General features: G+C 43.3%; 3 protein-coding genes and 4 pseudogenes across 11 annotated transcripts; 5 read left to right on the forward strand and 2 right to left on the reverse strand.

Moving 5' to 3' along the window:
* The first annotated feature begins 12187 nt into the window (after nt 1–12187).
* CHRNA5 (cholinergic receptor nicotinic alpha 5 subunit) lies at nt 12188–64764 on the forward strand. 4 transcript variants are annotated; one of them, XM_037833303.1, is made up of 6 exons: nt 12188–12475; nt 47583–47734; nt 55832–55876; nt 57162–57271; nt 58863–59691; nt 61378–64764. In XM_037833303.1, the coding sequence occupies exons 1-6, from the start codon at nt 12325–12327 to the stop codon at nt 61537–61539; spliced, it is 1449 nt and encodes a 482-aa protein (XP_037689231.1). In that variant the 5' UTR covers nt 12188–12324; the 3' UTR covers nt 61540–64764. The 4 variants fall into 4 exon arrangements, with proteins under 4 accessions (XP_037689231.1, XP_037689232.1, XP_037689233.1 ...); XM_037833304.1 differs by lacking the exon at nt 61378–64764 and having other exon boundaries at nt 58863–59156; nt 59374–59485; XM_037833305.1 differs by lacking the exons at nt 58863–59691; nt 61378–64764 and having other exon boundaries at nt 56838–57221.
* LOC119530891 lies at nt 17113–25570 on the forward strand (annotated as a pseudogene).
* Nucleotides 24630–24724, forward strand: LOC119533566 (annotated as a pseudogene).
* Nucleotides 61361–81114, reverse strand: CHRNA3 (cholinergic receptor nicotinic alpha 3 subunit). Of its 6 annotated transcripts, none has more exons than XM_037833300.1 (8): nt 80827–81114; nt 79762–80396; nt 78900–79039; nt 78745–78789; nt 77453–77562; nt 70874–71885; nt 63936–64060; nt 61361–61477 (listed from the first exon to the last, which is right to left on the reverse strand). In XM_037833300.1, exons 3-8 carry the CDS (start codon nt 78918–78920, stop codon nt 61447–61449), a joined length of 1344 nt encoding a protein of 447 aa, XP_037689228.1. In that variant the 5' UTR covers nt 78921–79039; nt 79762–80396; nt 80827–81114; the 3' UTR covers nt 61361–61446. The 6 variants fall into 6 exon arrangements, with proteins under 6 accessions (XP_037689228.1, XP_037689227.1, XP_037689225.1 ...); XM_037833299.1 differs by having other exon boundaries at nt 79235–80396; XM_037833297.1 differs by having other exon boundaries at nt 79136–80396.
* A 3200-nt stretch (nt 81115–84314) lies between these two features.
* CHRNB4 (cholinergic receptor nicotinic beta 4 subunit) lies at nt 84315–102852 on the reverse strand. Its single transcript, XM_037835363.1, has 6 exons — nt 102774–102852; nt 97424–97572; nt 89671–89715; nt 89459–89568; nt 87720–88710; nt 84315–84580 (listed from the first exon to the last, which is right to left on the reverse strand). Exons 1-6 carry the CDS (start codon nt 102826–102828, stop codon nt 84440–84442), a joined length of 1491 nt encoding a protein of 496 aa, XP_037691291.1. The 5' UTR covers nt 102829–102852; the 3' UTR covers nt 84315–84439.
* LOC119530892 lies at nt 90236–93761 on the forward strand (annotated as a pseudogene).
* Nucleotides 102853–125622: 22770 nt separating the features above from the next.
* LOC119533301 lies at nt 125623–134178 on the forward strand (annotated as a pseudogene).
* Nucleotides 134179–143724: the final 9546 nt, after the last annotated feature.

A 143724-nucleotide genomic window follows, 5' to 3' on the forward strand; every position in this document is an offset into this window, starting at 1 on the left:
CACCAATATTTCTATTCTACAGTTGAGAAAAGCAAGAGTGCCACCATTCCAGACCAAGCCACCACTATCTTCTCTTGCCTGGATTTCTGTAGCAGTCCCCCTTCTTGTCCTCCTCCAGTTTATTCTCCACTTAACTGCTCGAGTGATCTTTTTTTTTTTTTTTTTTTTTTTTAATCTTCATTTTATTGAGATATATTCACATACCACGCAGTCATACAAAACAAATTGTACATTCGATTGCTCACAGTACCATTACATAGTTGTACATTCATCACCTAAACCAATCCCTGACACCTTCATTAGCACACACACAAAAATAACAAGAATAATAATTAAAGTGAAAAAGAGCAATTAAAGTAAAAAAGAACACTGGGTACCTTTGTCTGTTTGTTTCCTTCCCCTATTTTTCTATTCATCCATCCATAAACTAGACAAAGTGGAGTGTGGTCCTTATGGCTTTCCCAATCCCATTGTCACCCCTCATAAGCTACATTTTTATACAACTGTCTTCGAGATTCATGGGTTCTGGGTTGTAGTTTGATAGTTTCAGGTATCCACCACCAGCTACCCCAATTCTTTAGAACCTAAAATGGGTTCTCTAAAGTGTGCATAAGAGTGCCCACCAGAGTGACCTCTCGGCTCCTTTTGGAATCTCTCTGCTACTGAAGCTTATTTCATTTCCTTTCACATCCCCCTTTTGGTCAAGAAGATGTTCTCCATCCCACGATGCCGGGTCTACATTCCTCCCCAGGAGTCATATTCCACGTTGCCAGGGACATTCACTCCCCTGGGTGTCTGATCCCACGTAGGGGGGTCCTCTACACACTCTTAGTACACTTATGTTCCTTAATAAGGTTACTCACAATTTGTCATATATTTAGAAATTACATATGTATATATGTATGTGTTTACTTATTTAAAGAAAAGTCTTGGCGACAAAAGTCGATAGTGCTTTTATGTCCTATTCATCACATCAGTATTTATCTACATTTGGAAGAGAACTGTCCACAGATGAATGACCTGGTAAGCCAGTGTTGGGGTACACAGGGAGCACGTGGCCTGTGCTCTGCTATAAACGCACAGCCACGCGGTGGGGCAGGTTAGTGTGGGACCCTTTGTCGTGAGGATCCCCACCTTGCATCTTGGTTCCAATGTCCTACTCCTGGATGAACTCAGGTTCCACAGAAGTGTTCAGCTTCACTGGAGAACCTGTCCCACGGTTGGGAAAATAATCCTTCGCTATGGACTGTCCCCAGGGATGAGGCCAATTTGGTGTGCCACGCCCATTTGAAGAGCAGATTCTTCCATGCCAGTTGGAAATCTGGCAGAAGAGGAGAAATATTTCTCTTAAGTCTTCCCTTGTTGGAGCATAAGCTGGAAAAAGATGTCAGAGAGCTTGACACCAATGCAGACCAAGCTGACATGATGTTCCCTGAGACCAGCCTGGGGACCGGCTCCTCGGAGGCTGCCTCTGGAGTCAGAGCCTCCTGGATGGGGCCCTGGCACCTGGGACGGCAGGAGGGCTCCTGATGCTCTCAGCAGCTGGGATGGGGTTGGGCACAGCTACTGCCATCACCAGCTGTCTGGCACGTGTCTTACCAAGTGGAAACAATCGAGTGATCTTTTTAATACATAAATCAGAGCTCATGTCTTCAGCTTACTGTGAAGCTAATGAAACTAAAACTTCAGTGCCCTTCTCTCGCTCAGCCCCTTCCAAGGCTCTGGGAGGGACCATCACAATGTGTTCTTATGCTCAGATGTTTTTGTAAAATTGGCAAAAGTAAGATATTTTAACAGCAATTGACAAATATGACTGTTTCCCCACAAACTTCTCCTCTTGTTGGAAGATATTGGAATGATTGTGGGTGTAGTGGAATATATTTATTCATAGTCACTTTCATGTATTGTAAAGTTTATTGTTAACTATCCCAGTGTAGAAATGGCTTCCAGGAAATTTTCTACCACCCATTGTACCAACTCACCTAGTGTCATGACAGGAAGGTGTAGGGACAGAGTTTGTATAACCAAATGAACATCTTTTATGGCGCCCATCATTGGGAGTTTATGGATAGTGGAAGAGAAGCAAGACTTGAAATTTATGGGTCAAAAGCTCATATATGCAAATCCTTCCAATCTTCAGGTTGTAAAATTGTGAGAAACTGTAAAATTGTAAGTTGAAGATTCAGTTCTCATGAATGCCTAGATGAAATGGTAGTTTTCTCCTTTACAGAAATTTCCCCCAATTTAACATTAACCCAAAGACTTTATATGGCATAACCAAAATTAGTTGTGAAGCTGAAAGAAACTTTTCTAAAATATCATTAATAAAAACCAAATTTTGATCAAACATGTTGCCCAATTCTCTTTCCATAGAAGAGTTCTTACAAATGATTGTCATATAAAGGGTATGCAGTCAAAAAAGTAGGAAAAAGGGTATTACATAACTGTATTATATTTTAATCAAAATATTATTTTCTAAATATTGTTGTATTTGTGGTATTTTCCAGCTTTTAAAAAAATTTATTGTTGAGATTTTTTTCACTCATCATAAATAGCTGAAGATATTTCATATTTGTTGTATTCTAATTTCATATTTGTTATTGTATTCTTTTGCTTAAAGAGGACCCCAACCCCTAAATAGTATAATCTTCAGCATAAAAAACTTGATTGGCTCTTTCTTTCCATTGTCCTTGGAATAAAATCCAATCTCTCCATTCTGACCTACAACAACAGCCCCTCACCCCACTACTTCCTCCTTTCTTCAAGATATGCCATACCTGACTCCTCTTTGTTCCTCCCTCCCTACCTTAGGATCTTCACTCATGCCTTCCTCTCCATCTGGAATGCCTTCCCACCACATTCTGCACAGCTGGCACTTTCTCACCATTTCAGGAGAAATTTTCCCTGCCCCTTCTCTCACTTTCTATTTTCTTCTTCCATAGTTCTTACTGGAATCTGAAATTGCCTTGTTTTCTTGACAATTTCTTCTGCCTTCTTCCTCTAGGCAGTGAATTCCACAAGGGCAGGGTCATTATCTATCTTGTTCACTGTGTTATCCTTAGAACCTGGCCCATAGTAGACACTCAAATATTTGTTGAATGAATGAATGCATGCTAGAAAGTGGATTCAAACTCATGTTTATCTGACACCAAAGACCAAATGTTATGCACTTTCCAATATGCCATGAACTTCCTGTATTTCCCAATCTATCATTATCACAGAGCATTGGAAAGATCAGACCTGTGTCAGAAGTAAAACAATTTCAACTCTGGGTCACCAAAGACTGGGGCAATCAGATAAAATCAAGGATCAAAATATCCTTTTCCATACAGGTGATTTCAAGTATTCTTTAGTTTTCAGAAAATTGAAAGCACATGTTGGGAATTGAATCATGTCCCCACAAGAGGCATGTTTAGATCCCAACCCCTAATCCTGTGGGTGTGGACCCATTGTAAATAGGATCTCTTGAAGATGTGACTTTAGTTAAGGTGTGGGAGGCCTAACTGAATCAGGTTGGGCTTTAATTTTGATTACTGGAGTCCTTTATAAACAGAATGAAATTCAGACAGAGAGGCAGAGCAGTCACAGGGAGTAGGGAATCTGGAAGTGAAAGAAGATGCCACCATGTGCTTTGCCACGTGGCAGCGAAGCCAAAGAACCCCAGACATTGCAGGCCAGCCAGATGATACGGATCCCAGGAGGAAGCAAGCCTTCTGTGCTCTGAAACCGTGAGCCTCTAAATGCCAGTTGTTAAGCCAACCTATTGTATGGTATTTCTACTGGCAGCCAGGAAACTGAAACAACACTTAAAATTAATCAGGCATGTTGCAAAACAGAAAGAGATGGGTCCTATATTGGGTGAGGCAGCTGAAATGATTATCAAATGATTTCCAGTTGAGAGAGATTTGGATCAGGTGGTTTAAATTAAGTCAAAGCTAATTCTCTGGAGCCGTCAATGCCATACATCACTCTACCCTTCAGAGGGAGCTTTGTTGTATTGCTAGTATGCTGTTCATCCGGTCTTGCTTCTTAATCCATATAGAAATCTTGGCATCAATGAGTGTTCCACAGGAAACGAAGCAAGATGAGTAAGTGCACCCTTGCTAAATAAACTAAAGCAGTGGATGATTAAAGGAGCAGAGATTCCCAACTTTGTTAGAGAAGCAGCTCCATTTTGGTTTTATTTTATCCTTTCTCCCTAAAAGCATTATGTGGCAGTTAAATTACAAATGGAAATTAAATATATTTAATTTTGAATTTTTTTTGCTTTTGAAGATTAGAATTTTGGAATATCTCTTGATTTAAGTGGGAATAACCTGGGAAAAATTCAACTGTAATCATTGAATTAAACTCTAAAAAGTGGCAGTCTTCCTGATATATAGTCACTAGTTTCTGGAGAATTTGTTGTTTATAGCTGAAATATAATTTGTCCTTTAAACTCGCTTTTGGTATAGTAGTAGGTGTCTAAAAATGTCCAGACTAGATATTTCTATTCTGAAATAGAAAGCCTGAGTGAAAGACAGGCTATGTACTTCATTAGAATATTTAAATTCTATTTTTTTATGCAGAGTTGAACATTTTTATCTTTTTTTCTTAGAAACTTAGATTCTGGTTTATTGACAAATGATTTTTTATTTTGCATACTTTACATAGGATCACTCAGGAAAAAATTTTAAAACATTTCTATGGAAGGATTTCAGTTGCAGATTCATTCTTTGTTTTACATTTTGTTTATTTCACTCAGCATCAAAATACTATCCATACATTGTGATTGTTTGATCTGTCTCTAATTTCTTCCAACCTATAAGTTCCTCTTCTATCTCTTCTTTTTTCTCCTTGAAAATTTTTTTTTATTATAGAAGTAGTAAAACATGCATAAAATACAGAGATCCCATATACCACCCTTTATTAACACCTTGCATTAGTGTAGTACATTGATAAAAGAACATTTTTATAGTTGTACTATATTTTTGTTTTAGGGTTCACTGTTTGTATTGTACAGTCCTATGGATTTTTAAAACAATTTAATACAATTGTGTCTCGAAGACATTAAAATAAGTTTCTTTCTTAAATTTACAATTTATGTAATTTATGGAGAATGGATCATTTAACACAATAAATACTTATATATTGCTGATAAGATATGCTTATTTAATATACAAACATTGGGATTTTGTGTATTAAATAATTGCAAACCTGCTGAAGGAATTTAGCTACAAAAATTCATATTTGTCTTTAAAATTCTTTCATGATGTGACTCATCACTCCCAAATTCAAAAGCTTTTGACATTTAGGGAATACGGGGATCTTATATTGCACTTTCTTAAGGTGGAAAACAGTGCTTTCATTTATTATAAGAGCTGGTATTTGACCACAATAGCCTATAAGTTGCTGTTTGTGGCTGAGTTGCCATTTCCTTACTAATTTATGTTTTTCTATTGGTAATTGGGTCTGTGACATTGTGTTTGTGCCGGTTTGAATGTATTGTGTCCCCCAAATGCCATTATCTTTGTGGTCTTGTGGGACAGACGTTTTGGTGCTGGTTAGATTTGCTTGGAATGTGCCCCACCCAGCTGTGGGTGGTGACTTCGGTGGGATACTCCTATGGAGGTGTGACCCCACCCATTCAGGGTGGGCCTTGATCAGTGGCACCATATAAAACATGCTGACTCAAAGAGACTGAATGGAGTGCAGCTGTGAGTGATGTTCTAAAGAAGAGCAAGCTTGCTAGAGAGGAATGTCCTGGGAGGAAGCCATTTTGAAACCAGAACTTTGGAGCAGACGCCAGCCACGTGCCTTCCCAGCTAACAGAGGTTTTCCGGACGCCATTTGCCATCCTCCAGTGAAGGTACCCGATTACTGATGTGTTACTTTGGATACTTTATGGCCTTAAGACTGTAACTGTATAGCCAAATAAACCCTCATTTTATAAAAGCCAATCCATCTCTGGTGTCTTGCATTCTGCAGCATTAGCAAACTAGGACAGATTTTGGTACCGAGAGTGGGGTGCTTTTGCTGCTGAGTTTGCAAATACCAAACATGTTGGAACGGCTTTTTAAGTGGATAATGGGGAGTTTCTGGAAGAATTGTGAGGAGCTTGATAGAAAAGGCCAAAACTGCTTTAAAGACACTGTTTGTGGAAATATGGACTCTAAAGATACTTCTGACGAGGCCCTGAACAGAGATGATGAATGTGTTGTTGTAAACTGGAAGAAAGGCGATCCTTGTTTTAAAGTGGCAGAGAATTTGGCAACATTGAGTCCTGGTGTCAGATGGAAGGAAGAATTTGGAAGCGACAACCTGGAATACTTAGCTGAGGAGATCTCCAGACTACGTGTGGAGGAGGTACCCTGGCTTCTCCTTGCAGCTTATAGTAAAATGCGAGCGGAGAGAGATAAACTTAGAACTGAACTCTTGGGTTCTAAGAAACCAGAAGCTGATGGCTTGGAAAATTATGAGCTTCCAGGGGGTGGAATCCCAGAAGCTACAGCCCAATGTGAGGACGTAACCAAACATGGAACCCAGCTGCCATATCAGTACAAGCCAAGATTGGAGATGGAATTATCCAGAAAGGATTTGTGGAAAGTCCTATTGTCTGATGGCTTTGACCCCTGCATGCTTCATGCAAAGCCAACGGAATTTTTGCGAGAACTTTATAGACAGAGCCGTTGCCAGTCTGGACTGAAGGAGACAGACAAGGAACAAATTGCGGGAAAATTTTCTTCAAACACAGAGCCATGGAGGTTGAGGTCTGGAGTCAAGAGGCCTTGGGCTGGGAGAGTGGAGCAGCCCACACGCATGGAAAGGGTGAGTTTGCCCCGGAGGTCGAGGGTGGGCATTCCACCTCGATGCTCTGGAAGAGTTTTGCCACCCGAGGTCCCAAGGAGGGTGGAGCACATTCCCAGGGAATTGGGGAGAGCCTGGCTGCCACCACACTGTTCTGAAGGGGTTGAGCGTGTGCCCCGGAGATGGAAGGGAATCCGGGAGCAGCCCCGATGTTTGAGGAGGGTGGGGCCGAGAAGGTGGTCTCCCCAATGTGTGGGTATGTTGGAGCACTCACCTAAGCGTTTGGAGAGGAAAGGGCTGCCGAAAAGGCCCTTAGGAAGGGTTAGGCTTCCACTCTCTCAAGCCCCAAGGATGCAACATTGTTCTGTAAATGACTCTGAGACTTTGAAATCTAATGGAGTTTGTCCTACAGGTTTTAAGAACTGTTTTGGTCCTGTTAACCCTGTTTTTCTTACTGTTTCTCCTTATGGCAATGGGAATGTTCATCCTATGAATGTCCCTCCTTTGTATACTGGAAGCATATAACTTGTTCTAAGTCCACAGATCCAAGCTAAAGGAAAAGTATGCCTTAGGACTGACCACGCCTATATTTGATTTTGATGGGATTTTGTACTTAACTTTTGTTACTGAAATGGTTTAAGTTTTTGTGATATTGTGATGAAATGAATGTATTTTGTATTTGGAAAGATAATGTCATTTTTGGGGTCCAGGGGGTGGAATGTGCCGGTTTGAATGTATTGTGTCCCCCAAATGCCATTATCTTTGTGGTCTTGTGGGACAGACGTTTTGGTGCTGGTTAGATTTGCTTGGAATGTGCCCCACCCAGCTGTGGGTGGTGACTTCGGTGGGATACTCCTATGGAGGTGTGACCCCACCCATTCAGGGTGGGCCTTGATCAGTGGCGCCATATAAAACATGCTGACTCAAAGAGACTGAATGGAGTGCAGCTGTGAGTGATGTTCTAAAGAAGAGCAAGCTTGCTAGAGAGGAATGTCCTGGGAGGAAGCCATTTTGAAACCAGAACTTTGGAGCAGACGCCAGCCACGTGCCTTCCCAGCTAACAGAGGTTTTCCGGACGCCATTTGCCATCCTCCAGTGAAGGTACCCGATTACTGATGTGTTACTTTGGATACTTTATGGCCTTAAGACTGTAACTGTATAGCCAAATAAACCCTCATTTTATAAAAGCCAATCCATCTCTGGTGTCTTGCATTCTGCAGCATTAGCAAACTAGGACAGTGTTATATGTATGCTATTATTAAATCATTGGATAGCTCTGTTTTTTATGTAGTTTATATTTTTGTGGTATTTGATTTTATGCACAACTATTTAGTTATTACAGTCTAATAAAAATATGGCCAATTAATTGTACTTTCACATTTTGATTATAGTTGTTGAAATAACTCTTGAAAGGGAACTTTTTATCTTTTTTTGAAGGATTGAGTTTTAATAGTCTATCAATACTTGCTTTTTTCCTTTAATTTCGAGAATGCATTAATTTCAGCAGTAAAATTGACAGCATCCATTTTTATGTTTAATTAACTTTTCAGTTTGGCTTTCATCTTAAAGGCTCAAAGCAGCATTTATCACCAAGCCATAATGAAAGTGCTGAATGGAAGATTCAGAGGATCTGCTTAGCTCTGAATTTAGCTCAGCTGACCCCATTATGAAAAAGAAAAGTCCACAACACCATTGATACAAAAGAGGACTCATTAGACCACACCACTCACAAATTACAATGTTTACTTTTGATTTCTGTTGTATATTTGGCCTCCTAATTTCCTTCCCAATCACTCTTTTTTAACTCCAAAGCACCAATTGCCTTTTGCTTACAAGTTTTTTGAATACAGAATTACATCAGAGAATAACAGCTACACAAATAACAATAGCTACCATTTAGTGAACACTTATTCACAGCACTAAGGGCTTTGCAAATATTATCTCCTGCAAAGCAGGTATTACTGTGCCATTTTAAAGATTAGGAATGGGGCTTAAAGATAGAGATTAAGTTTAGTTTAGCCAATGGTTAAGTCTTTGAAGTCAGGCCACCTGGGTTTGAACCCTTGTTCCATCATTTTCTAGCCCACTAACTCTTAGATCTTAGGCAAACTATTATTAATATTCATTCATTCATTCAACAAACATTTTTTGAGCATCAACTGTGTGCTCAATAAATTGGGCATATCCTGCTGAATAAAACAGAGAGCTGCTGTCCTTCTGGAGTTGATTATCAATAGGGGGAATCAGAATACTCTAAAGAATATGTTATTACAAATTGTGACAACTGTGATGAAGGAAGAGAGTAACAGGCAAAGAAAATGGAGAGCCCAATTTAGATAGAGTGGTTTGGGAAGGCCTCTCTCAGGAGGTGACAATTAAGCCTCATCCAGAAGAAGGAGTAGGAATTTGTTTAGGCAAAGGAGGGGGGTGGGGGGTGGGGGTGGATATAGTCTAGGCAGAGGAAACAGCATATGCAAAGGCCATGGGGTAGGAATGTGCTTGGTGGTTCCAGGGACTAAAGGAGACCAGTGAGGCTGGAACGTAATTTGCAAGGGGGAGATCAGTTATGTGGAGTTAGGGCAGTAGGGGCCATTCTAAGAATCATGGTAAGGGCTTGAGGTTTGGCTTATGTTTGAGAATGATCACTCAGGCTGTGGTCTGCTGAATGTGCTGGAGGGTGCAGGGAAGGAGATCCAGTTGAGACCCGGGAGTCTAACCTAGAGAGAAGCAGGGATTTGACCATTTGAGGTAGGAGTGGAGAGGAGGAGTAGAATATGGATTCAAGATCAATTCAAGATAAGGTTGAATTAGACTTGGTGGGTGAAGTAGAGGGGGGAAACAAGGATGACTTCCAGATGGTTAGCTTGAGTAATTAGTTGGTGATACCATTGAGATAGAAAGACTAGGAGGACAAATTGGTTTGGAACATATTAAGTGAAACGTCTGAGTGATGATGATGTCAAGTAGACAGATCTACTGGAACGCAGAGGTGAGATGAGTACCTGGAGTATGAATCTGGGCATTGTCTTTAAATGGATGGTCTTTAAAGCTGGGGAAATGGGTAAGATCACCTGGGGAGGGAGTATACAGAGAGAAGCTTTGAGCCTGTGGAATTCCAACATGTAGAGGCTGGGTGAAAGAGGAGGAAACTGCCAAGAGCAGGGAGGAGTGGCACAAACAAAACAAGGGTAATAAAAGTACCTCCCTTGTAATACTGCTTGAGATTAAATGAGTTAATATATTAAAAGTGCTTCACTTATTACATTCCCTAAGGTTAACTAACATAATACTTATTAAATCCCACTTTCTATGGCACTTCCTATAACTGGCTAGTGGATTTTTTAAAGATCAGTAAGACATAGACCCTGGGCCTAGGAGCTCGTTATCTGATAGAGGGCATAAGAGTTACAGAGAAATAATGTATTGAGAAATACAACAAAAGGTGGGAATTAAGGAATAAAACTAAAGTGTTCTGGGGGTTCAGGGAAGGAAGATAGCTGTGGTTGGAGGGGGGACCAGGCTACCCTTCATGGGGCAAGTGATATTTGGGGTGGGCCTTAAAGAAAGGATGGGTTTGGATATTCAGAGGAGAGAAGGAGCAGGATGGGCTAATGCAGGAAAGAGTGCTAACAATTTCACAATCTTCAGAGGAAAACATGGTCTCTGGGCTGTAGTACACTGTAAAGACTTTGACCCTTTTTTGTTAAATCTCAGTGAGTTGGTAGACCAGATGCTACTTCAGGGGAATTTTGTGGATGGTGGTATCATTTGAGCTGCTGGGGTCTCCTAGCAGTGTGAAGATCCCTGTTATCAGAGGCAGGTGCAGCCTCTACAGCCAGCAACCGCGAGTAATTGGCCTTCTAGAAAAAACATCCAAGATGCATAAATTAAGCTATGATTATTTGCAAGGATTTTAAAGTGCCCAACAAATTACACACTTTGCCTTTCACTTAAAAACAATACCACCAATTAGTAGTGTATTTCATAGATTATGTAAATAACTTCTGTTCTCATGGTTATTGATACAACACTCCAGGGAGGTCCAGGAATTCCAATTATACTTGCTGTGGCTGAAGTAATAACCATTTAATTCTAATTTTGCCACTGACAGGTACCGTGACCTTCAACAGTAATTTAAGCAGGCTGTTTCAAATCCCCTCGCTGTAAAAGTGGAATAACTACTTTCTCCAAACACTGTTAGGATGAATCGCATAAGCGTCTATAAGCCCCATAAATTCTTTGGAGCAAAATATAAATTTGCAATAAAGGAACTATAAGAACTGTCTTTTATTCCGTGAATTAATGACTAATCTGGCTATCAATGTATGCGTCCCTTTCTGTGGACCCTTTCTTCAAGCTCACTGGATATCGTTTCCATTTGCCTGGTTGTGTCTTAATGGAATTTTGCTGTTCAGATATTTTGCAACCAGGGTTAGTTTTTAAACAGATTCACCAATTCTGGAGTTTGGAGTGAAATTTCTGCTCATGAGTCAGAGGTGTCAACTCCATAAAGCTTTCTGGGAAGAGTCTCTGGCACGCTTTGTCACTGAAATTTAAGGATATTTTGCCTCAATCTCTTCAGCCAAATGAAGCTTTCTAATCAATTAAGAACAGAGGGGATGCAATATAGGTCTTAGAGGATTTGAGACAGGATTCCAGCAGTCAGCATCAATCACCGTCAGAGTTGCTAAGTGTCTGTGGCAGATGGAGTCACTAATATTTACAAATATTAATTGATGGCAACGCTCTCCGCATTGCCCACTTTTGCAGCTGTGCACGTAATTTCTGTGGTGGGTTAAACTCGCAGAATGAGTGTTGGAGCTGGACCTTCCGTGTCCTCCAGTTTATCTGCCTCATTTTGAGGACGAGGAAACAGGCTCCAGAAGGACAGTGACTTGTCCAGGGTCACCTCGCTGGTCTAGAACACACGCTCCCATAGCAGGCCTGAGAGACAGGGAGGCTGCGACTGGTGCCTTCCTGGTAAGAAAGGAGTGGAGAGCGCTGCAGCCTGGAGCCTAGAGCAGGTCCGCTCCCAACAACTGTTATTTCGTCTTACCCTCCAGGTTGTTTTCTTTGCAACTCTTATCACAACTCGGAATTATTTTATTATAATGCTTACTGTTTTTCTGTCTGCTAGGTGCAGTCTGGTCCGCTTGGTGCTGAGCACAGAGCAGACATTAATTAATGGTAGTTATTCTGAGTATGCACTGACTTGCTCAAGGTCACCCAGAGGAGCCGGAGTCTGAGGACAGGACCAGGCGTGGAAGAGGCGGAGCTAGGAGCAGGCGTGGAGGGACAAGAGGCGGGGCCTGGAGCGGACTAGGCGGGGCGGGATTGTGTGGAAAGGGCGGGGTCAGGCGGAGGCGGGGCCGGGCAGAGCGCGCCACGAGGCGGAGAGGACTGCCTCGGAGCTGGAGTGGCTACTCCGGCCTGAGCTGAGGGCTGAGGGGCCCTTCCGCAGCGTTTCTCTCCCTCCGCGCCCACCCACAGCCTCTTTCCACCGCCCAAGCGTGCGCTTTCCGCCAGAGGCTCTTGGCGATGGCGGCGCGGGGACCACCCGTCGGGCCGCCTCCAGAGTCCGGACCCGCGGTCCTCAGCTCCGGGCTCCGCTCGCTGCCCCTTCTCCTCCTCTTTCAGATGGTCGTGGTGCTCTGGGGTCCGGCCACCGCGAGGGGCGGCCCTCCTGGAGGTGAGTCCGGGCCGCGGGAGGGGTGGGTCCCGGGCGTTCCCGCGCGGCGCTCCTCGCGGGGTGGGGGGCGGCCTGGACCAGCTGCTCCGGGGGCCGGGAGAGCCGCGAGGGAACGGCCCGCACCGAAGCCTTGCTGGGTAGGTCGGGTTTTTTTTCCCCTGGGGATCTGGCGTGATTCAGTTTAAATGCACAAATCTGCTCATTTAATTGCAGAGAAAAGTCTGTTCTTTGTTCCGTGACCTGCATCACTGGAGACTGCTGGATGCCTAGTACATACTTCCATGTAACTTTTTTCATGAAAGATGCCATCGTTATCCAGCAGGGCTTTCCTTTTGTAGTAGCAGTTGGGCTTCCCCCTTTGTTACTTTCTTCGCAGGAAGGAATGGAGGCTCTTTGGGTTTAATACTAGGGATTGCGAGTTTATCTTCTCGCTACCCCCAGCATTTGAAAATCTTTTACCTATGCCCGAGGATGAAATGTGTTTGTTGTAAAAGCTGGGCTAGTCATTTGCATCCTAAGTTCCTCAGCTTCTTAAAACAGTGAATTTTTTCAAACTACTGTATGTCAAGATGATTTGGGCAATTAAAACTACAGAAGAAATGCTTAGTACTTCAAATTTCAAGTGCATTCAAAAGTTTGAGAGACAGTCTTCCCAGTACCTTGAAGAAAAATACTACCGTTTATCGAGCACCTATGGTGTATATCGAAAAGGAAAGAATCCTTTGAGAGATAAAAGCAGAAGTTCACTACATCAATGTTTCACTTTTTATGCGTGTGTTTCTTTAAAAGAGGAAACATTGTTTGGGTATGAGAAGGACCTTTTCTTCTCTTTCCTTCCTTAAGATTTTTAAATCATGATTCCTGATTCTAGGAGGTAATAACTTTGACGATGAGAACTACTTACTGCAGGAGGGGATTTTTAACTTAAGTGTATTGCTTAATATAGCCTGAAGAAAAATCATGTAGAGATTGATTTAAACAAATAAAGCCCCGTGCAGAGGAAGTCATGGTTTTAACATTTCTTTCTTTGGAAATGTGGATAATAACAGTTTTCCTCTCAGAATCATTTTCTGATTAAATAATATATTTATAATGCTAGGCACAGTGCCCGACACTCTAGAAAATGGTAGTTCCCCACCCTTTTGATGCAGCTGGAACGTTTTTGAATGCAGATCTTTATTTACCTTAATAAAAAGCAAGCATTAAGTGGTATAAATAGCTATTTCTGTTCATGGGTGATGTTCAGTGTTCTACCAGAGTTTATTGCTTCCTCCTTTCTGCCTTTCTCTCTACAGACTGCCTCTCATAATAACCATCACATTGTATTACATGTATATGTTTTCTTTTGTAATATGTTTGTGAGCTCCTTAAGAACTGGGATTGTGTCTCGTTTATCTTTGTATCCCCAAGACCTAGTTTATTGTAGGAGCCCAATGAATATTTGTGGAATGAATGAATAGAACAGTAATTACTCTTTGGATATTAGTTTCCTTCTTTGTAAGCTGAGAGTTTATTAAAGCCTCCCCCTTCCAACTCTAAAATTCTAAGATTCTTTATGCTTTTAATAAGTGATCACCTTGAAGAACAAAGTAATACTGGATGATGATGGAATTGCACTCTTGCCCCTTAATGTAATTATGCTTTTGTGTGTAAATGCCTTTTGATTCAGGGTGGCATAAAGAGTACTGTCTGGGAGTCAGGAGATCTGTCACTAACTTGCTGTGTCTCCTCCAGCAGATTTCTTGACCTTGCTGATCCTGTATGTCTTCCTCTTTAAAATGAGAGGGTATAGCAGACTTTTTTAGGTACTTGCAACTATAATTACTTTTATGTTTTCATTTATTGTTTTCATATTTATTCTAGATTCTAAATAATAACTCTTCCTTATGGTTTTTGGCAAATTCAATCTCCATGAAAAGACAATGTGCAGCCTGCCAGCAGCCATACCCATTTGACTAATGGAAGGTCACAGACCTGAAGAAGGTGACTCAGGAGGCAATTTTGTCTGTATTAAAGTATAGATAATTAACTAGTACATTAAAATAATACAAGCCTTTTAAACTGTGACCTAATCGATTTATAGAAATTAGGTAATCATTAGCCATTTCTTAGCCATGTGATGTTTTAAATGGCTGAAACTTTATTTTTCACATGTGTAGTAGCTGAGTTTTGTTTCATTCAAAGGAAAATAAAATAATTATTTCATAGAAAATTGGCGCTATGAAATATTTCTTCTCACCTTTAGTCATTCTCATTAACATTTTCAGAAGTTAACAGAAATAGACACATAGTGTATGTCCTCTCTACCTTTGTTATGATTATATCTAAAAGGATCTCCAGGTGCCTCTGGTACTTAGATAAACTTTTTGCACAGTTAAATTTGAAATTAAAAATTATTTTAGTTTGCTTGTAAATACCAAACATGCTCTTTGAGCTAGACTGTGAGCATATGGAAGGGTGGGTTTTATTCATCTGTGTATCTCCTGATAGTCACAGATGTACCTGAGTTTATGAATGTAGCCTCTGGATGGAACTTTGAAAAGCTTTTCAATTGTTTGTCAGAATAGGGATTTTTTTCAACCTATAATCTATAAATTAGATGTAGCAAGTAATCTTTTGTAATTAGGATATGAGATTTAGTACAGTAATTTCAGTACAGAACATTTTTCTTCTAATACCATTATTCTCCCTTAAGAATTGGAATTAAACTATTTCTGATGATGTTTTAAGTTTACTATTAAATAAACATATCTCGACAATGAATTAAATATTAGAATAATTTTTGAAAGAAGTTCAGAATATGTTTCTTTAGATGTCTTCTCCCCATAGCCTAGGCATAGTTTTATAATGACGGTAGGATAAAAAAGATTATTTTTAATGGTCCTTTTCTGCTCTAAAATTAATTTACATGTTTTGTTTCCGTTTTGGGGAAACATATTGTTTCTTCTATTGTGCTTATTTTAGTGATTTCATGTTCTTTTCCTCTAAAGTAGAATTATAGAATATAACGTTTTACCAGGAAAAGTAAGGGTTATATACGAATATTTGAATTCTGACAAAAAGAACAATATGGACTTTTGATAGATTTATTTCTTTTTATTTTATGGTTAACAGTATATATGAACTTGGGAAAAACTGTTTTTTTTTCCTGTAGGTCAGAGTTTCTCAATCTCTGACATTTATAATTCTTTGTTGTGAGGAGCAGTCCTGTGCACTGCGGGATATTTGCTGGTGTCCTTGGCCTCTATCCACAAGATGCCAGTAGCAATCGCCCTACTCCCCACCCTGGTCATGACAACAAACAATATCTCTGGACACTGCCAAATGTCCCCTAGGGGACAAAATTGCCCCCCCCCCCCAACACTGTTCTAAGTCTTGTACAGCAGAGCTTCTCAAACTTTATGGTGCACACACATCCCCTGGGGATGTTGTTAAAATGCAGATGCTGATTCAGTAGGTTAGAAGTAGTGCCTGAGAGTCTGCATTTCTTACAAGCTCCCAAGTGATGTGGACTTTGAGTAACAATGATGTAGATAATTCCCCTTTCACATCAATTGGGTGAACCCTCAAGGAGATTTGATGAAAGTAATTATGGAAGTAGGGAATTTATAATGAATTATAGCACAAACAACTAAGAAGAATAGAAACTAAGAGGAAAAAAAAAGTACTATCTCACCATCCTCACAAAGCAGCTGTTTTCACTTTTACTTATTTCCTTCCAGCCCTAAGTATTCATTCGATAATTGGACAGTTGTAAAGAGGAACTTTGCAAGAATCTTATCAAGATCATAAGGGCTATAGTGAACTGAGGCAACTTCATGTACCATCAGGTATTTCATTTCATAATACTGTGAATCTTCTAGCTCATAATTCATATTTATTGCAGCTTGTGAACCATGCATTTACTTGATCTGATAAGGCTCAACCTGTGAAAAAAGTATACAAGTTTTCTCTTTCCTTGAAAACTATTGACTGGACCTAAATTTAACACTGTTTAAGAGTCATTTTCTTGCTACGAATGTTCTGAAATTCAAGGCAAGATGATAAATTAGGTTTCCTAAGGCATATAGGTTGCAGAGAAACTTTATCCTGTAATTCTGTGATAAAAACATAAAATATAATGAAAATCCTGAAATGAACAAATAACCTCTGTAATACTTAACGATTGGTGAGCATGCCACATTGAAAATATTGACTATAGTACATATTTCCTCTCATTTACAAGATGGTTGATTATATTCAGGGCTATTGCTTAAAATAGGCCCTCTAGAACTGCTGTAGAGAGGATTGTTTTAAAAAAGGAATCTGAAGAACCTAAGATTGCGGCTAGGTGAGACAGGGCAAAAAAACACCTCCGTGAAAAATACTAGATAAAAGCCAGAAAGTGATCCAGAACACCAGTTCCAGCGATGCACCAGCCAGACAAGGTCTGCTGAATCCACAGGAACTGTGCACTTGGTGAAACTGGGAGTCTGCATTCTGAAATGAGTGAATGAGCTGGGTGAAAGGCCGGCAGCCGTGCTGCAGTGTGGGGAAACCATGGGTTGGCATTTGGAGACGGACTAGTTCCTTTAAAAAAAAAACAAAAAAACCTCGGAGTGCCTGCAGTTACAATAGTGAGAACTGCACAGTGAAGCATGGCAGGAGCGGACTGTGCCAATGTCTCGGTGTCTGGCATGGAGTATAGCCTGCTGCTGATTGTCTCAGGGCCAGGGGGGCAGAGGGGAGCCAGAAAGAGAAAGAAACTGTGCCCCTTGCCGCCATCTCCCTGGCAGGCGGGAGACGCTTCTGCCCGGGGCCCGACCCACAGTCCAGAACCGTGCCAAGAAACACAGTGTGACAGGGAGTTTTTCCCGCAGCACTGCGCACACGCCACAGTATCGGCTGTGGAGAGTGGCCTTTGGTGCACCCGCAGCTGGTTGTCCCAGAGATAGGAAGGCGGAGCTGTGCAAGAAGAGGGAGATTAACATGCCCCATTCAGCCATCTTTGCAGCGGGCTGGGAGTGCCCCTGCACGGCCCGGCAGCCCAGGGCTTCCCTGGTGGGCCGGCGCACACTTGTGATGTGGCACACCCTTCCCTCAGCAGAGGTCCTGGAAGAGCACGGTTGAGAGGGGGGACCCGCTCAGAAATCTCAGGGACCCTACTCAAATGCCAGGGACTTGTGGGTCAGCGGCAGAGGCAATCTGTGGCAAGACTGAAATGAAGGCTTAGACTCTTGCAACAGCCTTAAACCTCCAGGAACACCTGGGAGGTTTGATTATTAAAGCTGCTGTGCCTCCCTAACCACCCAGACACATGCCCCACATCCAGGGCAGATAGCACCAATAACACACCCAAACTTAGTGCACCAGTTGAACCCCACAAGAATCAGATCCCCACACACCACAAAGATAAAGTTGAGGAGAACTGACTTGAGGAGAATAGGAGATTCGCGGACTCCATCTGCTGGTTAGTTAGAGAAAGTGTACGCCACCAAGCTGTAGATCTGACAAATTAGAGATTGGTATTTTTTATATCCTGAAAGAACCCTATCAAGTAAAGCAAATGCTGAGAGGCCAGAAACAACAGAAAAAAAGCATATGATAAAACCAGAGGATATGGAGAACCCAAACCCAAACACCCAAATGAAAAGATCAGAAGAGACACAGTACTTGGCGCAATTAATCAAAGAATTAAGGACAAACATTATGCGAACATGGCACAGGATATAAAGGATGTGAAGAACAGCATGGCACAGGATATAAAGGACATAAAGAAAACCCTAGAAGAGCATAAAGAAGAAATTGCAAGACTGAATAAAAAAAATAGAAGATCTTATGGAAATAAAGTGTGGCCAGATTAAAAGGACTCTGGATACTCATAATACAAGATTAGAGGAAGTTGAACAACGACTCAGCCTCCTCGAGGACCACAAAACGGAAAATGAAAGAACGAAAGAATGGGGAAAAAAATTGAAAAAATCGAAATGGATCTCAGGGATATGATAGATAAAATAAAACATCCAAATTTAAGACTCATTGGTGTCCCAGAAAGGGAAGAGAAGGGTAAAAGTCTCGAAAGAGTATTCGAAGAAATTGTTGGGGAAAACTTCCAAACCTTCTACACAATGTAAATACACAAAACATAAATGCCCAGTGAATTCCGAATAGAATAAATCCAAATAAACCCACTTCAAGACATATTCTGATCAGACTGTCAAATGAAGAGAAGGAGCAAGTTCTGAAAGCAGCAAAGAAAAGCAATTCACCACATACAAAGGAAACAACATAAGACTAAGTTGTGACTACTCAGTGGCCACCATGGAGGCAAGAAGGCAGTGGCATGACATTTGAAATTCTGAGAGAGAAAAATTTCCAACCAAGAATACTTTATCCAGCAAAGTCTCCTTCAGATTTGAGGGAGAGCTTAAATTTTTCACAAACAAATGCTGAGAGATTTTGCTAATAAAAGACCTGCCCTATTTCAGATACTAAAGGGAGCCCTACCAACAGAGAAACAAAGAAAGGAGAGAGAGATATAGAGAAATTTAACAGACATATATAAAACATTACATCCCAAATCACCAGGACACACATTCTTCTACAGTGATCACGGATCTTTCTCCAGAACAGACCATATGCTGGGACATAAAATAAGCCTCAATAAATTAAAAAAAAATTGAATTTATTCAAAGCACAATCTCTGACCACAATGGAATACAAATAGAAGTCAATAACCATCAGAGACTTAGAAAATTCACAAACAACTGAAGGGTAAAAATGAGGGGGAGCTGAAAACATTCCCGGATAATCAAAAGCTGAGGGACTTCATCACCAGTAAATCAGTCCTACAAGAAATGCTAAAGGGAATTGAGCAGGCTGAAAGGAAGGGACACTAAACAATCGACTGAAACCACATGAAGAAAAAGATTTCCAGTAAAGATCACATGGTAAATATAAATACCAATACTACTGTATTTTTGATTTGTAACTCCACTGTTTACTTCCTACAGGATCTAAAATACATGAAGAGTGATGATAAATCATTGGTTTTGGACTCAATGTAAAATATGTAATTTTTGACAAGAACTACATAAAGGTGGGGGAATGGAGGAGTATAGGAACATAGTTTATGCGTCCTGTTGAAGTTAAGTTGGTATCAAAGAAAAACAAGATTGTTTTAGATTTAAGAGGTTAAATTTAAGCCCCACGGTAAACACAAAGAAAGTATCAGAGAATATGACCATAGAGATGAAAAGTAGAGTATGGGTTACGAGAAGTGGGGGAAGGGGCAATGGAGAGTTAAGAAATGAGTGTAGGGTTTCTGATGGGGGTGAAGGGAAATTTCTAGTAATGGATGGTGGGAAGGTGATAGCATTGCAACATTCTAAATGTGATTAATCCCACTAATGGAATGCTAGGGAGGGGTTGGAATGGGAAGATTTAGGCTATATATATGTTTCCACAATTAAAAAAAAAAAAAAAAGGACAGTCTAAATAGTTAATGACAATTAAATGCCAAGGATGATCCTGGATGGGATCTGAGGATGGAGGAGAGGAGGCTCAAAGGGACACAGTTGGGACATAAGAAAGGAAAAAAAGGAAATACAGAATGTAAGCTTTGTATCAATGTTGAATTTCTTGAACTTCTTAGCTGTGCTTAATGAGATTGCATAAAAGAATGTTCTTGTTCATGGGAAATGTATATGTGAATTATATTGTTTGTTCAAGGATGTGTGTAGCTTGCTCTCATGTTCAGAAGACAGAGCAATAGATGATGAGTAGTAGGGAGGGAAGGAGGGAAAGAAAGAAATGGTGTGACAGGATGTTAAAGTTGGTGGATTGGGGTATCGGGAGGGGGTTCGGAGTATGCTGGAGTTCTGTGTATGGGGTTTGTATTGTTTTTGCAACTGTTCTTGTAAGTTTGAATTTATTTCAAAATAAAATTAAAAAAAAAAGGAATCTAAGACACTTTTATCAACCTTTAAAAAGAAACAAGGATACTTAGAAGGGAGGAATAACAACTTTGGGAATGCTTTGATTATGAACTGGGTATATGATATATTACTTATCACTCTTATTAGCCTTCTTCAGTATGTTATCTTATTTCATTCTATGGCATCCTGTGAAAAAGAAAGGGTAGCCTTTTGGCAGTACCTAGCAAAATAAAAAATTTGCATACCCTTGAGAGTTCCACTTCTGAGAGTCAGTGCTATAGAAATGCTTGCATGAGTGTGAAACAAGATATAGAAAGATGCTCATGATCACATTTTTCCATTATGGCATTATTAGAAATAACCAAAAATTGAAGACTGTATAAATGCCCGTCAGTGGTGAAAGCTTAAATAGCTGTGATATACCCATCATGCAGGCTGCGTTCCAGCTGATGAAGAAAGAGATGGAAATGGATAGATAACCTGTTTACATGATATCGTATTGAATGGGAAAAGCAAATTGCAAAACTCAGAAAGAGGAAAACATTTGTTTTTTGTGTGTTCGTGTGCATATTTTATAATGTCTGTACATCAGACTTACCAACAGTTACCCTTGGAGGAGGGGAGATGAGAATTCCCACTCTTTATGTGCTTTCGTGTTTGAATTTTGACAGTAATCATACATTATTTTTGTAATTAGAGCATCATTTGGAGAAAAATAAAAACAATCTAGGCCCTAGTTCCACCTCTGCTGCGTACTACCTACTAATGCTATCCCAGTGCTTCTCAACCAGGGACGAGTCCCCCTCCCCACCCCTTGCCGGGCACATTTGACAATGTCTGGAGATAGTTTTGGTTGTCTTGATAGTTTGGTTGTCACGATGGGGGCAGGGGGTAATCTAATGGGTAGAAGCGAGGGATGCTGCTAAATACCCCACAGTGCACAGGGCAGCCCCGTACAACTCCAGCCCAGAACATCAGTACTGCCAAGTTGAGAAACCCTGTGTTCAACTCCAGGACCGCAGCCACATTCACATATGCAGGCTGTGCATGGGCACCATCCACACTGTGCGGTGTTCTCTGCATGCCATAAAATTTTATAATTATGATGTCGTGAAAGTAAATAAAGGTACATATTTGGTCCCCTGGAAGTAGACACCATATCTTTGTTTTCTGCTGTACCCTTAGCACCGAGCACGGAGGCTGGCACAGAGTAAGCAGGCAGTCAACACTGTTGGATGATTGAATGAATGAATGAATGAATGGATTGACCTAAATATGTTAGGCTCTCATATACCCAAGTTGTAGCAGATGCTAAAGATTTAAGAAGAATTTGTGAGAGAAACTTAAAATTATAGCAGATTCTGTTAATTTATCTACAGATTGGTGAAAGACTGCTAGTATTCATATTTATTCCTGTTTAGCTTCAGAACACCTTGGTTGACTTTTTTTAAGAACCCTCTTTTTTTAATAAGAAAATCATGTTTCTTTGTGGGAAAATGCCAGTAAATCATGGTTCTTTGTGGAAAAATGTCAAATTTTTACTTCCTAGAATTGGTTTTAAAAATCCTTAGCTATCTGTCTTTTTGACTACTGTATTTTCTGGACAACTGTGCTCCATACCGGGTGATTTAGTGGCTAAGACTTTGAAAAAAACATTTTAAACCATTTTAGACACTACCATAATAGTAGGATGATGTACACTATCTCATTTGATCCTCACAGCAGTCTTGGCAGCTAACAGAAGTTATCTTTTTCATTTGTTGATGTTTTTATAATGGAAAAATTCAAACATACACAAAAATGATCAAGTATAATGAACACAGTATTTGCCATCCACTTTTAACAATTACTGACATTATGGCAGCAGCAGTATCCTTATTTTATATAGATTAGAAACTTGAGGCATCTGGAGGTTAACAGCCAATTAGTGGTGCTGAGTATTCAAATTAAGTTTTTCAGCTTTGCAGTTCTGTGTCTTCCTCTTCTCCACACTAATATTAAGGAGCATGTTACATTTTTTTTTTTTTTCTGAAAGTATATGTGGTTTCACTAAATGATTAGCACATGAGATGTTTGTGGTAAATCATTCTCCCAATTCTTCAAACTTGAGACACCGTTAGATTAATAATATTCTGAGTTAAAATAGAATTTGTAAACTCCAAATTTAAATCTTAATGACATTATGCACATTTGTACCTTTTTTCAAGTATTTGACTTAGTTTTTCTCTTGTTAATTGGGGAGTACTTTGAACTACTTCAGAAGAATTTGCCCCATTAATTTTTTTGTTCTTGTCGTATTTTTAGTGCCCTTCACTGCTTGGTTCTCTTTGTTTTTTAGAGATGTGATTTGTGTGGCTATTAGTAGGTTGGTATTCTAATTATTATTATTAGCATTAAAGGATATAGATTTGAGGAAAGTGTTTTATTGAATTGTCACTGCTCTGTGTTGAGAGTGCCCAATGCCACAGATACAGTCTTCCTTTGTGTTTTTTGCGGGGTTCCACTGCCTTGGGTAAGCTGTACTGAGATGGTCTTTGTTGGGCTATGAGGAAGTTTTTAAGTCGAGATCAGTAGCTCTGCAGGCAGTGATTGCTTTTGTTGCAATTTGTGTATTTGCATTTGAGATCTATCAGTTACCACTACTTTAACTGTCACTTGTGGAATAATAAGAAAGGCCCTGTGCTGGATACTTTATATGCACAATTTCATTTAGTGCTCAGAGTAATCTTAAAAAGGAGATACTGTTTTATACCCATTTTACAGATGAAGAAACTGATAGGCAAAGAAGGTAAGTAACTTGCCTCCAGGTCACACAGTAAGCATTGGAGACTGGATTGAACCCAAACTGTCCATCCTGAAATCCTGTGTTCTTAACTAGTATGTTGCACTCGTTTCCTTCTTATTCAAATATGAATAAGGACAAACTCGCTAATTTCAAGAAGCTGAATCTAGTGCCTTATAATCCTAAAGAGCACATTTGTAGGGCTCTTGTGACATTTGCTTCACAACCAGTGATAAAAATTCTGGATAGTCAGAGATAAATGGGAATTTTCAGATGGGACTGGCTCATTTATTCATTCATGTATTTATTCATCAACAACTGAGTACCTACTATATGCCAGTATTGTTAGGTACTGGGAATATAGTGATGAATAAAACACAGTACCTGATGTCATTATTTTACCCCATAGTGGGGAAGACAGACATTAATACACCCATGATTGTATGATTACAACCCAGATAAGGAACATGGTTCTGTGCAGAGGAACCTAAAAGAGACGTTGGGGTCAGTGAACAGTTCCTGATGAAGTGATGCCTGAGTTGAGATCTAAAGGATGAGTGCAGGTTAGCCAGGTGAGGGAGAGGGCAGAAGAACATGTGCCTGGTAGGAGGGGGTGGAGGGTGGTGTGTTGGAGAAGCTGCACTGTCTTTGTGGCTGGAGCAGAGAGCAGAGGGAAGGGCTCTGCCAGAAGAGGCTGGAGGGCACAGACTGCTGCCACACTTTAGCTGTACGAGGTTTGGTCTATCTTAAACATCACAAAGCTACAGAAGGCTTTTTTTAAGCAAGGGATAATGTGATCAGACCTGTGTTTTGAAAAGGTCACTTGGGCATTTGTGCAGAGAACCAGTTGGAGGAGGGCAGAGAACAGGTGTGGAGACCACTTCCAGTAATAGACTCTTGCTCCAGTCCTGGTGAGAATGTGGGTAGCTTGCCCTGGGGTGGTGGTAGAGGGGGTGGTGAGAAATGGATAGATTGGAGAAATATTTGAGAGATAAAATCAACATTTTCCTGATGGATTGGCTATGGAAATGAGTGAGAAGGTGGTGTCAAAGATGACTCCTAGGTTTTTGGATTGTGGAACTAGACAGATAATGGAGCTACTTCCCGAGATGGGAATCACTGGGAGGGGATCGTTTTGGGGAAGATTATAAATTTGGTTTTGCACATGTTGAGTTGCGCTGTCTTTAAGACATCAAAGTGGAGATGGTAAATGGATATTCAGATCTGGCAGAGGAGAGAGGTCTGCATTTGAGATACATATTCTATAAAAACAATCTCTTTTTTTTCCTTTAAGCTTATTTTAGTTGCAGTAATGGCCTTGGAAATGGCCTTTGGGGATTCTATGTTATAAATAGACAGCTATAGTAGAATTTCTTGGATTTCCGTTGCTGAGTATAATTTTATAAGCCTCCTGTGAAATTTGTAAAAATAATTGATGGGTACCCTTAAAAAAAAAATATCTCGTTTGGCAGCATATATACTAAAAAATTGGAATGATTCAGAGAAGAGTAGCATGGCCCCTTGCAAATTTGCAAAGCTTTCCATATTTTTCAAGGAGTAGATTACCATATTCTGGGAAATGTCACCACTGGATTAGCATTTTTTCTTTTTTTTATATTGACTTTCTATGAAAAGAGCATTGATCAATTAAAAGTCCATTTCAACTGAGGAGATCTTGACTCTCTTTTGTGATTTACCACCTGTTAAACCTGTTATTTTGTTTATAATTAATTTTCTTGAATGATCATGTCTTACTTGGATTTTTTAAAAAATGAGATGTGTGGCAGAGATCATATAAGCAGAGATTTTTATTTGCAAAACTTTTCAGCCATACCATTTCTACCAGGAAAGGTAGGAAATATGAGAGACCTCATTTCAGACTTGAAAAGGTGGAGTACGTTAAGATGTGGTTATCACTGTTTCCTGTCTAAAGAGAAGGGGTCCACAGCATTCAGTTGATGTGGTTGTTTGTGTCCTGGGTCTTCTTACTGCCACTTTCAGTTGCTTTCATTTGTTTTGCCCAGATCCTCCAAGGACGTAAAACTTTCCTATGATGCATATAAATGGGAGTTTTTGTTCTGGGAAACAGCTTTACTGCATCTCTTACTGTGCCTGGCCTCACTGGGATCTGGAACCAATAAGAAATACAGCAATGTTTCAGTATTGCTTACCAAGCTGGATTAGGACGGGAGAAAAGCCAAATAAGAGAGAACAGCTCATGCGAGTAAAGAGTGTGCTAAAACTGTCCACCAAGATGTTGCACACCATTTAGACTCTTTGAACCGACAGTAAATCCCTTCATATGCAGTATCACATGAGCAGTCATTCTTTCTCCTGTTTCAGGGGTTATAAATGATCTTCTGGGATTTAATATAAGACTGGAAAATTAAATCATAAGCTGAGTTATGGGCCGGGACTCTCCCCTTGCTGGCATCAGTACTTACCCATTAAGGAAAGAGGTGACTGCAGAAACAAATGAGATGGCCCCCTGCTTGTTCACACGCAGAGGTGGCCTCAGCTCTGCCAAGTCTAACGAATGGTGTTTTCAGAGGAATGCACTCTTTCCAACTGGGCATGCATGCTAAAAACCTATGTTTTCATGGTTTTGATCAGAACACTGAAGACTCTGTGTGTTATGGTAACACAAGGACAACTTTCTAAGCTAGCTATTTATTCTGGGCACTTTGGTGCTGTGACAATATGTTTACATGGAAATAGTCTTTTGGGTAACAATGGTAGATGGCCAAAGCATGCAGCAGTTGTCCTGTATTGCAAATAGGCAAATTCAATACTTTTCTATTGTAGTCTATAGAATTGAATATTTCATTTCTCTAATAGAGAAAGATAAAATTTAAACTATTTTAAGTTGAATTCAAATAAAAGAACTTCACTGGAGGAAAAAAAAATCCCTCCAAAGTAGCAGTTAGATCTGCTTAAGCCAGTAATTTCTGAAAGAATCTGGTTGGTGTTTCTGAAAGTGTGTCCCCAGAACTGCTAGGATCCCTGAGGTCTATTAGATAATCTGCACTGAGATAGTTTTTTCTTGTGTTTATTTTTTGTTTTTTTTTTTTCATTTCATAAATTTTGGGGGAATTTCAATTGTGTTATTAATGTTTGCATTCTTAAAGAGCGTGCATGAATGGCGTTGATTTTATCATCTTAGCTAATAGCCTGTTAATGGGTGCAGTTTAGCTTGGCTTCTCATAACAACATGAGGGTTATTGTGACATTAGCTAACTTGGTTTTTCTTGTCACTATTGTGTTGCTTTATATCCTATTTTATAAAAATGGATCAGTGGCTCAAAACTAGTGATAATAACTAGTGAAGTACAACACAAAATCTTATTATAAATGTGGTGTGCATACAGAATGGAAATTTGTATGTGCCAGGACAAATGAATCTGCAAATGTGATGCTTTCACATACACTGCCGAAAAAATAAAAAAGGAAAGCAAAAACAATATTTGAAACTCAGATCTCACCTTACGTTCCCCAGTACCCAGGGGTTATTTTATTGTGCAACTTTGTCAAATAATGCCAGCCCCTGAAAGCATTTGTGTAATTTTCAAACAAAGTACAGTGGCCTCTGGAATAAACATAAAATAACACTTTGCACTATAAAATTGATAAATTGTGCTGCTCAAGGCAGAGAAGAGACACAGATCACAGAAGCATCATCCAGAGTAGAATACATTCTATACGGCAAAGTGGGTTTAAGGCACGCTGTTGATAAGAAGCTTGGAAAGCCAGGCACAAATTATTTTGCTTGGGAAAAAAAAAAAAAAGCAGAAGCAGCTATTGACAAAATCCCTTATTAAATGACACTGTTGGATGTCACATGATATTAATAGCATGCCATATGGAAGAGCTGTTAACTATCACGTGTGTGTCCTGATGGTTAGACGCCCTGCCCCAGTAGCTAGCCTGATGGTTAGATGAAACCACTAATGCCAAGCACGAAGCGCTTTTTGGCTTGTACATACTGCATATGAGGCAGGAGTGCCTGCCAACATTTTAATTTTATCACTGAAAATTCATGTCATAAGAGAAGAGAATTTAATTTTTTGTTAGGAATATTTTATGATCTCTGAGATAGACTGGGAAAAGTGCGTTGAGAACAGTTCCGACAGAACACCATGTGGGCAGCAGAGAAGGGTGCTGCTATGAAAATAGATGGTGCTGGACTGGGAGACCCACCACACGCTTTCATTCAGCAGGGTGCTTCCTGATCTGGATGCAGTGTTGAAGGAATGTGCCAGTTTGAATGTATTATGTTCTGCAAAATGCCATTATCTTTGGTGCAGTCTTGTGTGGGCAGACTTATTGGTGTTGATTAGATTGTAATTCTTTGAGGGTTTCCATGGAGATGTGACCCACCCATCTGTGGGTGATGACTCTGATTAGATAATTTCCATGGACGCGTGGCTGTGCCCATTCAGCATGGGTCTTGATTAGTTTACTAGAGCTCTATATAAGCTCAGACAGAAGGAGCAAGCTTGCTGCTGCCAAGAGGGACACTTTGAGGAATGCACAGGAGCTGAGAGAGTAGCTGCAGATGAGAGACAGTTTGAAGATGGCCGTCAAAAGCAGACTCTTGCTCTGGAGAAGCTAAGAGAGGACAAACACCCCAAGAACAACTAAGAGTGACATTTTTGAGGAACTGCAGCCTACAGAGGAACATCCTGGGAGAAAGCCATTTTGAAACCAGAACTTTGGAACAGATGCCAGCCACGTGCCTTCCCAGCTAACAGAGGTTTTCTGGACACCATTGGCCATCCTTCAGTGAAGGTACCCAATTGTTGATGCGTTACCTTGGACACTTTATAGCCTTAAGTCTATAACTTTGTAATCAAATAAACCCCCTTTATAAAAGCCAATCCATTTCTGGTGTTTTGCATTCTGGCAGCATTAGCAAACTAGAACAAGGAGATAGTAAAAAATTTTGAATATGATCAAGTCACAGGCACCAAGGGTGTCTTTTTAGCTTGTATGAAGAAATGGCACTGCGTGGATGACCGTGCTTTTCCATGTTGAAATAGTGTGATTCTCAAGGAGCAAAGCGCACACACGAGTTCTTCATGACACCAATAATGCCATTAAACCCAATCTTTCTGATTTCAAATGTCCTCAAATAGCCTATCTTATTGATACAGTCATATCTTGAGGATCCAGAATTGATCACTTGAGGGTCAAAATATGGCTTTTAGTTTTGAGTGTATCAGTAGGACAAGATATTACTTTGGAAATATTAATGCCCCTTCATGTTGTCCCTGGCCCTTTTCCCTACCTGCTCAAGCTGGGTTAATCTGTGCTCATACTTCAGAGAAGGAATGTGACAGCAGTGAGCAGAAATAAGAAATTCATTTTTGCCTTTCAAGTTTCAAAAAACTAAACCTTAGTCGAGAACAGAGGGGACTTGACACAGACTAGATGATGGTAAGAGCAAAGCTTCTCTTTGATAGAAGATAATTCCCTAGGCTGAGGGGAGGAAGAAAAAGATAGAGGAGATGGACAAGAGAAAGAGGTCAGTAGGACTGGGGATGAGGGGCTGGACTTGAAGGGATCACTTGAATAAAAAGGATGCCACTTGGCCCCCACTGGAAGGAGCCCCACCTGTCAGAGGCACCAGGTAGAGGGCATGGTGTCCGTAGACCACCCAGGCCCCGCTCCGATGTGGCTGGGGGTCACCTGTGCCGAGGAGTTAACCTTTCCTTTGACAGCAGCCGGCACGTCACCTGTACTGAGCAACAGGAATGACCCTTGTCTGTGTTCTGAGACCTTGACAAGTTCTTAACCCCTAATGCTGAGAGGATAGCATCCTTTCCACCTCTGTTTCAACATTCCAAGATGTTTGTAAGCCCCAAATTCCTTCTCAGGTTGGGGTGTGTGGGAAACATATACTTTGTCTAGCTAACTGGAACTGGCATCATCTCCAGGTTTCCTCCCTTCTAGTCCCACCACCACCCCCCTCCCAAGTTGTGACAGTGTTGAAATAGTCCCATAGTATCATGTTTCTTAACACTTCACTGGTGCAAATGGCTAAAATGACTGGATCAGAGAGAGTTGAATTTCTTTCTGATGCTTTTCTTTGCTTGCTTGGAGAAAGAAGTTAATCACTTAAAAGTCATGTTTTAAAGTCACATCCATATGCTGCAATGGAAAATGAAGAAATACATTTCAAAGTGAATGCAACTGAAGAGTGTATCAGTAAATCATTCATTGCAGTATCACAGGTTAAAACATTCATGCCTTAATCTGATTGCAGTGCTTGTCAACTTAGAGTCTGATGCAGCACTAAAAGTACTCTTCAGTGAAAGTTCTTTTTATGAATTTCTAGGTCCCTGTTTGAGTTGAATATCTAGAATTAATTGCCAGAGCCACCAATGCTTGCTGCCATTCCTGATACTCTGTAGTTATGAACTAAGATTTCTTAGTCAGTAGAAATAAAAAGTAAGAAAGGAAATTAATAAACCAGGGAGGCTGAAATGTGTTATGGCTCAGGCTCCCATCACAGAGCTTGGGAGTGAAAGATAATATCATCCTGCTTACTAAGGCACAATTCTTATATAAAAATATTGATTTGCTTTTCATAATTAATTGCAAAATTTTTACCTAAGATCAGTTATCTTTATACTGAATACACATTAAGATGTAGGAAAGTTTAAGAACCTTAAACCTTATCCAATGAGTGTGGCCCACCTGAGAGTTTTTTTTTTAATTTATACAGTATTTCTCCCCTTTCTTTTTTTATTGTACTCTCCCCTTCCCATTGTCCTCTCTCCCTCTTCCCCCAACCCACTTCAGTACCTTCCCAGCTGAGCCTTATTAATAGCCCAGTATACCTTTCCATAATTTTCTTCAGGCATACATAATTCTATAGATATAGCTAGGTAGATTTTAATCATTGATTTGTTTTAACAAAAATAGGATTATATTATATATTTTCTGTATCTTTTTTTTCCTCCAACAATACCTCATGAAAATCCCTCTAAATCAATTGCAGTTTTATTACTGCATAATATTTCATGTGCCATACTTCATTCAGTTATGTTGTTTCTGATTTTTGCTGCAATGAGCATGACTACAATAGGCATTCTTGTGCCTATGTCCTTCTGTACTGGTGTTTTATTGCTCTGGGATTCAGGTGGAGGGCAGCTGGGTCAAGGGTCTGTGTACATTTTTTGTTAATGAATTTTACAAGATTAAAAATGTTGCAAGATGACTTTTCAGAAAGGCAATACACTTTACATTTCTACCACCAATGTGTGAGAGCACCCTTTTCCCCACCTCAGAGGGACAGCATAGCTGGGTGGTTAAGACCTTAGATTATGACGCCAGGCTGCCTGGGCGTGAATCCTGGTTCCACCACTTGCTAGCTATCTTCCTGGGGAGCTACGTGATCACTTTATGCCCTGGTTTACTCCTACCTTGTGGGCTATTATTAATTAAGTTATTTTTTATTACACACACATTTTTTAAGTGCTTAGGAGAGTGCCTGGACATAAGAAATGCTATGCCATGTATTTGTCAAACAAAAATCTCCGCCAGAAACTGATATTTTTGTTCTATTCTCAATTTTTTTTTGTATTATATTTTTATTAGAGAAATTACAGGCTTAGAGACAAATCATGCATAAAATACAGAATTTCCATATACTGCCCTATTATTACACCATGCATTAGTGTGGTACATTTGTTGCAATTCAAGAAAGAACATTTTTATAATTGTACTAGTAACTGTAATAATGCATGGTTTCCTTTAGGGTTCACTCTTTGTGTTGTACGGCCCTGTTTTTTGTTTTTTTTGTTTTTTTTTTATTACAGGGCATTGTATTTTTAAGTTACATATGTAGGAAGGTTATATCATCAATGTATTTCATTTCTTTTTTTTTAATAATTCAATTTTATTGATATATATTCACATACCATGCAGTCATACGAAGCGTACAATCAGTTGTTCATGGTACCACCATTTAGCTATGCGTCCATCACCAAAATTAATTTTTGAACATTTTCATTACCACACATACAAAAGTAATAAGAATAAAAATTCAAGTAAAAAAGAACACTGGGTGCCTTTTTTTTAGCCCCCGTTTTTCTACTCATCCATCCATACACTGGACAAAGGGGAGTGTGATCCACATGGCTTTCCCAATCACATTGTCACCCCTCATAAGCTACATTGTTATACAGTCATCTTCAAGATTCAAGGGTTCTGGGTTGTAATTTGATAGTTTCAGGTATTTACTGCTAGTTATTCCAAGTCATTAGAACCTAAAAAGGTTTATCTATATTGTGCGTAAGAGTGCCCACAAGAGTGACCTCTCGGCTCCTTTTGGAATCTCTCAGCCACTGAAACATTTCTTTTCACATCCCCCTTTTGGTCAAGAAGATGTTCTCCATCCCATGATGCCAGGTCCAGATTCCTCCCCAGGAGTCATATTTCATGTTGCCAGGGGGATTCACACCCCTGGGTATCAGATCCCCTGTAGGGGGGAGGGCAGTGATTTCATCTGCCAAGTTGGCTTAGCTAGAGAGAGAGGGCCACATCTGAGCAACAAAGAGACATTCGGGAGGAGACACTTAGGCACAATTATAAGCAGGCCTAACCTCTCCTTTGCAGTAACAGTCTTTCCAAGGGCAAGTCCCGTGATTGAGGGCTCAGCCCATCAAACCACCAGTCCTCAATGTCTGTGAGCACATCAACAACCATCGAGGTGGGGAAGCCCAACACCCCTGCATTCTCCCCCAAGCAATGTTCATATTAGTGGTAGCATATAATATTTCTCTTTTTGTGCCAGGCTTATTTCACTCAGCATTATGTCTTCAAGGTTCATCCAAGTTGTCGTATGTTTCATGACATCACTCCTTCTTACTGCTCTGTAATATTCCATTGTGTGTATATACCACATTTTATTTATCTACTCATCTGTTGAAGGACATTTGGGTTGTTTCCGTCTCTTGGCAATTGTGAATAATGCTAATATGAACATTGGCATGCAGATATCTGTTCGCGTCACTGCTTTCATATCTTCCAGGTATATACCGAGAAGTGCAATCACTGGATTGAAGGGTAACTCTATATCTAGTTTTCTACGGAACTGCCAGACTGTCTTCCAGAGTGGCTGAACCATTATACAGTCCCACCAGCAATAAATAAGAGTTCCAATTTCTACACATCCTCTCCAGCATTTGTAGTTTCCTGTTTGTTTAATGGTAGCCATTCTAATCGGTGTGAAATGTTATCTCATTGTGGTCTTAATTTGCATCTCTCTAATAGCTAGTGAAGCTGAACATTTTTTCATATGTTTCTTGCCATTTGTATTTCCCCTCAGAGAAGTGTCTCTTCATATCTTTTGCCCATTTTATAATTGGGCTGTCTATACTATTGTCATTGAGTTGTAGGATTTCTTTATATGTGCAAGATATCAGTCTTTTGTCAGATACATGGTTTCCAAAAATTTTTTCCCATTGAGTTGGCTGCCTCTTTACCTTTTTGAGAAATTCCTTTGAGGTGCAGAAACTTCTAAGCTTGAGGAGTTCCCATTTATCTACTTTTTCTTTTGTTGCTTATGCTTTGGGTGTAAAGTCTAAGAAGTGGCCGCCTAATACAAGGTCTTGAAGATGTTTTCCTACATTATCTTCTAGGAGTTTTATAGTACTTTCTTTTATATTGAGATCTTTGGTCCATTTTGAGTTAATTTTTATGTAGGGTGTGAGGTAGGGGTCCTCTTTCATTCTTTTGGATATGGATATCCAACTCTCCCAGCCCCTTTTGTTGAAAAGACTGTTATGTCTCAGTTCAGTGGCGTTGGGGTCCTTATCAAAGATCAGTCGGCCATAGATGTGGGCGTCTATCTCTGAATTCTCAATTTGATTCCATTAATCAATTAATCTATCTTTGTTCCAGTACCATGCTGTTTTGACTACTGTGGCTTTATAGTAAGCTTCAAAGTCAGGGAGTATAAGTCCTCCCACTTTGTTTTTCTTTTTTTAGAGTGTTTTTAGCAATTCGAGGCATCTTCCCTTTCCAAATAAATTTGATAACTAGCTTTTCCAAGTCTGCAAAGTAGGTTGTTGGAATTTTGATTGGGGTTGCATTGAATCTATAGATGAGGTTCGGTAGAATTGACATCTTAATGACATTTAGCCTTCCTATCCATGAACATGGAATATTTTTCCATCTTTTAAGGTCCCTTTCTATTTCTTTCAGTAGAGTTATGTAGTTTTCTTTGTATAGGTCTTTTACATCTTTAATTAAGTTTATTCCTAAGTACTTGATGTTTTTAGTTGCTATTGAAAATGGTATCTATTTCTTGAGTGTCTCTTCACTTCTTTCATTTCTAGCATATAGAAACGTTACTGACTTACGTGCATTAATCTTGTATCCCGCTACTTTGCTAAATTTGTTTATTAGCTCCAGTAGCTGTGTCATCGATTTCTCAGGGTTTTCCAGGTATAAGATCATATCATCTGCAAATAATGACCTTTCATTATTTGAATGCCTTTTATTTCTTTGTCTTGCCAGATTGCCCTGACTACCACTTCTAGCACAATGTTGAATAACAGTGGTGACAGCAGGCATCCTTGTCTCATTCCTGATCTTAGAGGGAAGGCTTTCAGTTGCTCACCATTGAGTACTATGCTGGCTGTGGGTTTTTCATATATGCTCTTTATCATATTGAGGAAGTTTCCTTCAATTCCTACCTTTTGAAGTGTTTTTATCAAAAAGCAGTGTTGGATTTTGTTGAATGCTTTTTCAGCATCTATTGAGATGATCATTTGCTTTTTCTCTTTTGATTTGTTAATGTGTTGTATTCAATTGATTGATTTTCTTATGTTGAACCATCCTTGCATGCCTGGAATGAAACCCACTTGGTCATGGCGTATGATTTTTTTTAATGTGTCTTTGGATTTGATTTGCAAGTATTTTGTTGAGAATTTTTGCATCTATATTCATTAGGGAGATTGGCCTGTAGTTTTCCCTTTTTGTGGCATCTTTCCCTGGTCTTGGTATTATATTGATGTTAGCTTCATAAAATATGTTAGATAGTGTTCCATTTTCTTCAATGTTTTGAAGACTATAAGTAAGATTGGTGTCAGTTCTTCTTGGAAAGTTTGGTAGAATTCCCCTGTGAAGCCATCTGGCCCTGGGCATTTATTTGTGGGAAGTTTTTTGATGGCTGATTGGATCTCTTTGCTTGTGATTGGTTGGTTGAGGTCTTCTCTTTCTTTGGTCAGTCTGGGTTGTTCATATGTTTCCAGGAAATTATTCATTTCCTCTGTATTATCCAGTTTGTTGGCATACAGTTGTTGATAGTATCCTCTTATAATTTTTTTAATATCTTTGGGATCCACAGTAATGTCACCTTTTTCATTCATTATTTTGTTTATATGGGTCTTCTCTCTTTTTGATTTTGTCATTCTAGCTAGGGGCTTGTCAATCTTGTTGATCTTCTCAAAGAACCAACTTTTGATGCTGTTTATTCTCTCTGTTGTTTTTTTGTTCTCTATGTCATTTATTTCTGCTTTAAACCTTGTTTTTTCTTTTCTTCTACTCAGTTTAGGATTAGTTTGCTGTTCATTTTGTAGCTTCTTCAGTTGCTCCATCAGTTCTGTGATTTTAGCTCTTTCTTCCTTTCTGATGTATGCATTCAGTGCTCTAAACTTCCCCCTCAGTACTGCTTTTGCTGTATCCCATAGATTTTGATATGTTGTGTTCTCATTTTCATTCGTTTCTATATATTTAGCAATTTTTCTTGCTATTTCTTCTTCAACTCACTGATTGTTTAGGAGTGTGTTGTTTAACCTCCAGATGTTTGTGAATTTTCTAAGTCTCTGATGGTTATTGACTTCTAATTGTATTCCATTGTGGTCAGAGAATGTGCTTTGAATAATTACAGTTTTTTTAAAATTTATTGAGGCTTGTTTTATGTCCCAGCATATGGTCTATTCTGGAGAAAGTTCCCTGAGCACTAGAGAAGAATGTGTATCCTGGTGATTTGGGATGTAATATTCTATATATGTCTGTTAAATCCAATTCATTTATCAGATTGTTCAGGTTTTCAGTTTCATTCTTGGTCTTCTGTCTGGTTGATCTATCTATAGGAGAGAGTGATGTGTTGAAGTCTCCCACAATTATTGTGGAAACATCCATTGCTTCCTTTAGTTTTGCCAGTATTTGTCTCATGTATTTTGTGGCACCTTGATTGGGTGCATAAACATTTATGATTATTTCTTCTTGTTGAATTGCCCCTTTTATTAGTATGTACTGGCTTTCTTTGTCTCTCATAAAGTCTATTTTATCTGATATTAATATTGCTACTCCTGCTTTCTTTTGGCTGTAGCTTGCATGAAATATTTTTTCCATCCTTTCACTTTCAATTTCTTTGTGTCCCTGTGTCTAAGATGAGTCTCTTGTATGCAACATATTGATGGTTCATATTTTTTGATCCATTTTGCCAATCTATATCTTTTAATTGGGGAGATTAATCTATTTACATTCAGCGTTATTACTGTGAAGGCATTTCTTGAATCAGCCATCTTATCCTTTGCTTTATGTTTGTCAGATATATTTTTTCCCTGTCTCTCTTATTGTCCTTTAATGAACCAATATTGAATCTCTTTAGTCCTGAACCTTTCTCCATAGCTCTCTCTCCTTTCTTTGTTTCTCTGTCAGTAGGGCTCCCTTTAGTATCTGAAGTAGGGCAGGTCTTTTATTGGCAAAAATGTCTTAGCATTTGTTTGTCTGTGAAAAATTTAAGCTCTCCCTCAAATTTGAAGGAGAGCTTTGCTGTATAAAGAATTCTTGTTGGCAATTTTTCTCTCTCAGAATTTTAAATGTGTCGTGCCACTGCCTTCTCTCCTCCATCATGGCTGCTTAGTAGTCACTACTTAGTCTTATGTTGTTTCCTTTGTATGTGGTGAATTGCTTTTCTCTTGCTGCTTTCAGAACTTGCTCCTTCTCTTCAGTATTTGACAGTCTGATCAGAGTATGTCTTGGAGTGGGTTTATTTGGATTTATTCTATTTGGAGTTCGCTGGGCATTTATGCTTTGTGTATTTATGGTGTGTAGAAGGTTTGCGAAATTTTCCCCAACAATTTCTTTGAATACTTTTTATAGACCTTTACCCTTCTCTTCCCCTTCTGGGACACCAATGAGTCTTATACTTTGATGTTTTATTTTATCTATCATATCCCTGAAGTCCATTTCAATTTTTTTTAATTTTTTCCCCGTTCTTTGTTTTGTTCTTTCATTTTCCATTTTGTCATCCTCTAGGTTGCTTATTCATTGTTCCGCTTCCTCTAGTCTTGTACTATGAGTATCCAGAATCTTTTTAATTTGGTCGACAGTTTCTTTTATTTCCAGAAGATCATCTATTTTTTATTTACTATTGAAATTTCTTCTTGATGCTCTTCTAGGGACTTATTCATGTCCTTTATATCCTGTGCCATGCTCTTATTGTTTGTCTTTAGTTCTTTGATTAATTGCTCCAAGTAGTGCGTCTCCTCTGATCTTTTAATTTGGGTGTTTGGATTTGGGTTATCCATACTGTCTGTTTTTTTCATATGCTGTAAAATTTTCTGTTGTTTTTGACCTCTTGGCATTTGCTTAACTTGATAGGGTTCTTTTAGGATATGTAGGTTAATTCAAAGACTAATCTCTTAATTTGTCAGATGTACAGCTTGGTGGCATACATTTTCTCTAACTAACCAGCAGGTGGCATCCACGAGCCACCTATTCCCCTCATGCCAGTTCTTCCCAACTTTGTCCTTGTGGTACGTGGGGTCTGATTCTTGTGGGGGTCCAACTGGTACACCACGTTTGGGTGTGTTGTTGGTGCTGTCTGCCCTGAATGTGGGGCATATGTCTGAGTGGTTAGGGAGGGAGGGCGGCTTTAATAATCAAACCTCCCAGGTATTCCTGTGGATTTAAGACTGTTGCAAGAGTCTAAACCTTCAGTTCAGTCTGTCCACTGATTGATTGTCTCTGCCACTGACTCACAAGTTCTTGATATTGGTGTATGGTCCCTGAGATTTTCGAGTGGGACCCTCTTCCAAGCTGTGCCCTCCCAGGGCCTCTGCTAAGGGAAGGCTGTTTGACGTCACAAGTGTGTGCCCTCCCTCAAGGGAGGTTCTGGGCCACCAGCCTTGTAGGGGCATTCCCAGCCTGCTGTAAGGATGGCTGTATGGGGCATGTTAATTTCCCCCTTTTCGCACGGCTCCGCCTTCCTAGCTCCGGGACACTTAGCTGTGAGTGTGCAAAAGGCTGTTGTCCACACCCAGTATTGTAGCGTGTGTGCGTGATGCTGAAAACACTTCCCATCACACTGGGTTTTTTGGTGTGGCTCTGGGCTGTGGCGCTGGGCAGGAGCGTTCCCAGCCCACTGGGAAGATGGCTTATGGGGTGTGGTTATTTCCCCTTTTGGCTCACCTCCGTCTTCCTCACTCTGAGACAGTTAGCAGCAGGTGTGCGAAAAGCTGTCATCCACACCAGATATTGAGGCTTACCCACAGTCCGTTCCTGCTACACTTCACTGTGCGGTTCTTGCTACCGTATCTGCAGCCGCTTTTGGGTTTTTTAAAAAAGAACTAGTACGACTCCAAATGCCAACCCATGGTTTCCCCACACCTCAGTGTGGCTGCCGGATATTCAGCAGGCTTATTCAATCGTTTCAGAATGTAGACTCCCGGTTTCACCAAGTGCACGGTCCCTGTGGATTTAGCAGACCTTGTCCAGCTGGTGCATAGCTGGAACTGGTGTTCTGGGTCACTTTATGGCTTTTATCTAGTATTTTTCACAGAGGTGGGTTTTTTTTTGCCCTGTCTCTCCTAACCACCATGTTTTCTTTTTCACTTTAATTTTTATTCTTATTATTTGTGTTTGTGTGGTAATGAAAATATTGTAAAATTAATTTTGGTGATGAACTCACAACTGTATAATGGTACTGTGAACAATTGGAATGTATGCTTTGTATGACTGCATGGTATGTGAATATATCTCAATAAAATTGATTTAAAAAAAAGGATTCTTGACTGGCAATTTTTCTCTTTCAGAATCTGAAATATATCATATCACTGCCTTCTTGCCTCCATGGGGCCCACTAAGTAGTCAGTACTTAGTCTTATGTTGTTTCCCTCATATGTGGTGAATCACTACTCTCTTGCTGCTTCAGAAATTTCTTTTTCTTTTCAGCATTTGACAATCTAATCAGTATATGTCTTGGAGTAGGTTTATTTGGATTTATTCTATTTGGCATTCGTTGGGCATCTTGCATTTGCATATTTATGTTGGTTCGAAGGGTTGGGAAGTTTTCCCCAACAATTTCTTCAAATACTCTTCCTAGTTCGTTACTCTTCTCTTCTCTTTCTGGAACATCAATGATTCTTATATTTGTGAGCCTCATGTTGTCCATCATTTCCCTGAGCTCCATTTCAAAGTTTTTGATTTTTTTCACCGTTCATTCTTTTGTGCTTTCGCTTTCCATCAGTCAGTCCTCAAGGTCGCTAATTCTTACCTCTAATGCTTCAAATCTAGTGTTGTGTCTCAAGAATATTTTTAATTTGATCGATAGTATCTTTTATTTCCATGAGATCCACTATTTTTTAATTTACTCTTGCAAATTCTTCTTTTTGCTCTTCTAGGGTCTTCATCATGTCCTTTGTATCCTGAGCCATAATAACGATGTTTGTGTGTACTTCTTTGATTAATTGCTCCAAATTTTGTATCTCTTCCAGCATTTTAATTTTTTCTTTTGGCTTGTCCATGTCTTCTATATCCTTCAAGTGCTTTGTAATTTTTTGCTGGCTTTGAGTCTTTTGCTTATCTAGATAGGGTTATTTTGGGAAGTGCAGGATTAATTGAGTATTTATATATAATTTGTTTTCCTGGAGTGCAGTTTCCCAATCCTGCTAGCAGGCGGCACTCTCAAATAGGCCTTTCCAAAACTTCTTTGCGGTGGGCGGATTCCAAACCAGGTGGGGAACCAGTCAGTGCACCAGATCTCCACGTACTCTCGGGAATCCCAGTCCTGGGGCTGCAACATGGACCTTGGACAGGTAGGCCAGGGGTACCCCACAGGTTGGATGTGGGCCCTAACTACTGGTTCTCTGCCTGCCTTACACCCATGAGTCTCTGAGGTGTGGGAGGGGCTCCTGATTGCTGGTATGGTTCCTCTCCCTTCCCCGCTTCCTGCCGTTGCACCCTCCCAGACTTCTGTGGGGGGAGACCAATTGCTGCCTGCAGGGTTCCCTCAGGGGAGCTCCCCGCCATCTGGCTGTGGAGGATCACCCCCCAGCAAATCATCAAGGTAGGTGAATGGGAGTGGAGAGCTGCTGCTCACTCACTCCCTTGCCCGGCTGTGGTTTTGCTGCTGCTGGCCTGGGGTTGGGGCAGTCCCAACAGGGCACACACTCACCATGTCCCTCCTCCATTTTTGACAGGTGTCCCCTTCAGGTACTTTGGTGGACCCTCTATGGCTGATCATACCCCAGAACCACATTCCCTGGTGTCCTCTGGCCCCTTTCTAGCTACTCTGACAGAGGAAAAGCCCATTCTGCCTCCCTCCTCTGCTATCGTCCCTCTTTATAAATTTGATGATTGGCTTTTCCATTTCTGTAAAGTAGGCTATTGGAATTTTGATTGGGATAGTGTTGAATCTCTAAATTGCTTTGAGTAGAATTGACATCTTAACAGTATTTAGTTTTCCAGTCCATGAACACAGAATGTCCTATTTATTTAGTTGTCTTTGATTTCTTTTAGCAATGTCTTATAGTTTTCTGTGTACAAGTCCTTTATATCCTTGTTTGGATTTATTCCGAGACAATCTGACACTTTTAGTTGCTATTATAAATGGAATTTTTTTCTTGATTGCTTCTTCCACTTGTTCATTGCTTGTGTATAAAACACTATTGATGTTTGGGTGTTGATCTTGTACCCTGCTACTTTGCTGAATTCATTTATTAGCTCTAGGAGCTTTGTTGTGGCTTTTTGAGGATTTTCTGTATAGGATCATGTCATCCGCAAACAGAGAAAGTTTTACTTCTTCCTTTCCAATTTGGATGCCTTTTATATCTTTTTCTTGCCTAATTGCTCTGGCCAGAACTTCCAGTACAGTGCTGAATAAGACTGGTGACAGTGGGCATCCTTTTCTTGTTTGTTCCTGGTTGTATTAGTTAGGGTTCTCTAGGGAAACAGAATCAACAAGAGATATCTATAAATATAAGATTTATAAAAGTGTCTCACACAACTATATGTATGCACAAGTCCAAATTCCATAGGGCAGACAGCAAACTGTCAACTCCAGTGAAGGTGTTCGATGAAGCAAACTGACAACTTCAATGAACATGTTTGATGAACTTCTCAGGAAACGAACTGGCAGCTTCAAGGAACTCCTCAGGAAATGCTTCACTGGTCAGCCAAAGAAGAAGTGAAGGTCCTCTGTATCTGTCTTAAGAGTCTTCAACTAATTGGATTAAATCCAGCTGATTGCATTCTCTCATTGTGGAAGACATGCCCTTTGTTGACATAATCACAGCTGCAGCCAATTGACTGATGATTTAATAAACTAGCTTTCTGGTTTATTAACCAGCCACAAATGTCCTTGCAGTAACAGTTAGGCCAGTGCTTGCTTCACCAGACACCTGGGTACCATTACCTGGCCAAGTTGATACGTGAACCTAATCATCACACTGGTCTTAGCAGAAAAGCTTTCAGTCTCGCCATTAAGTATGATGTTAGCTGTAGGCTTTTCATATATGTCCTTTATCATGTTGAGGAGGTTTCCTTCTAGTCCTAGTTTTCAAAGATTTTTAATCCAGAAGGGGAGCTGGATTTTGTCAAATGCATTTTCTGTGTCACTTGAGATGATCATGTGTTTTTCTTCCTTCATTCTGTTAATGTGATGCATTTATTACATTGATTGATTTTCTTATGTTAAACCAACCTTGCATACCAGATAAATCCCAGTTTATCATGGTATATAATTCTTTTAATATGCCATTAGATTCAGGTTACTAGTATTTTGTTGAGGATTTTTGCATCTATATTCATAAGAGAGATTGGTGTGTAGTTTTCTTGTGGTATCTTTATCTAGCTTTGGTATGAGGGTGGTGTTGGCCTCGTAGAATGAGTTAGGGAGTGTTCCCTCCTCTTCAATTTTATGGAAGGGTTTGTGCAGGATTGGTGATAGTTATTGGAATGTTGGTAGAATTCCCCTGTGGAGCCATCTGGTCCTGGGCTTTTCTTTGCTGAGAGCTTTTTGTTGACCGAGTCAATCTCTTTTCTGGTAATTGGTTTGTTGAGATCTTCTATTTCTTCTGAGTCAGTGTAGGTAGTTTGTGTGTTTCTAGGAATTTGTCCATTTCATCTCGATTATCAAATTTTTTTCTGTATGGTTGCTCATAGTATCCTCTTACAGCCCTTTTTATTTCAGTTGTCCCCCTTTTCATTTCTGATTTTTGTTTTGTTTCTTTTTTCTCTTTATGAGTTTACCCAAAGGTTTGTCTATTTTGTTGATCTTTTCAAAGAGCCAATTTTTGGTTTTGTTGATTCTATTGTATTTTATTTTCTGTTTCACTGATATCCATTCTAATCTTTGTTATTTTCTTCCTTCTTGCTTTGGGTTTAGTTTGCTCTTCTTTTTCTAGTTCTTTCATTTTTGAGGTTATGTCTCTGATTTAAAATCTTTTTTAATTTAAGCATTTAGAGCTATAATATCCTTCTCAGCACTACCTCCGCTGCGTCCCGTAAGTTTTCGTATATTGTGTTTTTATTTTCGTTCACCTTGAGATATTTCCTAATTTCATGTCTCATTTCTTCTTTTACCCATTGGTTGCTTAAGAGTATGTTGTTTAAATATGGCAGAGGAAAGACAGAGGAAAGGGAGAAGGAAAGGAGGAGAAAAAGTGTGGAGTGAGAATGCAGACCTGATTCTGAGTCCATTTCCCAAATCAGCTGTATAGACATGGATGCTACAACTGCCTCTGTCTCCTAATTGCAAGCAGAATGTGGGACAAGCAGATTCCAGGTTTGATAAAAGGCAGGGTGTCATGTGTTTACTGCAAAGAACAGGAAGTAGAAGAGAGCCTACTCTTCATGGACACAGGAATTAAAAGAAGGCTAGATCCTGGAATCTTGCTTTTATGTATAATAACCCCTCCAACTAGTAAACGTGACTCAATGCCTTGTATTCAGCAACTACTCAACAACTGACAACTCAAAAAGCAACTACCAGAACCCAAGGGACAGCAGTCACTCAGACTGTGTGTGAATTTTGTCCCCTGGAGTTGAAGCGTGCACAGCCTGTACAGCTAAAAGTAGCAGATAGAGAATGGACTACCTCTCTAGCAGTCCCTCCTGTTGGTAGAGATGGCAGAAGCAATCCTTCCTTTGAAATGAGGCAATCCTATGAGAAAAGGGCCAAAAACTTTCCTATGTTGACTAAATGTATTATTTTTTAAAATAAAACAAAAGTTTTGTACCCAAAAAAAAAAAAAAAAAAAAAAAAAGAATATGTTGTTTAATTCCCAAGTATTTGTGAATTTTCCATTTCTCCATCTATTATTGATTCCTAGCTTCATTCCATTGTGGTCAGAGTATGATTTCAGTATTTTTGAATTTATTGAGACTTGTTTTGTGACTGAACATATGGTCTATCCTGGAGAATGATGCATGTGCACTTGAGAAGAACGTATATTGTTTTCATTGGGTGCAGTGTTCTCTATATGTCTGTTAGATCAAGTCTTACTTTATTTCTTTGAAAATTCCTTCTGCCCCTTTCTCTTTTTCTTCTTCTGGGACCCCCCATAATGTGTATATTGGTATACTTAATGGTATCCTAGAGGTCTGTTTGGTTATTTTTGCTTTTTATAGTTTTTCTTTCTTTCTTTGTTTCTTTTTTACTTTCTGCTCCTCAACCTGACTCATTTCAAGTGTCTTGTCTTCAGGTTCCCTGGTTTTTTTCTTCTGTCAACTCCAATCTGCTCTTAAAACCCTCCTGGGCATTTTTTATTTCAGTTTTTGTAGTCTTCAACTCCAGTAGTTCTGTTTGGTTCCTTTTTAAAATTTCTGTCTTTTTACTAAGTTTCTCATATTGCTTATTGTTTTCCTCATATCCTTTAATTTTTTCTCTTTCCTTTATCTCCTTGAGCATTTTTAAGATACTTTTTTTAAAGGCTTTGTTTGGTATGTCCACATTCTGGTCTGCTTTGTTGTTGTTTTCTGTATTTTTATCCTCTTCTTTTGGATGGGCCACCATTTCCTGTTTCTTTGTCTTGTACTCTTTTGTTTCACACTGTACCTTTTAATATTTTGAAATGTTAACTTGGAGATTTACTCCCTGGCATGTCTATTTCTTGGTTTTGTAACCAGCTGGTGAAAAGACAGATTTTCTTGGGCTTCAGCCCTCCTGTCAGGAAGGTCTGCCCAAGGCGAATGCAGTGTGCAGGGTTTTCCCTGTCTTTTTTGGGGACTCCATCTTGCCCTGGGCTTTTGCTTTTTAGTTGTTTTGGAGTTCCCCTATTTACAGAAGTTTAGTTGTCTCCTCTATTCCCCAGGATACAGACCTCCCTCTTCTGGCTATTTAAAGACTGGCAGGGCTTTGTCCAGACTGACTGCCTCTATAGTATTTTACACTCTTTTTGTTGTCTCATGCTGCTTTTGCCTGAAGGGCAAATTCTGGGAGGAGGGTCACCTCGGGGAGGACTTTCCTGTCTGTCTTTCCCAGGCAAACCAGGGTCAGGGACCCACGAAGGAGGTGCTAACTGGTTCCAAAGTGCCCTGACGAGGGGGGTCAGGAAGGGTGCCAAAATCTTCTCTGATGACTCCCCAGAACTGAGCTTTCCTGGCATGCCCAGCAAATGCCAGACCTTCAGCTAACTGTCCCTAGCAACCCTGAGGAAGCGCTGTGACTTTAAATCTCCACTGCCTCTGCCCTGTCCAGGTAGTTGTTGAAACAATGGCTGCTGCCACCTTTGTCCAGGGCAGGTTGAAACAATAGCTGCCCTCAGAGCCAGGACCCAGCAATCCAAATTAGCTAATCAAAAGCCATGATCAGCAATCATCCATGCCCACTCTTGTTCTTGGGGAAGAGGAATTTTATGTCCTTTTCTGACACCAGCCAGGGACTAGACCCCGGGGCAGCCTGCTGCGGGGGCAGAGGATGGGCACTGATAGCCACTGCACAAAGAGAGCAATTTCTAACTTTTTATTGTAATTTATCAGTCTCTTCCTCCCACTCCTTCCTGGATGCAGTACCATGTTCTTCTGGCCTCTGGGGTTTCAGAGTAGTTGTTTCAGACAGTTCCTGCCTATCTAATAGTTGTTTTGGTAGACGGACTGATCCTGGAGTCCCCCCTACTTCCCCAGAAGTCTCTCCTAGTTCCCTCGTTTTAGGTCAAGTATTTTTAAGTCAAGGAAGGGCAAAATGACTAGAATGCATTACATAGTTACTGCAGCCAGCATTATACTTAGTATTATAGGGATGCCAAAATGTAGAAACGATTCCAACCTTCCAGGACATTGATTTCTTTGGAGATCCAAGACTTACATGAAATACTCAGAAAATAACATAAAACGGTATGTAATGTGTTGAACAGTATAGAGTTTTGGTCAAAAATAGTATGAAAAATACCCCCCCCCCCCCGAGATTCCAAGGAATCCAGGTTGAAAATTGATTTTAAAAGTATTTATTTTGAGTAGGATGAGCAAATGACAACTCTTCAAGCTTTTAAAAAATAATTTTTCTATGTAAACCATTTGATATTGTTTATAAAATTTAGCTTATATATGGCATTGTTTATACCATGTCAGTCTCTCTGGGCTGTAAATACTGATGCTGCCTGTTTTATTTACCAGTGTGTCCCAGTGCTGGTATAAGGTACGTGTCCAGGAGATCAGTGTGGCCGGAGCTCTTGGGGGATGTGGCAGTAATTAGGCTCCTCTTCTTGAAGGATGTCTCGAGACAGAAGCTATTTGAGTGGGAAGAGCAGCAGGCTGAAGGGATGCCCTGGGCGTCCTCAGAGCTCTGCCATAAACATCTCTGCAGCACTAGCCTTTCTGGTCATATGGCCCCATTTGTAAAATGAGGGGAGTGATTGGATTATCTCTCTTTTAACATTCTGAGGTTTATGAACACCATAAATGTAAAATGTTTAGAACCAGCTACAAAAGCATGATCTCTAAATAGTATTCAAGTGCACCATTAAGGTTTGAGGTAAAATACCATTGATGTTTGCACCTGCCATTTCCATAAAGTTGGGCTAAGAAAATGGTTTTTCTTGTTCTGGATGTATTAGGAAGATATTCACAAAACAGTATCTTAAGGGTTCTCATTAGGTAGCATGTTGGGATTCATTTATTATTTTGTTATACCTTATCTTATCTACTTTCTTTCAAACAGGATTTGAGGTGGCAATTCAAGCTAGTTTTCTCTTTTTCAGTCAGAATGCACAAGGTCTGTATGTGCTATTGAAAGACATTTTATTTATTTTCATATTTTAAACAACCCTAAATTTTTAGTATTTCAGAGAAAATAAAATCTTTAAAATAGGATTAGAAAAGGAGAAACGGTTCAACAATCCTATTTTAACTTAAAGCTCTAAAATTAAGGTCTTTTAAACATTAAGAAGAGTGACTCTCCAGTACATAATGTTCTCATTGACTATCTCCAGTGCTGTGCCTTTCAGCATAAAGGGACTTAAGGGAAGCAAGACACAAACTCTATAGTATTTATAGAGTAAATCAAGTATCTTAAATTGCTCAGGGAAGCAGGACATAGAAACCCCTGAGGAGTACACTATTAATGAAGAAATAGGCAGTGAAAGAGATTCAGGGAATGGGTTTCCTCTAGCTAGAGTGACCACATATTCTTTAATAGCTCCATATAGCTCCATATAGAAGGTCTATTGTAATGAAAAGAAGATTTTTTTTGAAAGTGGTAATTTTCTGTCAAGTCATTTCTTTTAGGTTGGAGAAAGACCATCACTAGTTATTATTGTCCCTGTGTGTATGCTTCATGATAAATAAGCTGGTAGCATTTTTGTATCAAGTAAATGTTTTTTCTTCATAAATGCATTAGAGTCTTGAGTAAATGTCATGCTTGAATTTTACACATTTCATGTTTCCTTGACAGAGACTGATTCAGGCAACACTGAAAACTCTTATTTCTTCAGAGGCTTATTTAAGCTCAATGAGAGATAAACATGACTGTGATCCATAAATCTAGTGAGTCTTTAGCCATGACACCTAAAACTTTAAAATGTTGTCTTTTTTTTTCACTTAGACCCTAAAGTAGTTTTAAACAAATCTGTAGCAAACAACAATGTGAAAGCTCTGAACAAGTCATTCAATATTTATATATTTGTATATTAAAACTATGAAATTAAAGCATGTTTATTTTATGCTTACAGTTGATAAATGAACTTTGTTTCAATATATCTGTTTTCTAGGTTCCAAATTTTAAGACAAGCAACCCCCTTTTACCCCTGGCAAATTAAAAGCTTTTGTTACTTAGATTTTTTTTTAATTCATTTTATTGAGATATATTCACATACCATGAAGTCATACAAAACAAATCGTACATTCAGTTGTTCACAGTACCATTACATAGTTGTGCATTCATCACCAAAATCAATCCCTGACACCTTCATTACCACACACACAAAAATAACAGAATAATAATTAAAGTGAAAAAGAGCAATTGAAGTAAAAAGAACACTGGGTGCCTTTGTTTGTTTTTTTCCTTCCCCCATTTTTCTACTCATCCATCCATAAACTAGACAAAGGGGAGTGTGGTCCCTATGGCTTTCCCAATCACATTGTCACCCCTCATAAGCTACATTTTTATACAATTGTCTTCAAGATTCATGGGTTCTGGGTTGTAATTTGATAGTTTTCAAATATTTACTGCTAGCTACTCGAATTCACTAGACCTAAAAAGGGTTGTCTATATTGTGCGTAAGAGTGCCCACCAGAGTGACCTCTCAGCTCTTTTTGGGATCTCTCTGCCACTGAAGATTATTTCATTTCCTTTCACATCCCCCTTTTGGTCAAGAAGATGTTCTCCATTGCATGATGTCAGGTCTACATTCTTCCCCAGGAGTCATATTCCACATTACTAGGGAGAGTCACTTCCCTGGGTGTCTGATGTTACTTAGGTTTTAAGGTACTCTACATTAAGCATTGGGTTCTTCTTAAGGAATTTAGCGTATTTCCATAGTGGGTAATCTGATTTCAGAAAGAAATCTATCTGAGCCAGACTATTCCTTACTTGATAACAAATATCTATGTGAATATTTAATTTTAAAAGCTTAAATGTTGGGTTACTTAATAATGTTGAACTTTTTTTAAAAGTATAGGTTTTGGGTAGGAGCAAAGTCAATATATTAACTTTTAAAAATTTGTTGTACAGGGTTTTCTGAACCATCCTTTGTTGCAAAACATGAAGATAGTTTGTTTAAGGATTTATTTCGAGACTACGAAAGATGGGTTCGTCCTGTGGAACACCTGAATGACAAAATAAAAATAAAGTTTGGCCTTGCAATATCTCAATTAGTGGATGTGGTAGGTGTGCATATCATTACCTTTTCAATTTCACAAAGATTTCCTGAGAGTCTGTTGTGTGCCCAGGAGCTGTGTGGAGCATCCAGGATGACCCAGGGACCTCCCCTGTAGTTATTCACACTATGTGGTTTAGAAAACTGTTTCATCTCATTTGTTAATTAGGATAGGTCTATTTTAAAAACTTTTAGAAGATATGAAAGCAAACACTTTATATTGAAGTTTTCCTTAAGTGTGTTAAATTTTCTGACTTTAATTGTAGTTTTAAAAGGAGAAAGTCAAAGAGTAGTCATGGAGTCTTAGGACCAAAAAGTTTCTGATACCTTGTCTCAGAATCACACTTGAAACATTTTAGAGGTTTTTCCGTATGACATTCACCAATGGGAAAAGTTCCCTTGATAACTCATTCTTATTGTCAAGAGATCCTTTCCGTTTAAGCCGAAAAGTTCATGCTGATTTTTAAACTAGTTTCTTCTTGTTCTGATTGTGTCGATCAAAAATTATTTTCCTGCTGTGTTCCCAGAATAGTCAAGAAGTATTTGTATACATATTTCAAAATAACATTGATAGGTGTGCCTTTATTTTCTGGTTAGAGAAACAATGTATGATTTTTATAGAGAATTTAGAAAATGCAGACAAATAAATATAGGAAAATAAAATTCTACTATAATTCTACCACCTAAAGATTATCAGTGTTAACACTCTGTTGTATTTCTTGTCAGTTTTTTTTGAGTGTATGTCACAAAATTGGAATATTTTAGATGTAATTTTGATTTGAACGTTTTCCTATACTATACATAATTTTTAAATATAATTTTTAATGGTTACATACTATTCCATTTATAATTTATTTAAACATTCTCCTATTGTTGGCAGAAGCTTGTTCCCAATTTTTTCTATGATAAATGACAGATATGAATATATTTGTACACAAATGTCTGAATTTCTCTTTCCTTAAGGAAAGCAGTTAGCGAATCAAAGCCCCTGAACTGCTTCCAGAAATGTCAATATATATATAGACTGTGTGCTCAGCACTTTGCTGGGCAATATGGAGATTTTAAATATAAACAAAAATAGGAGAGTAGGAAGAAAGGTAAGTGGGGCTTTCCCTCAAAGGCCTTTCTCTCTAGTTGGGGCTTCTAGCACATAAATGGAGTAATTACAGAGCACTGCAGCACTAAATTGTCATAAATATCGGAATTCAGGTTTCAGTGACTGAAATCATGAAAGAAGGCAGGATGGAGGAGGTGGCACTTGAGCTGGCCTGTAGGAATTGTAGGGTTTGACGTGGCAGAGAGGAAGAATACCAAAATCAGAAGGACCGATATAATCATAAGTATGTATGTGATACTGGGCCTTTTTCTCGACCAGTGTAGATCAAAAGATGAATGTGCTGCATGGTGGGGTGTGGAGGGGCGATCCCTGCAGCCTCTGTCCTCTGCTTCTGCCATTTCTTGGACTGGAGAGTTTCCTTCTAGGCACAAGCCGTTTTTCCTTCAGGGCCAAATTGATTTGTCAGACCCTGGAATCTTTCCAGCATAATGGGACCATGTGAAAGTGCAGAGGGTGGTGTGAGCCGGGTCAGATATAATTAGTTATGGGGAAGGGGTGGAAGAAATGATGATTTAATTGTGATTTGAGGGGATTGTGGTACTTTCAAAGGAAAATATTCACTAGGGCGCTTGAAAAGTCAAGCTTGGCTTGGAGGTGAGAGATGAGGCTAAGGATGTCAATTTCGAATTGCTGGCCTGGGGGTTATTGTCAAAAACTTTGGATTAATGAGTTTTGCTTTGGTTTAAATTTTATTGTGTTAAAATATATATAACTTAAAAATTGTCATTTTAACCATTTTTAAGTGGCATTAATTACATTCTCAGTCTTGTGCAACCATTACTACTGTCTATTACTAAAACTTTCCATTACCCCAAACAGAAACTCTGTACCCATTAAGCAGACCCTACATTCCCCCTCCTCCAAGCCCCTCGTAACCGCGCATCTACTTTCTGTCTTGTGAATTTGCCTATTCTGGATATTCAGATTGAAGAGTTTCTAAAGTAGGTGCAGAGAAAGCAGGAGCCAAGTCCTTGAGAAACAGTCCTAGAAAATGGTAGGAGGAAGGGTAGCCAAGCAGAAAGTGCTGCTTCTTGGGAGAAGAGCCTAGAAAGTGTAGTGACTGGCCTCAAAGATCAGGGCTCAGGGCTGGAGGTTGAGAATAGAATATTCACAGAATTGCTTCTCAGCTGTTTCATGTCTTTTTTTTTTTTTTAATTCAGTTTTATTGAGATATATTCACATATCATACCATCATCCACAGTGTACAATCAGTTGTTCACAGTACCATTATATAGTTGTGCATTCATCACCACAATTTTTGAACATTTTCATTACCACACACAAAAAATAAGAATAAAAGCAAAAGTAGAAAAAACACACAAAATATCCCATACCCCCCCCGATCCCTTCCAATTATTCATTTACTTTTTTTTTTTGAAATAAATTCAAACTTACGGGAACCACTGCTAAAATAATACAAATCCCAGACACAGAACTCCAGCATACCCCAACCCCCCTCCACCGATACCCCAATCTACCAACTTTAATATTTTGTCACTTTACCATTTCTTTCTTTCCCTCTCTCCCTCCCTCCCTCCCTATCTATCATCCATCATCTACTGCTCTGTCTTCTGAACATAAGAGAGCAAGTTGCACACATCATTGAACAAATAATATAATTCACATATACATTTCCTATGAACAAGAATATTCATTTATGTAATCACATTAAGTGTAGTTAAGACAGTCAAGAAATTTAACATTGATATAAAGCTTACATTCTATATTTCATTTTTTTCCTTATGTCCCAATTTTGTCCTTTTGAGCCTTTTCTCCTCTATTCTTAGATGTTGTCCAGGATTGTCTGTGGCATTTAATTGTCATTATCTATTTAGACTGTCTTTTTTTTTCAATTGTGGTAACATATATATAGCATAAATCTTCCCATTCCAGCCCCTCCCAAGCATTCCGTTTAGTGGGATTAATCACATTTACAATGTTGCAGTGCCATCACCTTCTCACCATCCATTACTAGAAATTTCCCTTCACCCCGATCAGAAACCCTACACTCATTTCTCATTAACTCCCCATTGCCCATTCCCCCAGTTCTCGAAATCCATACTCTACTTTTCATGTCTATGATCATATTCTCTGATACTTTCTTTGCATTTACTGTGGGGCTTAAATTTAACATCTTGAGTCTATAACAATCTTGTTTTCTTTGATACCAACTTAACTTCAATACGACACATGAATTATGTTCCTATACTCCTCCATTCCCCCACCTTTATGTAGTTCTTGTCAAAAATTACATATTTTACATTGAGTCCAAAACCACTGATTTATCATTACACTTTATGTATTTTAGATCCTGTAGGAAGTAAATAGTGGAGTTACAAATTAAAAATAAAGTAGTATTGGTATTTATATTTACCATGTGATCTTTATTGGAAATCTTTATTTCTTCATGTGGTTTCAGTCAGTTGTTTAGTGTCCCTTCCTTTCAGCCTGCACAATTCCCTTTAGCATTTCTTATAGGACTGATCTACTGGTGTTGAAGTCCCTCAGCTTTTGATTATCCGGAAATGTTTTCATCTCCCCCTCATTTTTAACCTCCAGGGGTTTGTGAATTTTCTAAGTCTCTAATGGTTATTGACTTCTATTTGTATTCCACTGTGGTCAGAGAATGTGCTTTGAATAATTTCAATTTTTTTAAATTTATTGAGGCTTGTTTTATGTCCCAGCCTATGGTCTATTCTGGAGAAGGTTCCATGATTACTAGAGAAGAATGTGTATCCTGGTGATTTGGGATGTAATGTTCTATATATGTCTCTTAAATTTCTCTATATCTCCCTCTCCTTTCTTTATTTCTCTGTCAGTAGGGCTCCCTTTAGTATCTGAAGTAGGGTAGGACTTTTATTGGCAAAATCTCTCAGCATTTGTTTGTCTGTGAAAATTTTAAGCTCTCCCTCAAATTTGCAGGAGACTTTTGCTGGGTAAAGTATTCTTCGTTGGAAATTTTTCTCTCTCAGAATTTTAAATATGTCATGCCACTGCCTTCTTTCCTCCATGGTGGCCGCTGAGTAGTCACTACTTAGTCTTATGTTGTTTCTCTTGTATGTGGTGAATTGCTTTTCTTTTGCTGCTTTCAGAACTTGCTCCTTCTCCTCATTTTTTGACAGTCTGATCAGAATATGTCTTGGAGTGGGTTTGTTTGGATTTATTCTATTTGGAGTTCACTGGGCATTTAAAATGCTTTATGTATTTATGTTGTGTAGAAGGTTTGGGAAGTTTTCCCCAACAATTTCTTTGAATACTCTTCCTAGACCTTTACCCTTTTCTTCCCCTTCTGGGACACCATGAGTCTTAAATTTGGATGTTTAATTTTATCTATCATATCCCTGAGATCCATTTTGATTTTTTTGATTTTTTCCCCATTCTTTCATTCTTTCATTTTCTGTTCTGTGGTTCTCGAGGTTGCTGAATCGTTGTTCAGCTTCCTCTAGTCTTGTACTATGAGTATCCTGAATCTTTTTAATTTGGTCAACAGTTTCTTTTATTTCCATAAGATCTTCTATTTTTTTATTTAATCTTGCAATTTCTTCTTTATGTTCTTCTAGGGTCTTCTTTATGTCCTTTATATCCTGTGCCATGTTCTTATTCATGTCCTTTATATCCTGTGCCATGCTCTCATTGTTTGTCTTTAGTTCTTTGATTAATTGGTCTAAGTACTGTGTCTCTTCTGATCTTTTGATTTGGGTGTTTGGGTTTGGGTTATCCATATCATCTGGTTTTTTCATATGTTTTAAAATTTTCTGTTTTTGGGCTCTTGGCATTTGCTTTACTTGATAGTGTTCTTTTAGGATATGAAGAATTATTCAAACCCCAATCTCTAATTTGTCAGAGCTACAGCTTGGTGGTGTACACTTTCCCTAACTAACCAGCAGATAGTGTCTGTGAGTCACCTATTCCCCTCAAGTCAGTTCTCCCCAACTTTGTCTTTGTGGTGTGTGGGGATCTGGTTCTTGTGGGGTCCAGTTGGTGCACCAAGTTTGGGTGTGTTGTCGGTGCTGTCCGCCCTGAATGTGGGGCATGTGTCTGAGCGGATAGGGAGGCAGGGCAGCTTTAATAATCAAACCTCCCAGGTGTTCCTGGAGATTTAAGGCTGTTGCAAGAGTCTAAACCTTCATTTCAGTCTTGCCACAGATTGTCTCTGCCGCTGACCCACAAGTCCTTGGTATTGGCGTAGAGTCCCTGGGATTTCTGAGTGGGTCCCTCTTCCCAGCCATGCCCTTCCAGGGCCTCTGCTGGGGGAAGGCTGTGCTATGTCACAAGTGCACGCCATCCCTCAAGGGAAGCCCTGGGCCACTGGGCCGTGCAGGGGCATTCCCAGCCTGCTGTAAAGATGGCTGAATGGGGCATGTTAACCTCCCCCTTTTGGCATAGCTCCGCCTTCCCAACTCCGGGACAACCAGCTGTGGGCGCGCAAAAGGCCACTGTCCACACCCGAGACTGTGGCAGGTGCGCGGTGTTGCGGGAAACATTTCTATCACCCTGGGTCCCTTGGCGCGGCTTTGGGCTGTGGCTCCGGAGTCGAGCAGGAGCGTTCCCAGCCCTCTGGGAAGATGGCTGCAAGGGGCGTGGTTTTTTCCCCTTCTGGCTCACCTCTGCCCTTCCCGCTCCGAGACAATTAGCAGTGAGTCCATGAAAGGCTATCTTCCATGCCAGATAATGAGGCATTGGCACAGCCCGTTCCCGCCGCGCTTCACTGTGTGGTTCTCGCTGCTGTATCTGCAGCCGCTTTTGGGTTTTTTTTAGAAAATAACTAGTCCGCCTCCAAACGCCAACCCACGGTTTCCGCACACCGCAGTGTGGCTGCCAGACATTCAGCAGGTTCACTCACTCATTTCAGAACACAGACTCCCGGTTTCACCAAGTGCACGGTCCCTATGGATTTAGCACAACTTGTCCTGCTGATGCATTGCTGGACTGGTGTTCTGGGTCACTTTCTGGCTTTTATCTAGTATTTTTCATGGAGGTGTTTTTTTTGCTCTGTCTCTCCTAGCCGCCGTCTTAGGTTCTCTGTTTCATGTCCTTTTATCTCTAAGGTGTTTCCCCCCTGCACCCGTGTAATTATGTTTTGTGGCTCTTCCTTGAACTTTTCTCAGATTCCATCTTATTTCCATGTGTTCTTGCTCTTTTTAAATCTCAATGTTGGGTGGTTTATTTTGATCTTATTTTTATGATCAGGTTAAAAACTGACAAATTTTACCCCTAAAACTTTTCTGTTCTATTATGTGTAGTTAACACCCTTTCTCCATTTGTTTGTGGTTTTTGGTTTTCCTTCTGGATGTCGTCCTATATTTGTTCTTATTTAATTTCATTTTTGTGGCATCCTCTGTTGTGCTGAGTACATTAGAGATGATCAGGAGATACTTGAGGTCACTTTCCAGTAGGCTGTATCCTCTAAGGTAACGGCTAACCCCTACATCTTTGAGGAGGGTGTGAATTTATGGATTATTCTATGTCAGTGTTAAAAATACGAAGTATTGGCTGGATTCTAACCCACAGAGCAAATTTTACATAGTTTCACATTTTTCTGGGGGAAAAGCTTAATACTTTTCATTAGATTCTTAAGGATGACCCACCTCCATAGAGCATCATAGTAAATGTTTACCAGAACTTCCCTAATGGTTAATGCCTCTGTTTAGAACTTTTACCCAATAGGCATATTCTGATACAGGGATTAGGAGTTATTCCGGATGGTGTATGATTTGGGGGTGGATAGTAGGCCCTGTGAGGTAGGGTTTGGATTTAGGAGCTTTGAGTTCTAGAATTGGTTGTACCACTAATTAGTGCTGTGATTTTAGGAACCTCATAGGCCACCGGTCTATATATGAAGAATGAAAGGACTGCAATAGATAAAATCTCTAGGTGCTTTCCAGCTCCGATGTTTTAATCAAGGAAAATTGCTTTTTGGAATTGCAGTGTTAAGAGGGAGGGCTCCATAGCTCTCGCAGTCCTTTGGCAATGCTGTATTTCCCATGTAGGAGACCTCACGGAGCTGCCTGTGTCCCTAGGGATGGGCTCCCTTGGGTCTCCTCTTTTTCCCTGGGTCATCCGCCTGTTGTGGTTGGGATAAGGAGTGGATAACGTCCAGTCATGTGAGCTGTTTATGTCCCTGTCCTCTCCCCAACTGTAGGTCTTGCCTGACACTCCTGTGGGTCCCTGTGCTTAGCACTGTGTTATCCTACAAACAGTATTTGTGGTGGGTGATTCTGATGATCTATAACTGTTTCAGCTGGGTCCATATTTCAGTAAAATTTAATGGAAGAGATGACATTTTAATTAGGCCTTGAAAATTTGGTGGAATTTTAGATAGAGGGAATGGCATAATCAAAGATATGACAGCAGGAAGGTGTAAGTGGGAAGCAGCAAAGCCCCTGGTTCTCTAGAAAAATAGGATCTAACCACTTTATGAAATCGGTATTCAAGGCTATGACCGCCATATTTTTTTTTTTGCATAGTATCCCCACAGAGAGATTCAGATTCGTGCCTCAGCAGAGACAAATGACAAGTTATAGTCCCTCAGGAACACAGAACTACTTATCTCACTGATTCGCAGGTGCACACTTTTCTGTATTTTAGCACCTCTGAAATAAAGATGTCTTATAATTAATGGCAGCTTACAATTCATTGGCAGCCTTCTTTTAAAAAAAGGTCTTAGTGCTGAGTATATAAAATAATGCTATGTTTGTATCTTAGATTTTGTATCTTTAGATTTGGTGAAATATACTAGTTGAAAACATGAGTGTTAAATCTAAAAATTCCAATGGTGTACTTTAGCACAGTTTATCTGAAAAACAGAGTACATTAAAAGGAAAAATGTGGAACTAGGCTGGAAAAATATCCTACTTTTCTAGAGAACCAGATTAACAGAATGTAAGCACTAATTTATGGAGAGGAGTGTTTGTATAAAAATGTAAAAATTCTTATTGAAAGTATTGTTTCTATAATTGAAATAATCAGACTTTAATTTTTTTATAGGATGAGAAAAATCAGTTAATGACAACAAATGTCTGGTTGAAACAGGTACGTATAAAATTCAAAGGGCATCCTTTGTTGATGACTGGTTTGGCCAAAGGGACATAAATTTGTCATCCCAGTGGATTGGGAGAGTGCAGAAAGATGAGGGCCAATGAGTTGTTCTGTTCATTTAATTAGTAGTTGTTGAGTGCCTGCTACATGCCAGTTCTGGACACTGAGGAAATAGCAAGGAAGAAAACAGACAAAAATCCCTGCCCTCAAGGAACTTCATTATGGTGGGAGGACAACCAACAATGAAGTCATATAGCACCTCAGAAGCTGAGAGCTTGGAGGAAAATTCAGTGGAAAAGGGGATCAGCAGCACTGGGGATTTTACTTTTAAGTAGGGTGGCCAGGGAATGCATCACTGAGAAGGAAAACGTTTGTGCAAAGACTTGAAGGAGGCAAGGAAGCCAGCCGTGTCTCTACCGGGGGAAGTGTTGGAGGCAGAGGGACCAGCAAGTGTGGGGGCCCTGAGGCTGCAGGATGCTTGGTGTGTTCGAGGGACAGCAGCGAGCTGGTGTGGCCAGAGGTGAGTGAGCTATGGGGAAAGCAGCAGGAGATGAGGTCAGTGGCGCAATGGGAGGCCGATGGTACAGTGCCTCATAGGCCACTCCAGTATTTTGGCTATTTGTCTAAGCAAGATGCAAATGGGCAAGAATGCGATGCATTATTTTTATGCAGATAGTCCCTTTTTTTATAAAGGACTTTTTTCTTGGCCACCATGTGTATATATATATATATATATATATATGTATCTCCTCATCCGCTGTTGAGTGCTTCCCTTTGTTCTTTATCGTCACTAATTTTATACAATTCCCTAATCCCACTTCTAAAAGCCATGTATGAAGCACCTCTGGAGTGCAGCTCTAAACTTGATACGATCACAGAATTGTCACTGAATGGAAGTTGGACAAGGTGTTTAAATATGTGGAATGTGTGATAAATGCAAATCCTCTTTGCACAGACAAGTCCAGGAAAAGAGAGTGTTTCTCTTACACTTGGAACTTAGATGCACGTGGCTGCAACTCCTGTGCATGGTCAGTTGGTGGTAGAAAATTCTGGTGCTGAGCAGAGCCACTGAAGGCTTCACGAGGACCCTGGCTAGAGCCTTGGCACCAGGGGACAGGGTTGTGCTCTAGGGCTCATTAAAAAAAGACATGGAGGTGAGTTTTCTCTATTGGGGGTAGAGATGATTTGTGTTTAAAATGTCTAGGTTTGACCCAAAAAAGTAGTTTCCACTGTTTCTGACTATTTTATTGAAATTGAGGCAGGTTTCTTTGTTTTAAAGGAATGGATAGATGTAAAGTTAAGATGGAACCCTGATGCCTATGGTGGAATAAAAGTTATACGTGTCCCTTCAGACTCTCTCTGGACCCCAGACATCGTTTTGTTTGATAAGTAAGTTATAATATCAGTATAGTGGTATGTCTTCAAAAGAAAACACTTTTATTAGTATCAGTCACTAGTAATTTTTCTCTCCCTTTTGAAAACTATTTAGCTATAAAATCAAAAGTTGTGATCTTATGCTCTTTTGTTTCTTAAACCTACAGATGGTTTCTATGGATCTTTGCCTTGTTTCCTGATCATAAAAGTGCTCTTTGATCTCCAAATTTGTAAAACATCTGGGAAATACAGAAAGATATAAGGAAGTGGGGGAAAGTCACCTGTAATCAATCCCATTTTCCCATCATTGAAAGGCAACCACTGTTATTAGTGTATACATATAATGAAATTACTTCATGCCTGGCCATGTACTAAGTGCCTCATGTGCTTTATTTCATTCAATTTTCATGATGACCTCATCAGAAACATAGTTATTACATTTATTTTACAATGAGGTAACAGAAGGTTAGGACAGTTTATGTCTTGTCCAAGATGATATAGCTAACGTGGTAGAGTTGGGGTTCAAACCAAGACATCCCGGGATCACTTACTCTCTTATTTACTAGACTATATATTGACCAACTTCCTTCCAGATTGTTTTGGTGCAATTTTTACTTGGTTGAGGTCAAACTTTATGTCAAAATAGGCATCCTTTTAATTTTGCCTGAACACTGTATTGCAGTTTTCCCACAATGAGGAATGTTAGGTTAATAACTCATATTTATAGGAATCCTTTCTAAGTATGTTTTGAAGATGGTTTTTTAACTTAAGGAGAGGATAATTCTGGGTAGCAGTTTTATTTTATTCTTGGGCCACTCCAGGGAAAATCTGGGAATCTGTACTTGTCTTAAAGCTCTTATTTGCAAAAAGGCAATTTGGCATGGGAACAGAGCAAACACTACACAAAAATATCTTTTATCATTTAAAACCCTTTACCTCCATGCTTCTCAATATGTAAGAGATGAACAAAGCTATAAAGTAACATGATGCGGCTTCTTGGAGCATCATTTTACTCTAACTAATTGAAAAAACATGGGTATATTGTAGAGTAAAATGCCAAAGTCACATGAACTTTAAGATCAAAAATGATGTTTCAAAGAAATTTTATGTTTGTGTACAGCTTCTTTCTAGCCTTCACCGGGTGGGAGAGCTTGAGAGGCACTGCCAGTTTTCAGGGCCATGCCCTGCTTGGTGTTAATCATCTCCTCCTGCCAAAGAAGAAAGCATCCAGTGTTTGTGATGGAGTGGGAGGTTAGGAAGGTGGATTCAGGTCTGCTCTGTGCACATCTGTTTCATGAATAGCCCAATTATATTTTTTGTGTAAAGCAAAAAGGTCTTTTCAACCACTAAAATCCTAGGAGTCTGTGAGAGAGAGATTTATCAGTCCTGGGGTAGGTGTGGAAGAAAGGGTTCAGTTCACAGTAGCATTAGATATTAAAGAAGATGTCCCTAGAGTGGGTGTTCCCTATTGTAACAGGTACTTCTCAACAGTAATTACTTAAAAATTATTTCATGCTATCAGTTACAGACTTAAGTATATAGCTCCTAAAATGCATGCTTGGGCTGTTTTCTCTCTGCATTGCTGTTGCATGTGTTTGCATTTCAGTGCAGATGGTCATTTCGAAGGGGCCAGGACAAAAGTGGTTGTCAAGTACGATGGCACCGTCACCTGGACCCCACCAGCAAACTACAAGAGCTCCTGCACCATCGATGTCACATTCTTCCCATTTGATCTTCAAAACTGTTCTATGAAATTTGGTTCTTGGACTTACGATGGATCACAGGTTGATATAATTTTAGAGGACCAACATGTAGACAAGAGAGATTTTTTTGATAATGGAGAGTGGGAAATCTTGAGTGCAACAGGAAGTAAAGGAAACAGGACCGCTGGCTGTTGCTGGTATGCACATATCACGTACTCGTTTGTAATTAAGCGTCTGCCTCTCTTTTACACCTTGTTCCTTATTATCCCCTGTATTGGGCTCTCGTTTTTAACTGTACTTGTCTTCTATCTTCCTTCAAATGAAGGCGAAAAAATTAGTCTCTGCACATCAGTACTTGTCTCTTTGACTGTCTTCCTTCTGGTAATTGAAGAGATCATACCCTCATCTTCAAAGGTGATACCGCTGATTGGAGAGTACCTGGTGTTTACTATGATTTTCGTGACACTCTCAATTATGGTGACAGTCTTTGCCATCAACATTCACCATCGTTCCTCCTCGACACACAATGCCATGGCCCCTTGGGTTCGCAAGGTATTTCTTCATAAGCTTCCAAAACTGCTTTGTATGAGAAGCCACGTAGATCGGTACTCCGCTCAGAAAGAGGAAACTGGGAGCATTAATGGAGCAAAGCCCAGAAACACACTGGAAGCTGCACTTGACTCTATTCGCTATATTACAAGGCACGTCGTGAAGGAGAATGACGTCCGTGAGGTCTGTGACATAATGGATTTACAAATGCAGATGCAGTATTTCTCGGCTTCAATTCTAAACTCAGAGGTGACCTTGATTACTTTTGGCAGAATAAGCAGTGTGACCCTTATGATTAAGCATAGATTGAGGGCCACAAATGTTGATGCACTATTCTGTAAAAGAGCTTCACTAGTATTAGTTTCAGTTAAAACACCTGCAAAATGGAGTATATATATATATATATAGATGTGACTTCTCCATTTCCCCCCTCAGCATATTGGATGACTAAAGAAAGCTTTAGCGTTACGCTGACCTTTCTATTATTCTAAAGAATAGTTATTCTGCCATATGTTTTTCTGGCTCTGAATGATAAACTGTTTTGATTTTATCCTTCAGTAACTTGGTTTCTTAATTCTATGGGAATTTGCAGACTCAACTGCTTTATACTTTGTCAAAAGTTATTTTATGTTTTTAAGAATGAGCTTCATTGTAGCCTTTATAAATACAGCCAAGATATTTTTCTAGAATAAATATTTTGTTATTCATTTTAAGGGAATGTTAGTGAAATAATTAAAAGGAGTAAGATGTATAACACATGAGAGTATGTTCACAGAAGCTTAGTAAGAGTACCATGACTTGAGTTTAATAATTTAAATATTATTTTAATATAGTGATTTAAGTTTACTCATTTAAGTAATTTAAATTCAAGAATTGAACATGAATATATTTTATTAATGTGATATTGGACTTTTTCTTTCAAAACATGTAAAATTGCAATCTTGTCACTGTCCCTTCTCTTTGTGTAATATTTTAAAAGCTATGCGTATACTAACATTTTCATAAATGAATTTACTTTGAATGTTCCCATTAGAATTATATAATTCTAGTTTCTAAATCTTTTTTTAGAGTGAATATGGTAAAACAGTACCCTGTCCCCCCTCAAAGGGACATTTGATCCATATTTTTATAAGCTTTTAATGCTTATAGATTTGAAAAGTTTCTAATTGGTGACGGTGTAATTAAATTTTGTGTATACTATCTGAAGCTATGAGGGAGTTTTAAAACAGATATTATTTAGGTGATGTAGATTGAGATGGAATTTAATAAATGTCTACAAAGTAAAGGGATTTAAAAGGGGCTCTTTTCCAGGGAGCAAACTTAGAAGCAGGTAAGTGGTGGAGTGTTTATAAACTCCTAAGTTCTCATTATCCCACAACTTGGGGCACAGTGCCTATGGAGAATCCTCATGCTTCCTAAGGGGTCAGGGGACTAGGGAAGCCCCTGGTCAAGGAAATGGCCTTGTAGAGAGGGGAGCCTTTCTGCTCAGAGGCTGATCTCAGCTTGCCCTTACCTTGCGGTAACTGGATCTGCCAAGCCAGTTCTCTGCTAAAGTTGTGAAAAGGGGGAGGAAATGAGCCTCCAGGACCATTAGGTTTATCCTCTGTAAGCCTGTTAAAATTAAACTCAAGCTGGATTCTCTTAAAAATTGAAACCAGTAGCCCTACTGGGCAGGAACAACTAACCAAAATAATCATATAGAATAAGAATAAAGAAACTTTTTTTAGTTTATTGTAAAATATCCAAATAGTATAAATATTTTAATTTTCATTAATAATCTGTAAAAATAAGCTACTTATAAAATATGTATATAATTTTAAAATTATGTACCTTTAATTATTATAATGTGTTGTGTTTTTTTGGTAACAGGTTGTTGAAGATTGGAAATTCATAGCCCAGGTTCTGGATCGGATGTTTTTGTGGACTTTTCTTCTGGTTTCAATTGTTGGATCGCTTGGCCTTTTTGTTCCTGTTATTTATAAATGGGCAAATATAATAATACCAGTTCATACTGGAAATGCAAATGAGTAATACTTCCCAAAGGGTTATAGTATGAATTTAGTTACCACAAGACACATATATCTTATGACACCTTTTATAAAATTATGAAAATGTAAATTGTGTTCAAAATTTGATGTAAAAATCAAGGAAAAAAAATTTGATGCAAGCTTTTAGCAGATTAATAGTTGCGACGGTCAGTTTATCTTAATTAGATCACCTGTTAGAACATCTACCTGCATGACTGAAGTAACAACTGACTAAATAACTTTTGGTCTTCTAAAAAGAGCAGCAAAATATGACCAGAACTGTACTAGAGAAAATTTAATGTTTATGTCCTGGCAAATAATACTAATTTATATTCAGCAGTAAAGTTCACCATTAATTACACTGGAAAACTCCAGCTGAAGACTAATTTTAAATTTTTTTCTGTCTTTGGTAAAGATAATCTCTTGGACCTACATTCATGATGAAACAGCTAATCTTTAGTATAATATACTGTTGTATTAAATAAGCTAAATATCATACTTAGTATGATATCAATTTAAAGTGATGCTGCTTTTCTATAAACTTTTTTAAAATATGAAAAATGGAAACTGACAACTCCTTTAAGGCTTACGTTATTCTTTAGATGCTCAAAATAGTTGTATTAACTATTTTTACAGCTCTCCTTTCAATATAAAATCATACAATAGACAACTCCTGTGGCCATGCGGTAGCATATCCTTAACATTAATTTTAATCCCCTTGTCCACATTTTCCATAATCAATAGAACCATCTTCTATAGAAAATGTAACGTCTATGTCCTTGATTTTAGAATAATCCACTAGAATTATATGAATCCCATTTTAAAACATGTCTATGGATGCTACTAAATCATTCTATGAGAAAACCATCTTCTGAGATAAAAAGATGATACTCTAAAAAGTATAAGCACATTGTTCCACACCTGTAATGCTTCAGTTTTATCTCTTTCATTTCAATAATTACAATAGGATCTATGCGTTGCAAAGGTCTTTAAGTGTAATCTAGTCTTAGCCTATTAGTATTCAGTATGGTGTAATGCGGCACAGCTAAACAAGTTAAATTTCATCTCTAAGTGTCCCCCATTCAGCCATGACCACAAAGAAAAAACTGATAGAAATCTTACATATAACTTAGAACTCTTAGTTCTTAAGCAAATACCTTATTTATTTGTAGTAAATAACCCATCTAAGTTCAAGTCAACACTTAGAAGGCAGAAGGACCCTGTTTAATTTACATTTTATTGTAGTTAGGTGTTTAAAGCCATTTTTGAGTGACAGTCTGGTTGATACATTTAAATTGCCTATTAGCTATCTTAGCATATATACAGCCATAATTAGTCATATATCTAGATCCCTTACTGTTACATAAAAATCTTTTATATACATAAATTTTATAAAGATCTTTCTTCCTCTTGACTTACTGAAACATGAGTCACAGTGGGCTGCAATTTTGTAAGTTTTATTTTCTCATAGGAAAAGCATCATGTGTAGTGAAAAGATTAAAATGCCCTCTGTCAGTGGTGACTGAGAGTCGGAATGGCATGGGTTACTATCTTTCTTACTAATTTGTCTAAAGTAGTGATTCTCAACTGGAGGCAACTTTGTCCCCAAGGGGACATTTGACAGTGTCTGGAGACATGTTTGGTTATCACAACTGGGGGGAGGCCAGGGATGCTGCTGAGACACTACAATGCACAGGACAGCCCCCAGAACAACTAAATTATCCAGCCCAAAATGTCCCAGTGCCAAGGTTGAGAAACCCTGTTTTGAAGTTCATTAATAATGAATGTGTGGTTCAGCAGAATTTCTAATGGTATAACTTAGAATTATGCAAGATAAATAGTTGAGCTCTCTGAAATGGAAGCATGACCCTTAAACTCGTGAAAAACAAACAAGAAATGCATGGTAAGAAATGGTAACAGTGGGGGTACAGCTGAAATAGTGTAAAACTTGAGATCATGGGCTACTTAAAAACCCATTGGGAAATCTGGTACAATACTGAACCAAGTAAGGTTTCAGCGTTTCCAAACAGCAAGTTTTTCTATCCAGTTATGTCTCAACCACTAGGAAAAAGGGGACGGTGTGCGTACTTAGCCCAGTTTAACATGTTCCATAGCACAGCATACTGTTTATCCCCATGAAAGTTATATTTTGACATTTTTATTCATTTATCTTGTCAAAACGGCCAGTTAAATGTTCATTTATCCATAATAAATACGCGGACATTTTTCTTGCATGATTCTTTTTTGAACAAATTCAAGACAACTGGGTAACAGGTAAACCTTGGAGCGTCAGAAACAAAGTCGGTGGCCTGATGACAAACAGTGAGTTGCTGTTATGGAGCAGCCCCTTCCCCACCCCGCCCCCCCACCCCTCGGGCAAGTGCACGGCTCGGTGCTTACACGTCATCCCTGACCATCAAGGGCTGCAGAAACAATCCTGCTGTCCCTAAAATGCACACCAGGATGAAAACCCACAGGAAAATTCGATCAATCACCATGGCAACATACTTCCAATCATCTTGAATCTGAGAAAACAAAAACAAAAAATCATGAATGAGGGGAAAAAAGCATGAATGGAAAAGTGAACTGAACACATTTTCAATGTTAAATATTCAATATGTTGCAGTGGAAGCCATTTTGTCTCCAATATGCAAGAACTTTTTTTCTCTAATTAATGTAATGTGAAGAAATCTACCGTTCTTGTTTCTCTTGATCCTGTGAAGAAACAGGTATAAAATATTTTGTCATGTTAACTTTGTTTCAAATCAGAAATGTCTTAATGTATATGTAAACTTTTTTTCTAAATTGAATTTCAATTTATAAAGTTAGTAAAACCAAGCACTTGACTTATACGCTATGGAATGATTTGGGGCCTTTGTTAGAATGGCTAATACAATCCAGCATCATTTTCCATTGTTTACAAGTCCTAGTTCTTATCCAGTTTTAGATGTTAATTTCCTTTTAACATCTGTCCCCTTGTTTCAAAAATGAAATAAGCACATCAGGGCAAGCCCATTATCACTCTTTCTCTCCCAGTGTCCCCTCTGCATGCCCAACTGACCAAATGTCATCTTTAATTATTAAGCCCGAAATACCATGGACTATAGAGTTATAGAAGAGCTTGAAAATCATAAATAGTTGCCAGCAGTAAAATAAAAGGTGGACGGAGCAGCAAGACTAATTCTACATAAAATAGTTTCAATTTGTTTGAAATAGGAAGAATTGTTTAATTATATGCCTAGACAATTGAGAAAGCAGAGAAACCATAATTGAATTGAGAAAGAGAACCATGAATCAACTGATTTTGAGGAAATAATCACATAATAAAGAGGCAGCATGTGATTTAGTAATTTAATTAAGTGCACTGAAATGGGGCTGGGAGACAAGGATTGTATTGCACCATTATGAGCCTGAGTAAGTGTGTCCTCTTGGTGACACTAAGAAATCATGGTAAAAAGAATTATACTGCTATATCCGCCACAAGTTCCTTTATTTTGAATTCCTAAGACTTTGGTTTGTAAGTGCTTCAATACAACAACAGACCCTGCGATTCTTACCCCCTCTCACCACCTGCTAAACCCAAGGCTCTAGGAGGCAGCGGGGTGGAGACTTGCAACAGACTCACATTGTGATCCCAGCTCTGCTCCTTTCTAGTTGTGAGAATCTGGGTAAATTGTGTGACCTCTCTTAGCCTCATCTATAAAAATGGGGAAACAACAGTACCTCCTCAGAGTTTCATTTTGAGGATTAAATGAAATAATGTGCCTGGCATGGAGTCCTCAATGAACAGTATGTGTTGACAGTAATGCTGATTAACAAAGTCTCATCCAAGCATGAATCTCTGACAGCAGTTCACACAGTTTAGCCTAGTGAGGGAAGACGGGACTCGGGTCTAAACCAGGAATACAACAAGTTCTGCCAGAAGAGGTGGGTGAAAATGAATTTTATATCACATGAGGATACTGTCCATTCTCCGGAAATGTTGGAACTAAGGATGAGCTACAGGAAGTCTCAGTGTTAAGCAAAATGTTGAACTAAGCCAAGCTGCTGGCTCCCTCTTCCTGCCTAATCCTGGAGATGCCACAGAAGCAGGAGGGAAATATGCTTTAAAGAGCATAAGAAACCTGGGGAGGTGTGGACTGGTGTATACCTACATGCAGTAGGGAATAGTGGGCCCGGTCAGGGAGGAAGGTTTCCAAGGATGGAAAGATGGGTGAGCTTTGGAGTTGTGCTCTTTTCTTCCTGCCATGTTGCCCCTTTTCAACTTGCCCATTCCCAGCCCTGAGGTGCAGATTTGGGGGAAACTTCTGAGCAAAGCAAAACCTGACTAAAGAGAAGAGAAGAGAAGGTGCCTGCTGGCCAGCTGCAGCCTGAGGCTTCTCTCCTCCCCACAAGGACTGAGAAACTTCAGTCCAGGGAACAGGACCCGGAGGAGACTGGTACCAGATGGGAGACACATCCCTTGAGTGGCTGGGTCACTGGAGGGGAGGAGCACCTCAAACGGGGGTCTAGCCCGGCCGGCGGTGATGTGGGCCCTCTATCTGGGCCTCTACAGGCGGGACAAGGTGGGGCCTGGACTTGAGCATCTCCCCCGAACACAATTCAGCAAGGACGGCTGACACCCTCAAGAAAAAGTGAGTTTACAGGCCCCGGATACACAAACTTGGCCATATGAAAGAGAATTTATGGAGCACATAGGTCAAAGACTTAAACATACCCTCAGAGATGAGAGAGAATATTTGAAACGAAGTAGGAACAAGCAGTTTTACTAGAGAACCAAGTGGAAAGACAGGTGTGAAAACCAGAACAGTTGTGATAAAGAACTCAACAGCTGGGGTAAGTGGCAAGCAGAGATGCAGCCAAGGAAGGAAGCCGTGAGGTGAGGGATGAGATTGAGGACTCTGCTAGGTAGGAGAAAGGAATGAAGAGGTGGGAAGTGTAAAAGCAATGCAGAGGTGGAGCAGCTGAAGCAGACATGTCCAGATCTGTAGAACAGGAGCTCAGAAAGTGAAAAATGGTGGGCAGGGAAGCTTGAGAGAAATGACCTTGAATTTCCCAGAATTAAAAAAAAAGATGAAAAACCTCAGAATGAAATGGCTTATAAGAATGCCAGAAAATTTAGGACGGAACCACATCCATACACGTTGTGCTTGAAGTCATTAAATTTCTCTACAAGAAAATCCCAATGGCTTCTAAGACAGTATAGATCACTTACAAAGAAACAACACTCAGATTATCTAGAAACTCCAAAAGTGACAGGCACAATGACCATGGAGTAATATTTTCTAAATATTTAAGGAAAAGAACTTCAACCCTAAAATACTGCATCCAACTAAACATTCACTTAAAAGTGAGGGCACACTCCCCCCTAGGTGGGACATGACTCCCAGGGGTGTAAATGTCCCGGGCAATGAGGGACATAACTCCTGGGGATGAGCCTGGACCTGGCATCATGGGTATGAGAAAGTTCTTCACCAAAAGAGGGAAGAAAAATGAAAAAAAAAATTAAGTTTCAGTGGCTGAGAGATTTCAAATAGAGTTGAGAGGTCACTCTGGAGGGCATTCTTATGCACTATATAGATACTCCTTTTTTAGTGTATTGGAATAGCTAGAAGGAAATACCTGTAACTGTTGAACTGCACCCACTAGCCTTGATTCCTGAAGATGATTGCATAACTATGTATCTTACATGGTGTGACTGTGTGATCGTGAAAACCTTGCGGCAGAACAATACTACAGAATAAAATAATTCCAGATATCCCCACTGCCTCACGAGGGAGAACATGTGCCATAGTCAAAACAGAATGCTGTGCCCATATTCCTGATAAATCTGGTAACATCTCTTCTCTTTTAGAACACCTAAATGACCAAGTTCTAACTGTAAGTACACCAGTTGATAATTCTAATTTTTCCGATCCATTCAGTTAGCTACCTTCAGGAATAGGGTCATTCATGGTTACACACTCTTCTTCAAACCATGCTTATAGTCTTCCTAATTGTTGTATCTACTCTTGTCCTAGTCAAATGCCTCTCATTTCTATGGTACTTGAATAATAACTCAAATATATATAAAACTCTTTTCATCTTCTAGAACTCTGGCTAAGAATGATCCATTCTCCCCCGAAGGAAGCTGACAATATCTACAAGTTAGGAGTCAGAGATTTCACCAGATGACCCCTTAATTACTTCGCCCCAATTGTCAGCATGAAGCAGCCAGGACGAACAACAGCCCAATTCCCAAGATTGGAAATGAATATTGTTTAAGGGGGAAATTGTAACAGTGACTTTTTAAAATATAATCATAAAACTGTAAGCAAGCAGGAAATTGTCAAGTAGCCTTAAAATGTAACTTTCAAAGCTAGAGACAGGTATAATGGAAGCTCTTATTCTCACAAAGGAGCAATTTGTAAATGTAAAGTCTGAAGCAGTATATAAAGTCTGCACCCAGATATGAATAAAGCCTTTTCATCTATTTCCCTAAACACCTGGAAACACTTTTCCCAGGTGTCATCTAATTCCTGAAGAAAACAGGAAATTACAAATTATTGAAGTTCTCCAAACCTGTTACATGTTAACTAAAATAATTAACTCCCTTTGTCTCTAATGGGTTTAGCCAATTAAAGAATCACTGGGAGATTGCCCCAAACCTCCCAGATATAGATAAGCCTTTGTCTATCACTCTTGTTGCATGTCAATTAAATGATTATCTCTCTCTGTCTCTGAACCTGGGTATAAAACCCAAATGAAGAAACACTTTGGGGAGGCAGATTTGGGAAAGCTGCCCTTGTCTTCCTGCAGGTGTAAATAATAAACCATCTTTTCCTTTTCAAAAAAACAAAACAAAACAAAAAACTTTTGTGGCTCACACTCCCTTTATCCAGTGTATGGACAGATAAGTAGAAAAATGGGGACAAAAATTAATTGAAAAATAGGGTGGGATGGGGTATGGGATGTTTTTGGTGGTCTTTTTTACTTTCATTCTTTCTATTTATTTATTTATTTTGGAGTAATGATTGTGGTGATGAAGCACAACTATATGATGGTACTGTGAACAATTCATTGTACAGTGTGGATGATTGTAAAGTATGTGAATATATCCCAATAAAACAATTTTTTAAAAAAAAGGTGAGAGCACAATAAATGTTTAAGCCTGAGGTTAACCAATAAATACTATTGAGAAGGTATGCCAATAAGAGAAATAAATCCAAGAGAACACAAGATATACATGAAGGGTATGTAATATGGTTTCATAAACATGATTGAAGACTAAAATAAGGGATGAGCAAAACAAAAAGTATATTCGTAAAAATCCAGAATTAAAGCTCTAGCAAGACCCAGTGTGCTCAAGGAGGTGGAGAAGGTCAGAGGGAGGGTAGAGCAGAGTGGAGTACATGACACAGAGCTAGAGAAATACGAGAGACCGAGATTCAGAAGATCACTTGCATGTGGGTCTAAATCAGCTACTGAAAGAAAGAAAAAATAGAACACACGGCTTTCAGCCAACAGAAAAAATATTGAACTTTCCAATGATTGACTAGAAATAAGGCAAAAAATATATAGATACTAAATGGAAAACATGAAATAAGATGGCAGAAATTTAACCTGAAAAAGAATTATTACAACAAATGTAAAGTAATGAATAATTGTACATATGACAGGCTCTGAAGGGAATGAATGAAATACGTACATCTCAACCATACAGGAAACAGCCTGTCTCAAGCAAAGAGAAATCAGGTGGCTTGGATTCATGCACTCCTCCCAGACCTGGAGAGTAAGCAGGACAGCGGAACCAGCCCTGGGAAGATGGGCAGGCAGAACCTCCCCGGCAGAGCCTTCCAGGGCTCTCAAGAAGCTCGCTAACTAGTCGCCTAATTCAGTAACCCAATCCTAGCCCTAAGTCTGAACTTAAGAGTATTATTACTAATTAAACTCCTTATTAATAATAGATTGAGAATACCACTTCATACCCACTAGGATGGCTATTATTTTAAAAATGAAAACTACCAGTATTGGTGAGGATGTGGAGAAATAGGAACACTCTTGAATTGTTGGTGGGACTATCAAATGGCGGAGCCGCTGTGGAAAGCAGTTTGGCACAGAAAAAATAGAACACAGAACATCACTGAGTGAAAACTTTCCTATCTTTAGTACGTGGCATTAGTTCTAATGTAAGATTTGGGGAGGAAATGAAAATAAGTTCACACAATTTAAATTACGGACAAGAAGATTTGAATAGACTCTTCACAAAAGAAGAAATCCGAATGGCTAATAGGCACATGAGAAAGAGCTCCAGATCGTTACGCAACAGGGAAATGTAGATGAAAACAGCGGGGAGAGTCCCCTCCACCAGGGCTGGTGAGGATGCAAGGTACCTGGAACTCCCAAACTCTGCTGGCAGGAGCGTCAGCTGGTTCACACACACTGGAAAACCTGCAGTATCCACTAAAGTTAAAAATACATCTATCCAATGACCCAGCAATTCCCCGCCTAGGTATATATCCAAGTGAAAGGAGCATCTGTTCACCAAAGGATAGGTGTAAGAATGCTTAGCAGCTTTATTCATCATAACTCCAAACTGGAAATAACCAAACAACTAAAAAAATAGAGTGGTATGGTCATATTGTGGAATGCTACACACACATCAACAACAAAAAAAGGCAACAACAAGGATAAACCTAAAAAATAGAATGCTGAGTGACAGAAGTCAGACACGAAAACATTTATACTATGAGACTCCATTTACAGAAGTTCACAAATAGGCAAAACGAATCAATGTGATCACGATGGTGGTCAGAGTGGGGAGGGAGACGGTGGCTGGGAAAGGGCACAGAGGGAACTTGCTGGAGCCCTGGAAATGTTTCCAATTCTTACTTAGATGGTGGTTACATGGGAGTATACATTATGTAAAAATTCATCAAGCTGTAAACTTAAGATATTCCACTTTAAGTAAATTATACCTCAATGGAAAAAAAAAACATAGTAAGAAAGTAAAAATAAAAACATAAGCTCAGCTGATGAATCTTGGAGATAATCCCACCTATCTCAGCCTATCTCCTAACCCACTCTCTCGGCAGCAGGTGTTCTAGTGGCCCAAACTGCTGGCAGCCCAGTGGTTAACTTACAGGCTTTGTCATTCCATTTCAGATGAGAAAACAGGCTCAGCCAGGTCAGGTGAGCTAACACGTATCCAAGGACATGTGGCTGGTAAGTTGGTTTGAACACACGCTCCTGACTTGAGAAACCAATTTCTTAACTTCCACCCTATGCCTTACCCCACAAGGAACCAATGAATGTCTGTTGGATGAATGAATGACCAATGTCATAATAAATGTCCTTACCTCTTTGGCTTCATTTTGTGCTTTCATATTTTCAGCAATATACTTGACGCTTTCAATAGCTTCTTTGATTTCTGGAGACAAAGCAGAGAGGGACAGCACAGCATCGACAGATTCAGAACTGGAGCTTCTCGTAAGGTTGGCGCTGAAATTCGATATCTTTATCCTGCGGTGGTGGCAGGAGCCACACATCCCGTCCTGGCAGAGATAGCCTTCTTTGCAGCCTTTGGAGTCTGCACGGCTGAAGCAATTCAGATTGGAGAGCTCAGCACTGTAGAAAGGTCTTGACTTCTGAACGTTTCCTTCGTTGCTCGCTGGCCTGATCATAAACATCATCCTGGGCAGCAAGTTCAAGAAAACAGTCTTGACCCACGTGGGCATGGTGTGCGTGGTTGGGGTTCTGTAGTGCACGTTGAGTACAAAGACAGTGATGACGATGGACAAGGTTACAAAAATCATGGTGAACAGGAGGTACTCGCCAATCAGGGGTATTACCAGAGAGGTGGACGGGATTGTCTCGGTGATCACCAGGAGAAACACAGTCAAGGAGAGGAGGACCGAGATGCAGAGCGTCACCTTCTCGCCGCAGTCAGAGGGCAGATAGAAGACGAGCACGGTCAGGAAGGAGATGAGCAGGCAGGGGATGATGAGGTTGATGGTGTAGAACAAGGGCAGGCGCCGGATGTACAGTGAGTACGTGATGTCTGGGTAGATCTCCTCGCAGCAGTTGTACTTGATGTCGTGTTTGTAGCCAGGGGCTTTGATGATGGCCCACTCGCCACTCTCCCAGTAGTCCTTGAGGTTCATGGAGTTGCCGATCAGGACCAGGTCGATTTTTGCCTTGTCGTAGGACCAGGAACCGAACTTCATGGTGCAGTTTTGGTAATCAAATGGGAAGTAGGTCACGTCGATCTTGCATGAGCTCTTAAAGATGGCCGGAGGTATCCAAGTCACTTCCCCCGTGTACTTGAGTAAGGCTTTGGTCTTGTCATCCACCTGGAAATCCCCAACAGCACTGCAAGGACAAAAAGAAGGCCATGCAACACGTTCGTCAGTACAGCTTCTCACGCCGCCATCAAGTAAACAGCAAGAAATTATTTGTAGGTGTAGAACTACAGACTGTGAGAGCCGAAGGGGGCCAAAAGCCATCTAACTCACCACCCCATTTTACCAATGGGGTTACTGAGGTCAAGAGAAGGGAACAAGCTGATGAGCTGGCAGAATTGAGACCAGAACCCCTCCTCAACATGACACACTCACCACTCCTGGGTCACATCACCAGTTCATTCCTCAATAGTACAGCTCCCGATTTGGTATTTGTTGAGATATCCCCATGCAACAGAAAGGGATTTATCCCTTTAAAGAAATGGCACGTTAAGTTTTCTTTCCATGGGACATAAGTGGCCATAATGGAGTTGGGTGTTTAGGTGGTGTTTGAGGATATTTGCCTCCTGCTGTCCCTGTGGCTTGGACCTTGTCCGCATCTCCTCATTCATCATCCCCCTCCCCCGCCACCACCAGGTGCCCAAAGCATGTGCACTGCACATGTGTGAGACACAAAGGGACACAAGGACCACCTGTGGGAGCCACTCCATGAAAATGAATCATTTGTGGGTTTGTGACCAAGTCCTACCTCTAGATTCTGATTCTGAAGCTTGCCACACTCCCCATTCTTCCTAGCACTATCTTAGAATGAATAACCTTGTTTTCTGATTCCTTGTCTTTCAAATTCAGCATTAACAGGTTCCTTCACCTTCAGTTTCCCTATCTTTGTCCTTTTCTTCCCATGTTTTTCCTCTCTTCCTTTCTTTTTATACAGAAGTACACATCTTAGAATCATCTTGTTGGTATTTATAAGATCTGCTTATGATAAACTAAATAACCTGTCAAATCTTGCCTGCAGATTTCTTCTGCAGCAGCCAGATGAGGTTATCTGGGAGTAAGGCTGGCCAGTCGGTCCCCACAATGCCCCCGCCTGGTAAAGGTTCTCAATATTCCCTTGGAGCCGCTCTATGGGATTTCTCGGAATTCTACATTTGAAGGCACTCAAACCCTTCAAAAGGAACCACCATCATACCCCTTGGCCCCGTAACAAAAGAGATGAAGAGCAATTACAAAGCATAAACATTTAGGGATACCCTTGTGTTGTTACTGTTACTGGATAAGAATGTGTGAAAACAGAAGGGGAACTTTTCTGGTACACGTTCCCCTCCTTGCTGGTCCGTGGCCTGCCACGCTCACGTGGTTCTGTTGAGCAGGACGATCGTGACACGTGAAGACCTGCTGCCAAAGCCACTACCCACCATCACCAGTGTTGCCTAGTTTGCCCCAAGGGCACCATGCTGGGGGTTATAACAGTCATAGCCCCACTACACCCCAACTGTGCCCTCAATTCCCCACAAGAAGATTATTCTTGGCTCCTGGCTTGCAGAAAAAGGGAGTGGTTAAGGAGAGGAGGGAGAAGGCATCCACACAGCCCCCAAGGGGACTTGACCTGTGTTCAGCCCCCAACAAGCCCCTGTGAGGGCTGCGCTAAGCAGAAGCTTGAAAAGACCCTGGGAGGATGGAAGCCTCCTGAACAACTTTCCTTACACATCCTGGATCGACAAAACGTCAGAGCAGGAAGGGACCTTCAGCGCCCAGGGTCTAGTCCAGGGATCTGGCTGCCTGTTTCTGCAGGTTTTACTGGAACACAGTTTACATATCATCTGTGGCTGCTTTCACGCTACAATGGCAGAGCTAAGTAGTTGCAACAGAGACCACATGGCCCACCCAGAAAGCCTGACATATTTACCACATGGGCCCCTCCAGAAAAAGCCTGCCAACCCCTTCTTAAGTCCAAGTTTCATTTTATGAAAGGGGAAAGTGAGGGCCCGAGGACAGGAACGACTTGCTCAAGATCCGGCAGAGAATTTGTGGCAGAGCCTTAGCCTGTCAGAATGCGGGGACCCCGGTCACTGTGGCTGCTGCCCGTGGAGAACCCTGGCTGCGTCCACCCAGACCAGGGGCCCGGGAGCCGCTGGGGCAGACGACGGAGACCCAGCTGGGACTTGGGTCTGGAACAGCCACTTGGTGGGAACTTGGTAAATATGTGTTGATTGAATGAACGACCAAGAAATAAATGATGATCTCACCCCCACGAGGAACCCAAGAGATGACGGCCCCAGAGAGGGTCTCAGAAATATGCTGCTGAACCACGTAGGTTGATTTAAAAAATTAAGAAATAGCTAGAAGTTAATACTTGAAACTATCAAACTGCAACCCAGTAGCCTGGACTCTTGAAGATGATTGTATGACAATGTAGCTTACAAGGGGTGACAGTGTGATTGTAAAAGCCTTGTGGATCACACTCCCTTTATCCAGTGTATGGATGAACGAGTAGAAAAATGGGGACAAAAAACTAAATGAAAAATAGGGTGGGGGGGGACGATTTGGGTGTTCTTTTTTTACTTTTATTTTTTATTCTTATTTCTATTCTTTCTGGTATAAGGAAAATGTTAAAAATAGATTGGGGTGATGAATGCACAACTATATGATGGTACTGTGAGCAGCTGATTGTACACCATGGATGACTGTATGGTATGTGAATATATCTCAATAAAATTGAATTAAAAAAAATTAAGAAGGCATGACAGGTACAAACACGACCAAAAGTATTACTTTAATGCAAGGGAAGATTAAGAGCGTAAGTGGTGTGGGGGGTGGTGAGGGTTTGAAAGAGATTTTGATGGTGTCAGCTTTTTTAATCTCTCCAAATTCCCTCAGAAGAATAGGGCAAGTAGGAGCACAAAAGACAAAACTCACTGACAACACTGTCGAGAGAGTTAGGTTACAGTGTCCTATGAACCTCAGGCTAAGAGAGCACGGGGTCAAACCACCCACACCAGCAGGACCTGTGTGGGATCTGAGCAGGGTGAGTTGAGGAGGAGGAAGCTGAGGGGAGAGAAAGGAAGTTCTGATGCCCTGAGAGCCCCAGACACAGAAATCACCAAGAAATACCTGCCCCTTAATAAAGAGGACCCTCTCCGCATGAAATCCTCAGCAGGTGGATCTGAAAGTAACCAGTGAAACAGAGAAACAGGGAAGGTTCCACAGGCTCCGGTTTGTGGAGCAGAGCGGGGAAAAAAAAAAAAAAAAAAGACTATGGGACTCTCCAAGGATCTGCAGAGAAGTGAGCCAGTGAACATGAACTCGGCTCTCAAGGATCTCAGAAATGCCCATCAAATACTCCCTTCCCACCGAACAGAGACCCACCCAAAGGAAAAGCTGCTTGGGGTAGAATCCAAATTGAACAGGGCAGAAACTGGGGGTGAGAAGACAAACAAGTTTCCGAAACCAGAGAAGGAGGTGTCCAGAAGCAGCAGCTCTTAGACTGGGGAGGTAGCTACACAGATGCCAGGCTTTTTAAAGCTTCAAGATAACAATTCGAGGAGGGATCTCGGAAGCAGGTGGAGCAAGACCTACACTTACCTGCTCCCATCCCATAGGAACGTATTCCTGAAAGTACAGCATTTTACATGAGCAAGAGAAAAAAACTGGATTAAATCCCATATTAACACACTAAAAATATACACAAAAAGAATAACTGAATAACATATCAGCAGATAAGGGCACACCAGAAAAATATGGCTACAAAGCAGATGAAAGCTATAATCTGATGTTACAAATAATGCAAAAAGAAATTAAGAAAACTGTAAAAACTGTTTCTGTAAATCAGAACAGAAAAGCTAAGAAATAATATGGCTAAACAACAGGATGTATAAAGAAATGATAGAACTTAGGAAAGAATTAGGAAAAAGGAAGAAAAATCATTTTGGAAATAAAGACTGAACTAGAAGAAATGTAAGATGGACAACATGGAAAAAGCATAGTAATGGAAATAGAAGACAAAAGGAGAAATTTTTAAAATTAAGCAGAAACAGAATTGAGAGAAAATAATATCCTAATAATACAGGCAAAGAAGTTCCAATATGTGTAAAAATGGAAACCATGGAGAGAAAAATAAAAGCAATGGAACAGAAAAAAATATCAAAAACTCTTAACTCAATAAAAGGTTTATCCACATGGGAAAATTTACTCAGGAGAGTCAACCCCAAGACATTCTGGTAAAACAACTAGACTTTAAAGACAAAGGCAAAATTCCTCTTGGTATCCAAGCAAAAAGAACAATCCACTTATAAACAAGGTGACAACCCATACCGGCTTGCCCAGGACGGTCCTGTTTTACATCTGTGGTCCTGGCGTGCATAATAATAGTGTCCCCTTTCACTCTCAAAAGTCACTCTACTCACACAGAAAAGAAAATCAGATTGGCATAAAATTCTGACAGCAACACTTCATACCAGAAGACAACGAGGCAGCGTTTTGAAGACTTTAATGGAAGAAACTACTGGCCAACGATTTTATATCCAGCCAAAGTGACCCAAAAGTATAAACATAAAGGCTACACTCAGTTACGAACTTGCAAGAACTTAGGGTACATTGTGTCCAGGAGCACTTTCTGAGGATTCTACTAGAGTATGAACTTCAGAAAACAAAAGTCATAGGAGAAACTTTGGAATAAGGAAAAAAACGTTTTATTTCTAGAGTATCAAAATGAAGAGAATCTCTCAACAGAAGGCCAATCCTGGGAAATACAAGTTCTAATGAGGAGAGAAAAGCAGCGCTGGATGATTTTAAGTGTGATTTTTGGTTTCAGATTCCAAGGAAATTCTTTATTTTATCTGTTCCTCTCCACATACAAATCTGAAGGAGTTCCTTATGTCTCTCATTGTTAAAATCATACATCTTAAAATACTCCAGCTGTTCACCCAAGACCACTAGCCAGAAAACAGCTATATAACCCAAAACATGATAAAAAGTTTTGCCCATTTTTTTAATTCTAGCTTAGCAGAAATTCTCTAAACCCTGCCCAGCTCCCTAAGAGTCTTTAGGCCATGAGATTTCTATGACTGCTTAACAGTGCAAGGAAAAAATGCTGCAAACCAGCTGAGTTTATCTTGTGTCCCACTTCTCTATGGACCAGACTACAGACACAAATTGCATGGAAGAAACTTAATTTATAAATGCTGTGTTGTCTTGGGAAAAGACTAAACACGGACTGCCTTTGAACTCCACCCTTCCCCTGCTGGCATGTACAGGGTCAGGCACCTGGCGGGGGCTGATTCATCTGGTGAGGAAGAGAATGAAGCCTTCCTGGGGTCCTAACCTCCCAGGGCCCAGCTGGGACCTCATAGACGGCTGAGTCTTAGTGAGGGCCTCAGGGCAGGTGCCCACCCCCCACAGTTCTTCTCTTCCTTGCCCTTCCTCCAGCTTGTCAGTACGTATTTGGATATAATAATTCATGCCTGAGTTCCCTGCTGTGATAAACTACCGGAGGCAGGGAAGGGCCATGTTTTGCTAACCACAGTATCTCCAGTGCCTGACATCTAGTAGATATTCAGTAAATACCATATACCTGCTGAGTGAATCAAGCCCTCTTGGAAAAGGCCCGAGGAAGGCCAGGGAATAAGCCACAGCAGACCGAGACCCGGAGCCTAAGCTGATAGGCCTGAGAGGGTGCAGGCCACCCCAGTATCTTACTTGTTATACAGCACGATGTCTGGCTTCCAGATCTTCTGTGCAGGGACACGCATGAACTCTGCCCCATTATAGTCGGAGGGGTTCCACTTCAGCTTATAGTCATTCCAGATCTGGGAGAGGAGGCAGGGAGGGAGAACGGACATCAAAAGGACCAGCAGGGTCTTATTCCTCTTGACATGACGCAACTTGGTCACGCCCCATCCCTGCTGCATGTCACTGAGTGCCCAGTGCCACAGACCTCACCGGCCCAATTTCTCACATGGGTGCAGTTGGGGAGACAGCACTAGACTAAGAGTCTGCAGGCCACTGCCTGGCTCCATGGGAGCCACTGCCTCCATGATGGTGGACAAGCCCAGCCCTTATCAGTCAAAGAAGGACTGGTAGTGCTTTCTCAGGTCACTCTAGAAGCAGTGTCCAAGCTCCATGCCTTAGCTCCTGCTGTTTCCACCCCCCAAAATGGCTCTCTGGGGGGGGGGTTTCAGACAGGTTCCCCAATAAGCCCCAATAAGAGGGTGCTATTCAATCACACACAGAACCCTCTTCCACTTCCAGGTTAAGCAGGGTTGGCTTCTAAAGGGTTCGGGGGAAAGGAGTCATGATCCCCTCGGGGCCCAGGAAGTGTCTGGGTGCAGAGGCTGGGAGGTCCAAGCCCTGAGCTCCTGAGGAGGGGGAGGTGAGGCTGCAGCCACAGAGGGAACCTGTGTCATGGAGAGCTGGGGGTGGGGGGCACCATGCCCACCTGGCCTTCCAGCCGCCCGAGGAGAAAGGCTACGTGAGCTGAGCACTTGGTAAAACAGGGTCATTATCTCTCTCTCAGCATGGCTGGACAAAGCCTCCTTGGGGAGGCCATATGGAAGATGATTTCTTTGGTCTCAATCAGACCCGGAAAATCTAGAGCCTCCACCACACCCCACCTCCATCAACATCTAATTCTGAATCAAGGGGGAGTTTCTGGCAAGAGGAGGGGAAGAATGTGGCCTCAGGAACTGCCCTAGAGTCGGGGCCAAGGCTCGGTCCCAGGTCTGTCCCATTTTGTTATATGACCATAGAGAAGATCTCTTCCTCCAGGCTAGTCTGTCCTTCTATGACTTGAGGCCCTTTCAGGGGGGACTGTAGTGCAGTGCATTTGACCCCAAGCCCTGAAGGAGATACACCAGCCCCATCAGTGACCCCCACACTGTTGGGCAGAAGCGGATCTTGGTCGGTCATTGGGCCCTGCCCTTCCTGGCTCATGGACAGCAAATACAGTGAGCACCACCAGGGGGCAGCAGGGCGCAGGGCCTGACCCTTACTTGCTTCAGCCACAAGTTGGTCTCCATGATCTGGTTTACTTCATCCTAGAGAGCGAGATTAAAGCAGACAGGTGAATCACAAAAACAAGGCTGGCTCCAGGAAAGCCTCTTCCGAAAGACCCCCCACGACCACAGTTTGTGGCCCTGGCACTCACCACCTTCACCAGCTGAGACATGGACACTTCAAACTGGATGATGACCGGGTCCGACACATTGGCCACAGGACGGATTATCTCATTGTAATCTTCGAACAGCCGCTCAAACAAACGGTGCTCAGCTTCAGAGGCACTGGCCACTGAGGGAAACAGCCCTGTCAGATCCTGGGGAAACTGTACCTTGTCCCTCCCCACCACCAGGGATATTACCCTCCTACAGTCTCCCCTACACCCACTGGGGATACTCTGTGGAATCCCAGACTTTCAGGCCTCCTTGAGTTACAGATGGGGAAACTGAGGCCCAACAAGGACAGGGATTCCACCAGGTCACACACAGAGAGAGGCACAGTGTTTGCAAGTCTGGGCTCTGAAGCTGGAAAGAGCTGGTTCAAATCCTGACAAACCCCATGAGCTGTGTGAGTTCAGGCAAGTGGCTTAACCTGTCTGAACCTCAGTTTCTGTATCTGTAAAAATAAAGATTATAAATGATTGCACCTCCTGGGGTTGTGAGTGAAGTGCTTAGCTCAGTGCCAGGCATGTGGTAAAAGCTCAAGAACTATTATTTATCCTTACGGTCACTGTTACTACAGGGCAGGGGTGGGATGCAAGCACAGTCTACTGGGTCTAGCCCTCACTGCTTTCATGATGGAGAGATGACCACTCTACTCCAGGGCCAGGACCACCCAGGGCCGCCCAGGTGAGAGACTGCAGCTCAGGTCTGGGGCTCCCCTTTACCCTACCCAGAACCTTGCAGGGCTGTGGCCGCAAGCCGTTTAGAAGTGAGGCACCCACGTGGCTCTGATAATCTCAGAATGTGACCCACAGGTGACGCTGCCTTCACATCCTGATGGAAGATCCTTACCTGTCTGGAAACCCCAGCACAGATGTGGCAATTTAGGTCAGCTGTCTGCTGCTTCCCACTTACAGATCTGGGAACACCCATGGGGAAGGGATGAGAGGAATCCTTGGGGAAGTTGGACCCAACTTCAGTCCTTGAAATGGCATCTTGGCTGCCCCCCTGTCCCCAGAGTTAAAGGAGGGGCCAAAGGGAGGACGAGGATGGGGAGGATAGGGGGATGGGGGGTAGGGGGAGGGAATGCAAGCACTCTGAGTAGTGAGGGCCTCAGCAGCAGGAGCAGAAACAGAGTCCTGAAAGCACCCCCAAAGCGTTCTCAAAACCGACCACCCGTTTTTGGGCCCGCAGACGAGCCCTCGCGGTCACGCCAAGACCCCGCTCCTCGGTATCAGTTCAACCACAGGCAGGCCTCCCAAAGAGCCTTCTGGCGGTGGGCCAGGCCCGGGTTCTCCCCCGAGTGCTTAACGGGTTCCTCTAAAGTCAAGGTTGGGAGGCAGGGAGTGCGCCCCGCGAGGGTAAGAAACACGGAGAGCCGAGAACGAGGAGGAAAGACACACTCCCGCCCCAGTCCCGAAACGGCCCCCTTTACCCATACTGGCCTTGGGCAAGTCTTTAGCCCTCTCTGGCCTCAGTTTCTCCACCTATATGTAAAAAAGAGGACGTGGGCAGTATGTGGACAGTGAAACCGGAGGCCTCGGTGCGCCGGTTCGGCAACCAGTGCTCAGAGCAGGGCGACCAGCAGGACCAGGACTCAAACCTGGAGTTCCCCGGGCCCGAACCTAAAGGGCTCAACAATCCGGAGCCCTCCCTGCGCCTTCGTGGAAGCGCCCAAGTGGCTCTCGGGAACGGTGAGCAGTAAGGAAAAAAGCATCCCCTATCCAATTCGCCGCCAGCCGGGTCCGCGTCCACGCAGGGACAGAGTCCCCCGGAATGGCGCCCCCAGCCTCGCCCTCCCCAGCGCCCCATCTCTCCGCTTCCCTGCGCTCCGCTCCCGTCCCCTTCGGACTCTGCGCCCAGAATTGGGGCGCCCGTTCTTCCGACCACCCTCTGCCCGCGCCCAGGCGCCCGCACCTGGCGGCAGCAGCAGCAGCAGCAACAGTAGCGGAAACGGCGCCCGGGTCTGAGAAAGCCCCTGCGCGCGGGCTCGGCGCCGGCGGGCGTCCATGACTCGTCGGCAGGGCTGGTCGGAGACCCCGCGCGGACTGGGCGGGAGGCAGGGGAGCGCCGCAGGTCGGGGTTTCCTGCCGGCTAAGGGCCGACTGAGCCTGAAAGAATGGACGCCGCCGTCGGGGAGACAGCCTCGCACGCTGGGATCCCCGCGCTAACCGCGGACACCAAGCAGTGCAGGCGCCGAGGACGCGCGGGGCTCGGTGCGCGCCCGAGCGCTGGCTCCTCCCGGCTTCACGCCGATCCCCGGGCGTCGGGCCCCGCCCGCCGCTGTGGGGGCCCCGCCCACCCCGCGGGCGCCCAGGAGCGCTCGGGCCAGGCGGGAGGAGCACCCGCAGCCCGAGTGGAGCTTCCCGAATCTCGTGCGTGGGCAGAGCGGAGGAGGCAAGCGAGGTCGCACCAAAGGGAGGGGACTCGGTGTCTTTCGCCCCTGTACCGCGTGGTGTCTTCCCTCACTCTCTGGCGTGTATAGTTCCACTGACGGCTCCGCGCGGGACCAGGTGCGAGCGAGTCTGTCGGGAGCCAAGAGGCAGAATAGGGACCGAATCTGAGTCCTCGGTTCCGGAAGGGACTTGAGGCCCACTGGGCTAGACAGTCGACGTGGGAGCCAGCCTGTCCGCCCAAGAAGTTCCAACACATTCTCGAAACAAGACCTCAAATATTTGACGCTACTAAGTAATTAACAATTTGTTTTAGGTGTGGTAATGGCAGTTGGTTGTTTTTAGTCTTTAAAGCTTCGGGGAGTGGGTTAGAGTCCTTTGAAAAAATATTGGCCGTAAGTTGATCATTGTTGAGACTGGGTGATGGGTAGCTGGAGTTCATTATTTTGTTCTCACTACTTTAGTGGATGTTTGACATTTTTCCTAATTAAAAGTAAAACACAAAAAAGAAAGAACAAGAAAACAAACAAAAACGATACTTCGAGACTGAGCCACCAGAGGGGGCGCGCCGCTTTGCCGGCCCTGTTCTCCTCCAGAACTTCCTCTGCCCCCCATCTGCAAGCCTAGGTTGCCCCAGGAACAGGCAGTGACCCGGGAAGGCTGCCCCGGGGTTCAGCCCTTGGCCTCTCTGGTCGCCCCCGGAGTATAGCAGGAGAAGCCCACAGGCCTCCCTCTATCACAGGAGGAAGGAGTTCTGTGGTAAATCCTCCCTTTGGCATTCCAGCAAATGGTGAGTTGCCTTTATTATTTTCAGATGGGCCATCTACCCACATTAAAACCAAACAAAAGGAGACATTTTGCAGGATCCAGAAAATATTTGCAAATACTGCAGCCTACCTCCTAGGCCACCCCCCCCCCCCTTAAAGCATTCTCTTTCTCCTGGCTAAAAGAAAATATTTGCAAATGACACATCCAACACAGAACTCTCAAAACTCAACAGTAAGCATAAACAGGTATGAGGGAATCTTACTGGGGTGATGAAAATGTTCTAAAGCCAGATTGTGGTAAAAAACTTACTAAAATTCATTGTTCACTTAAAATGGATGAATTTTATGGTATGTAAATTGTACCTCAAGGTACAATTCAATTTTAAAATGAGCAAAAGAGTTACACACTTCACCAGAGGATATACTGAAGGCAAATAAGCACATGAAAATATGTTCAATATCACTAGCCATTAAAGAAATGCATCTTAAAACCAGAATGAGGTATCAGAATCCCCTAGGATGGCTGTAATGGTTAGGTTTATGTGTCAACTTGGCCAGGTGATGGTACCAGGTGTCTGGTCAGGCAAGCATGGGCCTGTTACTGCAAGGACATTTGTGGCTGGTTTTGGTTTATTAAATCATCAGTCAATTGACTGCATTTGTGACTGAATACATCAACAAAGGGCATGTCTTCCGCAATGAGAGAATTCAGTCAGCTGGATTTAATCCAATCAGTTGAAGACTTTTAATGGAGAAGACAGAGAACCTTCACTTCTTCGGCTAGCCAGCATCTCCTGGGAACTTCATTGAATACCTTCATTGGAGTTGCCAGCTTGCTGCCTGCCTTATGGAATTTGGACTCATGCATCCCCACAGTTTTATGAGACACTTTTATAAAATCTTATATTTACAAATATCTCTTCTTGGTTCTGTTTCCCTAGAGAACCCTAACTAATACAATGAATAAAACAAAGTAGTGTCAGTGCCAAGTGCAGACGAGGTGCAGAGCAACTGGATCTCTCATACATTGCAGGTGAGAAGGCAGAATGGTCTGGCCACTCGGAAAAGAAGCTAGTCTCCAAAGGTTACACACTATGATTCCATTGGAATGGCATTCTTGGAAAGAACAAAACTAGAGCGATGGAGAAAAGATCAGTGGTTGCCAGGGGCTAGGGATAAAGGAGTCACAGGAGGGAGTTGTTTTGGGTGATGGATCTCTCCTGTACTTCATTGTAGTGTTGGGTACACTAATGTATATATGTGTTAAAATTCATCAAACTGTACATCAAAAGGAAGCCAATTTTATTGTATAGTAATTTAAAAATTAGAATTAGAAATTTTTTAAAGTCCTCCATTTGAGTGTCTACCTGCCAGGCACTGTGCAAAGTTATTATGGAAGGGACTTCCCCTCCCCCCACACACACTAACTTTTGCACAGAGGGAGACAGACCTGAACCTAGGATATAAAGGCAGGAAGGGGCTGGGACTGGGGGATTATGGAGGAGGAGGAGAGAGCCGCTCTTTTCAGGTTGGGTACCCAGGGAGGCTGCTCAGAAGAGGGGGTGTCTGAGCTTGAAGGATGAGGAGGAGACTTTTATTCATTCAACAAACATTTATTGAGCACCTACTGTGTGCCAAGCTCGTCCTGGGGCCCTGGGGGTACCACAGTGAACATGACAGACCAGTGGCCTGCTCTCATGGAGCGCACACTCTAATGGGTGAGATGCGATGATAAACCTGCCACCAGGGAGAGCTGCAGGTACCGAGGGGTGCGCGGGGACGGTGGTGGGCATTGTGCCAGTGTGGAGGCTGATTTGGAATGGGTGATGAGGAGAGGCCTCTGGGAGGAGGTGGCACTGCAGCCCTGGGGAGTGTGGGGGAAGCACTGAGGGGAGAGCATTCTGGATGGAAGCTAAGCAAATGCAGAGGCCTGAGCTGGGAAGGCTCTTAAAGTGTTTGAGGGGCGGAAAGAAGGTCAGTGAAGCTAGTAAACAAGGGGGAGTGGAGCGTGGGGGTGGAGGGGTGGGTGAGGATGCAGGCCAGATGCCCAGCACACAGTATTGCTGCCATTACGCTCATCTCTATCCCCGGGGCTTGGTGCCCGGATGGAAGACAGGCTGGGATTAAACTATCCAAAGCCCCCTCCCATCGGGGTTTCCTGGGGCTTCCCCCAGGCCTTCAGAGAGGACAGTCCAGGTCCCCCCTCCTTGCCCCTCCCTCGCTGGGCCCACTTTGACACGGGCGGTGGCTGATGGGCACACGTTTATTTGGGCGCTCATGAGCCGTGATCCGAAGGAGGCAGCAAACTGCCTGCCAGCCTGCTCTCGTCTCACCCCCCAACCCCGGCGGGCCTGGGGACACACAGAGCCGCTATGGCCCCTCGGAAGGCGTGTGGGTCTGGACGAGGGGGGGCAGGAAGAGCCCCACGGTGCCCACCACGCACACAAACACGAACACCCACAGGAACAGCCGGTCGACCACCATGGCCACGTACTTCCAGTCCTCAATGACCTGCGGGCAGACAGAGGGGCTGGTTACAGGGGCTGAGCACCCAGCTCACCCCGGCTCTCCTTCCCTTCCCCGAGTCGAGCCCCCACCACCAGTCCAGTGACCCCAAGGCCACAGGCAGGGTCCCACCTGAGTCCCAGGCAGGTCTCTAAGCTGGGCAACTCTTGCCTCATCTGTGTCCTCAAACTTAATGAAACGAATCACCCTACCCTGCCTCCTACAGCCCCACAGAGCCAGGGCTGCACGGGAGAGTTAGGAAGGTAACATTGTGGTTTGAAAACCAAATCTGATTTATAAGGTGGATGAGCCCTGAGGATTGCAAGGCTCCTTCCTCTCATTTTCACCCCAAACCCTCTGCCTGGGCTGGCCCTGTCCAGAGGGGCAGGGCAATGGGAGCCTGCGGGCCACCTGGACATCAGGCTCTTCAGTTTGCTTAATTCCATTACCAGTGTGGCTGCTCTTTCTTGTAATTAAGACCCAGCCTCCTCCTGCCCCACCATCTGGGTTTCTGTCTCACTCCTGGGTCTTCTCAGACGCCGCTGACATGCGTGAGGTGAACCACAGACATGTTCACCTCCTCTGCCCTGGGGGAGATGTCGAGAGCCCCGAGCACCCTGGCTTCCTGGCTTCCCTCCCCTGGTGCCGCTTTCCCACCTCACCCATCCAGGTCACACTGCAAACTTTCCCTGCTCAGAGTGGTGGGATCGGAGGGATTCCGCAGAGGCTCTGCAGTTGGGAATGTGGGCAGCAACCGGCAAGGTGTCGTCAGTGACCTGATCTGTCAGGGCCTGGTCAACGGCGTGTGCCTACCCTCCAGGATAATCCTGTTTCAAGCCAGCACCCCCATTCCCAACCAAACACAACTGATTCCTGTCCCTATGAGGCTCCCCACACGGAGCACTCCTCAGCCTTCTTGAATTTCTTTTTTGACAGCCCTTAATTTCAAAGGGTTTTTTTGCATGTGCTTTTTCCCCCTTTTTATATTTTTGTGCTATTTATAGTGACCTGTTAATTGCCAGGGAGGGTGAAATTGCTGAAGATGAGAAATACAGCATGGGTTGGTTTAAGAGCAGGCATGATCTGGAAGAGAAAAAAAGCCTCTTTCCTCCAACTAAACATGAGAAAGTCAATCAACCAATAACCTACCATGTGCTCAGCACACGGCAAGGCACTGGGGAGGGAAAGTAAGAAAGGTTAAGGATACCAGAAAGATCTGGGTACAGAGCCTGACTCTGTCCCATACCAGCTGTGTGACTCCAGGCAAGTCAACAAGTGTCTCTGAACCTCACTTTCCCCATTGTAAAATGGAGGCTTGTGTAAAAGGGTTCCTGGGAATGTGAGCAGTAATGTGTGCCAGGTCCTAGCAGAGCACCTGATGTGCGATTGGGGCTGGATTAACACTGATAATAATAATATCAGTGGGTCAATTGCTTGACCCTTTCCCTTAAGAGCCTTGCAATTCAGCTAGAAACAGCAGGAGGCCAGTGAGTGTCAAGAGGGTGGTGAGCCCTTTAGAAGAGGGAACTCATGTTGGGTGCCTCAGGAGACCTGCACTTCTCAAACTGTAATGTGCACAGAACCTCCTGGAGATCTGGTTTAAAATGCAGGCTCCTGGACGCCTCCCCCAGAGATCCCGGCTCTGCCAGAGTAGGAGGCCCCAGGATTTGTAGTTTTAAGAGTTCGCCAGGAGTTTCTCCGTTAGCCAGCAGGGCCCCTCATCTGTACACTGACATAAGGGAGCCAATAAATTAGGAGTTGCTGAACTACTGAATGGTTTCAAACTAGAGAATAACATGATCAAATTAAATTTTTAGGGTGCAAAATCTGATAGCACTAGAACTGTGCTTCTCAAATTGTAATATGCCTACACATCTCCTGGGGATCTGATTTAAATGCAGATTCTGATTCAGCAGCTCTGGGGTCCACATTTCTAACCAGCTCCCAGGTGATGCTAACACTGGTGGTCCTAGGTCCACAAACCGAGCGGAGAGGGTATGGAAGTATATATCTCATGTCCTGAATTCCGTTGGTTAGCAGCTCTCTTCTTTCCATTCCATAGTGTAACTCTGGAGCTTTCCCAGTCTGCTCTTTTCTCTCATTGCTAACTAATGGAATCCCAGGACTTTCCCTTGAGGATACTGCTGGCAAAAAGGAATCTCAGAAAGCAAAGAACATGCAGCTGCAGAGGGGAAGACACCATGCTGTGTCATTACAACCTGTTCAAGGGATCTGAACTGACAAGGAATTGAAATGCGAACATTCACAAGACTATGAATCTTGTTCTCCTGCCCAGTGTGGAAATGTGAGTGAAACTTCTATTACCCTCACATTCTATTTTCAGGTATTACAAAATCTTCCTTACGAGTGTTACTTATTCAAAGGAGTTGTTTGAGGAAACAACACTGTAGCGCTCATCGCTCTGCCCTATGAAAGTAAACTTAACTTCTTTTTAAAAATCTGTAATTTGAGTTGCTTTCCTTGATAATATATTACCCTGGTACCAATAACATTTTTTTTTTTTTAGTTTTTTTTTTAATATTCATTTTGTTGAGATATATTCACATACCACGCAGTCATACAAAACAAATCGTACATTCGATTGAATAACATTTTAATTGACGTTTCTGTACTCCTAAAAGCTATAAATACGTGTCTGGATTCTTGGCAAGCAGGAAGCGGCTGGGAGCAGAGGCAGCCAGTGCCCCAGGACTGTCTGAGTTCCCTAGAGGCTGGGCAGTCAAGGTTGGGCCTCTCCCCTCCTCCCTGCCCGAGGGCTTTCTCCAGCACAAGGGTGCTTGCTCCCGAGCTAACTGGCACAACCCAGAAATGCAGGGGAGTTAATGGCCTTGGGGCCACCCTTGACCCATAGGGGATGGGAGCCGGTGGCTAAGTACCCCAGCCAGGCTCTGCCTTTGGGGGTACCCAAAACAAACAAACCCAAACAAGATCCGTGGCACTCCCGCACCCACCCCCACCCCGATGCATGAAGTTATAAAACTCCTGACAGTTTGGGGCTCCTTATTCAAACAAAGAGTCTGAGACCCTTGTCTCCTATTCATTAACTGTGGGTAACGGGAACCTGGTGATTTCATCTGGGTCCCTTCCACCAGGGCAGGGGCCAGAGGCTGGGACAGTGACTTACGCTCTGGTCCTGGTCGTCACTCTTCATGTGCTGGGCGATGAAGCTGATGCCCTCTAAGGCCTCCCGCACGTCCTGCCGGAACCTCCCAGAGGACCTCAGCCGGAAGTCCCTGGGGATCCCCACCGGGTCAGAGCCGCTGGGAGACTTGGGAGCCGCCGAGGCAGGATTCACAAAGTACATGGAGTTCCCGTAGAGGTTGGAGGGGCTGGCAGGGCCCACGGCAGAGGAGGTGCTGGCAGCAGCCTCGGTCTTGGTGAAGCGCGACTGGCCGGGCCGGGGGACTCCGGTGGGGCTGCTATGGGGGCGCTTCATGAAGAGGATGGCGGGCAGCTGGTGCAGGAAGCAGCGCCGGACCCAGGGTGCCATGGTGTGGGTGCTGGGTGAGCGGTGGTGCACGTTTAGCACACAGACGCTGGTGACGATGGAGAAGGTGACGAGCACCATGGTGAACATGAGGTACTTGCCGATGAGCGGCACGTCGAGGGAGGTGGGTGGCACGATCTTGGAGATAAGCAGCAGGAAGACGGTGAGTGCCAGCAGCACAGAGATGCACAGCGTCATCTTCTCACCACAGTCAGACGGCAGGTAGAAGACGAGGATGGCCAGCGAGGTGATGAGCACGCAGGGGATGATGAGGTTGATGGTGTAGAAGAGGGGCTTGCGCTTGATGATGAAGTCATAAGTCACGTCCACATAGCTGGGGTCCTGTGGGTTCACCGTCCTCCGGCCTGGGAGGGTCATGATGTCCCACTCACCGCTGGGAGTGAAGTCATCCATGCTGGCCGTGGGCGACTTGAGGACAATGTCGATCTCCGTGTGGTCATAGGTCCAGGAGCGGAACTTGAGGGTGCAGTTCTGCTGGTCGAAGGGGAAGTGCTTCACCTCGATCTTGCAAGCACTCTTGTAGATGGCGGGGGGCAGCCACATCACGCTGCCATTGGAGAGGACCACAGCATTGGTGTAGAGGGACACCTCATAGGTCCCGTCGGCGCTGGGGGTGAGGGCCAGGGCATGCAGGAGAACAGCATGAGACCCACCAACAAGTTCTGTTCACAGAACTCGCCACAAAGCCCTTCTGGATTATTCCCCATGAATCACACTCCCAACCCCCCATGGCCTCATCAAAAGGGGCCTGTTTTTCTCAGCAGCCGCATGTGGGGAGAGCCTTACTGTTAGGCAGTCTGAAGGCTTCATGTGGAATAGCTTGTTTAAGCCTCACGAGGGTCCAAAGAGGCAGGTTTCATTATTATTCCCATTTTACAGAGGAGAAAATCAAGGCTTGGAGAAGTCAAATGACTTCTCCAAGGTCAGAAAACAAGTCAGCCTGGTATAGCTGACTTGAATTCAGGTCTATCTGCCTCTAGACCTTGTGCTCTTAATTGTTCATACTCTCCCCAGTATAATCACAACCCAGGAAGAATCTCTTGAGCCCCCTCCATCTACCAAAGATATTAACACATCCTAAGCCAGTGCTACCACCACCCAACACTGACAAAGCAACAGAGGTTCAAACAGACAGTATGGAGGACAGAAGGAGCCCTGGGCTTGTCCCACCTCTGTCTGAGCGAGCCAGACAAGGCCCTTCCCTTTCCAGGCCTCCTATTTCCCATCTGTAACTGAGGGTACTGGCTCTGCCCATCTCTAATTCCTCTTCCAGCCTGGTGGCCTGAGGCTGGGTGAAGCACGATGCGGCCCAGGGCTGGACTCAGGCCCAGGCCCTGGTCCACCCCACCACTCACTTATTGTAAAGCACAATGTCAGGCAGCCAGATGCGCTTTGCAGGGATCCTCAATATATTCACACCCTCGTAGCGGGAGCTGTTCCAGGCCAGGCGGTAGTCAGTCCATTCCTGGGCAGACAGGCAAGGCCCCGTCACTTGTAGGTCAGTCATCACCAAGAGGCAGCCCTGGAGGAAACGGCTCCCAGGCTGGGAACCCTACAGGGCACTTACCTGTCTCAGCCAGACGTTGGTGGTCATGATCTGTTCTCGCTCATTCTAGGGAGGGAAATGGGGCTATCAGTTCACCAGGAACCACCACACACGTGGACCTCACTTTATTATGCAAAAGTCTCTGAGCTCCAGGCCTGTGAGGCCAACTGCTGACCCCACACTCAGCATGTCCCAAACAAAGCTCATCATCTTCCCCCAAACCTGGTCCTCCATCAGCGTCCCCATCTCACTGAATGACAACCCCCATCCATCTAATTCCACAAACCAGAAACCAGGGAGCTGCCACTGACACCTCACTCTGATTCATCAATCACTCTAATAGACTGTAACTTCTGCATGCATTTCAAATTTGTTTGCCTCTCTCCATCTCCACTGCCACCGTCATCTGTCTCCTGGATGACTGCAGCAGCCTTCCAACTGGGCTCCCTGCTCCATCCTTGCCTGTTTTTAGTCTATTCTCTACAGATCAGAGAGTGTGGTCCTCAGACTACATCATACTGCTCAAGCAGTGCTTCCCATCTCGCCCAAAGTAAAAGCCAAAGTCGTGCCCTGGCAGACGAGGCCTATGGGGTATGTCCTCCCGCCATGGGCTCCATTACCTCCTATCCCATCACTTCCTTGCTGGCTCATTCTACTGCAGCCACACTTGCCTCTTTGCTGTTTTAAGCACCCTCCTGCCTTTGCACATACTGTTCCGTCTTCCTGAAGATCCACATGGCTGACTTCCTCACTTTCTTCACATACCAGAAATGTCACTTAAGAGAGGTTTCCCTGGCCTTCCTACGCCAAAGAGCACCCTGTGCCCCTCTTGCCTTCTTACCGTGCTTTATTTTCTTAGTAGCTCTTATCACCACCTGGTACCATCTATTTATTTGCATATTGTCTACTACCTCCCACTAGAATGTAAATTCCCTGAGGGCAGAAAGCACTTAGTAGAGTAACTGAGACATGTCAAATAATAAATATTTTCTGAATGAATACATCGTGAGTCCTAATAGTCCAGGCCACCATCATCCATGTCTACCCAGACCATGCAAGACCCTCCCTACTAGTCTCTCTGTCCATTTGCACCACTTTCCAAAGTTCCTGCTGCTTTTCACCTTAGTGCTATTCCTGCTTATGTCACTTCTGTGGCTTCCCTTCCCTATAGAATAAAAATTTAACTTTTCACAGAGTCTACAGGGCCCTGCAAATTTTCCCAGCCTCATTTCATCTCCCCATGCCCTTTGTTCTGTGCTGTGGCCACCCTGGCCTTCTTTAGTTCCCTGAATATGTCTTAGTCTGTACTGTTTTTCCTGCTCTCTCTTCCCAAAGATAACTCCCAAAATGCTGATTTCAGCTCAAGAGTCAGTTCTTCAAGGAAAGTATCCTGGATACTCAACTAAGTTTATTAGTAGGATAAGGTTCAACTTCCAGTAACAGAGAGCCAGAGTAACACTGGGTTAAATAAAGCAGAAGTTGATTTCTCTCTCATGTAATAGTTTAGACATATACAATGGCTCTGTTCTATAAATTCATGAGGGACCCAAGTTCCTTTCAGCTTTCTTCTCTACCACACCCAGGCTGTGGCCCTCATCCACATGGTCCAAGATGACTGCCAGAGCTCCAGCCATAGCATCTATACTCCAGAATATTAGTGGGGGTTAGAGAATGGGAATGGAAGAAAAGGGTACATACTAACCATCTCTTTTTAATTGAATTTTTAGATTCTTTACATTTAATGTAGTTACTAATGTTGGGTTTAAACCTACCATCTACCTGTTTTGTGTTTTTGCATTTTTCTCTCCTTGCCGTGTTTTGGATTAAATATCTTATTCATTATTCCCCTTGTTAGCATGATTCTCCTTTTAGTAGAATACCCTAGAGGTTATAATATGCATACTAGACTTTTTAAAGTCTGATATAAATTAGTACATTTACCACTTCCAGAACAAGGCAAGGACTTTAGAACATTTCAACTCCATTTATCCTCTTCTAGCTTTTGGGCTATTGTTGTCATGTATTTAACCCCACATACAATTAAACCTCACAAAACAAATTTTTATTATTGTTTTAGTTTCAACATCAATTTAAATTTACCAATATACATATGTTTTCTGTTGTGCTTCATTATTCCTTATATTTCTGTATTTCTATCTGGGATCATTTTCCTGGTGGCTAAAGAACATCCTTTAGTACTTCCTTTAGGATTAGGTCCTTGGGTATTAAAATCTCTCATTTTTTGTCCTAAAACATCTTTATTTCACCTTCATTTTTGAAGGATATTTTTGCTGGTTGTAGAATTCTAAGCTTGCAGCTTTTTCTTGTAGCACTTTTAAAATGTTCCATTTTCTGGCTTCCATTTTCAGCTGTCAGTCTTATTGTTGTGCCTTTGAACATAATCTGTCTTTTTTTTTTCTGGCTGCTTTTAAGATTTTCTCTTTGTCTTTGGTTTCCAGGATTTTGAGTATCAATTTTTGATTTCGTTTTCTTTCTATACATCCCTTGTGGGGTTCATAGAGCCTCTTGAATGTGTAGCTTAATGTCTTTTGTCTGTTTTGGGATATTCTCAATCTGTATCACTTCAAAATATTGCTTCTATCTTATTTTTTTTTTAATTTCCTCTCCTTCTGGGACTCCAGTTACATATCTTAGACCTTTTTAACATGCCCCATAGTATCTCCTCTTCTGCATTTCCATCCTTTTTTCTCTCTGTGGTTTGTCTATATCTTTCCTATCAATCTCTTTTCCAGTTCACTAATCCTCCTTTTGACTGTGACCAATCTGATATTAAACTCATTGTATGAGTTTTAATTAAAGTTTTTGTTTGCTTTTAGTTCTAAAATTGAATAGAATTGATTATTTTTAATTTTTTTTACAATTTCCAGTTCTCTGGAGAAATTCTCCATCATTACAATTTTCTTGAACATATTATTTATAGTTATTTTAAAGCCCATGTGTGATAACTCCAATATCTGGATCATCTAAGAGTCTATTTCTATTATCTGCATTTCTCTCCTGGTCTTTTCTCATTTGGGCTTGTCTTAGGGAATTCCTAGTAAATTTTTATCAGATTTTATCTTCCTCCAGAGAGTATTTACTTTGGCTTTATGGGCAAGCACTTAGACTGGGGGTAGATCACCTTATCCTAGTCTGGGACTAAGCTATTCCAAAGCAGTTTCCAGTTTTTGCGAGGGCTGGTCTAATTTTATTTTTTATGCTTTTAGGGGTAGCCCTTCCAGGGTCCCCACCAAGGCCCCACCTTGGTTGGTCACAAAGTTAAAAATTTATCTCATCCTTGCGAGATTTCAAAAAGATAGGCTCCTCCGCCTCTTACATACTATTTTATGTTCAGCTTTCTAGCTTCTTGCACAAGACTGCTTACCAACCATCAAATGAGGGGAAAGTACCACAGACTGTCAGGGGCACCTCACTGTGCTTCCCTGCCCTCCTGGATCCTGATTCTGGACCATCAAGAGCCTTGGTAGCTCTCTAATTCAAACAGATTTTGTCCAGCTTTTCCGATTGTTCCTATGGAAAAGTTAATCTGCAACAAGCTACCCTGCCGTTACTGAAAGTCAAAGTCCCTCAGCTGTCTTAAAAAAATTCTTTTTAAAAATCAAGGTGAGTCCACTGCAGCCTGTGGCATGAATGTGCCCACTGGGTCCGTGGAGAGAGGCTGAGGTGACTGAGCTCCGGCCGGAGGCACCGGGGCGGCCAAGACATCTCCTTCATTAGTCCCGGCCACTGTTCGGGCTGTGAGCGAGAGGAAGCTGCAGCCCACCCAGGCCGCCCTCGCCCTGACACCTTCATCAGTAAACAAGATAAAACAGCTTCTTAAAGCAAAGCCTGAACATGCAGGTGTGAAAGTTGGTGTCCGAACCAGGGGTTGTAATGGTCTTAATTATACTCTAGGTTATAAGAAGACAAAAGAAGATTCTGATGAAGACGTTGTTCAAGATTGAGTCAGGGAGTTCATCAAAAAGAAAACACAGCTAACACTTTTAGGAACAGAAATGGACTATGTGGAAGAGAAATTATCCAGTGAGTTTGTGCTCAATAGCCCAAACATCAAAGGAACTTGTGGCTGTGGAGAAAGCTTTAATATTTGACACTCCAAGACTCCTCCTTCAGTTGTAGGCTCCAGGGATGCTCCTGGAAGATTTGGGGCTTACTAAAGAAATAATGTGACTGTCACATTCTTAAGTTTATAATGTATGGCTGCCTTATCAGGAAATAAAGTAATGCATTTTGGAAAAAAATTGAGGTGTAATTTACTTAGTGAAATACACATATCTTAAGTATATAGTTTGATCAATTTTAGCCAATGGATTACCTATGTAACCCACTTTCCTTTCAAGATATAAAACATTTCCATCCCCTAGAAAGTGCTTTTTGCTTTCTCTCAGTGTCAATTCCCTCCTAAGAAACAATTACTGTTCTGATTTCTATCATCATAAATTAGTTTTGCCTGTCCTAGGACTTCATATAAATGGAATCATACAGTATGAATTTTTTTATGTCTGGATTCTTTCACTCAGTATAGTGTTTTTAAGATCCATCCATGTTGTGTGTATCAGCAGTTCATTCATTTTTATTGCATGACTATTCCATTCTTTGTTTATGCATTCTCCTGTTGATAGACATCTGCAAGTTCTCCAGTTTGGGGCTCGTATGAATAAAGCCACTATATGCTTGTACAAGCCTTTGTTTGGACCTATGTTTTCATTTCTCTTGAATATATAGGAGTGGAATTGCTGGGACACATAGAAAGCATGTGCCTAACTTTATTAGGAACTGAAAGAGAGTAGACCACAGCCCCCTTCTTCAGGCCACTAAAGCAACCCTTTGGTCTGTGCTAGGAGCAGGAGCTGCAGCGTAATGGAGAGCAAGGGCCCAGAGTCATAGACATGAGATTGAAGTTTTAAAATGAACAGGATTGACTTAAGGACTGAAATGAAGCTGCTTGAATAATCAAAAGGGACGTAGAAGCTATGGGACCAGAAAAATATATTGATAAGGAAGCTTACTTAACACAGAGAAAGGGTGTTCAACCAAGCCTAAATGGTATTAATTATTAGAAGAAATAAAACTGTTTTGTTTATAAGTTAAAGAGCAGTGATGCTTTAATAAACTGGGTACACCTGAAATTCAGTCATCTGTATCCCCCAACACACACACTAGGCTGCAAGCTTGATGGGAGCAAGGAAGGGGGAAGAATGGAGCAGACCCCAGAGAGAAGGAAAGGTCATCAAATACTTCCTGTATCCCCACAGCACTCAAGTTGCCCCTGGTGGGCAGATTTGGGGAGTGATCTCAACACACTCCAATAATAATCCCCCCACCCCACATTTAGCTTAAGACAGCTGGTCCCTTTTTGTTCTCTGCAACCAAAAGGATTCTAAATAACCAGAATGCCCCTTCTAAACAGTTCGGGGGCATTCCTACAGCTTCTAGCCCTCACCCACTAACCTCTACTCCCAGGCATTTTATCTGACTTTGCCTTGGGCTTTAGTTCCATGCAGCAGATGCTCTAGCACTAGTCCAGCCTGGGGTCTGGCCAATCATCCTGTCCTCCCAGCAGCTGCTGAGTGTGCCTGAGGACACTGGTCCAGGGCCCTGGCCACCCCCTCCCCCCAAAAAAGCTACTTCTAAAGCTCTGCTTGCCTTACCCAATACAAAATCTTTACCTATTCCCCAGAAACTTGTCTTTAAACTGGTTGTGCCCATAACCTCCGTCCGCAAAATAAAACAAACAAAACAAACCCTGAAAAACGGTGAGGGGAGGGCGAGGGTTGAAACCTAATATTTGCTCTATGTACAAACTTTCAGGAACACAACAGCTCATGGTGGCTATCATCGGGTAGGGGCTGGAGGCCGTGGGCCCTCCCCCTTCTGGTTGCCTCTACCACCCCACAGGCCCATACTGCAGATATGGCAGAGGTGGCCTGAGCGTGGAAGTGTGGCCAGAGCTGCTGGCCCATTTACCCTCACCAGGGCAGCAGCTGCAGGGCAGAAGCTGGACTTGCCCCATTCAGCTAATGGCCTTTGGCTAGACCCATTGCACACAGACACCAGCCTGGGAAGGCCTGGCTGGAAGCTCTAATTCCTTCCACTCTGGCTGCGTAGGGGAAAGGGACAGAGAGCCCAAGCCCCTCTGTCCCTCCCGACTCTAGGGCTATGCTTCTTGGGACACCAGGGAAGGGAGACAGCCATTAATTTGGCCAAAGCTATCGTTTTGAGGGGCTCAGTTTTTGAGGGGCAGTTGTGCTATAGAGAGCAGCTTGTGGTAAGAAGGGAGCCACATGATAGAAGACATTCAGGCCCCTTGCTTATCTCCACCCTCCTTCCCCCTGCTGGCCACAGGGCACTGCCTTCTCCTCAAGTAGCTGCTCCCCTCACTGTGGCTTCCAGGGGCAGGGATCTAACCCTGTGGGTAGGAGCATGGGAAGGGCCACCTGGAGGGGGATGGTTTACGATGGGCCATGGTGCCCTCTGACACTCCAAACTCAGAGACAACAGAGGAAAAAGAGAAATTCCCTGGTACCTCAGCCTTCCTCGACACCCCCAGCCCTGCCCCACATCCATGCACCAAGATCTGACAATCCTACCCGTGAGCTCTGCAAACCATCCCTCCTTTTGTATCCATGGCAAGTGCCATCTTTGTCCAGACCCTCATCTACCTTGGCTAGACTGGTACAGCGGCTGCCTCTGGCCCTGCCCCTGGGCCTCTGCACCCATCAGTTACCCCAGCCTGGGAAGTGAGTTCATTTGCTGAGCAAGCTGGGAGCAGTAATGGGGTAGGGCTCTGTGAGGTCAAGGAAAAGTTTATGGCTATGCTAGAGGCCCAGCAGAGGCCCTGCTGAAGCCTACCAGTGGTTATTTCTCCTTCTTCTTTGTTAACAAAACGCTGACTTCATTAGACATTGGGCATTCGTGGGCCCCTCTCCAGCCCCTTTGCCTTATATTGGTAAGTCTAAGCCAATGATGGCAATTCCATTCCTCTGGCCAATGACCAGTTGAGACTTAAGCAAGAACTGTAGCCCTGGCCAGTGAGATGAAAAGTGTTGCTCAGAGGGTGTGTCTCTGGGAAAGTTTTCCTCATATTCAAAAAGGGTCCCAAGAAAGAGATTTGCCATTTCCTGCCAAGGACAATGTCATGTGAGAACTTTATGTTTGGAGCTGTGGCTGCCATCTTGTGACCATGAGGGAAAAGCCAGTGAACCTCAGAGTGCTGACATCATTGACGACAACCCAGAGTCCTGACATCATTGAGTTACTGAATTAACCAACCCTGGGACTGTCAGCCTGGTGTCTTTTTATATGATATAATACACGTTCTTATTGTGTTAGCCACTCTTAGTTGGGTGTCCTGTTATTTGCAACCAAAGGATTTTAATGGATATATAGATCATGGATTTGCAGGCAGCTCCAAACTGTTGAGCTAGGGTGGACAAAGCAGGCAGGACATCTCAAGCAGACAATAGTATGTGCAAAGGCACAGAGAGCGTTTGTAGAATGAAAGAATCATAACTTAGAGGCAAGGTCAGGGCCTTCAAAAAGTTCAAACTCCTTAATTTATGGATATGGGAAAAGATCAGGAGAACAATCTAGAACCTGACCAGGAATCTGGAGACACGCCAACAGTAAAACCAAAGTTGCCCAGCTCCCAGCCCCACACATTGAATGGCTACTCCTTTTCCATTGCCAGGCATGGAAAACCCACTCTGCCTCTCCTCCTGAGTCTCAAGCCACAGCTGCCCTCTGCACCTACCACGTTGATAAGCTGGGCCAGGGAGAGATGCAGCTGGATGGAGATGAGCTGGGAGGAGCTGGTGGCTGGGCGGATCAGGTTGTTGTAGTGGGTTTTGTTTAGCAGGTCGTCCATGAGCTTCTCCTCAGCATTAGCCACGCGGCATTCCCCTGGAAAAAATCACAGTCAGAACTGCTGGACCCTTGTCCAGCTGACTCTCACTGCAGCTGGTGGCAATGAAAGGCAGGGCTGAAAGGGCCAGGACTATGACCACAGGTACTCTCAGGGGGAGGCAGTTAAAGGGCTGGCAGGCTGACTTCTGTTTGGGGACTTCAAACAAAATACATCCAAGATGGAGCTCAGCTCTCTCCTCCCATTCCAAACCTCTTTCTCCTCCTGTTCCCTCTAGCAATGAATGGCACCCCATGCTCCAGACACTCTATCCAAACAGTAGATGTTTATTCCTGAGTCCTCCCTTGGCTAATCCAAGTGGTCCCTTAGTCCTGTGTATTCCACCTTCCAAGCCTCTCTGTCTGTCCTTCCATCTCCACCCCTCCAACCTAGCTTACCACCCTTCCCTGTTGCAGTTGCCTTCTTGCTGCCTCTGCTCTATTCCTCCCATCCACATACCACATAGTGACACGGTGGCCTTCCTAAAGCTCAAACTGCACCAGGGCCCTTCCTGCCCACAGCCTCACAGAGCTACAGGCAGAGCTAAAGCCCAAGTGCCTCAGCCTGGCATTCAAGGCCCTTTGCCCCTGGCACTGGCCTGTCCTCCTCAACCTGATTTTCTTCCACCTCTCCACCTCTAGCCCCAGACACTCTAGGCTCTGGCCACACCCTCCTGCTCGTCTTTCCCCATGCCGCCTGCGCTGGCTTCCTTCTAGGTCTTTGACCACACTCTTTCTTCTGTCAGGATCCAGCCATCCAATATCTGAGTGCCTGTCTCGTGCCAGGCACCGTGCTATGTGCTAGGAATAATGGCAAACAAACAAACAAACAAAAAACAGAAACAGTGCCTGCCCTCAAGGGCTTACAGTGTAGTGGAGGAGAAAGATTAATCAAACATGGGTTTCATATGCAGAACTGGGTAGACAGTGAGGCTTTAATCAAGAAGACGATGGGGGTAGGGATGCATAACCTGGATTCAGGTGTGGATCTGCAGACTGCCAGCTGCCTCTGAGACCCCCAAATGGAGGGGTCCAGCTGGGAGTTGGCTCCTGGGTCTGGAGCTTAAAGGAGAAGTCTCAGTTCAGAGCCACATTCAAGATGCCGCTCAAATGCAGCCTCCTGCGGGGGGCCTGACCCTGAGCTCTCATAGCCCCAGATCTCTCTCTACACACCCTGATCCCTTGCCAAGTGGTATTGGGGTATTTGTTTCATGTCCCTCACATGTCTGGGAGTGAAGGTGCCATTCAGGGATTTGACGTTGTTTACTGTGATGTCTTCAGGGAGAATGTGACAGGTATGGGCAAAGGGCCCACCTTGGAAAGAGTGAGACTCAGGAGGGTCCAGGACACCTGAGCAGGAGCCCAGGAGCAGAAAAAGAGGTAGGATTGTGTGCCGGTTTGTATATATTATGTCCCCCAGAAAAAGCCATATTCTTTAATGCAATCTTGTAGGGGCAGAGATACGAAGTGTTGATTAGGTTGGAACCTTCTGATTGAGTGTTTCCATGGAGATGTGACCCACCCAACTGTGAGTGACACCTTTGGTTAGGGTGTGAGCTCTGATTGAATGTTTCCATGGAGGTGTGGCCCTGTCCATTCAGCGTGGGCCTTGATTGGTTCACTGGAGTCTTATAAAGGGGTCACAAACAGAAGGACCTGAGAGCTGCAACTTAGACAGACACTTTGAAGATGGCCGTTGAAAGCAGACTTTTGCTCCGGAGAAGCTAAGAGAGGACAAAATGCCCCAACAGCAACATATTGAAGAATGCACAGGAGCTGAGAGAGAAGCTGGAACACAATCCGGGATCAGCAGATGCCAGCCATGTGACTTCCCAGCTAACAGAGGTTTTCTGGATGCCAATGGCATTTCTCCCATGAAGGTACCCTAATCTTGATGCCTTACCTTGGACGCTTTATGGCCTTAAGACTATAATTCTGTAACCAAATAAACCCCCTTTATAAAAGCCAATCCATTTCTGGTATTTTGCATAATGGCAGCATTAGCAAACCAGAACAGAGTGGGACAGAGGAAAGAGTGCTGAGCAGGAGGGCCAGTGGGAGAAGGGAATGATGGGGGCTGAAGAAGTGGGGGACGAGGATGCACAAGGCGGGCTGCCTGGCCCTTCAGGCCCAGGACTTTAATGATATCCTTCCCTGAGGGGCCAGTTCACTGAGTCTTACCAAGCCCCTCCCTCTCTGGGTGGGTCCAGAGGGCCCAGAGTGTGGGTCACCATAATTGAACAGGTCTGCCATACACTCTCAGGTGGGTGCTGGGCTGTACATAAGGACGTGGGAAGCAGACACTACCCTGCCTGTTCCATGCACTTTCCAACTCACTGCCTTTCTGGAGCAGATGCAATATTTACTGCCTTGTGAAAGATGCTCCCAGCTCACCTGCTGCTTGTTGTCCCTCCCCCAGACTGCCAGGGGCTGTCAAGAGGGCTCCTGTGGCTGCTTGGCCTAGATTCTGAGTCCTGCACCTCACATCCCATACCCACCTTGCACTAAGACTTATCTATCCTCCACCCCTCTCCCAGAGGCCAGCTGCTTGAGAGCCCTGGAAGCAGGTCTGTAGCCCCAGGCTGCAGCTGGATCCCTTCCACAGTCTTTCTTTACCTGTTTGGCCAACACTTCATTTCACAGAGATGCGAGTGAGTTGCCCAAGCCCATCTGGCATGTCTGAGGTAGCTCTAGGGTCAGAACCTCCAGTTCCTCCCTCCTCCCCTCTCCCCCGCAGCCCTGCAATGCTGGGGGAGGTTGGGTCCCATGTCTCTGCAGCCCCAGGGGGTGGTTCAGCCAAGTTTCTGGGAAGCCAGGCTGCTCTGCAGGCTCCAGGGGCTGGGTGCACGGCTCTGAGCCCACCTGGGGTGCTTGGGTTGGTCACCTTTGGGTCTGCCTTGTGTCTCAGGCATTCAGCTAGCCCTGAGGAACCCTCCTCCATCTTGAGAGCCAGCTATGGGCTCCAGAGTTAGAGGTGCCCAGGACCTCTGACCATTTAGCCCAATGCTCTGTTTCTCAGCTGGGGAAACTGAGACCAAAAAGGGAAAGGAAATTACTCAGGGTCCAGCAGCAAGTCAGCGGCAGAGCTAGATCTAGGAGCCACTGCATCTTTCAGACAGAGGCCTGCTCCAGGCCCCTGTGCCTTCTTTAGTGTCCTTGTTAATTCCCCTGTGAGGGACAGTCTCTGCAGAGGCCATAGTTGTGCTGGCTGGAGCCAGGTACCTGCACATGCCTGCGCTTGTGTTTATACCTATATGTGCATGTGTGTGTGCCAAGGCTGGACAGCAGGGCTGGTGTGGGCTGGAATACACTCCCACCCTCCAAGGAAAACAACAACAAACCAGAATAGCACATGTTTAGGCTTTCCAGTCTGCTGCTTTATGCCTGTGCGGCCTGCTGGTTCAAAAGACAAGGGACAGGCCTTTTACAGTCAGCCAACAGGGGTGGCCCAGAATGGGTGCAAGCTCTGGGGCCCCAATGGGGTTCACATTCCAGCCCAAGGACTGACACAGTTGAAAAAAGAAAGGCCACCACTAGGGGTCAGTCATGACCCAAAGATTCCAATGAGGAGTGGGCCAGACCTGCCTCTGTCCAGGGTCGTTTCTCCAAGGGACCAGGCCTGCTCCGGAAAACTACTCCCCCAGCAGAAAGGAGTTACAATCCAAGTAAGCCACAGCTGGATTCTAAACTGTGTGAGTGTGTGTGAAGTTTGAAAAAAGCATACATGATCTTAAAATCTATACTGGGAAAATGGGCATACCTATGGTTTTGGAATAGAAACTAAAGAAAGTAAAGGTCAACAGAATCTTCTTGGCAAGTGGGCATCCGAAAGGCAGAGTGATTTTTTTAAATTGGGGGTGTGGGTCCTTAACTGAAGAAGGGAGGAAAAGATAGTTGGGGATTAAACAAAAAAAGTTGAGCTTTTTATAAAGAGCTCACCATATACTATCAGAGTCTCTCCAGCCATGTGTAAGATCACCTGGCTGCTCATATAAATGCATATTTCCAGGCCCCACTTCCAGAGACGCTGATCTGGTAAGCTGAGGGTGGGGCCTTGGCAACTGTACTGGGTGATTTGTGTATAGGCTGCCCCAGGACCACGCTTCAGAAACACTACAACCAGGGCATATTACCCCATCCAACAGATGGAGAAACCGAGGCTCAGAGAGGGGAAAGGAATGGCACAGGGTCACCAAGCAAGGGACACACACACTGTGTGCAGACGCCATCTTTGACAAGATCCTCAATTCCCTATAGGAACCTCGTGTTGTCCTCCCACCCCCCATCCCTACCCTGTGGTGGGTCTGTGTCCAGGGAAAATGTAGCCTCAATCTTCTAAGCTGATCAGGGCTCAGACAAGCTTGGGACAGATCATAAGAGCTGAAAGGGTCCTCAGAGCTCAGGTGGGGAAACTGAGGCCCAGTGAAGGCATTTGGATTCTGCCTGGAGAAGGGCTGACTGGGTTTCCCTTCCAGTGTCAGAGGCCGGCTGCATGCTCCCGGGTGGAGGCCCTACTCCAGCAGCTCAGCTTCACAAGCTGGCTGTCCAGGCTGGCCATCTCAGGGTGGGTGACCAAAGGCAATGGTGCCACAAAGGGTGTTTCCTGGGAGATCAACTCCAAATTGCAAGATATTCCAGGGCTCGACAATTTGGGCAAACCCTTATACCTCTCAGCTAAAGTTTTCCCATCCCTACAATAGCGGTGCCGGAGGAGACTCTCTAAGGCTGAGCCGGGCGTTTGCTCCCTGGTGTCTACACCCTCCGGGTTTCTGGCTGCGCTGCGTTCATTCTTCAAGAAAGTCACTTGGCCCGCGCGGAAGGCGCCTTGGCCCTGTCGCGACACGGAATCGGTGCCTCCGAGCCTCCCTTGGCTCTGGGACTGAGCGGAGCTGCCTGAAGAGCCGCGAGCACCCGGCCGGGCTGCTCAGCCCAAAGGCACTCGCCACGGAGGGCAGCCCTGGCCCCCCAGCAGCGCAGGGGAGTGCAGCCCCCGCCCCAAACCTCGCAGACTCACCCACCCGAGCCCGCCCTCGCTGCTTGTGCGAGTGGGCTCAGCCGCGCCCACGCCCCCACCCGGCGGCGACAACCTCGGGCCACTCCCCCGGGCGCGGGGCACCCTTCCCTCCCTCCCACCTGTGGCCAGTCCGTCCGCGCTCAGCCCTCCCCAGGCGCCCCTGCCTCCTTCCCCGAGAAGAACTCACCGCGTCGGCTAAAGACGACCAGGAAGAAAAGGAGGAAGTGGTGCGCGCTCCTCATGGCGGGCGGGGGCCGGGGAGGCAGCCGCGGCGAGCTCGGCTCTCGGGCCACCCGGGCACTGGCGAGCCGCGAGCCGGCCTCGGAGATCTGCCCGCGCGGTGGCGGCGGGCGCTAGGACCTCTCGGCGAGCGCCGCCGAGCCCCGCGTGGGCAACAGGGGTGAGCCCCGCCCACTCGAGGGCGAGGCGAGGCGAGGCGAGGGGGGGACCCCCAGGCAGGCTCCCTCTCGGCGGGGCTCGCTACGGACCCTCCACGTTTTCACCGAGGGTCGTTGTCTGAAGCCTGGACTTGGGACTTGCCAACCTACTTGGGCCTCCCATCATACTCCGCCTGCGCCCCTCCTACAGTTGGGGAGACTGAGGCCTCAGGCGCTAGCACAGGATCCCTCTCCTGTTCCGGGAAGCGGTTGTAGCCCAGCCAGGAGGTCCTGGGCTCTGCCTGCTGTCACCCTGAACTCAGGCCTCGGGAGGTCTGAAAAATGATTTATCTCAAGTTCAGACCCACGGGGTTTGCTGAAAGGAAGGGGCGCTGCGGGGATTAAGCCTGCGGGGCGGGGGGAGGGCTCCTGCTCTCTGCAGACTTTGGGGGAAGGCGCTTAAGAAAACACTGAGGAATTTGGGGGGAGTGTGAAATAGCTCAGGGTGTCCTTATCCAGTTTGGGGGACTGTGGAACGGTGCAGAATTAAAAGGAGAGGATGGAACAGAGTGGGCTGGCTGTGTCCTCCCCCTTGGACCTTACAACCTAGGCTGACCAGAGGCAGCTGGGGACTCAAGGATCAAGCCCACCTGCCCCTTCCTCCCAGCCAGGTGGTCCTCCCTAAGTTTTAGAATGAGCCACATCCCAACCCCAGGACCTAACCAGGATCCAAAAGGGCTTCTGGCAGGCTTCCCATAGCCCATGGCACCCCCTTTCCCTCTCACTCCGGCCCCCCACCTCCACCCCTGTCTGGGCTGGGACTGGCAGGTGTAAGAACTGGAGGAACATGGTAGGAAGGACAGGGTCTGGGGGAGTCATCTTCTAAACAAGGCTGCTTTGCCACACTTTCTTTAGAACTCTCAATCTTGCCTTCATATTGCTTTCTCCATTGTCCTTTTGCCATGATATGACATGTTGACATATTATCTTTTGAAAAACACTATTGAAATGGAACTGACTTACCTTTGGGATGTTTGGACAACTTAGATTTGAGTGCATCCTCTCTGTTCCAAACCGCAGCGATAATAGGTGAAATATATAAAGTAAATAAAAAAGACATAGCCAGGCTGAAAATAAGATAATCATCTCCATGAATCAAAAACAAAAGAAACACAAAGTGGTCAGGGGTCTGAAGCCTGAGACTTGCTGGGCTCTGGAAGCCAAACGCCGTGGTAGGTCTTCAGGAGTAAAAGAGGACTAGAAGACTCTCAGCCAGAAGTCAGGACTTGGGTGTACCCCTTTCCCTGCAAGGAACAAAAGCCTACTGCTGTTCTGTTATCTGTGGCCTTAGCTTTATAGCTATCTCCAATATACCACAGGACAGGAGCTTGAAAATGCCATAAAATCTGGGGGCAACTGCAAAGCTGTAAGATAAGTTGGGTGAGCAAAGATGGGAGGGTAGTAAGAAAGAGAGGGAGGGAGAGAACATAACATCCATTCAAAATAGCCAGGAAGTAAGGGATGTTTTCAGAAAATGATGGGGACATGCCGAAGGGACATAGAAGCCACCTTGAAGGGGCTCCACTGGCCAAATCTGGGACAATTTTGAGCATTAAAATAAATAATGATAGTGATGAATTATGACCCATTGAATAAAATAAGGAATGATGAGTCTATAGTGAAGTAAATGATTGGATAAATCACAAGTTTGATGAGAAATAGGATACTTGCATAGTTTTCAAGTACTTCTGCACAAAATACTTATTAATTATAATGGGGAAAAGAGTTGACTTTAAAGAGGAAAAGCCTAGCAGACACTACCTGTGGTAGGCTGAATAGTGTCCTCCAAAGATGTTCAAGTCCTAATTTCTTGAACATGTGAATATGTTACCCTTATATGGCAAAAGGGACTTGGCAGATGTGATTCAGTTAAGGATTTGGGGGTAGGGAGATAATATTGGGTTATTTAGGTGGTCCTGATGTAATCACAGGGGTCCTCATAAGAGGGAGGTGGGAGGTCAGAGTGGGAGAATGCAGTGTGAGGATGAAGCAGATATTGGAGTGATGCACCCACAAAATTTGAGAATTTGTGATGACCCCACCCCCCATCTTGGAATATTTTATGTGCATTGCCTACAAAGATATTCTCCTCCATAGGCAAAATACAGCCATTAGTGTCAGGAGAATAGGACTGACAAACTTACTGCCATCTAAACCTCAGACCCCATTCAAGTTTTGCTACTTGTCCCAATAATGTCCTTTATAGCAATTAAGTGTTGCATTTAATTGTGATGTCTCAAATTAATCTATAAATTCAATGCAATTCCAAAACAAATCCCAATAGAATTTTTCATGGAGCTTGACAAGCTGATCCTAAAATCCACAGAAAAGTCAAAGGGCCCCACCCATATCCCTCAGCATCACTAACCCCACACATGCCAGAGAGTCGATGCCTCCAAGGGAAATCTCAGTCAATGAGGAATGACAGCTTCCCGCCCTTCAGTTGGAACAACTGAGGTATGTTTTACACAGCCTCCCAGAGGTTCCCAGTGAGATTGAGCCTGGATTACCCTCTCTAATAACCTGATCACGAACCCAACCTCTGTTGGCTTTCTTCCTTTTGCTTTCTCATTCCCACTCCTTTACTGTGCTTCCTGGAATCACCTGCTAAAGAAAACCCTTGCTCCCAAATCCTGGAGCCAGGCTTTGCTTTTAGGAGAGCCCAAACAAATACATTCTTAAAGAATAAGAATGACAGAGGAGGTGTTGGGTAATGGAACGTATCAAGACATCTAGAAATAACACAACACATCGGAATTAAAGCAGTGAAGGGCTGACATGGTGATAGACAAAGAGACCCATGGAAGAGAATGGAAACCCAGAAAGAGGCCTATGTACACGTGGAAACTTGAAATGAGACTGAGGTTGCCCTGTAGTTATAGGAGGAAAGGATGGAATAGTCTATAAATGATGTTAGGAAATTGATCATCCATTTGCAAAGTAAATGCAATTAGATCCCTCACTTACATCAAAGCAAAAATAAATTCCGGGTTGATTAAAGATCTAGTTGTGAAAAGCAGAACTTTATAGAATTTTAGAAGAGGAAAAGTTTTAGTAATGGAAGGTGGTGATGATAGCAAAGCATTATGAAAGTAATTAACACCACTGAATTGTACACTTAAAAACTTCCACTAGGGTATTCATAGTCGCATTGTGTATAGTAGTGAAAAGCCAGAAACAACTAAAATGTCCCTCAGCAGGAGCATGGAGGATTGTGGGATATTTGTTTAATAGAATATGACCTAGAGCAGGGGTTGGCAAACTATCGCCCAGTTTTTGTATAGCCAGGGAGCCAAGAAGAAGGGTTTTTACAACAACAGTAACAAAAAGACAAATATGAAACAGAGAGTGTTTTGGCCTGCAAAGCCTTTAAAATATTTACTGTCTGGCTTTTTACAGAAAAAGTTTGCTGACCCCCAATCTGCAGTCATGTGTATTTGCATGAATAAATCTTAAAATAAAAAGTGTGAAGCAAAATGGTAAGTTTTTAATAATGTATACAAAACACATATTCTATATTACATACATGGACATACACATATTAAATAACATTTTAAAACATGTTTGAAGATACCCACTTAAATAACAGAACCATAAAAACTGTCTAGGAGTGGTAAACTCTAAATTCAGTCGTGGGCACCTCTGGATATGGGAAGGGGAATGAGTTTGGGGAAGGGTTCTGGGGGTTTACTTGTATCTAAAATGTTGTATTTCTTTTTTTTTTAAAAAAAAGGAAGACCTGAAGCAAATGAGACTAAATGTTAATAAATTCTGATAAAGTTGGATAGTGGTACCCAGGTGTTCAATATATGATTTCCTAAAGATTTATGTATGTTTGCAATATTTCATAATTAAAAAAAAAAAACACTTTTTAAAAAAGGATTGCCTTTTGGTGAGTGCGTGGAGGATGCTGGCTATGGAGATGAGTGGCACCCTCCAGGCTGGGGATGGCAGCCTTGCCCCAGCTGCGGGCTGAGCAGATGTCCGAGGGCCAGGCAGACAGCAGGATGGGGCCTGGGGCTCTGCCCAGGATTGCCACTTGCGCTGCTTTTGCAGCTGTCTTCGCAGTGGGTGAGGCTGGCTGGCTCACAGCTGGGGCCCAGGCTGCCCTGGAGCTGGCTGGGGGAACCGAGTGGCCTGGGGTCTGCCACAAATGGGCAGCAGGAACTCAGGGCCAGTTTTCTCCTTCTGGAGAGTGAGATGGTGGATTTCATGGTCTCCAAGGATCCATCTAGCTCTGTTTTCCTGGGTCTAAGGTTGGTCCTGAGGACTGTCGCTGATGCCCTGGCTCCAGCCTTTCTGACTAAGAAAAGCCAAGGTAATAGGGGCTGTCCAAATTCCTGGCTCTTAATCCCCATTAACACTGGACTGCTTTTCCCTGGCTTCCCCTTCTCCCTGATTGTTACCCACTAGGAGCCCAGAACTCGTGTAGCTACAGGCCAGCCCTGCTCCTGAGACCTTTGGGCTCAGGTTTGAACATAGCTCCTGCAAGCAGGAGAAGTGTGCTGAAGTCTGCAACTTACTTGGAAAGGCATAAAAATAAGATGGAGTGACAGATGGATAGAGGGATGGGTAAGACAGTTCAAAATGTGATAAAGCAAGTATAGTAAAATGTTAATTGTAGAATCTAGTTGGTGGGTGTTTTGTAGTTACTCTAAATTATTCTTTCAACTTTTTTTTTTTTTTCATTTGTTTCAAGTGTGTTTGTAATTGCTTGCTAAAGGATTTTCTATGATGGGCACATTAAATCCTTGTGAGATAATTCTAACATCATATCATCTTGGAGTTGGTGTTTGTTGATTGTCTTTTCTCATTCAAGTTGAACTGGAAGTTACTTCAACTTTTCTTTATGTTTGACATTTTTCATAATAAAATGTGGGAGTTTGTAAGCATCTAGGACCAATAAAGGGAAGGAAAAACAAACAAATAAACAAACAAACAAAACCATCCCTAAAATCAAACCATAAGAACCAGTGGGGAACAGGCATTGCTGGAATGTGTAGGAGGAAGAGGGCAAAATCCGTGAAAGCCAGGTCAAACGACACATTTGGGGAGAATACCGAGCAGACCCTGAAAGCCTTCTCTTGCCGTGTGGCTCTCCCATATTTATGACATTACCTGGTCTCCTGGTCCCTGTGCTGGGGGAGGAGGAACTTGGGAGTCTGGTGCTGATCTAGTCCTGTAAGGGCGAATGCTGAGCTGCCTGGGACACAGAGGCTGATTGGAACAAACTGCCTCCCCATAAATACTAACAGTTCACCCTCTGGCATCTCTTGCAGTTCTCAGAATAACCCTCAAGTAGGGGTGCCAGACAAAATTCAGGACTCCTAGTTCAATCTGAATTTCAGATAAATAATGAGTAATTTTTTTAATATGAGTATGTCCCAAATTGCATAAGTGCTTCTCTTCTTGTTTTATAAATAATCAGAGTCAACTCTTTCCGAATCCTCACTGGAATTCCAGGTGGGGGAAGGACTTTGGACTGAAAGTTTAAATGAGCCCTTTCAAGAATGCCATTTTGAAACTCTTCCTTGGACATATGGAGGAGTAGATGTTCAAGAGTAGTGGGTCCTCGACTCCCAGGGGTGTAAATCTCCCTGGCAACGCAGGATATGACTCCCAGGATGAATCTGGACCTGACATCATGGGATTGAGAATATCTTCTTGACCAAAAGGGTGATGCAAAATGAAACAGAATAAAGTTTCAGTGGCTGAGAGATTTCAAATGGAGTCGAGAGGTCACTCTGGTGGACATTCTTATGCACTGTATAGATAACACCTCTTAGGTTTTAACGTATTGGAATAGCTAGAAGTAAATACCTGAAACTACCAAACTCCAACCCAGCAGTCTGGACTCCTGGAGACAATTATATGATAATGTAGATTACAAGAGGTGATAGTGTGATTGTGAAAACCTTGTGGATCACACTCCCTTTATCTAGTGTATGGATGGATGAGTAGAAAAATGGGGACAAAAACTAAATGAAAAATAGGGTGGGATGGGCAGGGATGGTTTGGATGTTCTTTTTTACTTTTATTTTTTATTCTTATTTGGATTCTTTCTGATGTAAGGAAAATGTTCAGAAATAGATTGGGGTGATGAATGCATAACTATATGATCGTACTGTGAACAGTTGATTGTTTACCATGGACAATTGTATGGTATGTGAATATATTTCAATAAAACTGAGTTTAATTAAAAAAAAAAAAAGAGTAATCAAAGAGAGAGACATTTTGTTTCCAAATTACTTTCCAATGGTTATAGACCCAGAGTTACGATACAAAGAACATAAACCAATGTTAACTTGGTGAAAAAGTAAAATAAATACCTTAAACCAAAAAAAAAAAAAAAAAAAAATAGAGTAATGGGTCCTTTTTAAAAAAGTAAAAATATCATAGGCACATTTAATACCAACTGTATTTGATTTACTCAAAAATATTTTATTATTTTAAAAACTTGTGGTTCCTGACTCTGAAGAATCTCACTGTCTGGTAGAGGTGATCCAGTGAAGTAAGTGCTGCAATCACTGAAAGCACAGAGTATCTGGGGTAACAAAGGAGAGAGACTGTGTAGGAGGAGTCAGGGAAGGCTTCCAGGTGATCCTTGGGCTGAGTCTTGAAAGTAAAGGCTGCCGTTGTCAAGCATGAGAGATGATGGACAGGGAGGATGTTTTAGGCAGAGAGAGGAAGGCGAAAGGGCAGCTGGTTTGGAGAAAATTACATAGTGAGGGATCCTCAAAGAGTTTATTGGGTTTGACCTAGAACATGAAGGGGGCAATGGTGAAAGCCAGAGGCTGAGGAGGGAGAAGTTGGGGAAGGCCATAGTCTGCTGGAATAGAGCACTTGGTCCTGAAGTAATGGGGGATCACAGAAAGTTCTGATCGAGAGGTGATGTAATTATGCTCAAATTCACACTTTTGAAATATGGCTTTGGAGACTGCATGGTTTGGAGATGGAGAGGCTGGAGCTGTGGGCTGTGGCAGTGATCTAGGGGAATAGGAAAGAGGACTGAGCAGGAGAGAGTAGTTGGAATGGTAGGAACCCCTTTCTCCAGGCCACTCACTCCCAGACATTCCAGGAGTTGGGACTGGATGAAGAGTTTTGTTATTTTTGTTTTCATGCATTTAGCAAACTTTGCCTTGTTACTTTGGCACTGGAGCCAGGGCTGACCTCCTACAGTGCAGCCTCCTCTACCCCATTCCTGGCACTCTGAACTTTTGGCAGGTCCCAAGGCAGTTTCTGGCTCTTGGATCTTCAGGCTCCAGACTGTGGCGAGGTGGTTCTATCTCCTCTGTCCATAGCACTGGCTCCCAGAGGAGGCTGAGTTCCCTTCTGTGGCAGCCTTACCCCTCCCCACCCCAACCTTCTCATTTCAAATACTATCCAGACATGCCATTAATCTTCCTTCATTCATTCTCACAATAAATATGTATTGAGCTTTGTAACAGTTCAGTTTGGGTTTGACTATGAGTAACAAAAACTCAAGATCAAGGTGATTTAAACAAGATAAACTTCTCTCTCATTTAGTTCAGGGATCAGCAATATAGGATTGATATAGTCACTTTGTTTCACGAACTCCCAGGAGACACATGCTCCTTCCAGCTTTCTACTCCATCACTTAAGGCTGTGGCCCTTATCCATATGTTTCAAGATGATTGCTAGAGCTCCAGCCATCACACCCACATTCTAGGCAGCTGGAAGGAGTGGGAGTCAAGAAGGGCACAGACCATCTGTCTTTCAAAGAAGTTTCATGGTAAACTGCCACACAACACTTCTTAGCCGTACCTAGCTGCAAGGGAGCCTGGGAAATGTAGCTTTGTCCTAGGTGGCCATGGTCCAGCACATAATCAGCGATTCTACCACAGTGGAAGCAGGGGAGAATGGATATCCAGGAACAATAACAGACTATGCTGCACACATCTACTTTGTACCAGGCAGTATTCTCTATGCTGGGAATAAAGTGGTGGCCAGGCAAAATCCCTATGCTTATGGAACTAACAGCCCAATAGAAGAGACATATATAAAGCAAATAAACATATGGATAAAAAAAAGATTGGTAAGTTATGATGAGGAGAACTATTGGATACTGTGAGAGGAATAATAGGGATGTGGAGGACCCTAGGGTGGAAACAGCTTGCAGTGTTCATGCCTCTGAGCCTTTGCAAGTGCTGTTCCCTTTGCCTGGATGCCCTTCCTCGTCTTTGACTCACTCATCCTTTGTGATGGTTTGTTCAGTGTTAATTTGGTTAAGCTGGAACTACATTTCCCAGAACCCCCTTCCCTGTTTGGGTTAGAATCAGTCAAAAGAGGAATTTGTGTGAGTTTTGGAAGGCAGATGTGAAGCAGCAGCCATTGCTAACTGAGGACTGCTGTGATGATATACAGTGACACACACAGCGGTGCCAAAGGGCTCCAGCTTGTCCTCACTCTCCTCTGTGCTGTGTCCAGCACTTCTTCCCAAATGCAGCCTCTGCTGACCTCCACCGGCCCCAGACCCATCATCAGGCACTTAGCAGCAGACCCATAGGTATGGTTGTTCCGGCAAGGTCCAGCTTCCCATAGACCAATCCAGGAGTGTCCCCTCCGCAGGACCACTGAAGTGGCTGGACATGTTTGGCTTTTTAGACTGACCAACCCGTGTCCCCTTCTGGGATCCTCCAGCTCTCCTCCTGCACCTCCACTTCTCCAGCCTCACCCCACAATCGTGTAAGGTCTATTCTCTTAACCCATAATTCATGGCAGTTCTGCTTCCCTGATTGAACCCTGACACTCTGTCAAGGCCTGCTTAAACGACAAGCATTCTGCTCGGTCCTGAGAACATAAGGCAGCTAGGATGCTTCTTCCTCTGGGAAGCCTTCCCCTCTCTCCCTCAGCTGCTCCAGGCAGCTTCAACCTGCTTCGGAGCAGTTATTTGTTAAAAGAGTCAAGTCTACGCCACACTGGGCCTGAAAGTGCTCTAGGGTCAGAGTGGGGTCTTTGATTCTCATTTCTTTGGACAGGTGGGGAGGAAAATACAATGTACTAGGCCCTTATGAGATGCCAGTTACTTCTTAATTAATAATTTCATTTAATCATCACAACTATTTATTGCTCCCACTATAGTGGAGGAAACTGAAGGGGAGGGAGATTGGTGGAGCTAGTGTTTGAACCCAAGATTACCAGGCACCAAAGCCCAGGCCCTTTCACTTGCCCGCAGCAGGGGCAGAAGATGGAGCACTGATTTCTGTTCATAGCTGGCATCTGCTGGCTCTCATGGCCCTTGGTCCCTGACCCTCTGCTCCCCCTCTCCTCCTCCGCCCACTGCCTCTGTCCTATGGGCACAGATCAGCTCACCAAGATGCTCCCCGGCGTCTGGGCACACAGCAGCTGCGGCCACAGAGCTAGCGGCGTTGTGGCTCTGCTGGTGGGGGCTGAAGGCAGCTCTGCAGCTGGGGCTCAGGCACTCAGATCTGAGACCTCGGGGAGTGCAGCCACCCCAAACGGAGGGGCCTGAGACAAAGAACAGCTGGTCCCTTCCCATCCCCTCTGGCTGGGACAAATGATGCAACCCAGGCTCACCAGCTGGCTTGGGCCAGCATCTCAGTTCTTGCTGCTAGCCTAACATCTTGCTGCATCTCAAAGAGTCCCCCAACTCCCTAAGTCTCAGAGCAGGTTGGAGTGAGTATTCTCCACGATCCTCGTGGTCTTGAGATCCCATGGCTTTAAAACTGTAGGTGGTAGTTAACGCTGTGGGACAGACAAGGGCTCCCTCCCCAGCTCTGTGCTTTAGAGCTACGTGACCTTGGGCAAGTTACTTTCTCCTTTTCCTCATCTATAAGGCTGTCCTGATGATCAAATGAGGACATTGGTAAAGCATGTAGTGCAGCAACTGGCGCTTAGGACATGCCCAGAAGTGATGGCAGCACTAGCAATAGTTGAATTTGGGGCCAGATCGACTTGGTTTCAAATCCCGACATGGCCCCTTAGTAGCGGTGGTGGGCAAGTCAGCTCAACTTTCTGAGCCTTGTCTTTTTTCATCTGTTAAAAGTGGGTGATAATAGTAGCCCCACAAATTTAATCTGAGGATTAAATGGGATAATGAATGTGAAAGGCTCAGCAGATTGCACATAACCCCATCCCTGCCGCTTCTCCTGTCTCCATATTGTTGCGTGAGTCAACGGTTGGCTTGCTTTTATTGCTGTATAGTATTCCATTGAATAGCAATGCCACAGTTCATCTGTTCACCTGCTGATGGAAATTTGGGTTGTTTCCAGTTTGGGGATATTATCAATATAGCTGCTATGAATTCCCATGAACAAATATTTGTGTGGATATATATATTTTTTTCTCTTAGGTAAATACCTATGAGTATAATTAATGGGTGGGTTGTATGGTAGGTATGTTTAATTTCTTTTATTAAGCTACCAAATGGCTGTCCAAATTGGTTGTACCATTTTATATGCTCACCAAGTGTTTAAGAGTTCCAATTGCTTCACAAACTCACTAACACTTGGTCAAGTCAGGTTTTAAAATTTTAGCCATCCTAATTGTGTAGCAGTGTCTCATTGTGGTTTTAATTTGCATTTCCCTGATGAGAAATAATGTTGGGCGTTTTTTCATGTGCTTATTGGTCACTCAAAAATATTCTTTTGTGAAGAGTCTGTTTAAATCCTTTGCCCATTTTCTTATTGGGTTGTTTGTCTTCTGATTATTGATTTGTAAAAGTTCATATATTCTGGATGCAAGCCTTTTTGGCTAGGGGGATGCTGAATATGAAATTATTTATAATTTTATAAAAATTATACATCTGATATATGTCTGTGAATATTTTCTCCCAGAATGTGGTTTGCCTTTTCATTTTCTTCATGATGTTTTTCAAAGAGCAATCGTTTTTAAAATTTTGATGAAGTACAATTTATCAAGTTTTTGCCTTTAAATTTCATGGCTTTTGTGTTCTATCCAAGAAATCTTTGCCTATCCCAAGGTCATAAAGACATTCTCCTCTGTCTTCTTCTGGAATTTTATAGTTTCAGGTTTTACATTTAGGTCTGTGATGTGTTTTGAGTAAACTTTTGGATTTGGTGTGTGGTACCAAAAATCACTTTTCTCCATATGGATATCCAGCTGATCCAGCACAATTTGTTGAGAAGACTTTCTTTTCCCCATTGAACTTCCTTAGCACTTTTGTCAAAAGACCAACTCTCCGTATATGTGTGGGTCTATTTCTGGACTTTATTTTGTTCTATTGATCCATATGTCTATCTTTTTGCTGGTACCAAACCATCTTAACTACCATAGCTTTAAGTTAAGTCTTGAAATCATGTAGAGAAAGTCCTCCAACTTTGTTCTTCTTTTCAAAAATTGCTTAAACTATTCTAGGTCTTTTGCATTTCACATACATTTAGAATCAGCTTGTTAATTTCTACAAAACTGCCTGCTGGAATTTTTTTTTTTTTTTTTTAGCTAATGCATTTACTGTTAATGTGGTGGCAAATGACCTCCTCTCTTCTTTGTGATATTTTTTTAATTCAATTTTATTGAGATATATTCACATACCATACAATCATCCAAAGTGTACAATCAATTGTTCACAGTACCATCATATAGTTGTGCATTCATCACCTCAATCTATTTTTTGAACATTTTCCTTGTACCAGAAAAAGTGAAAATAAGAATAAAAAATAAAAGTAAAAAAGAACACCCAAATCATCCCCCCCCCCACCCAATTTTTCATTTAGTTTTTTGTCCCCATTTTTCTACTCACCATACACTGGATAAAGGGAGTGTGATCCACAAGGCTTTCACAATCACACTGTCATCCCTTGTAAGCTACATTGCTATACAATCATCTTCAAGAGTCAAGGCTACTGGGTTGGAGTTTGGTAGTTTCAGGTATTTGCTTCTAGCTATTCCAATACATTAAAACCTAAGAGGTGTTATATATATAGTGCATAAGAATGTCCACCAGAGTGACCTCTCAACTCCATTTGAAATCCCTCAGCCACTGAAACTATTTCCTCTCATTTTGCATCCCCCTTTTGGTCAAGAAGATATTCTCAATCCCATGATGCCAGGTCCAGATTCATCCCTGGGAGTCATATCCTGCATTGCCAGGGAGATTTACACCCCTTGGAGTCCGGTCCCACATAGTGGGGAGGGCAGTGAGTTCACCAGCCGAGTTGGCTTAGCTAGAGAGAGAGGGCCACATCTGAGCAACAAAGAGGTACTCAGGGGGAGACTCTTAGGCACAATTATAAGCAGGTTTAGCTTCTCCTTCGCAGTAACGAGCTTCATAAGGGCAAGTTCTGTGATAGAGGGCTCAGCACATCAAACCATCAGTCCTCAATGTTTGTGAGAAGATCAGCAACAATCCAGGTGAGGAAAGCCAACATTTCCATATTTTCCCCCAGCTCCTCAGAGAGGCCCTGCATATATATTTTTATTCTCTGTCCAAATTACTTAGGGATGTGTCTCTATTTCACACTAACCTATGCAAACCTACCAGGTCTCACTTCCTATTAAAAATTCCATGTAATTATGGTATTTGAACAAACTGTATGAATTAAATTGTTTAGGAAATATAGATCTTGTACCAACTAAACAACTCTTCCCTTGGTCTCACATTCCCTGCTGCAATTTCGATTGGGATTGTGTTGAATTCATATTCAACTGGGGAGAAATGCCATATTATCAATATTGTCCCCTAATCAAAAGCATGGTGTACCTTTCCATTTATTTAGATCTTCTTTAATTTCACGATGACACATAGTTTTCACTCTAGAGGTTTTAGCTGTCTTTTGATAGATTTATTCCTTGTAAATTACAATTTTTTGTGCTACTTTAAATGGGATTTAAAAATTTTTACTTTCAAGTTGTTGGCTGCTAAAAACTTTTTATGATGACCTTTCGTTCCTTTCACAGCCCACATTCTCCTTATTGAAGCAGAAGGCAGTTGGCATTCCCTTTGGGCTCAAGGGTTTGTTAGTCTTGTTTGTGATGAGGGCAGAGTGAGACAGACTCTTCCTACCCGCTCTTTGTGAGGTAGCAGTTCATAACTCAGGCACTAGTTTCTTCTTGCTGTGTGGATGTGATGGAGGACAAATGCCATTTGAAAGTGGTATCCCTGGCATGGAGATGTTGGGGGCACCCAGATAAAGGAGGGGTTCTTGCAGTGCTCATTGGCAAGTGCTGTAGATAATTAGCTACCAAAAGGCTGTAAGGAGAGGGGAATGACTTGTGGGACTCCAAAGAAGAGCATAAACAACTCCCTCCTTCTGTCTCCCTTGAATGCGCCTCTAGCTTGTTATTACGGGGTGTGAGTTGTTATAGTGATGGGGGTTGGGGAAATACTGCAATGGGAGGAGGTTGGAGGTCCTGGACCCTCTTTTTAGTCTACACTCTCTCCCTAATGCCATTCAGCATCTCCAGAACTGAACTCACAGTCTTCCATTCAAACCTGTTTCTTATCCAACATATATATGTGTGTGTGTGTGTGTGTGTGTGTGTGTATATATTTTTTTTAAACTACAAATGGTAACCTCCCCCAACCAGCTGTATAGTACCAATAGTATTGGTAATTGGTATATTGGGCAGTAAATAACTCAATAAATACCTGTTGGATGGGCGAATGAATGGAAGATTTGTAATGTGGAAAGCAGACTTACTCTATATAAACTTCGGGGAAAGTTAACTCCTTTGAGCTGGCTTAGGATGTCTCATGCCTGCTTCTATAATGCTGGAGGCATCAAGACTTAAATCAAGTTTCATGGGACTCTGCATGCTAAGGTAGTTTTTATCCTCTCATGTTACTCTGGGACCTCACTGAAACCACAGCTATAAGCAGGAAGGAGAAGGGGTACTTCTGGTCCTGGGGACACATATGTTATGTCATTGTTCCTCCCAATGACTATCTCTTGTTCATTTCTAAATCACCCGTGCCTTGGTCAATACTGAAATGCAGAAGATTCTCAACAAATGTTTGAAGGAATGAATAGATAATTGAATGAGTGGATGAAACAACTCCATGATCTAAGTAGTGTTACTCCCTTTTTATAAACTAGGAAAATGATGGTCAGAGACTGCCCAAGAGGAAGCAGCATAATTGGGATGCAAACCCAGTTTTCCTGGTTCCCAGATCAGCAGTCCCTCTATTGCATCAAGAAAGTTGTAACAACTAAGTGCAGATTTCTTCTCATTTTCCTTCCAACTAATAGTTCTTGAGTGTTCCCTGCATGCCTGGTGTTGATGACTGAATGAATCAAAATTGGATGAACCTTTTTTTGGGTCTGTTATTTTTCTCTTTGGAGCCAAGAAAATTGTCTAAAATTGAGTATGATGCTGATTGCACAACTAAATGATGATGCTGTGAGACACTGATTGTATACTTTGTATGGAATATGTGATATGTGAATATATCACAATACAATCTGCAGATTAAAAAAAATAAGATTGTATGAAGCTATTGCTGTCCTCTTGAGAGCACATATGGTCAGCCATGGGGCTTTGGAAAACGAATTGCCCTTTTCCTAGGTCCTGGCCTGAACCAACCCTCAGTCATCTAGAATGTGGTCCCCAAATAAAGACTCCCCAGGTTCTTGCCTGGAAATTCCAGTTCATCCACCTGGAGGTGATGCCTGGGTTGGACTGATGCACAGCCAGTCTTGAGAACCACCACAACCAGTTCAAAAAGACCTAGACAGAAGCTTCATGAGGGCAAAGGGTAACCCTGTCTTTATTGCTTTTTTTACAAACATTCCCTGAGCGCTTACTATGTGCCAGTCATTGTTCTAAGTCCTAGGGATTCAGGAGCAAACAAAACAAAGTCCTTGTTCTTGTTCATTCTGGGGTCCAGAGAGAGGCAGAGCACTCTGAAGAAAATGGAGCAGAAAGACAGAGGAAGGAGCCACTTAGCTCTCCAAGTAGGTAACATTTGAGCTGAGAACCGAAAGACCAGAAAGAGCCAACTATATGGAGATCCAGAGGAAGAGTATTCCAAGCCCAGGAAATAGCAAGGGGTGAAATCTTTACAGAGGAGCAGGCTTGCCTTGTGTGGTTGGACAGAGAGGACGGGGCAGGAACCACATCACTTAAAGCCTTTGGATCAGGCAAAGGAGTTTAGATTTTCTTCTGCAGAGTTTTAAACCAGGAAGTGACCTGGCGTGATTGTTTTAATCCGCTGGCTCTGGCTGCAGGATGAAGACAAGAGTAGAAGAGCCCAGAGTGGAGGCAGGGGCCCACTTAGGAGGCTCACAGAGTCCAGGCTAGAGATGATGGTGGCTTGGGCCTGGGAGGTAAAGGTAGAAGTGGAGAGAGATGGATAAATTGAAAATACAGCTGACAAGAGGCCTTGCTGGAGGGTGGGATGTGTGTGTAGGAGGGGTGGGAATGAGGATAGAGAGGACCCAGGGATGACTCCCAGGTTTGGGCTGGAATAACTGGTGAATGATGGAGCCTCTTTCAGAAATGGGTGAGCGAGGGAAGGAATGGGTTTTCTTAGCCACCGTGTCCATAGCACCTAGTACAGTGTTGGAGGCATAGTAGGTACTCAGTAAATATTCATTGAGTGTATGAATTAGTGACTTTCTCCTTTTCATCCTGAATTCAAACAAACATAATATCTTCCTGGCTTGGAAAAATCTTGGTGGTACTGTAGTAATTCTTCATAGTATCCTTTCTAATAAATACCTACTGTGGGTGTGGCCTTCTCCTTAGGCATTTGACAAACATTATTGTATTAGTTAGGGTTCTCTAGGGAAACAGAACCGACAAGAGATATCTGTAAATATTAGATTTTATAAAAGTGTCTCACACAACTGTGGGGATCCACGAGTCCAAATTCCTTTGGGCAGGATGCACGATGCCAGCAGTGAACTGGCAAAGCTGATGAAAGTGTTCAAAGAACTCTTCAGGCAGCAAACTGGCAACTCCGATGAAGGTGTTTGATGAACTCCTCAGGAAATGCTTTGCTGGCTAGCCGAAGAAGAAGTGAAGGTCCTCTCTTTCCCTTAAAGTCTTCAACTGATTGGATTAAATCCAGCTGATTGCATTCTCTCATTGTGGAAGACACACCCTTTGTTGATGTAATCAGTCACAGCTGCTGCCAAGTGACTGATGATTTAATAAACCAGCCACAAATGCCCTTGTAGTAATGGTTAGGCCAGTGCTTGCTTGACCAGACACCTGGACACCATCACCTGGCCAAGTTGACACATAAACCCAACCATCACAATTATCTATGTCTTCCCAACAAGTCTATGAGGTGGGCACAGTTATTGCCATTTTACAGTGTGTTAATGAGACACAGAGAGATAGACAGCACTGTGATTGGACCCCACCGGGGAACCTCATGCTTGTCCCTCACTCCACACAGTTGTCAGTGCAGAAAATGGGCTTGTTCCTGAGGAAACTGGAAACTCAAAGAAACTTTGGTTCTTTCGTTTTTCAGCTTTGGACTGACCTGGGCCCATGCCCAGGTCTTGCCTTAAAGAGAGGGTGCCAGGTTGGGTCCTTCTTTTAGCTGTTACCATGAACTCCACCCAGCAGGAGCTCCAGTGAGTCTGGGGATCTTGTCACTCCCCACCTCCCTTCCTCCTATAAAGTGTTTCTCAAACTGGGGACTTCTTTACAATGCAGATTCTGGCTGAGCAGGACTGGGAGGGGCCTGAGGTTCTAATTCCTAACAAGCTCCCAGGTGACATTGATGCTACTGGTCCACCAGGCTCATTTTACAGAGGGCTGGGGAGTGGGAGTGGGGTGGGGTGGGCATAGAGAAGATAAATGGAGGAACTTGAGGTCTGGGTAGCTGTGGTTTGGAGTCTTTTGGGGAAAGCAGTTCATCCTCACTTTGTTTATCTGTCTCTTTCAGGCTGTCCTTGTCTTTCTCTTCTATTCCTGTAAATTGTCATTGGTAAACTTTCTCTCAATGTTCTCTCTGTCTCTCCATCTCCCAGCAATAGTAGAAAGAGGGTGAGCTGAGCATCAGGATGTCTGCATTCTTGTCATTCCCCAGAGAGCCCCCTCTATCGGGTCCTCAGGGTGCTGGCAGCCAGCTCCCGCCCTCTCTCTGCAGCCCACTTAACTCTAACTCCAGGCTCTGGTGCAGCAGGAAGTGGGGGCGGGCGTGTGGAGAAACTGCAGCTGCATCCCTGAATGCCCATCCCTCCCTGGGGGTGGGGTGTGCACCTGGGACGTGAGGAGAAGGCCTTCCTACTTCCTGGAACTTCCGACTCGGCCCACAGGGCACAGGAGTTAATGACGAGGGGAGAGTGACCTCCTAATGCAGTTTTCATGGCATGTGGCTTCCCCACGTGGCCAGGGACCTGCTGAACACTCCGCCTTGATCTTGGCTCACTGTAAACACACTCTAATGTGGGGACATGAGATTCGAGAGATAGAACCATATCCCTGGATGGGAAGTTATCTTCCAGTTAATTTATAAACTCCCATCAATATTCTAGAGGAATCCTTGGAGAAGAAGGTGGTAGTAAACTTGATAAATTCATTGTAAACATCACTGGAAATGGGAGAGACAGTCAAGCAAGTACTTAAAAAAAAAAGAAAAAAAAGGATGCTGTAAGAGGCCACATGACTATTACAGATATATCAGTATCACATAGTAGGAAGCCCCCAAGTCCCAAGTACACTATAAATACTTAGAATATGACAAATGTGGCATTTCAAATGGTAGGAAATGAATAAATATGACTGAGAAAATTGAATAAGGATTTGATCTTTCCTCAAACCACATACCGACATAAACTCTGGATGGAAAAAAAGAGTTAAATGTTAAAAACTGTAAAATAGAAGAAAATATTTATATAATGTTGGTGTGGAGGAGGCCATTCAAAGTATAACAACCAAAGCAGAAACCATAAAGGAAAGATGGAAAAATGTGATTGCAAAAAGTTTTTGTATATCAAAAAACATCATAAAATTAATAAGCAAATGATAAATCAGGAGAATTCAACATGTATCTGAATATCACAATCAGTATCACAAATCAATATCAATATCACAGATCAATAGGAAAAAGAATCATCAAAATGCAAAAGGCATGAACAGAAATGTAATTTAAAAATACATACAAATGTAATAATCAATAAATAATAACAAAACAATTTGTAACCATAATAATAATGAAAGAAATGCAGCTGAAACCACGAGATACCTTTTTTTGCCTGCTGAACTGGCAGAGATCAGAAAGATGTACAAGAAAGTCGGCTGGACTGGGGAAAATTTGAGTTTAGAGACACTCACATAATGCTGGAGCTGTAAATTGGCATGATTGTTCCATAGGGTAAAAGCTGGGAAAACTTTCAATCTTTTTTGCACGAGAAATTCCATTTAAAGAAATTTACCCTAAAGAAATAATCAAACATATGCAAAGATGAATGCATTAATATTTATGCATTGCAATGGTATTTATATGTGGAAAATGGACACTGCCTAAATGTGCATCCATGACTCCAAACACCTCTCCTCCAGCTCACCCTGTCAGTCCCCACCCAAGCTTTGAAGACGAGAGTGCCTCTGATGTACTGTCTGTGGAGTGCAGTCCTAGCCTTTCTCTGGTTTGAGCCTCGCAGTGTTGCCTTGTAGTGGGCAGGGCAGGGCAGGGCAGGATTTAGCTGTTTCTCATGGAGCAGGCTGTCCCACCAAGGAGCAGTATGGAACCATATGACCGAGGACTTAACTTGTGCTTTGTTTGTTAGTTCTGGTGTCCAAGAGGAATGGAAAGCATTTCCTGCCTCCTTAGGGGCCTGCTTTTGTTTCTCACACCTGGTGTCTCACTGCTCCTGGACCCTCAAGGCCCCACGTGGTCTGTTCCACCCCTTAGCCTCCACCCCACCTAGAAAGCCCCTTCTTAGCTCCTGCCACGCGGGCCTTCTTTCAGCACCTCGAACTCATCGTGCTCCATCTGGCCACACTGTCTTTGCAGATGCTGTTCCCTTTGCCCAAAATGCTGTTTCCTCCCCCAACTGGTTGGATGTTGAGCCTCTTTAATCAGTCCTCTAAGTATTTTAATCTCTCCCCTCATGTTTTGTATGTTTGTTTGTTTGTTTTTGACATTTTGTTCTACATTCTGGAAATCTTGACAACCTTGTTTTCCAACCCATCTATTAAAGTTTTATTTTGGCAATCATATTTTTTAATTTTCAGAAGTTATTTCTTTTCCCCTAATTGTTTCCATTTTTTCATAACATCCTAGTTGTTTTTTTTTTTCTTGAGGCGATATTTTCTTAACTTCCCTGAGGATACAAATTAGTTCTCTTTCTTTCTTTTTTTTTATTGTTAATTTTTATTCTCTGAATTTTCTCTGAGGACTTCTTTTGCTCTTTCTTCTTCATGCTGGAAGGTTTTTTCAAAAGCCTGGGGCTACCTGGCATCCTTTCCTTTTTAAACAGACTGACTCGGGGTTATGTGCACGTGGGCAGGGCTTAGAGTGTGCAGGTGGGGAATAGTTGGTTATACCAGGGGGCCCCTAAATGCTAGAATAAGGAGGACTCACCCAGAATAATAATAACAGCACAACAGCCCCCACTGCCACGAGGCAGTCTATTCAGTTTGCTTTAGAACAGAACTGCTGATTTTTTTCCTTGGGGTAAATGCCTGGCTGCATCCATAACTTGGGGGACACGAGCATTATTTGTCCCATGCTTGGTTCTTCATCTCCCCTGCCTGTTTCAGCCTCACTTCTCACTCTGCCCTCTGTGATAGCTGCCTGCAAGCCTGGAGGCTCCTTGACATTCCACTGACAGATGGACCAGCCCTTGCTTTGCATATTTTATAGGCTTCTGCTCCCCCTAATCTGTTCCAAAGTTCTCCCCCTCCTTTCCTTCTCGGTGAACTGTGTTGAAATCGCTTGTCTGCTAATGCCCCCTTCTGTCCTCTTTGTTCTTGTGGGCTTGTATCTTTTTATCACCGATCCATCCCTTGAATGGAGAGAGAGGGCATACATGTGCCTTCACAGTGCCCATCTTGAACTGGATGCTGCTTGTCTAGAGATCTTGTCCACTAGTCCTCCAGCTGCCACAGGGGTGGGATGGACGTCAGTCTCCATTGGGAACCCTTGCATCCCCAATCACTTGGCCATACTGTGAGGACATTCTGCAGACCCTGTCTGGTTGGCAGCCTCGCCAGAGTCCTCTGCCCCCTGCTTGCCTGTTCCTCACTTGGGACTCCACCCAGCATCTCTTGCCTCCTTTCTCTCCCTCCATTCCCTAAGCTGCTGGCCTGACTCAGCCTCACTTTCCTGCCCAGGACCATTCTAACTCCTCCGCCTCCAGCCCCTCCTCCCCCAGCACATGCTGTCACAGCCAGAGGGAGCTTCCCAAAGCACGGATCTGACCATGGCACGTCCCTGCTTGAACTCTTCAACTGACCTTTGGAGCCAGCAGGATCAAGTCCATGATCCTCAGCCTGACATTCAATGCCCTTGGTGAGCTGGGCTCTGCCAGTGTGTCCAGCCTCATCTCCTTGCAGTTTCTCAGTGAGCCTTGCTCCCTTAGCTGCCTCTCAGCCTTTGTTCATACCTGGCCCCTCTTCCTGGAACACCCTTCTACCCGTTCTGTGCCTAGATGGCTCCAATTCATCTGCTGGAGAAGGAACACTTATGCTTTGCTCTTAATGTTTCCTTCTTTACAGAGGGACATCCATTAGTGTAACACTCCTGATCGTGGGGGCTCCTGACTACCCAGCCCTTTCTAGCTCCAGCGTCACTTCCTCCAGAAAGCCTTTTCTGGCTTGCCTGGCTGACTTAGTCCCCTCCTCTGTCCTCCAGAATCTCTTACACACTCATCACACTATCACATTGTGTGCCAGCATTTTTTTTAACAGCTACATGAATGCCTCCTGACGGGAGTTCCCTAGCTGAAATTCAGGAAATTCCCCAATATTCTGGCAGAGAATATCTCTGGATGGCTGTAAAGTTTCCTGAGATGCCTCAATTTCCACACTCCATTAGTGGACAGAGTCTGAAGAGAGACAGACAAGAACAAGCTCAGGCCCTGCAGGTTCTGTTCAGTACAGCCTCAGGGACGGCCAAGAAACTGAGGTCCCTCCCCAGCTGAGCCTGTCATTCTATGCCTTTCACTGTGGGAGCAGCAGAGCCTCCTCCCAGGCGGCTGTACAAACAACCTCTTGGTTTGGGCCAAAGAAGGCTGGTTGGCAGGGTTGCCTCACGCCAGCCTCCCCTCTGAGGCGGGGCCTTTGTCCCCAAGCTTCCAGATGCCCACAGCCCCGCCTGATCCCCCATAACCGAGTTTGTCCTGGAAGCCACGTGAATTGTCCCACATGAACATTTGGGTTCCCCCCTCCAGCTCCACATCATATTCAGAGAATGGCCTTTGTGACTTCATCTGTGAACTCTGGAAGTACACACATACCTCATAGAAAGGTGACGAGAGCTCATTTGTGTCCAAGCTCAAAAAAAAAAGAAAAAGCAACTGAGAAACACACCAAGATGCATATTGACCAGCATCTACCTGTGTTTTGGAGAGCCATGTCTGAAATAAATCTGCCACAGGGTGGGTGAGGAGCCTTGTTGAGAAATTAAAAGCAGAATAATATTCACTGTGGTGAAATGCTGCCCTTCAGTTAAATTGGGTGGCCCCCACTACCCCTCCCTGGAGACATGGATGAGGTGTGAGGCCTGAGCAGAGCTGGCCCAGAAGGGAGAGAGAGGAGGAAATGAGCTTGGTCAGCACTGTCGTTCCCAGGAGCTGATGCAACAGCCATGAGGGGAGTATTTTGGAAAGTGGAAACATGTATTCTGAGGAACTGTGAACCCTCCTCTTGGAGATTCCCAATGTATGTTAGCATATTAAAGGTTCTGAGGAGTCCTGCAGCAAAGAAACTTGCTTCATTTCAGTTAACCCAGTATTTCCCAAATGTCTTTAATCACAAAATGCTTTTTTTTCCCCTTTCCTTTCCCTTTTTTTTTTTTTTTTTTTTTTAACAAACACTTGGAAACATCCTACAAAAATATTTTGAGAAATGCTAATCGGGTCCTCTATGAGCTTCCTACTCAAAGTTTGGTCTGTGAACCAGTAGCATCAGCCTCACCTGGGAGCGTGCTAGAAATGCAAAGTCACAGGCCCCGCCCCAGACCTACATATTCAGAATTTAGGGGGCTAGGTCTAGGAATCTGTATATTAATAAGCTTTCCAAGTGATGCTTATACATATTGAAGTTTGATAGGCACTGCTTTAGGGCAGCAGTTTTCAAAATATGGTGAAAATGACAATTTTGGAAAATGTGTATCCACAACCATGATTTTCAGCTTTCCAATACCTGAATAATTTTCTGATGAGATCAATGGTGATATTAAAAAATATGATTTTTTTATCTTGTATACTTAAATGTGTCAACATCTGAAAGGGCTGCACAACTCAGGGAACCAGTGTTTTTCCAAATGACCAATACATGTTATTACAAAATCAGACAAGAGATTCATTCAAAGGGCAAGATAGACCAACAGATTTTAATAGAACAGAATATAAAAAGTTTATTGATTTTGTTTTAGATTCCATGTTGCAACCAACCTTTAAGAAGCTACCAATCCCTCAATTGCAGCTGACAGCCTGCTTTGCTGCCCGAACGCCCAGCCCCTGTACTGAAGAAATGTTTCAATTACCCGCAGTCCTTCGCCAGGTGAGGCCAGTGTCCGGGGCATTGGCTCCTCATCTCACTCAGGCTTATGCCAAAGATATAAAATTCACCGCAGATGACTGACCCTTAATGCTTCAAGGTGTAGGTAGACCTTTTAGCCAATGCTCTAGCCATTATTACAGGGCCAACGGGAAGTACAGTGAATATTGAGCAGAGGTGGGAAAGTCCAAAGTAAAAGATGGTGGGACCGTTGCAAACTCAATTGACTGGAAAGATAAATATAAGAATATTGGTGCTAAACTTATTCAGGATATTTCCAATAACACAAATGAAGGGGGATGGCACCACCACTGCACCTGCACTGGCATGCTCTGTTGTCAAGGAAGGGTTCGAGAAGACTAGCAAAGGTGCCAATCCAGTGGAAGTAAGGAGAGGTGTGATGTTTGCTACTGATGCTGTAATTGCTGAACTTAAGAAGCAGTCTAAACCTGTGACGCCTCTGAAGAAATTGCTCAGGTTCCTGCAATTTCTGCAAAAGGAGACAAAGAAATTGGCCACATCATTTCCGATGCAATGAGAAAGGTTGGAAGAAAGGGTGTCATCATAGTAAAGGATGGAAAAACATTGAATGATGAATTAGAAATCATTGAAGTCATGAAGTTTGAACAGCAGTATTTTTCTCCATACTGTATTAATACATCAAAAGTTCAGGAGGAGGGCGGGGCAAGATGGATGACTGGTGAGCTGTATGTTTTAGTTACTCCTCCAGGAAAGTAGGTAGAAAGCCAGGAACTGCATGGACTGGACACCACAGAGCAATCTGACTTTGGGCATACTTCATACAACACTCATGAAAACGTGGAACTGCTGAGATCAGCGAAATCTGTAAGTTTTTGCGGCCAGGGGACCCGCGCCCCTCCCTGCCAGGCTCAGTCCCGTGGGAGGAGGGGCTGTCAGCTCCGGGAAGGAGAAGGGAGAACTGCAGTGGCAGCCCTTATCGGAAACTCATTCTGCTGATCCAAACTCCAACCATAGATAGACGGAGACCAGACACCAGAGAATCTGAGAGCAGCCAGCCCAGCAGAGAGGAGACAGGCATAGAAAAAAAACAACACGAAAAACTCCAAAATAAAAGCGGAGGATTTTTGGAGTTCTGGTGAACATAGAAAGGGGAAGGGCAGAGCTCAGGCCCGAGCTCAGGCCCTGAGGCGCATATGCAAATCCCGAAGAAAAGCTGATCTCTCTGCCCTGTGGACCTTTCTTTAATGGCCCTGGTTGCTTTGTCTCTTAGCATTTCAATAACCCATTAGATCTCTGAGGAGGGCCCTTTTTTTTAATCCTTTTTTCTTTTTCTAAAACAATTACTCTAAGAAGCCCAATATAAAAAGCTTCAAAGACTTGCAATTTGGGCAGGTCAAGTCAAGAGCAGAACTAGGAGAGCTCTGAGACAAAACGCAATAATCCAGTGGCTGAGAAAATTCACTAAACACCACAACTTCCCAAGAAAAGGGGGGTGTCCACTCACAGCCATCATCCTGGTGGACAGGAAACACTCCTGCCCATCGCCAGCCCCATAGCCCAGAACTGCCCCAGACAACCCAGTGTGACGGAAGTGCTTCAAATAACAGGCACACACCACAAAACTGGGCGTGGACATTAGCCTTCCCTGCAACCTCAGCTGATTGTCCCAGAGTTGAGAAGGTAGAGCAGTGTGAATTAACAAAGCCCCATTCAGCCATCATTTCAGCAGACTGGGAGCCTCCCTACACAGCCCAGCAGCCCAGAACCGCCCTGGGGGGACGGCACTCACCTGTGACATAGCACAGTCATCCCTCAACAGAGGACCCGGGGTGCACGGCCTGGAAGAGGGGCCCACTTGCAAGTCTCAGGAGCCATACACCAATACCAAGGACTTGTGGGTCAGTGGCAGAGAAAAACTGTGGCAGGACTGAACTGAAGGATTAGACTATTGCAGCAGCTTTAAAACTCTAGGATCACCAGGGAGATTTGATTGTTAGAGCCACCCCCCCCCGACTGCCCAGAAACACGCCCCATATACAGGGCAAGCAACACCAACTACACATGCAAGCTTGGTACACCAATTGGACCCCACAAGACTCACTCCCCCACTCACCAAAAAGGCTAAGCAGGGGAGAACTGGCTTGTGGAGAACAGGTGGCTCATGGACGACACCTGCTGGTTAGTTAGAGAAAGTGTACTCCACGAAGCTGTAGATCTGATAAATTAGAGATAAGGACTTCAATTGGTCTACAAATCCTAAAAGAACCCTATCAAGTTCAGCAAATGCCACGAGGCCAAAAACAACAGAAAATTATAAAGCATATGAAAAAACCAGACGATATGGATAACCCAAGCCCAAGCACCCAAATCAAAATACCAGAAGAGACACAGCACCTAGAGCAGCTACTCAAGGAACTAAAGATGAACAATGAGACCATAGTACGGGAGATAAAGGAAATCAAGAAGACCCTAGAAGAGCATAAAGAAAACATTGCAAGACTAAATAAAAAAATGGATGATCTTATGGAAATTAAAGAAACTGTTGACCAAATTAAAAAGATTCTGGACACTCATAGTACAAGACTAGAGGAAGTTGAACAATGAATCAGTGACCTGGAAGATGACAGAATGGAAAATGAAAGCATAAAAGAAAGAATGGGGAAAAAAATTGAAAAAATCGAAATGGACCTCAGGGATATGATAGATAATATGAAACGTCCAAATATAAGACTCATTGGTGTCCCAGAAGGGGAAGAAAAGGGTAAAGGTCTAGGAAGAGTATTCAAAGAAATTGTTGGGGAAAACTTCCCAAATCTTCTAAACAACATAAATACACAAATCATAAATGCTCAGCGAACCCCAAATAGAATAAATCCAAATAAACCCACTCCGAGACATATACTGATCACACTGTCAAACACAGAAGAGAAGGAGCAAGTTCTGAAAGCAGCAAGAGAAAAGCAATTCACCACATACAAAGGAAACAGCATAAGACTAAGTAGTGACTACTCAGCAGCCACCATGGAGGCGAGAAGGCAGTGGCACGATATATTTAAAATTCTGAGTGAGAAAAATTTCCAGCCAAGAATACTTTATCCAGCAAAGCTCTCCTTCAAATTTGAGGTAGAGCTTAAATTTTTCACAGACAAACAAATGCTGAGAGAATTTGCTAACAAGAGACCTGCCCTACTGGAGATACTCAAGGGAGCCCTACAGACAGAGAAACAAAGAAAGGACAGAGAGACTTGGAGAAAGGTTCAGTACTAAAGAGATTCGGTATGGGTACAATAAAGGATATTAATAGAGAGAGGGGAAAAATATGACAAACATAAACCAAAGGATAAGATGGCTGATTCAAGAAATGCCTTCACGGTTATAACGTTGAATGTAAATGGATTAAACTCCCCAATTAAAAGATATAGATTCACAGAATGGATCAAAAAAAATGAACCATCAATATGTTGCATACAAGAGACTCATCTTAGACACAGGGACACAAAGAAACTGAAAGTGAAAGGATGGAAAAAAAATATTTCATGCAAGCTACAGCCAAAAGAAAGCAGGTGTAGCAATATTAATCTCAGATAAAATAGACTTCAAATGCAGGGATGTTTTGAGAGACAAAGAAGGCCACTACATACTAATAAAAGGGGCAATTCAGCAAGAAGAAATAACAATCGTAAATGTCTATGCACCCAATCAAGGTGCCACAAAATACATGAGAGAAACACTGGCAAAACTAAAGGAAGCAATTGATGTTTCCACAATAATTGTGGGAGACTTCAACACATCACTCTCTCCTATAGATAGATCAACCAGACAGAAGACCAATAAGGAAATTGAAAACCTAAACAATCTGATAAATGAATTAGATTTAACAGACATATACAGGACATTACATCCTAAATCACCAGGATACACATACTTTTCTAGTGCTCATGGAACTTTCTCCAGAATAGATCATATGCTGGGACATAAAACAAGCCTCAATAAATTTAAAAAGATTGAAATTATTCAAAGCACATTCTCTGACCACAATGGAATACAATTAGAAGTCAATAACCATCAGAGACTTAGAAAATTCACAAATACCTGGAGGTTAAACAACACACTCCTAAACAATCAGTGGGTTAAAGAAGAAATAGCAAGAGAAATTGCTAAATATATAGAGACAAATGAAAATGAGAACACAACATACCAAAACCTATGGGATGCAGCAAAAGCAGTGCTAAGGGGGAAATTTATAGCACTAAACGCATGTATTAAAAAGGAAGAAAGAGCCAAAATCAAAGAACTAATGGATCAACTGAAGAAGCTAGAAAATGAACAGCAAACCAATCCTAAACCAAGTAGAAGAAAAGAAATAACAAGGATTAAAGCAGAAATAAATGACACAGAGAACAAAAAAACAATAGAGAGGATAAATATCACCAAAAGTTGGTTCTTTGAGAAGATCAACAAGATTGACAAGCCCCTAGCTAGACTGACAAAATCAAAAAGAGAGAAGACCCATATAAACAAAATAATGAATGAAAAAGGTGACATAACTGCAGATCCTGAAGAAATTAAAAAAATTATAAGAGGATATTATGAACAACTGTATGGCAACAAACTGGATAATGTAGAGGAAATGGACAATTTCCTGGAAACAAATGAACAACCTAGACTGACCAGAGAAGAAATAGAAGACCTCAACCAACTCATCACAAGCAAAGAGATCCAATCAGTCATCAAAAATCTTCCCACAAATAAATGCCCAGGGCCAGATGGCTTCACAGGGGAATTCTACCAAACTTTCCAGAAAGAACTGACACCAATCTTACTCAAACTCTTTCAAAACATTGAAGAAAAGGGAACACTACCTAACTCATTTTATGAAGCTAACGTCAATCTAATACCAAAACCAGGCAAAGATGCTACAAAAAAGGAAAACTACCGGCTAATCTCCCTAATGAATATAGATGCAAAAATCCTCAACAAAATACTTGCAAATCGAATCCAAAGACACATTAAAAAAATCATACACCATGACCAAGTGGGGTTTATTCCAGGCATGCAAGGATGGTTCAACATAAGAAAATCAATCAATGTATTACAACACATTAACAAGTCAAAAGGGAAAAATCAATTGATCATCTCAATAGATGCTGAAAAAGCATTTGACAAAATCCAACATCTGTTTTTGATAAAAACACTTCAAAAGGTAGGAATTGAAGGAAACTTCCTCAACATGATAAAGAGCATATATGAAAAACCCACAGCCAGCATAGTACTCAATGGTGAGAGACTGAAAGCCTTCCCTCTAAGATCAGGAAGAAGACAAGGATGCCCGCTGTCACCACTGTTATTCAACATTGTGCTGGAAGTGCTAGCCAGGGCAATCCGCCAAGACAAAGAAATAAAAGGCATCCAAATTGGAAAAGAAGAAGTAAAACTGTCATTGTTTGCAGATGATATGATCTTATATCTAGAAAACCCTGAGAAATCAACGATTCAGCTACTAGAGCTAATAAACAAATTTAGCAAAGTAGCGGGATATAAGGTTAATGCACATAAGTCAGTAATGTTTCTATATGCTAGAAATGAACAAACTGAAGAGACACTCAAGAAAAAGATACCATTTTCAATAGCAACTAAAAAAATCAAGTACCTAGGAATAAACGTAACCAAAGATGTAAAAGACCTATACGAAGAAAACTACATAACTCTACTAAAAGAAATAGAAGGGGACCTTAAAAGATGGAAAAATATTCCATGTTCATGGATAGGAAGACTAAATATCATTAAGATGTCAATTCTACCCAAACTCATCTACAGATTCAATGCAATCCCAATCAAAATTCCAACAACCTACTTTGCAGACTTGGAAAAGCTAGTTATCAAATTTATTTGGAAAGGGAAGATGCCTCGAATTGCTAAAGACACTCTAAAAAAGAAAAACGAAGTGGGAGGACTTACACTCCCTGACTTTGAAGCTTATTATAAAACCACAGTTGCCAAAACAGCATGGTACTGGCACAAAGAGAGACATATAGATCAATGGAATCGAATTGAGAATTCAGAGATAGACCCTCAGATCTATGGCCGACTGATCTTTGATAAGGCCCCCAAAGTCACTGAACTTGAGCCATAATGGTCTTTTCAACAAATGGGGCTGGGAGAGTTGGATATCCATATCCAAAAGAATGAAAGAGGACCCCTACCTCACCCCCTACACAAAAATTAACTCAAAATGGACCAAAGATCTCAATATAAAAGAAAGTACCATAAAACTCCTAGAAGATAATGTAAGAAAACATCTTCAAGACCTTGTATTAGGCGGCCACTTCCTAGACTTTACACCCAAAGCACAAGCAACAAAAGAGAAAATAGATAAATGGGAACTCCTCAAGCTTAGAAGTTTCTGCACCTCAAAGGAATTTCTCAAAAAGGTAAAGAGGCAGCCAACTCAATGGGAAAAAATTTTTGGAAACCATGTATCTGACAAAAGACTGATATCTTGCATATATAAAGAAATCCTACAACTCAATGACAATAGTACAGACAGCCCAATTATAAAATGGGCAAAAGATGTGAAAAGACAGTTCTCTGAAGAGGAAATACAAATGGCCAAGAAACACATGAAAAATGTTCAGCTTCACTAGCTATTAGAGAGATGCAAATTAAGACCACAATGAGATACCATCTAACACCGGTTAGAATGGCTGCCATTAAACAAACAGGAAACTACAAATGCTGGAGGGGATGTGGAGAAATTGGAACTCTTATTCATTATTGGTGGGACTGTATAATGGTTCAGCCACTCTGGAAGTCAGTCTGGCAGTTCCTTAGAAAACTAGAAATAGAGTTACCATTCGATCCAGCGATCGCACTTCTCGGTATATACCCGGAAGATCGGAAAGCAGTGACACGAACAGATATCTGCACGCCAATGTTCATAGCGGCATTATTCACAATTGCCAAGAGATGGAAACAACCCAAATGTCCTTCAACAGATGAGTGGATAAATAAAATGTGGTATATACACACGATGGAATACTACGCGGCAGTAAGAAGGAACGATCTCGTGAAACATATGACAACATGGATGAACCTTGAAGACATAATGCTGAGCGAAATAAGCCAGGCACAAAAAGAGAAATATTATATGCTACCACTAATGTGAACTTTGAAAAATGTAAAACAAATGGTTTATAATGTAGAATGTAGGGGAACTAGCAATAGAGAGCAATTAAGGAAAGGGGAACAATAATCCAAGAATAACAGATAAGCTATTTAACGTTCTGGGGATGCCCAGGAATGACTATGGTCTGTTAATTTCTGATGGATATAGTAGGAACAAGTTCACAGAAATGTTGCTATATTAGGTAACTTTCTTGGGGTAAAGTAGGAACATGTTGGAAGTTAAGCAGTTATCTTAGGTTAGTTGTCTTTTTCTTACTCCCTTGTTATGATCTCTTTGAAATGTTCTTTTATTGTATGTTTGTTTTCTTTTTAACTTTTTTTTCATACACTTGATTTAAAAAAGAAGGGAAAGTTTAAAAAAAAAAAAAAAGTTCAGGAATATGAATTCCAGAATTCCTATGTTTTGTTGAGTGAAAAGAAAACTTCTAGTGTCCAATCCATCATACTTGCTTTTGAAATTGTCAATGCTTACCAAATGCCCTTAGTCATAATTGCTGAAGATGTTGATGGAGAAGCTCTAAGGACACTTGTTTTGAATAGGCTTCAGTTTGCAGCAGTCAAAGCTCCAGGTTTGGCAACAAAAGAAAGAACCAGCTACTGGTGATGCAATGTTAGGATAAGAGGGGTTGACTCTAAACTTGATGACATCCAGCCTCACAATTTGGGAAAAGTTGGAGAGGTCATTGTGACTGGGGATGATGCCATGCTCTTGAGAGGAAAAGGAGGCAAGGCTCTAAGTGTAAAACACATTCAAGAAATCATTGAGCAGTTAGATGTCACAACTAGTGAATATGAAAAGGAAAAACTAAATGAACATCTAGCAAAACTTTCAGATGAAGTAACTGTGCTGAAGTTTGGTGCAACAAGTGACATGGAAGTGAATGAAAAGACAGAGTTACAGATGCACTCAATGCTACACGAGCTGCTGTTGAAAAAGATATTGTTCTGGGAGGTGGTTGTGCTCTGCTTTGATGCATTCCAGCCCAGGTCTCACTTACTCCAACTAATGAAGTTCAACAACTTGGTATAGAAATTATTAAAAGGACACTCAAAATTCCTGCAATGACCATTGCTAAGAATGCAAGTATTGAAGGATCGTTGATAGTTGAGAAAATTATACAAAGTTCCTCAGAAGTTGGTTATGCTGCTATGCTTGGAGATTTTGTGAATGTGGTGGGAAAAGGAATCATTGATCCAAATAAGGTTGTAAGAACTGCTTTATTGGATGCTACTGGGGTGGCCTCTCTGTTAACCACAGCAGAAGTTGTAGTCACAGAAATTGCTAAAGAAGAGAAGGACCCTGCAATGGGCAAAATGGGTGGAATGAGTAGAATGGTTGATATGGGAGGTGGCATGTTCTAATTCCTAGTATAGGGCTTTACCAGAATTAATGAAATGTGATGGGAAGCTCAAGGCAGTGTTTCGCACAAATATCTTAAGAAAGTCATTTGAAGAAAATGACAGAAGAAAAGGCTGGCTGATGTAAGAAAATCACTATACCATCAGTTTCCGGTTTTAGTTGACGATGTGTAATGGTTTACTGCTGTCATTTTCCATGCCTGCAGATAAGTTATTTTGTATTTTTGAATAAAAAGACATTTGTATATTCTCAAGACAGGGTATAAGAGCCATGTACCGGTGTACTGCTTTCAACTTAAATTGCTGAGGCATTTTTACTGTTTCTGTTAAAATCAGAATTTTAGTGTTTACTATCACTAGATGAGAAGTTAAGAAGCAACCTTTCTGTGGAGAGTAAGATAATTGTGTACAAAGTAAAAAAATATCCAATTATGTGACAACCATTTGTGTAATAAAATTCTGTTTAAAGTTAAAAAAAAAAGACGTTACCAATGTGTGCAGTTTGGGTGTAGTATTTTAAGAGGAAAATCTACAATTATCTGAAAAGACAATTACATATTCCTCTCTTTTCCAACTATAGATCCCCATAAGGTCAGCAATTCTTCAGACACTTCAACAAAAAAAAAACAAATTTCAATAGATGAATGTAGAAGAAGCACATATGAAAATCCAGCTGTTTACTATTAAGGCAGACATTAAAGAGATTTGCAAAAGCGTAAAACAATGCCACTCTTTTCACTAAACTTTTTTATTTAGAAAAATATGGTTATTTTATATAAAAATGTTTTTATACTACTATATAATTGGTTTACTGTTGTTTTTAAAATGAATTGACAAATATTTGAAAATTTTTTCTCAGGTTTAATTTCCAAAATGGTAAATATCAATAAATAAAACTCATAAAAACAAAAGCTCTTTGGAATCCTTAATAATTTTTAAGAGTGTGAAGGGGTCTTGAGACTAAAAAGTTTGGGAACTGCTGGTCTAGGGGAAGCTTTAGAATTCCCAAGCCTGGTCTGAAGCCCCCTGCCCCACATAACTCCAGTGGAAACCGGGGGTGGACTGGATCCTAGTGGTGCTTTTCTGGCACATGGGTGCCACAGACAGGGCGCTTGGCGCTTGGCCTCTCATCAGGGGTGAGATGAGAGGACCATGATCTCCTTGCAAACTACAGCCTGCCCTCGGGGGGCAGGTGGGAGGGGATTCTCAGCCAGGCCCGCTTCCTGCTGAGAGTCTGAGCCTCCCCCAGTTCCATTAACAAGGCAACTGCGGGCCCAGGCCAGCTCCGGCAGGTTCAAACACAGGGCAGATTTCATTATGTTGCTTCAGCCTCTCGCCCCATGCCCCGTGCTCACAATGAGGAGGAATCAGGTGACATCCACGGCAAAAGTGCCAGTGCCGGCCATCTCCCCCTCCTATTCCAAGGTCACTTCTAGGTCACTGCCTCCTCTTCCCAGCCTTGCGCCAGTGCTGACAACAGATGCCCCTCTTCCCTCAGGCTGCCTCCCGAGTCACAGCCACAGCTCTGTCCCCAGCCCCAGAACCATCATCCTTATCCACTCCCAGCGCAGATCTAGGGGGCTGGAGGAGGGAGCGGGGAGCTCTGAGGGCCTCCTGGTAGGATCCAGGTTCTGCAAAGGGTGGTGCCTGAAAAGACGCCTGTGACTCCGGGACTTGGGCTACCGTGTTGCAGCCCTGAGGGGGGACCATCTCTGTGTCAGCTTCAGGTCAAGCAGCGGCTTCTGAAGTCATTCTCCCCAGCTCCTGATTCAGGCCCTTGTGTTTGCTGTTGTCTAAGTGCAGAGGACCGCCATCGTAGACAGCGAGTGCCTGTCAGGGAGGCATGGAAGTTGAAGCTCAGTGACTGCACTTGGGGGTTCCTTTCAGCCTATTGGTCCATGAATCCAGCTGAGTTCCCAGGATACGTGGATTCGGTCTGACCCAGCACATGCCCCTCGTTGGAGGCTCCCGAGAGATTAGTGAGTGAGCATGGCAGTGGTGGGAAACCCACTCAGCAATTTCTATCTCCTGAGCGAGATGGAGAAGTCCCCAGGTTGGGAAACAGTTATCCGGACTGAAGGTTGTTAAGACTGGAATCCTGCTCCAGCCTTGGCACTGAATTGCTGTGTGACCTTGAACAAGTCACTTCTGGGCCTCAATGTTGGACTTGATTGTCCCTAAGGACTGATTCCTGTGTCTTTTTGGGTCTGGATGGAAGGCAGCTTTGGACACAGCTCCCAAAATCTGTGGGCCTAGGGAAGGTGGTCTGCCTCCTACTGAGTGAGCCCCTGCCCCAGGAGACCACTGCAATCAGGGCTGCCATCCTGGCAGAGGTGACTGCTCCACCTGAGCTCCCAGGATGATGGAGGTAGGGGGTCAAGAGAAGAGAAGTGAACTCAGCAGAGTCATGAAACTTATTGGAGCCCAGTCTTTAATTCCACTGGACACAGGCAGGAGCTGTGGCCATGGGAGACCCATTTCTATGGTGGCTTGGACATTGACGGTGTCTCTGAGCTTCCCTCTCGGGGCTCTGTAAAAAAGGACAAATCCTGAGGTCCAACAGGTGGGGACATAATCTGCCCTCTGAAAGGAGTCAGCAGAAAAATGCAAGGTGTCTGGGGCACCCTGAGTGCTCCAAATACTTAATATTTACCAGCACCCACCACAGCTCACACAAAGATGCACTTAGCAAGGGCGTGTGCTGCTCTAGGGAGAAAATGAGGGTAATTGAAATTAACTTGGCTCCGGCCATTTTTTCCTCCTTCTCCTAATCACTGGGAAATCTGCCACTAGTTGGTCAGGAGCGCCCAAGGGCCAATACCCCGGGGAGCCCAGGGCTCAATTAAGCTGCGGCAAATTGGATTTCTGGCCATGAGGCCACAGGGTTGGGGTTGGCATTGAGGCATGAGCTGCCAGAGAGTATTAGGCTGAGGGCTGGCCAGATGGGCCCAGGGGCTAATTCAATCTGGCTTCCCAGAAACAAGTCTTGGAAGGCCGGAGACGGGGGCCTGGAGAGGAGCAGGGACTCAGGCTGGGAGGGGCAGGGCCCTGTGCAGTCCGGGGCTCTTCTGGTGACCCTTCCCGGGGAGTCCTGTCCCTGGCACCTGGCCTCCTGGGCCTGGCACTAACAGCCCTGACAGCCAGTGATGGGCAGCAGGCTAGTGCCCGGGAACCAGCCCGGGTGGGGCACCCAGGGTCCGGGGTGCCGGTCCCTACAAGGCTATCAGCTTGCTCCAGGAGGGAACTGGGGTGGCTATCTCTTCCTGTTTTTCCTAATAGACTTTGGCAGCCATAGAAGCAAGAATGTAAGTGCTGGAAAGAGAGAGACACGGAGACAGAGAGAGGAGGACTAAAGCCAAATTTTCACTACAGAATAGTATCTACCCAAAATGAGTGTTCTGAGGAGCAGAGGGAGGGGAAAAAGATGAAGAAAATAAAGAGGCAGAGAAACAGCCTGAGACAGATATGAGAGACGAGGAGAAAATAGAGAGAAAACCCATGAGAGGTAGGCGTATGGAGACAGAGGAGGCAGACAGACAGAGAGACAGCAGGTCAGAAGCAGGTCAGAAGGACCAGGGAAGGACTGGAATCGGTGGAGAGGCCCCCCCAGAGGTGGTGAGGCTGAAGGAGGTGAGATCTGGGTCTGGAAGGCTGAGGGATTCAGCCAGAGCTGGGGAATGGAAAGGTGGTGTATGTTCTTGGGAGATAGTTGGAGGGAACAGCCTAGTTCCAGAGACAATAGACAGGTGCTTTCACCTTTATGTCAGAATTTTATTACCCATTATTACTGGCTACATCCAGTGCATTGTTTAAGAGAATTTTTTTAAAAAATCAAGTTTTCCTAAGCTGGGCTTAAAACCGGGTTCTCAAATGGTCAGAGAAGGCCCTGCATTTCCTCACTCTTGGACAAGAGGGAAAGCTGAGTTTCTCTCCCTTCTCCTTGGTTGCTTTCTCCAACAAGGCATGTGCGGGACACTGATTACGTGCTTCGACTTGGCGGGCCTGGGCTGGGGGACCTGATCAGCCCCTGGGGAGGGTGGTGGGCACGGGCGACAGCGCCCTCCGCAGCCCCCCGGGCCTGGGAAAGTGAGGCCGGAGGCAGGCCCCATTTCCTCACCCAAAATACCACTGTTAGAGGAGGCTTGCCGGAGGGAACCGCCTTTTCCCCACCCCCTTATCTTGCCCGGACACTCCCCGTTGCCAGTGCAACTCCCATTACCACCAGTGCGCATACATTGTTACCAGACACCGTTACCGGAGCAACTCTCGCCCCTTTTCAATCAAACTCCGCGCCCTCTCAGAACCAATCCAAGCCTTTAACCTCTACAGCTACCCCGCCCTCTAAACGCCCGATATAAGCTTGTACTCTCCCCTAATAAACTCTCTTGGTTTCTTCACCCTAAAAGAACCGTGTCCCGCCTGTTCCTTTCTCGCCGCCCTCCATACTTTGCACGCCTACGCCGGGGACCGGGCCCAGTCCCCCGCCTCGCCCTCGCCTCCGGGAAAGAGCCCCCGCCGCCGGTACCCTCCAAGCAATCCTGAGAGCCTAGGATTTGGTAACCGGCCGCCACCTCCCCCCCCCCAGACGAGTCAACTGCGACCGCAGGCATGGAATTCCAGGTGTGAAAATCCTCACCCTGGGGCTCCAGTGGGTCTAGCAGCCAGAGCTCCGCTGGTCACTCAGCCCCCCTTGAGGCAGCCACGCAACCTCCCCTCCTGACACACATACCCCGGGCCCAGCCCCCTTCTGGACCTCAGGACCCGCCTGGTTGTTAGAGCTGTGGTGAACAGGCCCAGGCAAGGCCTGCCACAGGTGTCCGCAGAGGTTGGGAGGCCAGGGCTGGCCCTCACTGGCGCCCTCCTCCACCCATTCCTGCCGGCCCTCCCTCCCAGAGGTCACCCAGTGGGAGTCTCTGGGCCCTGCCCTACTCTCTGATACCAAAACTTGTCATGTGGGATCCCTTCAGGACTTCCCTCCCTGGGACTAGACCCAAAGGCTTTTAGAGACGGAGTTCATATCTGGGGTCTCTGGCAGGCCTTTCATCCCCCCACGTACTCTCCCTCAGGGACCTTTTTCTGGTTTCCTGACCCACCCCCACCTTGGACTGCTGCCTCAGGTGTCCCTCACCTGCACCCAATCAGGCCAGTCTCTCAGCTTCCCGGGAACCACTGGGGCAGGGGCACAGAGAAAGTCTGAGAGCCTCTCCTTTCCTCCAACACAGTGAACCAGAGAGAGGATGGACAGCCTTGAGCAGTCACTTTCAGCCCAGCCTGCACAGTGGAATCACCTGGAGAGCTTGAAAAACCACCCATACCAGGATGCTTGAGGGGTGAGGTTGCGTGGCTGCGACAAGGAGGGCTGACTGAACAGCTGAGCTCTGGCTGCTGGAGCTGCCCAAGCCCCAGGGTGAGAAGGAGCCTCACACCAGGAATTCCGTGCCTTGGTTGGAGAAAGCAACTCCGGAGACTCTGCTATAATTGGTCTGGGGTGTGGCCTGGACATTGGGATTTGTCAAATCTCCTAAAGGATTCTCCTAATGTGCATCTGGGGATGAGAACCAAGTATCCTCAGGCCATGCCTGGTTGATCCAAGAGGAGTCCACCCTGCACCTCACTTGACAGAGGCTCAGAAATGGCCAGGCCCTTGCCTGGAGTAACAGCTGGAAGGGACAGAACCGGCCAGGGCTCCTCCATCACCCTCCTCAGCTCCTCACCCTCTCTGGCCCTGGGGCAACTGCTCTGTCTCTTACCTTTTTCAATGTTGGCTCTGGCCTCAGGGCGCCCTAGAGCTGAGTTCTGTATCAACGTGCTCCTCTTTGACCCTCAGTTTCCTTATCTATAATTCAGAGGTAATAGTACCCACTGCAAAGTGCTGGGTGATATTTAAATGAGTTAATATATGTCAAGCACTTATGGTGCTTTGCGCTTAGTAAGCACTCAATAAATGCTGCTTATGAGTATTGCTGATGCTGTTATTCTTATCATTATTAGAAATAATAATAAAATAAAGCATAACTGTTTCACTAGCCTGAGGGTACAGACAGGGGGGCAGCAGCAGTACCCTCCCTGCTCATTGCGGACAGGCCCAGAGGGTGGCTTGCAGGGGCTGTGCCCTTTGCCCTGGGGCAGCCTCCTGGCAGCTTCTCTCAGTCTGGCAGCTGAGCCCTTCCTTCACGGATGGTGCCTGGAACTCCAATTGGGGCATATCATCCCCTTCCCCTTTTGCTGTTGCACTCTCTCAGAGGGGCCCTGAAGGAGGGTTGTTGTCTCCCAAGTTTCTGCAAAGCAGCTTAGAGCCCTCCAGTGTCCCCAGGACTCAGCCACGTGGGGGACAGATCTGGGCCAGACTCCACTTGCTGCCCGGGGATGACGAAGGTGTTCGCGCTGGGCCCACTGTTGGTCTCTCCGAGGAGGCTCCTCACTCCCACACACACAGAGGACCTGCTTCGCCAGTTCCTAGAATTGCCAGGAGATAAGTGAACCCCAGCCTAAGTCCAAGCCAAGACCCCTCCCTACACACAGAGTGACAATTTGGTTGGCAATTTCGGGTTGGGCTGGGTATCTCTCTAGAGCTGTTTGTGGCTAAAGAGTCCCTTGGCCAGGAGATAACCCATTCGCCACACCTTAGGAAAGTGGAGGGCCAGCAGTTCAGGACTGGCCCTGGATTGATGCAACAGGAGGCTCGTGCCTGAGGGTCTCCTGGGGGCCGGGCACTGAAGAGGTGCCTGCTTTACCGTGGTGTCCTTGGACAAGTTCCTTGCCCTCTCTGGGTCTCAGATGTCCCACCCCACCCCCTCCATACCTGGCACTGTGTGTGTCTCTGAGCCTCAGGGACAAAACACCCCCATGTGGTCAATTCCTCTGAAGCCAGACTTCGGCAGAGCCAGTAATAGCCTCTGGGGTTACGTGGATGTCCATCTTCCCCCTCCCTGTCCTCTCAGGACTTCCAGACCCAGACCTTGGAGTTAACGGCTATTGTCATTGGAAGAATAAAACCTCTCCCCCGTGTCCTGCTCCCTCCAGAGGGAGTTTCAGGTGAAGAGCTTTCGTGGAGTCCTTTCATGGGGTAATTCAGAGCTTCCCAGCGGTCAGCTAAGGGAGCAGCTGCTAAGCAGCACGTGCCTGGGCAATGCACCCCTCTCTGACTCTGGCAGTTCTCAGGGGCCCACTGAGGAGTCTGTGTCCAGGGGTTCTGAATGCTGCCCGGTAACAGGGAGGTGTCACCAGCTGGGCCGGCCGAGAGAGAGCAGGGTCAGTCTCTGAGGAGCTGCTTAGGAACGACATCACCAAAACCTTCTCTTTCCCACTTTACCAGAGGAGCGAGCCCACCTTTGGAGTGTGTGTGTGTGAAGGGCAGCTGCTTCAGTTACACCAAGGACAACTTTGTGAACGTGAACACTCCAGTGAAAAGGAAATCAGAGTTCAAGTCCAGCATCCTCTAAATACAGGTGGGGAAACTGAGGCCCCAATCGGGGAGAAACTAGATCAAGTTTGCATTGGGGAAACTGAGGCCCCGAGAAGTGAGAGACTAGATCAAGATTACACTGTGATTGGGAGCTAAGCCAAGACTGGAACCCAGGCTTCCTGGTTCCAGGCGACCATCCCCAGCAAGTGTGTGTTTCCTTTAAGGCCATGGAGGAGGACCTACAACAGTCCAAGATAGCTCCCGAGTGTCACTTTGGATTGCACACTGTGGGGAAGTCGAGAGAAATTAGACCCAATGCCTACCATTAAGAGCTCAGTGCAAGAAGGGAAAAGGCCTCCAAGAGTCAGAGGCCTGCAGTTCTCCAAGCTGTCGGGGGAAGAGGAGGGATGGGGGGAGTCATTCTGGAGCAGGGCCAGGGGAGGCAGGGGCAGGGCCAGGATTGTTCCTGGATGCATGGCCAGCTCTGTTCTCTTGTGGTGACTTTTATTTCTGGCCATTGGGGAGCCATTCTGGGCTCTTGCCATACCTCAAACCACACATCCAGGGTTAGCCTGAAACGCCCACCTACAAGAGAACTCCAAGGAGGGAAAGCTGGTCTCTTGGTTTACAGCCGCTCATCCTGTGAGCTCTGGAAGTGATGGGTGGGGGTGGGGCCTCGGCCTGCTCTGGAACCCCCTCCCCCAGATGTGGACACCACAAGACCAGCATCCTCCCAAGTGGTGCCGCCCTGGGTGCAGAAATGATTCTAGGAGCTGTGGGGAGGTCGGTGAGGAGGTTAAAAAAGAAATCTCCTCCCTTCCAAAAAAAAGACTTGCCATTTAAATGAGATGAGACTGTAAACCTATGGAAAATCACCTGATATTAAAACCTTTCAGAAAGTGGGTAAATGAATGCAAATCTTTGTGGCAGAAATGTATTTCTAATGAGAGGATTAAAAGTACAGCAGGTGGGTTGGGTGAGGAAGGAGGCAAGCCTCTCATCAGAGGCTCCCTGGTCCCTGCTTGCCCCAGCACTGCCTGCAGCTGGGTCCTGGGATCTTTCCCGCACCAGGCCTCACTGCTGCCTGTGTAAGCAGGCATGCAGCAAAGAAAATTATATAGCTCCATGCTTGTAGTCACCCCTCTACTCCCTTCCGGAAGATAGAGGGTCCCTTGTTTGTGGGCTCCCGGCCTCCTGGACACTTGTGGGTTGAGGTGCAGAAGTGGAGTACCTAAGAGATGCCAAATTGGTCAGTTTGAAAAAAAGATGGAGGATGCCCAGCAGGGGAGGGGAAGGCTGGTAAAGGACAGTACAGTTTTGAGTTGCAGAGAAAGCCTGAGAAAAATGGACTTGAGATTTGGGCAACTATTGGGAGGAGTGAGGCTGTGGAGAGAAATGTTTAGAGAAGATTTGGGGGAAGTTTTACTGTGTGGTTTGTTGTGTAAACCCCTCATCCATATCCCCCAAAACCCGCCACTGAAGCTTGATGTACAGTTAAATTTGCATCTTTTTTTTTTTTTTTTTAATATAATGCATTAGCCTGGCTTCATTTGAATTACTCAGGGCAAGACATATTTAGCAAATTTTATCGGTATTCCATTAGCTAAATATTGGGTTTCCTGTTTTGTGGACTGCCTTAACCATTTTGTAAGTCATTCCACAGTGGGAAGCACTTGAGAAGTCACCTCTTTAGCCTGCAGCACCCTCTCCCCCAGTCCTGGGGTCTCCTGCAAGGGTGGCCCCATTCAGAGTGTAATTGCTGAGGCAGCCAGCCATCAGCAGAGGCTCCCCTCTCACCCCTCCCTGGACCCTCACTCTCCCTCTGGGCTCCTCACTGATTGAGCTTGGTGCATCTCCCCTAATCTCCCTTGCATCCTCTGGGAAGTGGGGTGTAATGCCCCTACCTGACTTCCTGCATCACAGGCTACTGTGACAATCACAGGATCCCAGCCAGGGAAAGTGCTTCCAGGCCCATAGAGGGGAAACAGTTGGTACAAAATGTCCCTCATAGGGAAGTTTCCAGTAATGGTGCAGTGACCCTGGAAGGATCTGCGTCCACTCCTCCAGCTGCGGCCTCGGCCACGGTGGCCTCCCGGGGACGTGGTCGGAGCAGCCTTCAGAGCGAGGGAGGCGTGGGTCCTCGG

The sequence above is a fragment of the Choloepus didactylus genome, chromosome 4, assembly GCF_015220235.1.
Source record: "Choloepus didactylus isolate mChoDid1 chromosome 4, mChoDid1.pri, whole genome shotgun sequence".
NCBI classification, from domain to species: Eukaryota; Metazoa; Chordata; class Mammalia; order Pilosa; family Megalonychidae; genus Choloepus; species Choloepus didactylus.

Coding starts and splice junctions, on each gene's coding strand:
- CHRNA5 (XM_037833303.1), top strand. CDS start 12,325: ATGGCGGCGCGGGGACCACCCGTCGGGCCGCCTCCAGAGTCCGGACCC. Junction 55,877..57,161: donor CAAATGTCTGGTTGAAACAG/GTACGTATAAAA, acceptor TTTGTTTTAAAG/GAATGGATAGATGTAAAGTT. Junction 59,692..61,377: donor AGGAGAATGACGTCCGTGAG/GTCTGTGACATA, acceptor TTTTGGTAACAG/GTTGTTGAAGATTGGAAATT.
- CHRNA3 (XM_037833296.1), bottom strand. CDS start 80,920: ATGGACGCCCGCCGGCGCCGAGCCCGCGCGCAGGGGCTTTCTCAGACC. Junction 79,040..80,826: donor GCTGCTGCTGCTGCCGCCAG/GTGCGGGCGCCT, acceptor TGTTTCCCTCAG/TGGCCAGTGCCTCTGAAGCT. Junction 78,790..78,899: donor TGTCTCAGCTGGTGAAGGTG/GTGAGTGCCAGG, acceptor CTCGCTCTCTAG/GATGAAGTAAACCAGATCAT.
- CHRNB4 (XM_037835363.1), bottom strand. CDS start 102,828: ATGAGGAGCGCGCACCACTTCCTCCTTTTCTTCCTGGTCGTCTTTAGC. Junction 97,573..102,773: donor GGTCGTCTTTAGCCGACGCG/GTGAGTTCTTCT, acceptor GATTTTTTCCAG/GGGAATGCCGCGTGGCTAAT. Junction 84,581..87,719: donor GTGACGACCAGGACCAGAGC/GTAAGTCACTGT, acceptor GTCTGCCCGCAG/GTCATTGAGGACTGGAAGTA.